This window comes from Periplaneta americana, chromosome 10 (assembly GCF_040183065.1).
Source record: "Periplaneta americana isolate PAMFEO1 chromosome 10, P.americana_PAMFEO1_priV1, whole genome shotgun sequence".
Lineage (NCBI taxonomy): Eukaryota > Metazoa > Arthropoda > Insecta > Blattodea > Blattidae > Periplaneta > Periplaneta americana.
Window position 1 is genome coordinate 16,327,854 of NC_091126.1, and position 113,959 is coordinate 16,441,812.

Sequence of the window (113,959 nt, forward strand, 5' to 3'; positions counted from 1 at the left end):
GGCAGATGGTATGAAAAGGAGAACTTTCTGCAAATCGTGGTTTACAAAGAAGTCCTGGCTAACTGTAAGTGGAGAAAAACAAAGTTTATTTTGTTTCTATTGTCTATTGTTTGGTGGCGAGAGACTGTGGACGTCGACAGGCTGCAAAGATCTAAAACATTTAAGGGAGCGGATCAAAAAACAAGAAGTGCAATACATTTAGAAAATGCTTGTACTTAAGTTTAAAGTATTTGGAACAGTAAGTATTACTGCACAAATTGATTCTGCAGTCAAATTTTCAATCCAGAAACACAACGAACAGGTCACAAAAAACGGACATACAGTTGGTCTCAAAAAGTATTCGTCTACCCGACCTATTGATAAAAAGGTTAATAAAGAAAGTACTAAATACCAACATTAAAACTCGTAAAAATTATCAATTAAACTTTAATAAATGCTTAACATAATGCAGCCAGAATAAGCTTTGTATCATTTCATAATTATTAAATAAAAATGATTTTAAAAAATACTCCAGGATATAGTGTCACAAAAGTATTCGTCCTCCTTGTTTACTATACAGTGTATTAGTTCATGATGTACTAGCACAGTCTAGTATATACAGTCACGAAGCTCAATATGTAGTAAATATACATCCATAGATAGTTGCTAACCACTAGGATTGTTACTGTCGCCTCATTACAAACAATGCGAAATAGTACCTACACAGTCTATTGTTCCCAGTACCCTCATAAACTCAAGTTTCGTGATAGTATATACGTACTAGACTGTGGTACTAGTCAGTGAGTCAGACAGTAATACATGCAGTGTCTGTAAGTAGAGACGAAATGTTGAAGAGAAAGGAAAGGATCTTTGTTGAACGCGAACGAATTATTCAACTATATGAAGAAGAGAACTGTCAAAGAGAAATTGCCAATAAAACAGTAATACCACAGTCTAATATATACAGTCACGAAGCTCAATACGTAGTAAATATGCATCCATAGATAGTTGCTAACCACTAGGATCGCTAATATCGCCTCATTAAAGAGAATGCAAAATAGTACCGGCACAGTCTATTGTTCCTAGCACCCTCACAACTCAAGCTTCGTGACTGTATATACTAGACTGTGGTGATACCGCAAACAACAATAACCAGTATCATTAAGAGATATAAGACATCATCATCTGTAATCAATACATCAAGAACAGAACGACGAACGAAGCTGACACGGCGTCATGAGAGCAGCATTGTGAGCAGCCACACCGGTGGCTCAGTCAATGGTAATCTGATGAAATTTATAATAGGAGTTACTATTTTCATAACGTGCTCGAACATTAATACCTTTGCTCGCTGGTAAATAATATAATTATAGGAAAGAAATTTTGAAAAATATTAATGCTCAGCACAAAGAGCAAGAAAGCCGTTATGATTACCAGTCACTGAAGTCTCTCCATCATTTGTTACAGCAACAAGTTTCTAATATGGTTATTCTTATTTTCAGTCCAGTGCTTCAGGGATCAGTGAGCTACATCTCACAAGGCCACCGGCCACAAGTACTGTATACTATAATCCATGTTGAATCTTTCGTACAATATGAAATATACAGACACACTAAAACACACCCTAATCAAATTCTCAACACACAAATCAATTTCAGAACACACACACTATTTGACACAACTCTTCATCACACGAACGCACCCACACAACAGGCAGCAAAGTTGAGATAGCGCCGAGATCTAGTAGGCTCTGAGGATGGTGTTAAGTAGCACCGAAACAGCTGTAAGCCGCACATGTTTACGTAATTAACACGAGTAAGTTGGCCATTTAATCAATTATTTGTATACTATAAATTGATGCTTATCTAAGCAAGAAATGAAGAGAGTAAAAAGCTCACGCAAGGATAGCTTTTGTGTATAATCCAGAGAACGAAAGTTCATCTTTGGTTATGGTGCATATTAAATAATTTCATTTAGCTTATTAATGTCTTTAAAAAAATTCTTCAATAAAATAAACTATGAACATTAATGTTTTTCGCAACATGCTACTGCTTTTTATAGTGCACAGGCAAATATTTATTCAGTCTGAATCGTAACATATTCTCTAATACAGTATATATCAGTTGAATATTCCATATTTGAGAGGTGGGAAATATGTATAAGTAACACATTTTCATAAATACATTTTATTACGTATTCAAAATGTATAAAACAAACAAACAAAATAAACTGCTTTACAAAATACCAACAAATTCACACTCACATTAATTTAATGTAAACCAAATTTGCTAATTAAATTATGTTTAACAGCAATTAAATGAAGCCATGGTTAACTCTTTGATATTTTGTTTTATCATTTTCTTTTACCATGATTTCATTCATTACATGAAACACTCTTTTCTTCTTTCTTTCTCATTTATCTTCCAATTTTTATTTAGATTACCCTCATTGTTTTTAAATTATTTATCATGTATCTTACAGCTGATATTATTAAAACCTACATGGCTGTGTTGCAACATAAATAAATAAATATACAAATAAATACACAGTGCAAATAAATTACTGCTAAAGCTACATGAGATTGAAGAACTGAGGGTTTGTATTACATGCATTAAAACTATTGCTTTACATAGCAGTTGAACAGAGAATTCTGTGATGAAAAGTTTGACAATTATCAGTACTGTTTGGTTCTAATTCGTTAAAAAAAATGCATTATTAAAAACGTGGACAAGGCAAAAATGCCAAAATAAATACATGTTTCAGTTTTACATTTATTTTATATAAATATTGTATCATACCAAACAGTACTGAGGGCAACTTTCATCACTAAAAATAAATTTTAATTGCCTTAGAATTATTTCTAAATTTCCGAAATGCAGGCCTCATAGAAGAATATGCTCTCAAACAAGCCCAACTACAATTTCCAAAATAAGGTATTTACGATGTGTTATAATACATTTATTCAATTCATAATTCAAGGCCTACTACTTACAACCAGAAACTATGAGAACTGCATCCGCTTTCTATGATCCATTAGGATAATATCTAATGTAATATGTATTATTTTTTAACAAATGTGACTTAAATTTGAATGAGTTAAGTAACCACAAAGTTAAGTGAACATTTAAACAAATTAGTCATAATTAAACACAAACAAATTACATCAAACAGTTTATCCTCTATGTATAGCAAGTAAATATTACATACATAGTTTGATAATTCATTTTTAAATATCTGTACGGTACCACATTAATATTAATAACTAGCAAAACCCTACTTGCCTTCAACAAAAAATGTGAATGATGTCCTTAAGATAAATGAAGTAAGAAGTTGAAATATAGGCATCTTCCTAAACATATATTGCTTGATATGATTGCTAATAGACACATATGAATAATTAAAAATTTCAATTCTCCTTAAAACTGATCGCAATATCTTAATTGAATTTCATGTTCATATCGAAAACAGTAAAGCGTAAACTTTGTATTATTAAAATGTATAAACTATGGTAGGTACCAGTATTCATACATGTGTAATAAAATTTTTTGCCATAATATTTAAAAAATCTTAATTTTGACGTAGACATTTTGAAAGTTCATGTACACGCATTATGAGAGACTGTTAAACATTAAAAGTAAAATAAAGTACAGATATTTAATTTTTTCCATTGTAAGAATAAATCTGTTAGTCTTCTCTGAATTTAAAATAGAAAGTTGTAGTTAATGTACTAAGTACCGGTACTTAATTTTGTAATTTAAGTAATAACAGAAAGATATTTCTTATGTGACATAAAATAAATAAAATGGCTTCAAAATCACAATACAGAACTGATTTATTCTGTTAAAAATTTACTGTTAGATGTTAAATAAAATCTGAATTACAGAGAAAAAATTTTCAGCTTAACAGAAAATAAAATAAATGTTGACTTCAAATTGAAATGCCTAAACCTTAATATAACCTCCATCTAGAATTCAGTTCTGTGTTGATTACCCGTTACCAGTATCAATTCAATTACACGCATTTTTAAGAAGTCAAGGAAAGACTAACATTATCAGTGTATACAATCTTCACCAAAATGTACACCTTTGTTAAATATGAATGGTCAGTTCTGTACTACATTATATTAAACTCTGTAATTTCATGTGAAAATGTACCTGTGATAATATAGTTAACAGAAGCTAATGTTTCAGAAATGACTGCTCATTTTAGATTAAATATATACATGTTTGTTCACTTTAAGTACAACTGACATTCCAAAGAAGCTTTTCCAATAAGTACACTACGTCATAATGGAAATTGGATCTAATATTTATATTTCTGAAAATTAGACTTAATTTCCCAATGAATTAATCGACTTCTCTAATATACCATAATTTTCGTGTTGTGTCAGATACTGTGAATGTTACAAGAAATCTGCAACACTATACATCTACATTTGAGTTTCGTAGTAACAGTAGTTTACTTTACTACTTTAGTAGTAGCACTTTACTACGCACAGAGAAGTCACTCTCATCAGTACAGTTACATTAACATACGACAAGGTGACTGGCAAATTTTATATAAATTGCAAGTGTTAGATATAATGATTAGGTATATTTCCACTTTCATGTACATATAATTTTTAATTTTAATTCGAATTTTTCTTTGCAACAAGTTTTATATAATAATTCTCATCACAGGAAAGTAAGAAATAGCTCTACAAATTTTAAAGAACTTAAAAATGCCAATAACGAAATTGTAATAAATTTCTTACGTTTAATCTTAAAAATTTGACGTCATGGGAAAAATTACTCAATTGTATAATGAGTATATCTTCAATTTTGGAACTTCGTTAATCCTTTTAAATACAATTTTATAATGTATTTACAGATTCTTACTGATCGCTTAAGAATGACTTAAAAGTTATACTTAAAGGGAAGTGAACATCATTTTGTGAAGGAGATCAATCTGGGACAAAATCCTGTGTGTTTTTTTTTTTAATAAGACCTTGTAATGGTTTCATTACACTTAGCGCTTCAAAAATTTCACAATATATTTTTAATATCCATTTTCTTAAAATTGTGGCAGAGTAGGACCATTCAGATACTCAGTGTTATACTACTCAGAAACCGATGTCCTAACACAAGTAGAAAACATTAAAATTGACAATTGACTAGAAAATACTACATATTTGCAAGTTTCAATGGATTTTAATTTTTGTTTTCATATTCAGACAATTAGATCTCACTTTTACTTTTTAAATCAATAAAGCTTTTCAAAATATCTTCACTCAATTAGTAATAAAAATGTGGTTTAAAATTCTCCACTAGATAAAAAAAAAATTCATATGACTTGATTTCGAAACTGAAAAATCTCAAACTAAAATTAAGAAAATGTAAAGTTTGATGTGATCACAAAACCGACAAAATGTTATTTAAGATTTTAATTTATGCTGAAGTTAAAACTTATCGATAATAACTTATACGAAAATACTATTTTCTTATCCGTTTCCATATGGACTCTTCTTTGACACAATCACAAGATGACATATATTCATTTGGGTCGAAAAATGTGAGGTATGCCACTGCGTTCAACTTATGTATTGTAAGAAGAATTATTAGAAGAGTATAATGTTTAACTTTTCTTACCATCAGCACTTCGAACATAAGTAAATATTTATGCTTGAAGAGCCAAATTATTCCTGTTACAAATTACTATCAGCGATTTTGTTACTCGGAATTGCATAAGTAACTTTTTAAAACTATTAAATTACAAAATATACTAGTTCGGTAAAACTAAAAGAATAAAAATAACCTTATGCATGCAAAATGAATTTTTTATAGAGTCTACTTACGTTGAATTAAGTTTTTCTAACGCATATCATTTTTCGGAGACTGAGCTATTCTTTGGTTTTGTATTAGGCCTACTAGTTTTTCCAGTGCAGTGAAATTGGAATCATGCACAGATAGAAAATATCATATCTTATCTATTGTGACGTTTTTATTACTTCGAATTTCTTAGATTTTTAGAATTTAGTATAATTACTATAAGAAAAATTCCATGTATCATTATACTTCATTTTCTCAACTAAATAAAAATTTAGGTGTATCCTTATTGTGTGCCAGTGCCTGAATGACTACCTGATTATTTTACTAGGATTGCTAAAGTTTCTTACTGTATTTTATACAGGTACAGTACCGGTAATATAAATATACACAATCTCTTTACACACATTTTCAGTATGGTTATTTGTACAATGTAAGATGTACCTTCCAAAATTTCACATCATGAATTATTATGGTTGCATATTTGCAGTGATATTGCAAATGGATACAGAAGGAAGCAATCTTTCCACTTAGCCTGTTCTCAAACAAAAACATGGTAACTGCATGGTCACACTAATAAAAGGAAAAGTTATCTTTCATAATGTGGGACTCCAATCTTAAATATTTTAATTTTAAGAAATTATTTTTAAAAACTCGTGATAATCTTTGTTTTCATTTTACTTGCATAAATGCAGCATTCCAGATTCTTGTACGAAGAAACTAGTAACACTAATCTCATTGAAATATGACACTTCAATTGCTGATAAATTATTAAAGAAAAAAAGAGTAAATGAAAGTACACGCTGAACTTAATTTTCATAAACAGTCAATAAATTAGTTGATAAGACGGTGTATACATCCTCTTTCAGATAATTGTTTGCTGAGTCAGTCATTGTGCTGGCACTACAAACTAACGATTGTAGCTATGTATTTACAGGTCAGTTCTTGATCACTCAACTGCTAGAATAGACATGGACAGAAGGACAGTACCTTTTTCTTTAAACGTTCACTCTCACACTAGGAATGGGAGAAAGAAGCATACTCGATGTCTTTAGCAGGTACAAGTAAAATACTGGTCTGGACATGTCAGCTTTATGAAAGCCTTTATTAGTACTTACATGCAGCCACATGATTCCACTACCATGTTTGGCAATGTTGCGTGAGTAATTGTTTGATTGTTGTCCACGTACAACAGCTGTAGTGACGACAATTTTGTAGGTGCACAACAAGGAACGAGATCGAGTTGTCTGGCCTGATTACTATGAAGGAGTAACAGTCTCTGCAATAATAATTTCGCACATTAATAATTACAGAGCATTTCCAAATTTGAAATAAACATATTCATCTTTCAACAGTTCACAGCTGTGTAGCAACAGTTAGCTTGTCTGTCCGTGAAATGAGAGGGCCAGGGTTCAAATCCTGGTTGAGACAAGTTTTTTCCAGGGTTTTCCCTTAACCCATTAAGAGCAAATGTGAAATGATTTCAGAAAACTAGATGAACTCTGACAATGAACTAAATATCAGCAAAACATTATGAAGAAATAGGTAACCTGAAACTATATTTTACGAAATATTACTCACTTGCATTAATGTGCTGTGGTGGGCCCCACTCTGAGTTATCGAAGCAGCACTGTTACAAGACCCACGGCAGAAATAGGCATGGTAACCTGTTGGCTGCAAGATCCACTCATCCCAGCCAATGTCGGCAAAAGAAATGTATAAATTTTCCCTACAGCACTCAGAAACACCTGGGTGACAATTAATACTTCGTTTTGCACGACGATTCTGTAAAAGATAAGGACATATACTGTAAGAAATATATTATAGTATATAAGAAAATATAACATAACAAAACTTTAATATACGTAAATTTACATTGTCGTACATTATAAGTTACGTCACATTACATCCTATCACAATAAATTTTCACTTATATTAATTTGAAGATGCTTTTGTTTGTGCATATATTAAAACAGTTAATATTAAAGTGTTTTAAGGAAAGCCACTGAACAAAATTGTTCTGGTTCTTGTTGTATTGCTATCTGAAAAATGATTCGAGTCATAGATATTTATTTGAATCATCGCGATAATTTCAAATAATTTCTTCTGTAATCATTTGCAAATTTGCAGTTATGTATAAATAGCAAACCTATTCTATAAATTTCGTTTAAAAATTTTTCAATAGGAGTCATATAGGTAAGGTAAAGGTATCCCGTAACATGCCATGAAGGCACTTGGGGGGCATGGAGGTAGAGCCCTATGCTTTCCATGACCTCGGCACTAGAATGAGGTGGTGTGGTCGGCACCACGCTCTGGCCGCCTTTTACCCCCGGGAAAGACCTGGTACTCAATTTTATAGGAGGCTGAGTGAACCTCGGGACCGTTCTGAAAGTTTGGCAACGAGAAAAAATCCTGTCGCCACCTGGGATCGAACTCCGGACCTTCCAGTCCGTAGCCAGCTGCTCTACCAACTGAGCTACCCGGCCGCCCAATAGGAGTCATATAATAATATAAATTAATTATTGCTCTAAAGTGTAAATCTTTGGGAATGTATGTCTCATACCTTATCAATAAGACTCATTCTTAAAGCAGAAGTGGCAAAAATTGAAAGTTGTTATAGTCAGTTTCGAACAAAGTGATCTATAGTTTGAAATATATTAGGCTACTATACAAGTCATATATAGAGGAAGAAAAAAAAAATAGAATTGAATTGTACTTTTTGAAAAATAAATTTGTTGTATTATTTTGAAAATAATGTATTCAAATATCTATACAAATTCTGCAAAATATTGCCTCGTCAAGTTCTCTGTCTCATTCAGCCAAATTCAGAGTATATCATACACCACCCAAATGTATTTATCTGAAATTCTGTTGCAAGTACGATTATCAGTATGTCTATAATTATGTTTTTCATAATCGAACTTAATAGGCCTACTAAATGTTAAGGTAATTGAAATTAACTGCACAGAAGGCAGTAAGGTTTTCTGATCAAAGTTTTTTTATTTTACATGATTTCCAAAAATTAGAAATAATAATAATAATAATAATAATAATAATAATAATAATAATAATAATAATCATCATCATCATCATCATCATCATCAAATACATCATGGTTTAGGCTTTTAGGCCTGTTCCATTTCCAGGGAATCAGAACTGTTTTCTCCATCTCTTTCTGGGCCTGCCAAGATCTCTTCTACCAACTAGTTGATATAGGAACTTCTGTACAGGTGTGTGGTTTATGTCCATTCTCTCAGTTGTTGGTACCACTGCTGTCTAGAAGAGTCTATGAAGTCAAGAAGACTTTGTATTTGTAACTCCACGAATTTCACCATTTCTCTTCTGATCTTTCAATCTGTAACCAGCAAGTGCTCTTAATAATCTCACCTCCGCTGCCTTTATTCTTCTACGTTGTTGTTTGGTCAGTTTTCGGCTCCATATGTTAACAATGGTATTGCCATTATCTTATAAAATTTCAGTATTATTACCTTCCGGATTCTTTGCATTAGATTTTGTTGCTTTGTTTCCAGGAGCTGTAAATTATTATTATTATTATTATTATTATTATTATTATTATTATTATTATTATTATTATTATTATTATTATTACCGGTATCATTATTATCATCATACATATTGGTATGAATTTTCCACTGGAAATAAGAAAATTATCGATTTTGAGGGCATACTGTTCAGCATAACGAGTCAAACTGTAATTTGTTGATGATTTTATCATGGTTTTATCGTTTGCTTTGTCATTAGTGTACGAATTTTTCAAGCTTAGCACCATAAATGAGTGACACATGAGGTTTTTTTTTTTTTCAATATATTTGGATAATAACTTTATTCTTAAACTATTTCAATAAACATAAACATACTAGATTTGAAACAGTACCAGTACCGTAACTTACTTTTTTCACAGTCTTCGTACTAATGATGATGAATGGTTTATGCTCTGACTCTAAAGCCACGGGTGACTTGTTAACATCCATGATACAGGTCTTGCATTCAACGTTAATTGCGTGGGTGAGCTCTTGGTATTCCAACCAAATTTTTACTGTCCAAAGCAGATCAATTTTCATCCATCCAGCTGTGAAAAGAAACACATTATTTATTAATTAATTTATTTATTTAAATACATTAAAGACAAAAAAGTAACAAGATGCTCAATTACAGAAAACGTTGACAACCTGTCTCCTGAAATGATGTGTAATAGCTATAGAAGATATGTTCCCGAAAACATTACTCACCTTTGAGACCTGTTTCATAACTGGCCAGCTGTTTTGTTTTATGAATGCTATGATTCGAGTTCCCATGTACAACCTCAGACACAACGAAAGACTGATTATAATAATTGTCTCCCAGATCTTCCTCTTTATACAGCCACAATTCCACAGATGTAACATCTTCTGCTTGTAATTCAGCTGGAAGTTTGAATCCGAAACAGGCAGAATGGTTCATAGCTGCAGGGGAGCACCTCATGCCATCTGGAACATCAAAACAGTTGCTTGAGTATTGCTTTAAGTTGTAAATTTATGCTCGAGTAAGTGATGTTCTGTGTTGAGTTTTTACTTTTGGGAAAGAGAAGTTACTTTTAACATGACTCTGAATGAGAAAAACTGTTAAAAAAAAATGTATGTACCAGTAGTCTTCATATTTCCGAAGTCATTCTATTTAAATAACTGATTAAATGGCGATCTTACTCGTGTTAATTGTGTAAGCATGTGCTGCTTACAGCTGTTTCGGTGCTTCTTCACACCATCCTCAGAGTCTACTAGATCTCGGCGTCATCTCGAACTTTGCTGCCTGTTGTGTGGGTGCATTCGATTGTTGAAAAGTGTTGAAATGTGGTGTCAAATAGTCAACACTTTTCAACAATCGAACGCACCCACACAACAGGCAGCGACGTTCGAGATGACGCCGAGATCTAGTAGTATATTATTATATATTATTATAATGTACCGAAGTACATATGATATTTCCATGCAGATATTCTGCGTTATCATACGATGAAAGAGTAATGGAACGGAGAAAAATTCTCTCCGGCGCTGGGATTTGAACCCGGGTTTTCAGCTCTACGTGCTGACGCTTTATCCACTAAGCCACACCGGATTCCACCCCGGCGTCGGAAGAATCGTCTCAGTTTTAAGTTCCAACTCTTGGGTTCCCTCTAGTGGCCGCCCTCTGCACTACGTCATAGATATCTATGAACCTAGGACCGAAGTCCACACATTATAATAATATATATAAGTGTAAATCACTTCGTGATTTAAGACGGCGCTTATTCCGTCGGATCCCGGCCAACTAGTCACTCATTACGAGTGCACCTCAGCACATGTGTGGACTTCGGTCCTAGGTTCATAGATATCTATGACGTAGTGCAGAGGGCGGCCACTAGAGGGAACCCAAGAGTTGGAACTTAAAACTGAGACGATTCTTCCGACGCCGGGGTGGAATCCGGTGTGGCTTAGTGGATAAAGCGTCAGCACGTAGAGCTGAAAACCCGGGTTCAAATCCCGGCGCCGGAGAGAATTTTTCTCCGTTCCATTACTCTTTCATCGTATTGAGATCTAGTAGGCTCTGAGGATGGTGTGAAAAAGCACCGAAACAGCTGTAAGCCGCACATGCTTACACACTTAACATGAGTAAGATCGCCATTTAATAAATTATTTATATTAAAGTGTTAAAAGTAGTGTACGAAAGATTCAACATGGATTATCAAGGTCATTCTATTTATCACATAAAATAAGTTCAACTGAACATACAGTATATAGTGGCGTCACACCACACCATCTCATTCTGATAACTGCAAGACTGTATCTGTCTTAAATCATTTAATTAAATATGGGCATATTATAATTTCCATGATCGGTTTTGTAGTCTTTCATATTTGAAGAAGTAAGAATTCTGACTAAAGAAAATGTAGTTTACTGCAGTTTCTTTCGTAATTGAGGGGTGCTCTGCAATAACAAGGTATGTGTAAGAAGTGGGTGTTTGGCAGTAAGTAAAAGTAACATTGTTTTCATTAGCAAAGAAAGGCCTTTGCAAATCTGCGTTTTTAAATTTCTTTTTAATTAGTATGATCGATAGCTACTAGGGAATGGATGATAGACAACACTAGGTTACATTCTAAACAGCTCACATAAGTGACATATTCCCTTTTTCCCTTCACCACATTCAGGCTCTATTATAAACTTCAGAAAACAATCTATATGAACAATTGTGAAAGAAGCACAGTGTCGTAAACTACGTTTCTTCAGTCAGAATTCCTAGTCCTTCAAATAAGTAAGACTGAAAATTCGATTATGGAAGTTATAAAATATCAACATTTGATTATATAAGTTTCCATAATTTTTCTGTTTACATTTTAATGAAACTTTCCAACTAGGAATATACCACTTTTCTTAATCTCATGATAAAAAAATATTATCTACTGCTTCAAATGCTTATTCCGATTGCTATAATGCTGTCATCATAACATCAGAGCACATCAAAGGTTCGCGGCGACGACCTGACCTGGACTCTAGCTGTTGCGCTTTGATCACTGGCAGTGTTATTTAACATCTCGGGAAAATGCCAAGAATTCGAATGATGTAAATATGAGATTCTTTGAAAGATGAAATATCCGAGATTATTTTTTATTCACCATTTCTGATACAATAATACATACATTGGTTTCATCATTGTCCTTCAAAATTTGAAAAAGTAAAATTAATTACATTTAATGTCATAGAGAACTAGACTAATTACAATTAGGTAATAATGGGGAAATGAGGTTAATTATAATTCACTTTAAAACTAAAGCTAATTAGTATTTAGTATTTACAGTATTTATTTAACCTGGTAGAGATAAGATCGTCAGGCCTTCTCTGCCCCTCTACCAGGGGATTACAACTATAACATGAACAATAAAATTACAATTAATATTAAATTTACAATTGCAATTACAATAAAAATTAAAGTACGACAAGAATACCTGATTAATGAAAGCTAGACATTTTATCATAGAAGTTAGGAACAAAGAATATTTTTGTATTTACTGAATTACAAATTAAACCTACAATAACAAAATTCTATAGTGATGAAATTACCGGATATTGAAATATTTTGTGATAGATTAAGAGAACTATGTGCAAGAAACCATGTCTGAACGAGTCTCAATTACTGACCAAGTGCCTAGTAAGTTTGCGTTTGAATTGAATTTTATTTCGACAGTCCCTGATGCTAGCAGGTAACGAATTCCAGAGTCTTGGCAGGGCTATTGTGAAAGAGGATGAGTATGAGGAGGTGCGATGGGATGGTATCCTAATTGTGTATACATCAAAACTATATTTAATTTAGTAATGTTATGATTAAAGTCCTGCACCCACTTAGCTGAATTTAATCACTTTTCGCAAAATATTTAAATGGAAAATAGTAGAAAGTGTAGCATCGAATTGAACTGAATCAAATCTAGTAGAATTCATGAGCTAGAATATTTATTCGGCTGCCGGAAGACAGAATACTGTGGCAGGAACAAAATTTCTTGTTTCGGACATGATTGTATGTTCTCGTGAAGCCTTTGTGAAAAAACAAATGAACCATTTCCATTTTTGGCTGCTTGGTTTGTTTATTACAATTATTGCTGAAATAGTACATATAGTTATAAAGTTACAATTTAATAATATGAACGAAAAATGACAAAATCTTATTCAGAATTATCTGTTACTGTAAGACAAAAAACAAAAATTACTAATGTAAGGGGCCTAATTTTGATAATGCTTGGAACCAAATAAATTACCCTACTTGCTCGAATATCCCGCGCATATTTTTTCGAACTAAATAAGAAATTACTCGAAATGAAGTTTCAATGTTGCCCGATTTACCTCCAGAGCAATTCCTAAGGTGGTAGCACATGCCATTACTCTCCTGCACGAGTAGTCCAATTCTTAACATTGTTAAATGTCACAATCAAGTACAAGTGTGACAAGTGTATACTTTGTGCGTGTTATATTTTCAATGGATTCGTGATGCATAGGCACACATATCGCTCCTTCTTGTTGAAAAGAGCTTAAAAAATTGTAGCACCTCCAAACAGTTGGACGGAACAGGCAGAGGACGATTGTGTATGGAGAAGTAAGAGTGAAGATGAATGCACGGGTGACGACGATGATGGCGTTGACGAAAACAGAGCAGAATGAAGTTAATAATGACGACAAGTATTTGTTGCAACAAAACACGTAGTAAAATAAAGGGTGTTAACTTACTGACGCGTGCTATTAATATTGCAAGATATCGTGTAAACGGCCGACAGCAAGGCAACTGACAGCATGCAGTGTGTATGTACAAGATATGTTTGAAATGCGTTCTGTTCCAGGAAAAAAAATATATTGTTAACTGAACTGTATTTGTGTTTAATTGTTTTTAATTTATCGTGAATACATTTGTTGAAAATTTTATTTGGTATTTTTTACCCTTTCAAAAGTGAGGTGCGCGGCTTATTCGAGGGCGCGGAGTATTCGAGAAAATACGGTAATACAAATATCATGTAAAATTATATTAGGCCTATAATATACATCACATTTTGGGTATTAATTTATTTCTTCTCTTTCTTCCTCTTCATATAACAAACTATGTTTCAGCTATTATAAAATAATGCGATCCATTTTAATCTGCAAAACACTTAGATTCAATTCGATTCCACTGCATATATTCGGCGGCATATGTTTCTTTACTTTTCGATTCACTAAGTGGGCGTAGACCTTAAGACAGTTTAATAATAAGAATGATAGGCCTACCAGTAGTAGTAGTAGTAGTAGTAGTAGTAGTAGTAGTAGTAGTAGTAGTAGTAGTAGTAGTAGTAGTAGTAGTAGTAGTAGTAATAATAATAATAATAATAATAATAATAATAATAATAATAATAATAATAGCAGAAGTAGTACTTAGGATACTTTGGAATCCTCCTCTTCAATTATTATTCAGTATTAATTTATTAGTTGTAAACAGACTTGTATATAAGTTTCTGACATTGTCAAAATCTTAAAGCTGCATAAAATCTTAAAATTATAAATTTAGTAACGTTAAATGAGTTAACTTCTTTATATAATTAAGTTAGGCAAGTAGAAACTAATACACACGTCGAAATGTGATACTTAAACACTTCTGTTATCCGTATAGCTAATTACAACAATAAAATTATCGTAAAGTAACAACAATTAAAAATTCAAATACATTTCTAGGCTATATCACACCATAATACTGGACATTTTGTAGTTACTATACTGTAAGGTTATCTTCTTAATAGAGTATAGGTCTAGGTTTTGTTCATCTGACCCTCTACAAGGGATCTTCAATCCTATCACTTTTAATTTAAAGATTAACCGTTTCGCACGTAAATGATCCCTGGCCTTGCGCCATGTTGATCAAAAGATCATGGAGTCCCGCTGTTTGTAAGTGTCTAGTGTTAGTTCACATGACTCACAAGAGTAATGTCAAACCAATCCCTGAATGTTGAACATAAACGTGAAATATTAACAGATGTCGCTATTCTCACATAACGTTCCCCAAGCTATCCCGATGGTCCGCAAAATTTGTGTCCTCAATCGCTGGGTTTTTATTCAAATCTTTGGGAAGTGCACCGTAAATATAGTATTTCTGAGATGTTTTATTCTCCGTTAGGATATTACAGATTTTACCATCGACCATGGCCATAAGTACATTTTGATGCATTTCTACTTATTTTGGTAGGTTCCAAAAATTGATTTGTTTTTTGAACTTTATCTGTCTCTTCTTTGATTAATTATGACATTTTTAATGGGTCTGCAAAATTTCGTAGAGGATGCCCAAGGATTTTGCCACATGATTCGTTTTTCGGGCTCATTGGTATGGATTTGAAGAGAAACTAATTAAATTATGAATAAATTTTCATCAACGCATTCCTGTCTTCCTTCCTGCTCGAATCTTTGCTTGTGTGTGATATGCACCGAACTGCCTTCGCAACAGTTAATTCAACATTACGTTCTACCACAACCTGACTCAAAACATCCACTGCACACCGACAATACCCTGAATAGTATCGCCCAGTAGATCCTCGTAAAGTTCACTCTGCAGCGAAAGAAATTTCCTCCTAGTAAAATTGGAAGTGCTCTTTTTTTTTTTCTTGACTTGCTGCTTTCACTGAACAGTTTTCTTGGACGACCCCTATTCGGCATCTCCAGGCACACAAGCAAAAAACTGCAAATTTCTTCCGTAAAATTAAAGTAGTTATTTAGCAAGTCTTTTCTAACTTATATGGCGCAATAACCAGCGGGACAGAATTTTCGATGAAAAATCTCCGGTAGCTGTCTTAGTTATATTTTAAATGTCACTGAGAATAACTTTTAGTCCTAATGGAGCTATAATATTATTTAAATATCGTCACCCCGTGATTCAACACTAATCCGACACAAAATAAAAAATAAAAAATTCCAAGAGGTGTAGGCTGCCACGCCACTGAAATTATTCAAGCCTGCTTCACAGAGAGCTATACCTAAAAGGCAGATTTACATAATATCGGTTGGGTTCGCAGATATACGCAACCAAACAAACAGTATTTCGTACAGGTAATGATGTCGGAATATAAATATATAATTGAGGAGTGTGATTCCAAAACTCGCTCAGTCCATTTGGCCATTTGTTGATTTATACAGGGACATCATTTTATTTTTACTTCAATTTTTATTGTACCTGAGTTTTTGAATGTACTTCACTTCCACATCTTCTACTAATGAAGTTCAACTGTCCTCCGCACAGATCCAAGACCGCATATATAGTCATAGTAGCCTTACGGTCATAGTAAACAGTACGTTCCAAAAATACGTTCGCGTTTTCAGTAACGAAAGAGCTTTCAATATTGAATCATTTTCACATAGGTACTGTCGTCCATTTGCCTAAGTCGTATCCCGGTTTCCCCCACCAGCTTTTATTCGCCAGCTAGTGGCTAGGCTGTCTTAGCTCTTTTCTGAGCACATTAATTTCTGTTAGGAATTGGACGTCTACGTAATATTATACAACTGTTTAAAATAACTTAAATAAAACGGCCTCGTTAAGTAATTATCTGTCACGTGATTTCCTCCCTTTCTACGACCATACGACATAACCACTTGGACGGAGTAATTTTATCTTTTCGGATCAGGCAGAAGTGAAGATTGAATTTACAATACGTAAGGTACTCTTTTATAGAGTAGGTACAGAATTATTTCAACATGAGTTACTAGTACGAAGGACGAAACTGGTAATTGGGATTAGGTACTATAGTCTATAGTGCGATAATATGCACATTAGAACTGAAGCCTGTATCGAAATGAACGGCCAACATTTTCAAAAATGTGTTTAAATATCCATTTTATGATTATTTTTCAATTTAACTTCATTCTCTATATTGTACGCTAATGTGCTGTAGACATAATATACACTGCATAATGAATACGTCCCCATGGACAGCTCAGTTCGTGAGTAAAAACACTCATTGTTAATACTGTACTGTATTTTGATTAAACAAAAACCTAATGAAAATTATCAAACTCAAAAGCGAGATATTTCCTAGTTTACGTAAATGGATGAACTACTTTTCTTCCCTCCTATACCTAGTAAAGTGATTTGTTTGTATATTATGCCAGTATCATCGAACTCCAGTCGTGGGAGGGGGTAGCAAACGGCGTTGATCCAAAGGTATAGCCAGGTTAATATTAAAAATGTTAGTAAAAATAAAATGATGACCCTGTACATATAGGCTATATACGAGTTTTCAGAATTCTATCATAATATTTTAAGCTTGTTTTCTTCCAAACCAACGCCAATCCTTGTCTAAAAGTTTGTGTTATTGTGCATGTCACTTGAAAACTCGCTCAGTCCGTAAAACGGTGGACAAAAAAACTAGCCCAGTACTGTCATAAAAATGGACTGAACGCGTTTTGGGATCACATTCTTCAATAATTTTTTTGACAGCAGACAGCACTTTGTATTTTATGCATCACTCAAGTTAAAATCAGAGTTTTTGGAAAACATACAGGGTGAACCGTAAGTAATGTCATTAATTTCAGGGGGTTATTTCATGAGCATTTCGAACTAAAAGTTAAATACAATTTTGCTCGTTTTCGCTTCCTTTTCGAGATAAAAATTGGTTTATACGAAACATTTCATAGCGTGTTTTGGGAAAGCCATTGATATAATTCTCAGCCTGTTTAAGAGAGCAGTGTATTATGATTAGACTTCGTTGAATTGCCACACACAGCATGCTATCAGGTTGCCGATGTACGGTAGTATAGAGGAGGTGAGCGACCGCCCGGTCTCGTAGTATAAGCAGTTCATGTTAAGAGTTGTGACCGGTCCAAATAGATAGAGCAACTACAGCTAATGTATACCTATGTAAGCACTTGTTTTTGCATTACTGTGCTTGGAATAGTCAAAGCTCAACATATGTTCAGTGCAGACAGGAATTCAATCAAACATACTACAATGAGAGTGTTGCTGTTCCAAATAATTGGCCCTGGAATACCCTTACCTCCGCAGCCAGTCTTGACCCGTTGGGGAACGTGGTTGGATGCTGTTAATTATTATGCAGAACATTACGGCAAAATAATGGAGGTAGTTGATGCATTGGATAGCATAGACAGTTCCGCTGTTGCAGCTGTAAAATCATTGCCTTCTGAACAGCTATTGGAAGATATTCTGTTCATTGATTCTAATTTTAAAATCGTGTCCAAAAGCATCATCCTGGTAGAATCGTCTAAACTACAAATCTCAGAAGCCCTTAATATAGTTAATATAGTGTATAAAGTATCACAAACCGTTATCCAAAATAATAATTCACTAATTTCAGAAAAAGTGAAATGTAAGTTGAGAAACATTATTGCCAAAAATTCTGCCTATTCACAACTTCGTATTATAAATGATGTACTATCAGGTCACGAAAAGACATCTGAAGTTGGTGTACTAAAAAGTAGTGACTCCCCGTTCTTCAAATATATACGTATTACATCGTGTGATGTTGAACGTACATGTTCCCAAAACAAAAACTGTTTAAGTGACCATTGGAGGAGGTTACTTTGCAGTCGCTCAAAATGTACGTAACTCTTCACTGCAATGCACATAGTCAAGGATGATATGAGTATCTTACATTAAATTTTAAGAGTTAATATATATCACTATAAAATAATTGTGTATTTACATGTTTACACATTTCCTACTTCAATGATCATTCATTATATTTCTTGAATGCAGGATACAGGTTTTATTGTAACCGCAGTATACTGCTCAGTGTTTACATTAGAGACATACTCTATCCTTTGCACGTCCCTTTCTCATACAGTCTATACCGCGTGCGCAGTAAACCTTGCGATTCTCGTGGCAATTCCACGAAGTCTAATTATGATAATAAGTGATTGAAAGAATTTTAGTTTTTTTCCTTTAATGTGCATAAATTTGATCCGAACAAATGTCACATTGTAAAATTCCTTTGCAGAACGAAAAGTTACATTTGTTCGGATCAAATTTCTGCACGTATAAAGGGGAAAACTAAAATACTTTCAATGATTTATTATCATACTACTCTCTTAAAGTTAAAAGTACTTCTTGCAGATATTCAATAAACACCTTATTTTCTTTGAAATTCTCCAACTCAGGCGGTAGCGCGTGTACCTGCTGATCCGAAGTTGCGCTCGGGCATGCGTTCGATTCCCGCTTGAGCTGATTACCTGGTTGAGTTTTTTTCTAAGGTTTTCCCCAACCGTAATGCGAATGTCAGGTAATTTATGGTGAATCCTCGGCTTCACTTCGCCAATATACCACTTTGCTATCACCATTTCCACCTATACTAATTAACCCAGGAGTTTAGCGTCGTTAAATAACCAAGTACAACAAATTCTCCCATAAAGTTTCAAAACTGCAGCTTCCCTCGCAATCAATAAATCAATCAAATATGGGTGGAACCATAAGGAGGGTTATTTATCTATGCCCCCACGTTAATTTTTAAATACCAGTGCACTCTTTTGTCAGGTTACCAACTCCGAAGCCGTTTGCGGCTTGCACTGATTTACAAGAGTTTAAGTAGTTTAATATACTTGAAGGTAAGCAGAGATACGGTACCTAACAACTTTTTTAGATGGCTTAAATTTAAAGACGCATGAACAGAACAGGCTGTATTTAAAGGATAATTAGACTATTTAACTAAATTAACGCATGGTTTATAATTTTGAAGATCATTTAGGTTAACTGCAAGGGACTTGGGGAAGGTTGGTCTTTCATCAGGCAAAATTAACTGCAGATGGATGACAGCGAAGGCAAGACTCGAAGGAGCAAGAGCCCATCGGAGAAAGCAAACGACGTACATTTAGAAAAACTTCTATTAACTATAGAGGAACAATTTTTTTTAGGTCTTATCCCGACATTTGTCTTACAAGCAAACATTCTGATGGGGGCAGATAAAAAAGTTATTATTTTTTTCTTCCACCGTGTTAATAATGTCAAAAGAAGTGTTTATACAAATTTTGGCTACTCGACCGCAATTACTAGGGCCGTAAAAAATAAGTTTGCCAGAAGCTGCTAACAGAAAAAAAAACACAGTTTCATTAAACAAATTTATTGCAACAGACAGCAATTGTTGAGCCATTTTTCAACATACTTTCCATTGGAATTGAGACATTTCTCATCTCATGCAGTGGCGTATACTGGTTAAAGGGTTTGGGCTACCGCTGACCCTATTATTACACAAAATATATCTAACAATTACTTTAATTTTAATTACTATGGTAAAACTAATAATACAAAATTATTACATTATGTATATTATAAACTTTTTCTTTTGTAATTTCCTTGGGCTACCGCCGGGGCTGGTAGCCCCGGTAGCCCGCAAAATACGCCCCTGATCTCATGGGATCGACAGAGAGAGATGCTGACGCAGTCATATGCTGGTTCCAATCTTGAGGCGGCTGACTTGTACGACACAAAAATTGAACCTATGGTATGACAAATGTCTCAATTCCAGTGGGGGATATTTTGACAAATAGCGCAACAATTGCTGTATCTGTTTCAATAAATATTTCTATGCAATTGTGCTTTTTTCTATAAACGGCCCCAGGGAAAATCACTTTCTGGAAGGCCTCGTAATTGCGGTCGAGTGGTCAAAATTTTTGTATAAGCACTTCTTTTGACATTATTAACATGGTGGAAGAAAAAAAAAATAACTTTTTTATCTGCCCCCATCAGAACGTTTGCTTGTTAGCGTCCAAAGGAACCACGGAAAATCAAGGGCAGGATGAGTTGTACTAATAACTTACAGTTGTGACTATAAAAGTGTGGTGGGAAAACATCTTATGAGGAAGTTACTTTATTGAACAAGATAATATTCACTTACAATTAAGCTTCATCTTAATTCATGAATTCCGAACGCTGGTCCTGAAAAAAAAAACAGTTTTCCTCGCGATCAATATGTTGCTAATGATTATATTGTCTGTTAGGTCTGGGACAACTCCATCTCTTTCCCAGTATAGTTTCCAGATTTCATCCAGAATTCACTTACAAGCAAAGATTCTCATGGGGGCAGATATAAAAGTTATTTTTTTTCTTCCATCATGTTAATAACGTCAAAATAAATGCTTATACAAATTTTTACCACTCGAGCGCAATTACGAGAGCCGTAAAAGTGATTTCCTGGGGCCGTTTGCTGAAATGAAACACAATTTCATGGAAATATTTATTGGAACAGATATAGCAATTGTTGAGCTATTTTTCAACACGTTCCCCACCGGAGTTGAGACATTTGTCATACCGTGGGATCAACACACCAGTGTGTGATAGCCGTCTGAAGCTATCTGTCGATCTCATGGTACATATGCAAAATCTCAATTCCAGTGGGAAATAGCTCAACAGTTGTATTTGTTCCAATAATTTTTCCCAATGAAATTGTGTTTTTTTGTGTAAACGGGCCCAGGAAACTTATTTTTACGGCCCTTATAATTGAGCTCGAGTAACCAAATTTTGTATAAGCACTTGTTTTGACATAATTAACATGGTAAAAGAAAAAAAATAACTTCTTTATCTCCACCCATGAGAATTTTTGCTTGTCAGCTCGTTTACTTTCGAACCCGGGTCTGATGTACTAATAATTACAAGTGCTAACACTCAGTAAGTGCGCAAGATGTCCATGAAATGAAAACTAGGAAAGTATAATTGAAATAATTCCTGGCGAGTGGTGACTCGGCAAAATTCGTTCTCAAGTTGGGATAAAAAATAATCATCAATTTGGAAATGTATATAGTACGATACCAGCGTGACACGGAATGAGAGGTTTCTGTGCTCCTCCGCCTTGGACCCATCCAGAATCCATCCCCGCATCCAGCTGGCTATTTCTTCGATCCATCACTGTCTGCTCCCACAGCACGTGGTCCCGCGCGGTCTGCACATGGTTAGTTACACTCCAGAAACACGTGATAGTGGCGTGCCAGGTCATCCCCCCCCCCCCACACTCACTGTTGCCAATTTGGGAACGCAACTCTTAAATGTAATTTAAAATTTAATAAACTGTCATTTGTCTGTGCACCGAGTTCATTGAAATTTTACAAGTCATTGTCACACAACGTCATTGTCTAGTCCCGATATGTTGTCTACGTCCAAGGCAAAAAAGAAATCTACTGACGGTACTCCTCTTTGGAATGCTGCGAAAGATCGACGTCGATAAAAAAAAATATGAACGTTGTCATGAAATTAATGTCTTCTATTACGTATGAATTGAAATAATAATTGTTATTTTAAGCAGATTGCTAATTAAGATTTATGAAGAGGGGAGGTTAGAATCCTAGGTAGAAAATACAGTAGAAAATGTATTATTATTATTATTATTATTATTATTATTATTATTATTATTATTATTATTATTATTATTATACACTACTACTGTGTGAAACTTATGAAGTGAACATGTTGATAATGAAAGTGAGAATGGTAATTACGTTGTCTGAGAGTAATCGAATAAATTTCCGAGAAGTGTTGTTCATTGTAAGTGCTGAAACCTTGTTCACATTCAAATGATGTGAGACTGGAATTATTTTAACGCTTTCAATGAGATCTTTTTTCCAATTGCCTATCATCTATGATGATAATACTGATAATATTTCTTAAAATTTAGTGTATAATTCTTAAATATTCGTTTTATGATGTTTAATAAAGCACAAAATTTTCGTGATGTCTCAACAAAACTATCTATTATGGGAAAAGCTTTTGATAATCCGCCATCTAATGACATAATAATTTGTTTAGAACTAATACCAGTAGTGTATTTAATATTCTATATACATCTTATGAAAATCAGAAATTTATTTTTGAAAACTGACCGTTAATATTATTTTTGCAGAATCTATCCATAATATCGTAGAATATGTCTCAAAGTTTCATTTTCAACTGTCAACATGACGTAGTTCTATCTATTGCCGCTAAAATGGCGACAGGCGCTGAGCGAGCGTTATATGTGCTGGAATTTCATTCCCGCTATGTCACTGAATTTTTATGTGGACATATTAGAACATTAGTTGATGCTACAGCTGGAGAGTGGTAGTGAAGATTTCATCTAACAACATAATGGCGCTACGCCTCACCTCTACAATGACATCCGGACATTCCTGAACGCCCGATTACCAAACCGATATATTAGTCTTGCGGGGTAGTATGACAATCAGCTATTGTCCTGGCCTCCACGTTCCCCTGATTTAACACCATGGGGATATGTAAAGTATTCTGTATTTGTATCCCCATTACCGGAAAATCTACCCGATCTCCTGACTCATATCATCAACGCTATTGCTGCAATCGATATGAATACATTGCGCCGTTTATGGAGTGAACCGGGCCACCGACTTGATGGCTGCAGGATGACAAGCGGAGTCCGTTTCAAGCACTTTATAGGGTATGTAAAAAACTGAGAGTATTAGGACACAGAAGTTGTACAAGGTGACAAGAAGAGAATGTATAAGGTATGTAAAAAAATTAAAGTTTGCCCACATGCTCGTGTAGGTATAATAAAATAAAATTGTTCTATGTTTAGTACATTGTTAGCAATAACATTTTAGAATCATGATAATCATTGAGGTACACGATGAAGAGCGTGAATTTCCAGGATAAAGCCCTTCTGTTAGTTTATTTTATTTTATTGGGTTATTTTACGACGCTGTATCAACATCTAGGTTATTTAGCGTCTGAATGAAATGAAGGTGATAATGCCGGTGAAATGAGTCCGGGGTCCAGCACCGAAAGTTACCCAGCATTTGGTCGTATTGGGTTGAGGGAAAACCCCGGAAAAAACCTCAACCAGGTAACTTGTCCCGACCGGGATTCGAACCCGGGCCACCTGGTTTCGCGGCCAGACGCGCTGACCGTTACTCCACAGGTGTGGACCCTTCTGTTAGACGCGTTTTGGTGACCACACATCACTGAATTTCCAATTATGGTTGTTATGCGAAGAACTGTACTGGCTGAAGAAGCACCCCCGATGTTAAAGTATTTTGCACTGTTATGTTACTACCTGGACTAAATGAAATTCATTTTGTGACAGGTGATTATTTTAGGTATTTTGAAAAACGCGTAGGTCATAAATATCGAAATACTATTTTATAAATATAACTCTGGGTTATGTTGGAAACCTACCCTTGTCTAGTCTCATACCGAGATGCAATTAATAACCAGGAGGCTGGTTGTCAGATGCTCTTTGCTCTCGTATCGACTCAACAGCCTCTGTACGTCCGAGCTCAGGTAAATTTATTCGGACATAAAGCTACACTGGGACTTGATATTAGAGAGTAGAAACGCAATATTATTTCAGAGAGAACTGTATGAATTTATGTAACACTAGCCGTACCCGTGCGCTCCGCTGCACCCGTTAGAAATAAATACAAAGTAATTACATAATGAAAATAGGACATTTGATCCAGGGAACATTCGTTTTTGATAGAAGGATAAATAGTTTAATATGTTACTTAACTTAAATTGTATTTAAATAATTCAAATGCGATCATTTTGGTCCAGAGAGCAATCATTTGGTGCAATGACAATTCCTTTAACATGTTTCTTAATTGTTATTACATGCAACCATAGTTTAATGAAGATTGACATATCATTTAGTTTTAATGTGTATGCTTTATATTACTTGCTATATGTTTCCAATGAATTATGGTAATGATTTAATTTTAACCCTTTGTTTTGTACGTCTTCAGTAAATGGCGCTTGGCCCATTATGGTTCTGAACCCTTCACAGCATATATAGGCCTAGTGATATGTAATATTATATTTCTTTCTTTCGAAAATGTAAGAATTCACCATCTCCTATGTACCATTGCTATGGAATGAAAAAATGCGTTTTTTCTTCCTACTCAAAAATTTTGTATTTTGCACATAGGAGTTACTGCAGGAACAACAACGCTAAAATCTGAGGTGGCGGTGAAAATGTATTGTGTTATTTTAAAAGTCTTGTATATCCTTAAATATGTCCTATTAAAATTTTCCATAGAATAAAACTTACCGGAAGTCATTTTTAAAGAAACTTTTGTTATGTAACATTTTTCACGAAAATTAATAATAAGGGAGATATTTCGATTTATCTAATTTAAGTCCCCTTATAACCCCCCTTTTAAATAAAATATTTCGAATGCCATATAGCCTAAAATCTAAGTTACAACGAACTTAATTTATATTCCAATTTTCATATAAATCGGTCAGCCATTTTCGCGTGAAAAGGTAACAAATATCCAGACACACAGACATGCAAACAAACATTTCAAAAAAGCGATTTTCGGTTTCAGGATGGTTAATTATACATGTTAACACCATTATTTAAAAAAAAAATAGAAAATTACCAGAAACATTTTGGCTACAGATATATTATTAGTATAGATTACAAATAGCACATATATCTGAAATTTATTACTAAATAAAGTGTACGATGAAAGAGTAATGGAACGGAGAAAAATTCTCTCCAGCGCCGAGATTTGAACCCGGGTTTTCAGCTCTACGTGCTGACGCTTTATCCATTAAGCCACACCGGATTCTACCCCGGCGTCGGAAGAATCGTCTCAGTTTTAAGTTCCAACTCTTGGGTTCCCTCTGGTGGCCGCCCTCTGCACTACGTCATAGATATCTATGAACCTAAGACCGAAGTCCACACATGTGCTGAGGTGCCAACTAGTCACTCATTACGAGTGCACCTCAGCACATGTGTGGACTTCGGTCTTAGGTTCATAGATATCTATGACGTAGTGCAGAGGGCGGCCACCAGAGGGAACCCAAGAGTTGAAACTTAAAACTGAGACGATTCTTCCGACGCCGGGGTAGAATCCGGTGTGGCTTAGTGGATAAAGCGTCAGCACGTAGAGCTGAAAACCCGGGTTCAAATACCGGCGCCGGAGAGAATTTTTCTCCGTTCCATTACTCTTTCATCGTATGATGACGCAGAATATCTGCATGGAAATATCATATGTACTTCGGTACATTATAATAATATATATAAATGAAGTGTATTTATAAGTATCTCACAATGCGGTAAAGGTAGGCCTATATTATGGACCTACGTGCGTAATTATTGTCTGTTAGCATTAGATTCAGATTCAAGCTGAAGTATGAAGACTCTTACCTTTCGGTAGAGCACATGCTAAGATTTCCAACAGTGATCGTAGTAACGATTGTGATTAACAAGATCGGCGGTCGAATGGTTTCCAACCTTACATATTACCATTTCTCATAATTTCATACAAATCAAAAGTGTCATGAAGGTGAAACTATCCCATACGCTTTACACGTTTCACAACTATGAAGTTCATTTATTAGGCCCATGTCGCGAGTAGAATTACTGGGTACAGATCATTTTGAATTTGATATTCCTACGAAATTAGTTCGATCAATTAAAATGTGTCTCAGTGAAACATAAAGTGGAGTACCTAAAGGCAAGTTTCTTTCTGACGCTTTTCCAATTCACTGCGGGCTAAAGCAAGGAGATGCACTATCACCTTTACCATTTAACTTTGCTCTAGAATATGACATTAGGAAAGTCCAGGATAACAGAGAGGGTTTGGAATTGCTTGTTTATGCGAATAACTTTAGGAGAAAATCCATAGGGAAAACATGGGAATTTTACTTGAATCAAGTAAAGAGATGCTGTAGGTTTGGAAGTGAACCCCGAAAAGACAAAGTATATGATTATGCCTCGTGACCAGAACACTGTACAAAATGAAAATATAAAAATTGGAAATTTATCCTCTGACTCTCTGTTCCTCTCTCAAAGTGAGAGTCAAGTTTCACAACCATACAGAACCGGAATAAGTCATAAATAAGTCATAACTGTTTTATAAATTCCAACTTACAGCTTTTTTGAGAGCAGACTGGATGACAAAAGCTTCTCAACCGAATAATTACAAGCATTTCCCATATTTATTGTGCGTTTGTCCTCTAGTTCGAGCGGGTATACGATTATGATGTGAGCATGACCTTGAGTTGGCACTGCGCGAGGCGCGGGTGAAGGCCCGCTGCGACTGGCAGCCATTTTGGCCGTGGGCGAAATTTTCCGGGCAGTATACCTCGCGACTCAGATGGGCTAGCGAGCTTATTTTTGTGCCAAACGAAAGATCTCGTCTAGATCTGTCGATTTAAGCTAGACGTATTCAAGTAAAACCCATGGCCGTGTCCCAGATACAGTCACATCCGGAGTATTTTTTTGTATTATGAATAATAAATCCACAAAGGGAGCGGGCGTGTTATTGTATCATTATCCTTTAATTTCCTCTCGAGTGTAATTTATATTTGTTACTGTTGCTCTAAAGTACTTGAAGTTATAGTGTCGGAGTTGATCAACCAGCGAACGTTACATCGCCGCATTCACGTCAAAATCACAAAGAAAGCCGGCTGACGATTGTGGAAGTTGAGCGCTATTGCATGTTTTCTTTTATTTGAACTGACCCACTAAATTCGTACTAAATTTATTATATTTCCTATGCATAAATTGACTTGTAGGCCTATATAATGAATATGAAAGAAATTCGACAACAGTTTGTGATCGATCACTATACACATGGATACAGAAATACAGACGGACGGCATGCCCAATAGCCATTTATTGGTATGAGTGATGCTGAAAAATTGTTTTGGATAAAACTTCGAAATCTATTTTTGCAGTATCTATTTTATAATTTTATAATGAGATTTGCTGACGATATGGCTTTGTTAGCAGAAGAGGAGATGATACTAAGGGATATGCTACTGCAGCTAAATGACAGCTAGCTGTGAGCAGCATGGAATTAAGACAAATGCCAACAAGACGAAGGAAGAAAAATAAAGAAAGTGAACTTGCGAATTCTAAATGAAGCAGTAGAGCAAGTGGACAGCTTCAAATATTCGGGGTGTACTATAAGCAGTAACATGAGCTGATGCCAAGAAGTCAAAAGGAGAATAGCAATGGCAAAGGAAGTTTTTAATAGATAAAGGAGCATCTTCTGCGGACCTCTGGAGAAAGAGCTAAGGAAGAGAATAGTGAAGTGCTTTATGTGGAATGTAGCACTGTATGGAGCAGAAACTTGGACATTACGACGAAGTGGAGAGAAGCGACAAGAAGCATTTGAAATGTGGATATGGAGGATTGATAGTGTGAAATGGACAGACAGAATAAGGAACGAAGCTGTGTTGGAAAGAGTGGGTGAAGAAAGAATGATGCTGAAACTGATCAGGAAGAGGAAAAGGAATGGTTGGATCACTGGTTGAGAAGAAGCTGCCTTCTGAAGTATGCACTGGAAGGAATGGTGAACGGGAGAAGAGTTCGGGGCAGAAGAAGATATCAGATGAGAGACGACATTAAGATATATAGATCATATGTGGAGACAAAGAGGATGGCAGAAAATAAAAAAGAGTGGCGAATGCTAGGTTTGCAGTGAAAGACCTGCTCTTGGACAGAACACTATGAATGAATGAGAAAATAAAAAAAATGTGTTCAAAGTATCAAAGAAACTTTAGCGATGCCAATGAAGAGGGTCATTCAGATTACCGGTATTAATTGAAGGGCTAAGTGGATGAAGGGAGTAGTGATATATTTTTTAAATGTGAATTTTCTCAACGGATGATGGTGGCATGTGTCAAACTAACTTCTGAAACTTACCCCAGCTCTCTGAAGTGTTTAATAATTATATATTTTTAACGATTTGATAAGTTTCAGAATTTAGCTTGACACACACCACCATCATACATTGAGAAAACCCTCATTTAAAACACACGTAACATACCCCGTTCATCCACTTAACCCTTCAATTCTCTGTGAAACGCTTGCAGTCCGCACTAGTAGGGCAAACTGAATGGCGACGCCAACATGTTCTTACGCGGTGCTAGGCACGACACATTCGCTAACATAAGAGGGTTTGATCGTCTGCCAATTGGAGAGCACCCAGCTTGATGATCTGCAATATCTGGCAACGAGTAAGGAACCGAGTCATCCATCTTTGTGGGCATTTCATCTTTCCTTCCTTCCTGGAAGTTATAAGCACTATTACTTAAATATGGTCTAAATTTTAAACGCAGAAATCTTTCTTTCCGCCTACAGTATATTGCACTCTCACCGCGTCTGTGGCTCAAGTCTCATCAGGGGACGATACAGGAGGCCCACCTGTCAGAATCGGACTCACGAATGCCACCCAGGTCACCTGTCGGGTTGGACATTCATCGTATATACTGGGTGTTCAGTTCAAAGTGTGTCATAGCTTGCTGTATGCAGTCATGTGGCTAGTCGATGAGCCTAGAGAATTCAATCTTCCTACACTTCCGCAGAGGTGTATTAGCTATGTGCCAGAGAAGTTGCCTAGAAAGTATGGCGTTTATTCTGAAGAGTACTTACCGATACGTACGGTGACGCCGGTAGTGGCAGGTATGTGAACTGTTTCGAAACAAGTACTGAGGTGAGTTTTTTTCTTACTGTCCGAATGATATGGGGAGAGGGTTAAGACGATTACTTACGTATTTGTTGACATTAACTTGGACGGTCAACATGGACACGGAACATTTGATTTGTGTTGTGGAATGTTGCCGTACACAACCGATGATAACAAATACCCTGCCTACGACTTCCCGGGCAAAACACAGTTCGAAAGAGGTTATGGTAGCACACAGACCGTACAGACCGCCATCTGTTGCTACGACGTTCAAGTTATACCGTACACGTTCTCAAGTTCAGATTGAACCCCTTGATTAATAGGCAACTTCTCTGACATAAAAGCTGAAACTCGCTTCAAATCGCTGACTCAGCAACAGTGACGTCATGACACACTTTGAAATGAACACCCAGTATATAGGGCGCAAAATGGGGCAAAACGTTCCTAGGTGCTAGGACCCGTCCCGGGCCCAGCTCTCTTAAAGCCAGCCAGCCAGCACTCTCCCTCGAGCGAACACTATGAAAACTAACCTCGGACTCCTCTCTCAAATCGTCCGGCGAAGGTTATCATTTCCTTTAGGATCACAGGATAGATTGCCAGCAATTTTATCTCTACGTTTTTGCTGACTTGCACTAATTTTAATTTCTCTTTATACGAACGTATTGTGACATACAAAATGTCAGTTTCTTGATTAAACGTTTTCAATAATCTCTCATTCATTTTGGCCTAAGTCTGTGAACACGAACAAATGAAACACCAGGGGCGAATTGGTAGCTCGCATTATCTAGAGTGCTGTCCTAATAAAAGAACAAGACTGCCTTAGAAGAGCAACGCTTACTGCGGAAAAGTGCATTGAACTGTTGAAGTGTATTGATGCTACTTAAGTAAGCAATACATGTAATCATTAAGTCATTTGTTTTTCTTGTTTGCCACTTGTAACCCTTGTTATGCGTAACACTGAAACAGCTGCACAAGTTTATATGAACTTTTTACTCAAAATAGTCCATAATACCACCCCTTAAAATATTTACTATATCTCCTAAAGCATCCTTTATGCTACAGGATTAATGCCCATAACATGATACAGTTTCACTTCAACGGTTTGTGTTCAGAGTACTATTGGTTGTTTGACAAGTAATATGGTCAGAGTATTATGAACAAGTAATAGATTTTAATATTTCTCTGAATTTTTAAATTTGTAGAATAATGTTATAAAACATTACATGTACGAAGAACGTACGAGTTATAAACTATGTGTCATGTTCAGCACACCGTTTATTTCATTGGTGCGGGATTATTCCGTGTGTCATCTTGCGCCATGCTAACCACATAAAGTAGTCTCCCAGCCTTAAATAAGTAATACTGCTACAAATTCCACAGACAAAGGTGAGTACAGAATGGTTCAAATATTACAATCAACGAAGGTGACGAAATATTTATTTGTTTTCTTTTTCCTTATGTGGGACACATTGCAAAGAATGTGAAGAGAACGTCGAACTTTGTTTTGCAATCAACATTCTGTGCGCGAGGGAGAATTCAGATCCAAAGGTAATGCATTTTCGATACGACAGCACAATAAATACTCATCCGAAGTTATACCTACGTTCCTCGACAGTTGAGATGAGGTTGGGATTCAGAGTGTCGTCGGAGAGGGCTCGTGGGTCAAACCTGGCGGGGGTCTTATATTCCATGCTGGCTCGCATATTTCAGCTAGAGACGCGATCGAAGGAAAACGAACAGGCCTGTACAAAATACACAAAAAAAACTTCGTAGAACGTATTTGAAAATAACTTGACCCAACATGTAAAAACACAAAATAAACAAGTAAATAGTTATCTCTTAGGGTGCTATGCATAGACATTTCGCTAGCCCGAGCTACGAGCGTGCTAAACTAGCCCCGGCTATCGACTGATTACTTGTACAGGATTCATATCATATCATATCATATCATATCATATCATATCATATCATATCATATATATTTTTATTTTAGTAGGTTATTTTACGACGCTTTATCAACAGCTTAGGTTATTTAGCGTCTGAATGAGATGAAGGTGATAATGCCGGTGAAATGAGTCCGGGGTCCAGCACCGAAAGTTACCCAGCATTTGCTCATATTGGGTTGAGGGAAAACCCCGGAAAAAACCTCAACCAGGTAACTTGTCCCGACCGGGAATCGAACCCGGGCCACCTGGTTTCGCGGCCAGACGCGCTAACCGTTACTCCACAGGTGTGGACCATATCATATCATATCATATCATATCATATCATATCATATCATATCATATCATATCATATCATATCATATCATATCGCTAACACTGATTTATGAATACGAAAAACGTTAGTTCGCCGGTCATCCACCGGAAGCCCTCGCTAAGAATGTCTATGAATAATGCCCTTAGAGTTCAAGGGCCGTATTCATAGACTCGGGCTTCCGGTAGATGATCAGCGAACTAACGTTTTTCATATTCATAAACCAGTGTTAGCGATATATGATATGATATGAATCCTGTACAAGTAACAGTCGATAGCCGGGGCTAGTTTAGCACGCTCATAGCGCGGGCTAGCGAAATGTCTATAAATAGCACCCTAACAGATTTGTGAACTGACTAGCAAAGGGACGGACATATTTATACCATCCTTTCAAATGATGAAACATTTAAAATTTGGTAGTAGGAATAGTAGTAGTAGCAGTAGCAGGACGTTTTGGGATCATGCTCTAACGATGACCATTTAAGGAATACCCGTCATCATAACATTCGCCCCAATATAGCCACAACACTAAGAGAAAGTGAGTTGCAGGTTTTCGAAGAAGTTTATAGCCTAGCAGAAAATGGAAGACACAGAAGAATTGATATAAACGTAAAAAAATAAAAAACAAAACCAAAGGTTACATTATTGACTCAACCATCAGGTTTGAAAGCCATCAATCCCAGCCTTCATAATTCCATCAAAAACAGCAAAGGATTTATATACATACATTACATATTATAAAGAAGAATATGAAATCGAAGATAGAGAGGTAGTGGGTCTACTCTTTGGTGCTAGAGAAACAATTCCAAGCTTCCTAGCGAAATTTTGGAATTCTCTTTCCATGCCAACATCTACATTTTAAAAGTAATTATTGCCGTCAGGGGTTCTATGATAATAACTGTTATTATCTACATTAACTTATCTGGATTTTCCAATGTTGTAAATTAGAAATTAATGAACTTAACATTCTATTTAATATATTATCTACCTCTGATTGAGGTTCTGACTGATGTGTACAGCTATTATCAGGTAGTAGGCCTACATCTCACTTGATGATGTGTGTCGGAGGAAAAACAAATGAAGGCTATACTTATTTCATATGGTCAAAGTTGCCTCAAGAATCATTCTGGAAGTTACGACGATGTTGGAAGGTGACACAAGATTGTGAACAAAAGAGAATGTGTGCTGATTCTTCTCGTTTAACTATAGAAGCGCTGTTTTCAGGTATTTCCACATGAAGTTGATGTTACACATTGCATTCTAATCGTCAGCACTAAATCATGCACGGAGTTTCTGAGCTAAGCAACAGAGGAATTACCCTTATGAGGCAATGACTCTGCATGTTTGCAAATACTGTTAGCATGAGTTATGACCTACAAACTGCATCCATCAACACATCTATCAGCTCCACCGTCCGTCTATTAATCCATAATTCATTTCATCCTTCCACCAGTCATTCCATCCAACAATTCATTCCATCATCCATACATTCATCTATCCATGCATATATTAATACTTCTATCCGTCCATCCATAATTCATGCACCCAGCTATCTATTCATTCACCTATCTCTTCAGCCAGCTATCCAATTTGCCATTCAAACATTCATTCGTTCCAATAATTTCAAGGGAAAAATTGTTCCGGGGCCGAGATCGAACCTGAAAGCCTGATTTGAATTTGTTCGTTCGTCCGTTGACCCACAGCAATCCACATATCCATCCATCCATCCATCCATCCATCCATCCATCCATCCATCCATCCATCCATCCATCAACCTCTCCGTAAGTACAGTGCGATCCATATAAACCTCCGCCATTTTAATGAGTCATAATTTCCCTTTTAAGAGTTATTATCAACTTGAAATTTAGTATTATTGTCTCTGTGGTTCTGGGAGAATTCATATTGGTACCCCTGGCACGACTGTCGTCCATTGTTAATAATGATATTGACTATTACTGCAGAACGTATGTAGTAATTAGTTGCAATAACTATATGTATATCATTTCAATTCATTTATTATTTCCTGAAAATGGATCGAGACTTTATGACCACTCTGTACGTATATGTGTATGTGTGTGTGTGTGTATGTAATAAAAATTTGTCCATTTCTGCCTTCTCTGAAATACCTAATGCCGAGTGCACACAGAATAAGACGCGGCGTGGTGCGACGCGACATTTTGTCTGATGGTACTTGTCTCCCATTGATTTCTTATTATGTGGTGCATACAGAATCAGACGCGGCGCGACGGTCGCGAGCAGACACAAGGAGACACAACATCGAATGACTGCTTGAAGTTCGTCGCGAGGAGACTGATAGCTGCAGTGTACTGCGCATGCGTTAGTAGTGGCTATGATTTGCACGCTTTCATTATCTACGAATACACAATAATTTGTGTAATGCACATTATTCATAATGGAGCTCGATGCGGATAAATTAGTTGTTTTAGTACAGGAAATATACATTCTGTAAAATCTTTGAAACAATATCACAACAATAATGTGGTTTCTAAAAATATGTGAGAAATTGCAAATGAGATGAAAGCACCAGGTGAATAATAATAATGATGATAATAATAATTTGTAGTAGGCCTACTTCTCTGCTCTATACTATGACTCATTATTGATCTAATATACTATTTTTCTTTATTGTGAGTCGTGAAGTAGTCATAAACATACGAAGTGACGTTTGTGCACTACATTATTAGTATATAATTTTAAGACCCTTTCAATACTATAGATTTTTAGGCGTATTAGACATCCTTAGGAAATAATAACCAAATGCAATAGAATTTCTCATATAGAGTCCTCTTTCATTGACGCCATTTTCTAGCTTAGACTAGTTTTCCAAACCCACACAGCCAGCAAATCAGTTGTCGCGAGCAGACCGTGTTAAGCTGTCGCGAGGCGTAAAGCAAAACGTCTCGTCTCGTCTCGTCTCGTCTCGTCTCGTCTCGCCTCGAACTGGGGGAAGACTTGGTGTTATCCACTTTTAACGTCTGTCATTTTGCTTACACACTTCTTTATAAGCGAATAATTACAAAGCAACTTTATTATATTACCTATTAAATACAGGGTAAAAGGTAAAGATATCCCCGTAACATGCCATGAAGGCACTTAGGGGGCATGGAGGTAGAGCCCCATGCTTTCCATGACCTCGGCATTAGAATGAGGTGGTGTGGTCGGCACCACGCTCTGACCGCCTTTTACCCCCGGGAAAGACCCGGTACTCAATTTTATAGGAGGCTGAGTGAACCTCGGGGCCGTTCTGAAAGTTTGGCAACGAGAAAAAGACTTGTCACCACCTGGGGACATCATTTTATTTTTACTTAAATTTTTATTGTACCTGAGTTTATGAATGTACTTCCCTCCACCCTTCTACTAGTAAACTTCTACCCATTCTTCACACAGAACCAAGACCGCATATGGAATCAAAGTCGTCTTACGATCAGAGTATACAGTACTGAGTGAGTATAGTACGTTCCAGAATATGGTCGGATTTTCCAGTGAATAAAGTGCATTCATTATTGAATCATATTTTCGCACAGGTATTGTGTCCGTTTGGGTACGTCGCTTCCCGGTTTCCCCCACACGTACAGTATCTACTGGCCCCTCCGCAAAGGCTAGGTGGCCGGGCTGTCAGCTCTTTTCTGAAAACATTTTCTGTCAGAAATTGGACGTCTACGTAAAATTATACAACTGTTTAAAATAATTTAAATAAAAGGGCCTCGTTAAGTAACTCCCACGTTAATTAAAAATTATATACAGGTCACTAACATAAAAAGACAAAATTAAGAGAAATGGAATATAAGAAGGGAATACCTGATAGGAAAAGTGTGAATTTACCCATTACAGAGAAATAAAGTGCAAGAAATCTTTTTGTGTTTTGACTAGTGTTGCGAGATTCCCGTATTTGAGGCCTGAAGAACTTGTTCCTTATGAAGTAGGCCTATATAGGCCTACGAGACACCAAACATCCATTAACCACTTCCCTGATTAACCCGAGTTAACTCGGGTTGCTAACTTGTGTCAAAATTTATTAACCCGAGTTAACTCGTTTGAGTCCCATTTTCGCTGCTAACGATTATATCCCGAATATATACGTTTCCATTCTTTCATTAACCTTTTGCTCACTAGACGGCTACAGAAGTTAGTGATATTTCTATATCTGGTGGTGTTTTTTGTACTTCTTCCTTGCGAGTGGAATTCTATGCTCATATAGGATTCACACACAGTAGTGGGTAGATGCTAGTTAGTTTTGGCGGTTTCTGTTTGTGTTTTGTGTTTTTGTGTAAAGATGGATCAAGTTAGTGATTCCGAAACTTTTGATCAGGAATATATTCCTGTAGAAGATTAGGAAATGAAACATCGGTATCAGAAGACGAAGTTATGGACCGACAAACAAATTCAGATCAGTTGATGTCGCGTCTTTTCGACAGTGGTTTGAATAGAAGACATCTGGCACCATTTCTTCTGCACCTCCGAGGTCCCCATTCCCTGAAATTTTAACATTGTATCTGATAACGATAATTCTCAATTTTTAAAATTATTCTTTAATAATGACCTTATCAGCATTATATTCGAGGAGACGATTCGGCATGCTAATAAGTGTTCACAGAATTCTGAAAATAATTCGTGGCGGCCTACTACAGACTCTGAAATAGTGTACTTTTGGGCATAGTGATACTGCAGAACATTATTCACAAACCTAAAGAACAGATGTACTGGTACAAATATTCAATGACTGCTACACCATTCTTCCCAAAACGCTCTCATATAGGAGAGCAGACACTACTGTCCGGAATGCAATGTGCCACTGTATGTAATACCCTGCTTTCGAGTCTATCACACGACAAGCAACATTTAACGCCTTGATAACAGCACTGGTATTGTACCTCATAAATTAATCCATAAAGAAAACATAAGTTGGTAAATAGTTCAGGAGAAAATCAAAGTGGGACAACTACCAGAGCTGGAATCAAGGTGCACGAGATAACCCGGGATAATAATTCAGGTTTGAATGTATGTCTATTTCATAGTGATTTTTTAAGTATGTAAGAAAATTAGTGATGTGCAGTGATTCTGCAATATTAAATGACCTCTTTACGAAAATAAAAGAATATGACACTTTTTTTTCACAAAACTGGTAAAATATATAGTAAGGGAAGAGGTTAACTTACATACTGTATGTTATAAACGGTCAACTGTTTTTATTCTTTTATTCTTTCCCCTTGATCTTTGTACGAATATCGTGTTATAGAATTATGATAAGAAACAGCCGCTTTCTATTGACATCTGTGTCTTCAGAAACGTGACGACGAAGCAAATAAATCTAAACCTTTGGCTTCCTCTGAGCTGGAAGTAATTTTATTTCCTAGCAATAGCTATGCATGATTATTGTTGTGTGAAGACGCGAAATATGTTTCAAACGTAAATGGGTGTTACTCGTTCATGTGGAAGAAGGAATACATATTGCATTTAGAGAAATACTAGTTTTTTTATAAACACAACTTTTGCATCATTAATGTCCATTCCAAATTTTATTACTATTAATAAACTAATGGTTACTAATATATCAGTTTCAATTGTGCAAGACTAAGAACGACATTTTCTCCTTATACTATGTTTTAACATGCTAATGTACACTCTGAGACAGGCATGTCAATTGATGTCCACAGGAGCAAGCGCGCGCTTTAGAGCCCAGGAGAGCCTGAGCGCTTTACAGCGGAAAGGAAAGAGACAGACGAAAGAGGTGGTATATGCCGCTTGGTCGAGCTATATTCAGAGATGGCCAGCACTGATTCAATAGATAAAGGGAAGAGAACTTATTAAAACTGTATCCATGTTAATTTTTACATTTGCCTGATAAGTATAAGTGCATTATAAGAATGTAAGTTTTAATTTTAATGCTCATTTTTCACAAGTTTGATTTTTTATTCAAAAGAAATATTTTCTCAACTTTTCGTATAGAAAAGTGAAATTTTCAGGTATAGGCCTATTTATTTAGTAGCCTTACAGAATGTTTTCGTAAATCTAATATACCGTATATACGTATTACTGAAGATAGTGTATTGAAAATTTTGAAAATATTCGCATGGAAATTGTTTGTAAGGAAATGAATTAACAAAGCAACTATTGTTACATCATAAGCAAAAGATACGTGCCCATGTGTTGTAAAAATGTCAGCTCTATAGCTTCAGAAGATTTCGAGAAAATAATTTAATATTCTGATGATAGGAAGTTGCTCACAAATATCACCTTAAAAGCATAATGCAATAAGAGTTTTGTTATGTAATATTAGTTACACTTAAAACAGATACAGTACCTAGGTAACTTTGCTTTGTACTGTAATATTGTTTTGATTAGTTTATTGATTACTTTTGTAAGGCTAAAGATACCATCAATATAAATTCCAACTTATCATGTCATACTCAATCTCTTTCTTTGGAAAATCACTTTCTTTATGAATGATATGTTTCATCCACTTAATACAGTATAATATTATACTACTATGGAATTTAAGTGAATATTCCTTCTTAACTCTCTATTATGTTATTAAGATTTAAAACACAAGTGCAATATTAAGAAATCATGTTAGTACTTTTGTTTTACAGACAATATAGATAATATTAAACAGAAAGAAGCCATATAAAAATAACGACATAAAATTTCACGTTCCGTTTGAAGTTTGTGCACCACTGTTTTCTTAATCCAACAGGTTGCTTATTCATATACACAACCCTTCCTCTTTCCATACTTAGCGCTTGCTGCCCGCGCACGACGTCAAGGTCAGAAAAATGCGCTTGCTTTGACATCACTGTTCTAAGATGACGCTCACAGATTGTCTCTGTCTCTTTTATGTTCATCGTATTTTCCTCCAGATAAATTGTGTAACAGTCCCTAATTTGCAGTCTGAAAACCTGGTAACCTTACCTGTGACTAAATATTTTAAGTAAAAATATTCCACGATTAGAGAAATTACGTCCCCTAGGTCTCCCCCATCGTATCCACCTCCTGTTGGAGCCCATAGATTTGATTTAAATTTAGGCAACTCACCAGAGAATCAAAATATTGGTGACGTCACGATAGCTCACACAACATCCAAAAATGAGGGACCATATAAGGGCCCATAAATTTCCGATATTCTTTAAATCTGTTCCCTTTCTTAATTTTTCTCCTTTACTCTAAATCCGATATGAATCTGTGTGATAGGAAGAGGTGTCCACATGTCAATCGGACAGAGGAGGACCCAGGGATTTTGCGATACGCCACTGCGGAGTATAATATTCTGCTGATTGATTTATTTCTGAGCCTTCAGGAACAAGATAGAGTTGAGTCTTAATTAGGTATAAAAGATATCTTGAGCCTGATTGGTGGAATATTTATTTTCAAGAACACTCAATAATTACTTTGGAATGTCCCGCCCGCCAATGATATACGCTATAAAATAGCACATATACACAGTTGTAAACAGTTGGCGTTCGAATATGAAAGGTACTAAGTCCAATAAATAATACTTTGTACTTTGTATGTTTCATTATATCAGAGTGATTTAGAATCAAATGAAATAACTCTTCAGTATATGAACTTTATTACATGATTTAATACCCTGAAGTGACCTAATCGTAATTTCAAGAATCACTTGTTTACAGACAGCATTTAGCAAGAACGTAATGATAATATTCGAATTAATATTAATAGCTTGTTATTACTGCGTAATAATTATTGTACATTAGAGTCAAATTTTAGTACCTTTCTTAAGTTTAATAAATTCATTTAGAAGCTTTTACTATTGAGCAGTGCATTATGAAATAGTTTAGAAAATAATAATAATAATAATAATAATAATAATAATAATAATAATAATAATAATAATAGTTTTTTACATTAAAATTATTGATGGAAAAACACCGGGAATTCAACTTAGAAACACATATTGCTTTCATTGATTTGGAAAAAGCATTTGATAGGGTGAACAGAAATAAATTATTAAATGTATTAGCCGCAGACCATGTTCCACAACAACTTATAGCAAACATATACAATATCTATAAAACAAATCTAATTGCAGTAAGATGTGACAATAAATTATCGCATTGGACAGAAATTCATACAGGAGTAAGACAAGGCTGCGGCCTTTCACCGTTGCTATTTATTATATATATGACTCAAATAATTAGAGAATGGAAACAATTGCCTCATGGATATGTAAAACTCAATAGACATTTACAACTAGATTCATTCTACTTTTTGCAGACGATTTAGCTCTGGTGGCATCCTCAGAAGATGAATTACAACGCTCAATTTTTAATTTGAACAAAATTGGAATTAAATATCATATGAAAATCAATAAAGAAAAAAACTAAAATTATGGTCTTCTGCGGAAAATACCCTGTGCGTAGCAAAATATGTTTAGATTCAAAAATATTAGAAAGGATAAATTATTTTACATATCTCGGATACACATTGTCTTTTTTCGATGAAGTAGACATTTCACAGAAAATTTCTAAATACACCAAAAAAATGGGAATAATTAACACCATTATGAAACCTTCCCTAGTACAAAGGCATACTCGAATTTGCCTTTACAAGAACCTGGCGAGACCTGTACTTTTTTTACGGCAGTGAGGCATGGACATTGAGGAAGAAAGACGAAAGCAGAATACCGGCTAATGAAATGAAATTTATGAGATATAGAGCGGGATATACGAAATGGGATCACAAACGCAATGAAGATGTAGAATTACAACTAGAACCTGTAATTAATCACGTAAAACATTATCAGAACAACTGGATAAATCATCTGCATCGCATGCATAGAGATAGAATCCCAAAAGTCATGCTCCACTATCATCCAAACGGGAAGAGATCTCTCTGTCGTCAAAGAAGCGCTGGATTGAAATTTCAACTGTGAGATCGTAACAGGCCATTTGGCCTAATACTTGAAGAGAAGAAGAAGATGATGATGATGATGATGATGATGATGATGATGATGATGATGATAATAATAATAATAATAATAATAATAATAATAATAATAATAATAATAATAACTCTTACAAATGCGGCTAATTAGTGTTTCAAGTCTTTTGTTGTAGTAAGAATGATAGTCCTGAGACAATGCTTTACGCATGAGCAATTTGTCCGCTACAATGTAGATGTATAAAGTTGATTCAGAACTCTGACTAGACTGACTAGAGTGACAACTGAATACGTCGAAACATTAAGAACAACACACATCTTACATTTATTACACACACACGCAATCACGTACACACACACGCATAGATATTGGAATACTAAAGGCTAGGAACGTTCAAATAAATAACACAGAGAGAAAAAATCATACATATACAGACCTAATACCAAACAGCATGTCGTTGAGAAATTAATGAAACTTTATTCACGCCAATATTCATATCGATAGACACTGAATAAAATTAACTACATACGTCTTGAGATTTGAAGTATGGCTGGGAAGATATTCATACAAAATAAGCAATAATCGATATTTGCCACTGTCATAAACCCAATATGAAGCCATGAAATGGGCACAGATATTACTTCCGCGTCATCTGGGATACTGAATAACTCAAAGTTGTTTAGTATTTTATTATAACCAAAGCAAGAAAAGAGGGACGTACTCTTGAAATATGCCAGGTGTTAAAATTTGAAAGTATATTTAATGATCAGGATAATTACTTTCAATTTCGTATGAAAATTAGCATAGGATTCTCTAATTTTGGAAGATCGACTATATAGTGTCCACAAATTCTACAATTATTGTACAATGAATTTCTGCATAAAATGTATTACAATAGTATCTGTTTTTCAAGTGTGAAATGACATTATTTATGGTTCATCATGTTTAAGTGCATATTCCGGCATTTTAAGTGCATATTTGAAGAGTCCATGCAAGAATGATGGATGTCATTTGGAATACACTTTCCAGGAGAAGCAATTGAAAGTTTGAAATGCTTAGCGCTCAAAGCTTAACTGTGATTTTCCGATCATTACTGGACAATGACTACCAGTGTTAATGCCATATAACTCTGTATGTACATTCTACAGGGACATCATTTTATTTTTACTTCAATTTTTATTGTACCTGAGTTTTTTAATGTACTTCACTCCCACCCCTTCTACTAATGAAGTTCAAACCGTCCTCCACACAGATCCAAGACTGCGTATACAGTCATAGTAGCCTTACCGTCACAGTACGTTCCAAAAATATGTTCGCATTTTCCAATGACGAAAGAGCTTTCAATATTGCATCATTTTCGCACAGGTACTGTCGTCCATTTGCCTACGTCGCATTCCGGTTTTCCCCACCAGCTTCTATTCGCCTCTATGTAAAGGCTAGTGGCTGGGGTGTCTTAGCTCTTTTCTGAGAACATTAATTTCTGTTAGGAATTGGACATCTACGTAATATTACACCCATACAACTGTTTAAAATAACTTAAATAAAAGGGCCTCGTTAAGTAATTAACTGTCACGTGATTTCCCTCCTTTCTACGATCCTGCGATATAACCACTTGGACGGACAGTAGATAGCATGTCTGAGTAATTTTATTTTTTTCGGATCGGGCAGAAGTGAAGATTGAATTTACAGTACGTAAGGTACACTTTTACAGAGTAGTTACAGAATTATTTCAATATGAGTTACTAGTAATAAGGACGAAACTGGTAATTGGAATTACATACATTAGAACTGAAGTCTGTATCGAAATGAACCGCCACCATTTTGGAAAATGTGTTTAAATATCCATATTATGATTATTTTTCAATTTAACTTCATTCTCTATAGTGTACGCTAATGTGCTATAGACAGTATAATATACACTGCATAATGAATACGTCCGTATGGACAGCTATGTTCGTAAGTAAAAACACTTATTGTTAATACTGTACTGTATTCTGATTAAACAAAAACCTAATGAAAATTATGAAACTCAAAAGCGTGATATTTCCTAGTTTACGTAAATGGATGAACTACTTTTCTTTCCTCCTATACCTAGTAATTTGATTTGTTTGTATATTACGCCATCGAACTCCAGTCGTGGAAGGGGGTAGCAACCGTTGATCCAGAGGTATAGCCAGGTTAATATCAGAAATGTTAGTAAAAATAAAATGATGTCCCTGTATATGTCTTAAGCTATGCATTGACAGTCTTGGTTCATTTTCGACAAGAAAGTGACATCCATCATTCTTGCAGTGGACTCTTCATTTTAGGGTTTTAGTGTCAACAATTGTTATTAGTAGATACAGGCTATGAATCAATGTAACTTTGGTGTTCACGCCCAACGAAGCTACGGACATGAGGGCGCTGCAGTTGCGTAAAAAATTAGCTGTGCGTCTCTGCCTCTCTCGGCAATATCTCGGCATCAATAGCAGCTAGAGATCTGTGCTACTACTCGTTTTCCTTGCAATCGCGAGCTCTGCAATATTAAAACTTTGATATAGATGTGCGAGTGTACCATAGTGAAAAATGTATTCTGAGCTGGGACTAATTTCGAAATGTCGCTTCATTTACTTACAAATGGCTTTTAAGGAACCCGAAGGTTCATTGCCGCCCTCACATAAGCCCGCCATCGGTCCCTATCCTGTGCAAGATTAAGCCAGTCTCTATCATCATACCCCACCTCCCTCAAATCCATTTTAATATTATCCTCCCATCTACGTCTCGGCCTCCCTAAAGGTCTTTTTCCCTCCGGTCTCCCAACTAACACTCTATATGCATTTCTGGATTCGCCCATACGTGCTACATGCCCTGCCCATCTCAAACGTCTGGATTTCAAGTTCCTAATTATGTCAGGTGAAGAATACAATGCGTGCAGTTCTGTGTTGTGTAACTTTCTCCATTCTCCTGTAACTTCATCCCGCTTAGCCCCAAATATTTTCCTAAGCACCTTATTCTCAAACACCCTTAACCTATGTTCCTCTCTCAGAGTGAGAGTCCAAGTTTCACAGCCATATAGAAGAACCGGTAATATAACTGTTTTATAAATTCTAACTTTCAGATTTTTGGACAGCAGACTGGATGATAAGAGCTTCTCAACCGAATAATAACACGCATTTCCCATATTTATTCTGCGTTTAATTTCTTCCCGAGTGTCATTTATATTTGTTACTGTTGCTCCAAGATATTTGAATTTTTCCACCTCTTCGAAGGATAAATCTCCAATATTTATATTTCCATTTCGTACAATATTCCCGTCACGAGACATAATCATATACTTTGTCTTTTCGGGATTTACTTCCAAACCGATCGCTTTACTTGCTTCAAGTAAAATTTCCGTGTTTTCCCTAACCGTTTGTGTATTTTCTCCTAACATATGAAAAGAAAATATATTGCATATCCTTCATTAGTTGCTTCTCTACCGGAACAAAAATAAAACATTCAAACCAACAGAACTGTTGTTTCATTCCCGAAACTGAGTGACGTATTCTACTTGTAGGTGTATTTCTGATACAGCGCAGGATGTTGTGTTGTTTTAAGCAATGGCTTTCGCTATGACAAATTAGTAACTATGGTTGTCTAATTTTGGTCTATAATTTTCATATAAATGAGGACCTAGCCCGTTAGAGAAAAATGATGTAGAATACGAATTAAAATATTTATTCCTTTACGGCATTCTAACTAAAATGAATACAATAATTCGAATATATTTGGTTATATAACATCTCTTTGAATATGTCCCAATGTTGCAAAACATTTCGTCATTACGAAATTTGAGCACTTATTTTGACCTTGTGAATTATTGCATGTAATTGCATATCTGATGTCCTTTCCACGCGCTCTCAGGCATTCTGCAATGCAAGCAATTATTGGAATTTTCACATTCTCTTCCTGGAATTACTTTCTTCTAATGTTACTGCTGCGTAAGACAACAATGATTCGTCATTATTTAATGTCCTCAGACAGAATTCCGAAGTTGAAAGAAACTGTTTTTACCATCATTAGTCTTAATATTAATTGCTGCATGTCTCAAGTGTGGTACAAATTGAACTAACAATGAGCCAGTGGTTCCGATTTATTATTTTAGAGGTACTGAGTTTGATTTCCAAGTGTTCCTGTCCTCGAAATATTTCGTTGCTTTACACAGATTCTCCCAGAAAATGTCATGATACACGAATGTGGACTAGAAAAACTGTCGCCAGGCTGGTAATATAATAATTTGCAGTTTGAAATGTTGGCAAACAAAAAAAAAAAAAAACAAATGATAGGGAGATGATAAAACATAAGAAAGTACATAAAGATTAGAAGAAATAAAGTACTATAATACAATAAAATAGGTATTAATTGACTTAATAAAATTCTATTTCACTAATGTTAGTTTCACCAAAACGTCTGAACGAAGCCGCCATTTTCAGTTCACTATCTATGCGGGAAACAAATGACGATCGCAAAGCATGTTTTAAAGTACCGTAAAGAATTTGCATTTTGAAATGTTGGCAAAAAAGGAACAAATGCTAGGGAAGTGATAAAACAAACAAATACTAGGGAAATGATAAAACTGTAGCGATAAACAGCCATGATTGGCTGAAACACGTTCATTCGTACCGTTTTATTGGTCAAAAATAGTATGACGTAGTAAAAGTGTAATAGTCATCATAATACACTGCTCTCTTAAGTTATTATTATTATTATTATTATTATTATTATTATCATCCAAATATTGAAACCATATTTTACCCTTTGGTATATTAGGGTTGTAGTTTGTTACATGTGAAATACATCATGTAGAGATAATACACAATTTTAAAGAAGTAGTAGTAGACATGAGTCATAGTTACAATATAAATACATTAATTAATAGACAGTAAACAATACTAAATACAGTATGCAATAATTACATTCAGTTAAAACAAAATTAAATAAAATTAGAAATTATAATCGAAGGTGTAGAGAAATTGCAAGAACATGACATAAATTTGCGATTTTATACATAATTTTAAGCAATAGTAAAGAGATAATGCACAAAATTGGCTTAGTTACAAATTAAACACCTAATATATAGGTGGTCTGCGATAGTAAAGAAATAGAAACAAAATTACTTACGGTTACAAACTATATACCTGTCATCAAATACTGAACAATAGTAAAATCCATAATACAAACATAGTTATTGTTGTTATTACTATTGTTATGTGCCAAAGAGAGACAACTTGTTTTAGATAGTGCATTAGGATTTTATTCATAATTAATTTACATACACTTAATAGCTACAGTCTTGCGTAGATGTGGTGTATAAACTCTGTGAATTGTTTACAACAACATTTTTTCCTAAGTAAATGGTAAAGGGGTGTGCAGTAATTTAAATTGCAGTCCGAGATATGATATCTTAAAAAGTGTCTTTTTCTTTCGAACACTGGACAGTGAAAAATCAAATGTTAAACAGTCTGATTGTCTTTGCATATGGACAGAGATTCTTCTGCACTTTTGATCCTAAATCTTTCAAAGTAGGAACGAATGAGCACATTGGGAATTAAATCAATGGCTTTCCCAAAACACGTTATGAAATGTTTAATATAAAACAGTTTTTATCTCGAGAAGGAAGGAAAAACGGGCTGAATTTTATTTAATTTTTGGTTTGAAATATCTCAAATAATAACTACCTGAAATTAATGACATTACTTAGGTTCACCCTGTATATTTTTTTATAAAACTGTCGTAGAAAAAAGGCTGTATAATTGAAGAGAATCTGAATTGTAGAAGTCCAATATTAGTTCATTTTCTTTTTAATTTATAATGTCCGACAGTCTCTGATATGTTGTGGTGGAGAGTTCCAGAGATGAGCTGCCGAGACGATGAGAGATTTACATATATAGGTAGAATAAGAGACAATGTTTTCAAGTGCATATTGTAGAAACACCCACAACCGCAGAATTAAAAAAAAAATTATAATGAGTTGAACTCCGTGATATGATGTAATAACACGAATTCCACGGATCGCGGAGAACGCACTTGTCAGCCAAATAAGCGCACGTGTTTTTTTAACCTGAGAAGAGGTCATTAGGGATCACAGCATTCAGATGGGGGAAATAATACTAAGGATTTCAAAGAAGTGGACCGTGAAGTTACGGATCTTACTTTAACTGACGTTAGAATCCAAAGGGCAACGATGAGTCTTAAGTTCTTTTACAGCACTGCAGCAGAGTCCTGCGTTCCTCAGACGGATATTCAATGTCGGCAGGCATTACGACATCTTTAAGACAACAGCGACTCTGAATTTACCTGTAAATACATCAGTTTTCTCGCTCCTTGCATCTGTTACTATCTACCCAAGCATGGCAGTTATTAGTAGGTGTGCAATGCGTGCATGCATGGATACCAGTTTCCTAAGGCGGTCATTAAAATAAAGTTCAAATATGATTTAACAGTATTTTAATATAGTGATCTGCGATGAAACAGAAACGTAGAATTGATAAAATATGTTGTGCAATATTCACAATATTACATTCATCTAAAACAAAACAAAAAAAAAATATTATAATTGGAACCGTTCCGTCTTCCGCTAATCTTTAAGCAACATTTAGGCTATACACAGATTATGATTTATGAGAGAGATATTCAAAATATGCGTGAGCAAGGGTATGATAATGGAGCATTCATTATCTCGTGAAACCAAATGAAGTGTACAGGGGAAAAACAATCAAAGTCACAATTCTCATAAAAGTGATACCATCATCTAATTCACTATATTAATGTAAACTTTAGTGTCTTTTTTATCAAAACTGGCAAAGGAGAATTATCACCACGTATACATTCATCCTTTCCTTCTTTTTCAGTAGGTACAGCAATAAATTTTGCAGTAATATACTGAATTAAATGAAGACCTCCCTCAAAGAAGTTTGTATAATCTGCAGTGCTTGCGAAAAGTGACGTATGTCAGTTTCCACAAACCTTTTTTTGTTAATTTATTAACAACTTACACTGGTTTATGTCGTTTTGATTTTTTCTGTATGAATTATTGTAATGGGAGAAATACTTATGTATTTTTTTCCAAGCAAGCAGATGTTCCGTAAGTTGTCAATAAATTATCAAAAAATGTTTGTGGAAACTGATTTTTTGTCACTTTTCCCAAGCACTGCAGATATCACATGAAAAATTATATGATATACAACCTTCTTTGAGGAAGGTCTTCAAATGATGATATCATCCTTAAGAGAATTGTGATTTTGTTTTCCCCTGTACTCTTCAAATGCATTCGTGCGTCGTAGCTCACAGTAAGAACCTTATGGTGGGGGTAAGCGAGCTACCCAGCTTTCAAGTTGAAGCGTAGGGAGGGAAGAAAGCTTCTCGGTCCACTTTTTTCTTCCCCTCACGCGCAGGAAGGTTTCACGCGATCCAAATGGCCTATAGGCATAGTGGCCTGCAGAAAAAAAATAGTAATATAAGTCTTACAGCCTTTTTGTACCTTGTGCATCGCATTCCTTGAATTTAGTTGTAAACTGTGGTGTAGAAGTAACATTTGAAACAGTATGGTACATAATTTTACTCAGAATTTTTGGTGAAATAAAATCTAGTGTCCATATAAAATTACGTTCTACATAAAGAAAAACTCTTGGACTTTCCTATGTTTAATTCTTCAAACATAAAAGTTTTGAGAGTTCTTATGCCATGGTATGGAAGTAACAATGAAAACATATTAAGCGCACCAAATTCCCCCACTCTAGTCCAGCACTGGCTGAGTGTAGCTCAACCGACAATATTGTGCTTTTTTTTTTTCAAGCCTTAACGCGCGAACAAGCAGATATGCTTTGCACATCACGCTGAACTACGTCCTTTTCCTCAATTTCTGGCAGATTTATCCACTGTACTTGATTAAACAGCGGGCAGTGACACGTGTTGAACCACGGCTTGATGGGGTCGTCCTTGTATGCCTCTGTGCACTTGCATACAGCGGAGATGTGATTTCTTTGATAAAGAGTCACAACCAGAAAAGCCCAATGAGTGACTATTTTAATAATTGAGATGTCATCGCATAAATAAGACTGAATGGACTGATAGTTTGGACCCTGGGCCAGGCTGATATCCCGGGATCACAGTACAGTTTCGTAATTAAAGAGTTTAATCACTGCCGCTAATGAACTATTTACTGAAAATCCTCATTATCCGCACCTGGAGCTACTTTAGATTCCAATGTTCTAATTAGTGACACTTACTAATTAATTAAATTAATTACAGGTTCAATAACAATTCCCTTACTGCAATTTGAAGAACTGTCTTCGATTAACACACACTGACATGTTAAATACTTTTGAATTAAAAAGAAATATGGCCGGTTTTTCCAAGTATTGTTAGAAAATTTAACGACTGTTAAACTCTAAACAGTTTGTTAATTAATAAAATTGTATGTTTCCAACACCAGTTTGGTTTAACAGTTTGTTAATTTTAAATGTAGGATTTCGAGTAGTTAACTCGTTTAACAGTTACTTAAATATGGCCGATGTCTCCACAGCTGTTCGAACAGAAATTGCGAAATTAATATTTTGTGTCTCTCTGTAGGGAATGTTTAGCATATGACTGGTAATATAACATTTAAAAAATACTTTAGACTGTTTAAATACATCAGTGTTATTTTATTTCTTTCGTATTTCGTATCCATAATAGCAATGAGGAAATATAACCTTACTTTGTAATTATTATTCAGCACGTCACCTACAACTTTCATTTGTCAACTGTTTGTTTATGGCCTACTATAACAGGTTGTCATTTTATGCAAGTTTCATGACTCACTCTATAATATAGAATTCAAAGATTAATTTTAGCCAATCAAAAATTGTCTTACATGTGTAGAATCATTACCAACTGCTGTTGAGTAGTTAAAATAGTGCTAACAGACGTTATAGTTAAGTGTTGGTTATCTTAAACAAAATTATGTTGAACAAATGGAAAATACATTAACAAAGCGTTAAAAATAAACAGACTGTTAATTTAACATTCGTTAAGTAAAATTAAACATTACTTGGACAAACTGGCCAATAGACTTTTTAATCGTCTGTTGCTTAAGTGGTAACGTTCCTACCTACAAATCCTTGAGACCCGGGTTCGAATACGGATAAGGAAGCAGAGCTGTATAGTGTATTCCATAGTGTCTGGGTAGGTGCTTCCTTTCTTGTGTTTCGATTGTGTTGCTTCAAGCATCAGCCTTGCGATATGCTGACTACATTAACCATGGAGTCCACTAACGTTTGAACCTGTATGCTCATAATCTATACAACATTATGGCCGGGACGGGTTAAAGGGCCAAATCCTTGAAGTGAGTAACGAAGCCAATGATAATGATGAAATATTTTTTAAGATGAACTAAGGAATTCATGATCTTTTGAAAAATGAATCGGTGTCACGATAGTGGTACATGTTTACTCAATAGGCCTGCTTTACACGTTTCGTAACAAATCCATTTAAATGTGACATTGTGAGTATTACTGTTTATAATTGAAGAACTATAAATGATTGGAATGACCTACCTGCAGCGGTCTTTGAGGGCTGTCCTTCCTTAAGGAGATTCAAGAATAACTTAAAAAGTTGTGTATAAAATGCAAATTAAAATTAGGGTGACATTTAACATTTAATTTTTTAAGGTGACATGTATTTATTTAGTCTGACGAGTTATTCCCTTGGTTTGAATTGTAAATTATTTAAAAATAGCGTGTAAGATGGCCTTAGACTAGAAATGTTTAGCTTAAATGTAGTTCTGTTTATAAGTATGCATAAGGGTGTAATTATTTGACTTATTTGAACTGTTATATCAGTGAAGCGAGGTGAGTCAGTGAAGTTATGGTTTTACAGTGCAGTGAATAGTTCCGATCAGTGATAATTTACAGCGTCAATGAAATGTGTTCTAAAGTGTCAGTGAAATGTGTTAGTCCACACCTGTGGACGGTTAGTATGCCTAGCCGCGAAACCAGGTGGCTCGGGTTCGATTCCCGGTCGGGGCAAGTTACCTGGTTGAGGTTTTTCCGGGGTTTTCCCTCAACCCAATACGAGCAAATGCTGGGTAAATTTCGGTGTTGGACCCCGGACTCATTTCACCGGCATTATCACCTTCATCTCGTTTAGACGCTAAATAACCTGAGCTGTTGATAAAGCGTCGTAAAATAACCTATTAAAAAAAAGAAATGTGTTATAGAGAGTCAGTGAAATGTGTCCTAAAGTGTCAGTGAAATGCGTCATAGTGCCACTACAGTGAGTGAGATGAGAGTAAAGTGAAAGACTATTGAAACTTATGTAGGGCCTGTACATATGTAGGTTGTATTGTAAAATTAGGTTATTTTATGTTTTATTATTAATTGTAATTATTGTGTTAAATTGTATTGTGTATTCTTATTGTATTGTGTATATAATTGTATTGTGTATTGTATAATTGTATTACGTATTGTATAATTGTATTGAGTATTGTAATTTTATTGTGTATTGTTTATATTGCGTATACCACTGCCACCGGGTGCTTGCCCACTTGCAGTGTAAATACATACATACATACATACATACATACATGCATACATACATTCTTTTCTTCCAAAACAACGCCAATCCTTGTCTAAAAGTTTGCGTTATTGTGCATGTCACTTGAAAAGTCGCTCAGTCCGTAGACCGGTGGATAACAAATTAACCCAGTCCTTTCATAAAAATGGACTGAACGCGTTTTGGGATCACACTCTTCAATTTATTTTCAGACAGCCATACATAAAAATATATTTTTTAACTCTAGGCAAGCGTGTTAAAAATTGACTATTATTAGGTAGCGTGCGAAAAGTACTTTTAAAACTAGTGCGAAAAGTATTTTAATATTCAAATTCAGCTGTTTGCGCTGATTGTAAATTGTTTCCCACCAGATGTCAGAGCCAATCAATAAAGCGATTCGAACAAAGCCAGAGTTACTTTTAAAAATGACTGTCTGTGGTTAAGAAATGTACGCAAATTAAATAAATTGCTTTAATAACTATTTTATTGATATAACTATACTTTTAAAAGACATGTTTAAGAACTTTTTTTTTTATTAATGATGCAGATGTTGCAGTTGCTTTTTATAAATTTCTTGTGTAGAAGCAATACTGGGAACACACTTGTCAGAAATTTGATTTGCAGCACAGGCGAGATATGTAGCAAATTGAATAAATTTAGTGAATATTAAACTCGCGAACAGAAAATCTAACAACGCCGTTCATATTTTGTCATCTAATTAGAAATGATTTGTACTCATTCACTGATATCGTGTGTTCAGCGTTGCTGGCCGTATTGACTATTGCGTTATGACCCTAGTCGCTGCTCAGGGGAATTTTTCATCCCTGAACTATTTACAAGAACACACACTTTCGAAACAATTTCTTTTCCAGATGAATCTTTATAATTATGAGAAAATGTCTTATTCAGTTGATTGCGCTGTACCACCTCTTGAATTTCATACGAAACATAGTTGAAATTCTGTATAAAAATTGAGTACGGAAAATAAGAAAAAAGATAATTGATCGTTTCTATTAAACGTCAGAATTTGCAGTTTGTACAGTTTACTCAGTAGCCCGCGATAGGTTTCTAAGCCCTATCTGATAAAAAGTGCCTTATAATATTAAATACATGCGTTTTCTTAAAGTAGCATAATAATTCCGTCACCTCGAAATACAATGTATTCAATACTAATGAAACCAAAACTTTAAGCAACAAATATATCGGGTAACTGGAACATTATGGGTTTCTTAGTGTTTGGACATATTAGTTTCAAAAAATATTACAGTAAACCCCCGTATCCTCAAGGGATACGTTCCGAAACTTACCGCTGATAAGCGAAACCGCGGATAGTAGCGAACCCTATAAATAAGTATTTTTTCGACAACATACAGTACATACTTAAGATAGTTTATTGATAAATTAATTATATTCAATAAGACATTATGAGAAGAAAATAATACTGTAATAATAATAATAATAATAATAATAATAATAAATTATTATTATTATTATTATTATTATTATTATTATTATTATTATTATTATTATTATTTAAATACGAAATAAATAACACATATGATTATTGTTTTTTAAATTTAAGGGCAGACTCTGCTAATCTTCTGCAAAATCATATCAATATGAGCAGGTTAATTTGTTGTTTCATTTCATCTCTAATCTGTTTATCATTAGGTAATTCAGAAAATAGAGTGTCACATACAGTTAGAAGGCACTCCTTAACAATCTGCTCATTTGTAAATGGCTTGATTTCTGCTACGTCATACGATGATTTTTTGTCAATTCGTTTACATGTACAGCAGAATACATTACTTTATGTTCAGATATTAAGGATATTTTTTTACATTTCCATTTTTTTTTATCTTTGAGTTTGTTTTGGCTGCCTGTTACTAAAATTTGAATGCACGCACGAAAGTCTATTACCTTAAAAACATTTACAACACATTATTATATCAAGACATAATAAGCATATAACACATGGCACTACCTTTTTTAAAAGACAACAAATAGGCGTACGTGTCATTTTTGAATACCTTCACTGACAGTAATGACGCAGCGAAACCAAAGTTTTCTCCAGCTGGACATTATTATATAAATTAAAAAAATAATTTTCAGAAAAATATATGGAACTATCCACCCTGCAATTCGGAAGTACCAACACCAAAACAAACTTTAAAATATTACATATGAATCGGCCTAATTAGAAAATTCAATCCATCTTTTGGTGCTTACCTCCTTTTACCTTCTGAAGCAAGTTCTACTACTACTTCTATTGCTATCACTACTGCTCCTTATTCATCTACTACTACTACTACTACTACTACTACAGTAGGCCTGGGTGACGTAGTCGGTAGAGTGTTCGCCTTCTGTGCCCGAAGTTGCGGGTTCGATCCCGGCCCAGATCGATGGCATGTAAGTGTGCTTAAATGCTACAGGCTCATGTCAGTAAATTTACTAGCATGTAAAAGAACTCCTGCGGGATAAAATTCAGGCACACGAGCGACGCTGACATAACTTCAGCAGTTGCGAACGTCGTTAAATAAAAAAAACATAATTTAATTTAAATACTACTACTATTATTGCTGCTACTAAACCCGTATATAGGCAGTGCTACGCCCACGGGTCCGAAAAACTTTTGCATCTTCACCAAATGACTAAGCCAATATTAGACACTTAGTAATGAAAATGTAAGAAGGTGGCATGTAACAAGAATTTAACATACCGGTATGCCATTATTTAAAGCAGACATCTGTGAAGTAGAAAAATATCGAACATTTATTTTGAGCTCGATTTTTTTCTTTTTCGAAATTTTGCCACTCCTACAAATTTGCCGCCCTGAGCCCGGCCGGGCCTGGGTAATAGTCCTCCATCTTACTACTATTATTAATACTACTTTTATTAATAATACACTTCTACTCCCACAAAAATGCAACAGGACCACCATTAATGGATGATACGTAAAGTGTGTACCGGCATGTTTTGATAACAGTAAATATTCATACTACTACTACTACTACTACTACTACTACTACCACCACCACTACGAGAACTAAAGGCATGTAACGCTTAAACTATTGACATTCAACACAACTATTCAAAATTGAAAGCAAACTTTCTATCTTTAACATGGCACAGCCAACTACAGCAGGCTTATAGGCTATGTGCAATGCGTGCAGTGTGACACATGAAAAAGTTTCTGAATAGTCAGCCAATTTGCTGATACTACACTACACCACGATAATTAACACTATCCTACTCGTTCATTTTTTTTATCCTATGACAGCTACTAATAAGGCATATGAGTAAATAATGTAGCGTTAGTTGTTATCTATATATGCACTTAAAGATAAGCGGTGAAGAAAAAAGAGAACGTAATCATTCCTTTACTTCCAAATGGAAGGCAAGCACTTTGAAAATAAGAAATGACCTTCAAGGAAAACAAGTTGAAGACAGAAGAGAGTCAATTGGTTTCAATGTATCCGAGATGAAAATTCGATAAGCCTATAATAATTATTATTGTCCTGGGCCACTTGCGTAGCTCAGGCGGTAGCTCCTTTGCCAGCTGATCTGAAGTTGTGTTCGGGCATGGGTTCGAATCCTGCTAGGGCTGATCACAGTTTCAGGTTTTTCCAAAGTTTTCCATAACTGTAAGGCGAAGTACCATCTCGCTATCACCAATTCCATCGACGCTAAATAATATTGTAGTTAATACAATCAATCTCCAGGCGAAATATTTCATGTAGGACCTTGGCCTTCGCTACAGAAGTCGCCCACTCACGTCTGTCCTGGACACATTTCCTATAACCTCGTATGCCTATAGAGCGTTTGGAATTTAGAGAGTACCATTCGGTAGGGCTGTTTACTGTACACCATATTGATACTGCTGCTGTTACTGCTAGGTCTACTGCAATTACTACTAATGATATCATAATAATATACCAATATTATATATATTATAGTTACTATAATTTACTAGTGAATCCCCAAAAAGACAAAGTATACGATTACGTCTCGTGTCCAGAACATAGTACGAAATGAAAATATAAAAATTGGAAATGTATACTTTGAAAAGGTGGAAAAATTCAAAAGAGGAAATTAAACGCAGAATAAATATGAGAAATGCGTGTTATTATTCGGTTGAGAAGCTTTTGCCATCCAGTCTGCTCTCAAAAAACTGAAATAATTTATAAAACATATTATCGGTTGTTATATATGGTTGTGAAATGTGGACTCTCACATTGAGAGAGGAACAGAGGTTAAGGGTGTTTGAGAATAAGATGCTTAGGAAAATATTTGGGGCTAAGAGGGATTAAGTTACAGGAGAATGGAGAAAGTTACACAAGGCAGAACTGCGCGCATTTTATTCTTCACCTGACATAATTAGGAACATTAAATCCAGACGGCTATGTATTATGACTAGACCTCGGATATTTAGGCAATTAAAAACTAACTTTTAGGCACATAAAATATGCTCTGAATTTATCTAAATAGGCATTAAAAACGTAGATTTAGCACCTAAAAATACAATTTCAAGTAGCTAAAAATTCTACAGCGTGTCCCGTTTGAAACGCTCTATTTTTTGTTTTGTGATAAAAAATTATTGTATAAGTATTTTGTGTTTTTCGAGGTGTCATACAGTAGATGAAACGTACGAGTTGTGTTGGAATTTTTTGGATTTTTTAAATCGCGCCTGTGTGGTGGTGGCAGCAGGGAGAGTGAAATGGCGACCGTCGCGTCGCAGAGAAAGCACAGGTGGTACCGTAAACTGGGGTAAAGAGGATCACATGTGGTAAAGTGGATCATATGTGCATTGTTAGATAAGTCAGCGCCACATGGATCACACATGCAAAGAAAACTATTTTTAGTGGCATTTATAGAAGAAAGTTTTTCTTTGCATGTGCGATCCATGTGGCGCTGACTTATCTAAGCAATACACATATGATCCACTTTACCACATGTGATCCTCTTTACCCCAGTTTACGGTACGCGGAACTTGGCTCGATTGTGGCAGTGCAACGCGACGATTCCGTCAGGAATACCAGAGAAATCCTCCCAATGCCAAAACGATTAGAGTATGGAAACATAATTTTTTGAAGACTGGTTCAGTGGCTAAAAAGCACGGTGGTGCAGACAAAGTGTACCAGATGACAATCTGCAGCGCATTGCCGAAACACTTCAAAGAATCCATGTTGAATCTTTCGTACACTACTTTTAACACTTGAATATAAATAATTGATTAAATGGCGATCTTACTCGTGTTAATTATGTAAGCATGTGTGGCTTACAGCTGTTTCGGTGCTACTCGACACCATCCTCAGGAGGAGTTATGGGTGTACGCTACACAGTAATGATAAGTCCATCAATCGCGTGAGCGCATTGAGAATGTAACAATCGACAATCATGGACAGAACTCGAACAGCGGCTGGATATCCTTCGTGTGACTGGTGGGACACATGTGGAAGTGTTATGATTTTTCTATAAAAACTTGATGAGCAAGACTTTATTTATGTTTATGCTCGACCATGCCGAAATGTAGTAATTATACACCTGGTAGCAGACCTTTAATGCATGTCATTAAAGTACACCTACTCATTAAAGGTCAGGTCTTTCAGCCAATGACGACTCAGGTTACAACTGTTCAGCCAAAGACAGGTCAGCCATCTACCGTTATAAAACCGCAAGTATCGATTATTCTTGGATATGCAATCGAAAGAGAATTAGCGAAAAGTCACGGAGGCTGGAAATCCAATACTGTCGCAGAAGGTTATGTTCTGTTACTATAATAATTAGCGTTAATTGTAAATAATATTCAAATAAATTCAATTTGTCATCTCGTTTTACAATGTCGAATTCAGTAATCAAGGTTATAATATTATAATATTATCAAGTTTAACGGGACTACGTCAAGGTCAATGCCATTATTGTTCCTCGGAAAAAATCAATACTTTCGCGTCTGCGCACATCTCACAATTCACGACCTAGAACAAGGTCACTTCCGATCTTGTCTGTTACAAATAAAATGTGTACATCTGAATACCGGTAATTTCAAGTTAGAAATATGGTCGAGCATAAAAAGTCGTATGAAACTCGCCTATAATGGTAATTAAGAAGCTCGTATGAAAATTATGAAACTTGCTTGCGCTCGTTTCATAAATATCCATACTCGATTCTTAATTACTATCATTATAGGCTCGTTGCATTATGTACTATTTTAGTTCATTTCGATATGTCCAATATTTCGGGAGAAATAGCGAAATGAAAATAGGGCGGTTCAAATGGGACACGCTGTATTTCATGCAGCTAAAATTTGAAGAGTTCACTGCAAGAATGATGGATGTCATTTGGAATACATTTTGCAGGAGAAGCAATTGAAAGTTTGAAATGCTTAGCGCTCAAACCTTAACTGTGATTTTCCGATCATTACTGGACAATGACTATCAGTGTTAATGCCATATAACTCTTTATGTACATTCTATAGGTCTTAAGCTATGCATTGACAGTCTTGGTTCATTTTCGACAAGACAGTGACATCCATCATTCTTGCAGTGGACTCTTCATATAGTTTCTATCCACACACACTACAGTAACTATAAAAATGCAATTAATTAGTAAGTATTAGGCATTACGGTATACAGTGATAAAAACAGCAAAAACATATTGCGATTAGAAATTTTATTTCTGTTAAGTCTTAAATTATGAATACTGGTACGTAATTTTTAAAGAATTCATCGGCCTCACAGCTCTAAGGCTGCTAATACATAAGTGCTCAAATTACAATTAAATTAATTTACCAGTGAATTTACAATTAGCACATTATGAATAAATAAGTTGACAACTATGGAAGAGTTCAACTTAATGTAAACAATGTTGGGAACAAATAATAAGAAATTGAGGGAAGTGATTATTTAGTTAAATGAGATTAGTAAGAATAAGATGGCCCGGGTTCGAATCCCGGTCGGAGCAAGTTACCCGGTTGAGGTTTTTTCCGGGGTTTTCCCTCAACCCAATATGAGCAAATGCTGGGTAACTTTCGGTGTTGAACCCCGAACTCATTTCACCGGCATTATCACCTTCATATCATTCAGACGCTAAATAACCTGAGATGTTGATACAGCGTCGTAAAATAACCCAATAAAATAAAAAAGTAAAAATAAAATAGATAGCTGGGAAAGGGAGGGGTAAGTACATAAAATAAACACTTGAGATAAAATAGATACTTCTTCATAACAATTAAAATATTATATTTTTAGTAAAAAAGTCAATAATTTCATAATTACTGAGTTTGGTTGACTATATACGTGTAGTATAAGCGAATATTTGAAGCGATATGCAAGCACACTTTCCGTCGTGGTTTGATGTATATTTTTGTTCCCAAAGAACAATACTTTCGATATCCATTGTCTATGTTTGAATATGGATTGTAAAATGACTTCGAAAATGTTGGTGAAATAAGAAATGTAATTTGACAAAATGGATATTAGCTAATTATAATCAATTAAACATTACTGTTTCCCAAAACATTTTATTGTAAAGAATTATTTTTGTATTAAAATACAGACATGAAGGAAATTCATTCCAATTTGAAGTACTGAAATACATCACTACATAAATCATAATCTACTCGTAAAATTTTATGTTATTTTGTAAAGCACTCCTTTCCCTTAGTCATTCCGCGTGGACTTTACCTTCGATAGGCGGAGTTCCCGGGTGTTTTTTCTTTCAGATCTTTGCCCCTCGCACATTAACCAGTGTCGTCATATCATCATAACATGCGTCATTAAACAGAGCAAAAAATACAAACGAAGCGAAGGAAAGCAATATCTGAACAGAAATTTCCGTGTACTTTATCTCGAGAAAGAACTGCAAATAAAATTTGCACGCAGATCATCCAGTACTCAATTATGATAATCAAGTCCAACTTTCACACCTCTATAATATCCTGAAACTTGAACGTTGTACACCTCTTAGGTGATTACATCAGGACTTGTGGCTCGAAGTGTTGATAAACGACCCTTATCGAGATGTCATATTGATAATTAACATATTTGTAAACTTTGGCGAAGTTATATGAGTACCTATTTCGCACTTGCTAGGAGAGAGATGTTAGGTCCATGTCCAACTTCTAAAATTCTTCTTTCTCTGGAGGTTCACTCACCTTGCTTGTGGTTCCCTAAGACGCTAAGACAAATGTCAAGTTAACGCCTAAAGGAAAAGGGCCATAGACCTACTCAGTCCTCCATTAAAGGTAGTCCTACATTTCGGTATTTTCCAAAATATTTAAAGTGATACGCTACCGCCTTTCTGTAATTTATACAATTTTCACTTATATTCTTGAAAAAATTACGTTAGTTTGATATTGTTAAAATATATACGCACTTTTATTTTCAAAAATTTATAATGAAAAATGTGTCCAGAAATTTAAAAATAGTACATTATGCAACGAGCCTATAATGGTAGTAATTAAGACGCGAGTATGTTTGTTTATGAAACGAGCGCAAGCGAGTTTCATAATTTTCATACGAGCGTCTTAATTACCATTATAGGCAAGTTTCATACGACTTTTTATGCTCGACCATATTTCTAACTTGAAATTATTCAGAAGTATTCATGTTATGGTTATGTAAGTGAGGAGCGGAACTCACCTGAATTGTGAAATGTGCGCAGACGCGAAAGTATTGATTTTTTTTCCGAAACACGAATATCATTGACCTTGATATAATCTAGAGAATAACATGAACATTAGGCTTGATATAACCTGGAAATTGATTTACAATTAAAAAAACGAGATGACAAATTGAATTTATTTGAATATTATTTACAATTAACGCTAATTATTATAGTAACAGAACATAACCTTCTGCGACAGTATTGGATTTACAGCCTCCGTGACTTTTCGCTAATTGTCTTTCGATAGCATATCCGAGAATAATCGATACTTGCGGTTTTATAATGGTACAATCAGTACAATAGTGATTTCTCATTGGCTGAACAACTGAATTATAATGAATAGGTGTACTTTAATGAGGTGCATTAAAGGGCTACTACCAGGTGTATAATTATTACATTTCGGCACGGTCGAGTATAAAATATATATACCTTTATTTTAAAATAATTTCTATTTTCCATCATCATCATAATCATCATCAAAATAACAATAACAGCTACCGGAGTAGCTCAGTCGTCTAAGGCGCTGTCGATTCGGAGTTGCGCTCGGGCATAGGTTCGATTCCCGTTTGGGCTGATTTCCTGGTTATGTTTTTCCGAGGTTTTTCCCTAGTGTAAGGCGAATGTCAGGTAATCTATGGTGAGTTCTCGACCTCATCTCACCAAATACCATCTCGCTATCACCAATCCCATCGACGTTAAAAACCGAGTTGATACAGCATTGTCAAATAACCAGCTAAAAAACAACAAATGAGCTACAGCCCCTTCCGAGTATTGGCCCCCCCTCATAATTCTTCTCCTTTTCTCTCTTTCTCTAGCTTGTCTCCATTCTCACACACCTGGTAAATTTCTCTAGTATCCCTGTGAATTTGTTTATATTATTGGGTTATTTAGCGTCTGAATGAAATGAAGGTGAGAATGCAGGTGAAATGAGTCCGGGGTCCAGCACCGAAAGTTACTCTGCATTTGCTCGTATTGGGTTGAGGGAAAACCCCGGAAAAAACCTCAACCAGGTAACTTGCCCCGACCGGGATTCGAACCCGGGCCACCGGGTTTCGCGGCCACACTCGCTGACCGTTACTCCACAGGTGTGGACTCCCTATGAATGTCATCATTTCATTGTGTTTCGGTCATCCCACAAGTCATATATTAGGCCCACAGAACTTTCGATTCAAGATCTTTTTGGTAATTATGTATACTTCCATCCTTATTATGTGTCCTGCCCATCTTCATTTTTAATTTTACTATCGTCCACTACATTTATAGCTTTACCTTTATACGATATAAAGTTCTTCATTTCATCTTAGACTCTAGCTTCCGTTATCTTCTGTTGGTCCATAAATCCTCCTCAAAACCGTTCTTTCAGAGGAGTTCAATGTATCTTCCATAGACAAGGTTAGTGTCCAGGTTTCACAACCGTAACCCAAAATAAGTTTTATTAAAGTTTCATACGATGTGATTTTATTATTTCTGGATATATCTGGTTCCGAATATAGTTTGTAGTGAATAATATACTTTAATTTCTGTTTCTAGTAAACATATATCTGGTCCTCGTATGAAGATATTTCATTTTCTAAAAATTTAAAATAAAGCTATAATGTTCCTGGGTAGTTCAGTTGGTAAGAGCGTTGGTGCGATCAGCCAAAGTTTCCGGGATCGATACCCGGTCTCGGAACAATTTTTCCCTTGAAATTATTCAAGTCTGCTTCATAGGGAGCTTTACCTGAAAGCTATATTTGCATCATTACTCAGTATTTTTTCATAAAAGGGTTAAGGAAAAACCCCGAAAAAAAAAACCACATAGCTTGTCACAACTAGGATTTGAATCCAGGCCCGCTCGTTTCACAATCAGGCATGGTGACCTTTACTCCACAGAGGTGGACACAGACCTGTTGTCAATACGTGTGCAAAGTTTCACCACTCTGGGTCTGGCAATTCAGGAGATAAGTTATCTTATTTCTAGTAAGTTAAAATGTAAAAACTCTGATTTACAGTAAAATCAATTTAAAGTTTATATTATGCATTCTGAATATAATAACCACGTTATGTGATAAATTGAATTTGTAACTCAGAATAAAAATGTCGCGATGAAATCTTCACTACAATATTCTTCAAGAAATTTTAGATTTTTCGCACCATATTTAAAAAATGAAGAAAATGACCAAAATTGGCCAAAAGTCAATAGCAAGTCTCTTTTAGCGGGGAGTTTCGTATGCCTTCGAATACTGTTCTATGCCGAGAACATGTAGGTCTTCATTCGTTTAGTCTCCGTGTTCGAATCCCTGGACTAGGGGGGGGGGGAGGAATGCAATGCACAACACACTTCCTTACGGCTAACATCTAAAGGCAATTCTTCACTCGATCCTGTTACTGCAAAACCTCGTTTCAGATGGTGCACTGGGACTACCCCATAACGTGTTTTTCTTCAAGCCGGCTATTTAATGTCGCTGTATCAACTGGGAGACTATCTCGTGCCTTGGAAGCGTGATAGTACTTTGTCACAATGAGATCGAGGATTCGCCATGGACCTGACCAGTGGCGCGACAACGGGGGGGGGGGGGGGTAAGGGAGTAAGATTTACCCCGTAAAAGAACAAAGGAGTAAATAGTATAGTTTTTACCCTCCTAAAGTATCAGAAAGGTATATAGCCTAGTATACTTTTCATCTTTCTTTTTGACCAACATTTCAAGTTTTTTTTTTCCTAAAAAATGTGTCCCCTTTTATTCATTATGCTCCATTGCAGTAATGCAATACTACACACATTTGTTGCTACACTGTTTTTACATTCAGCCACCGGCGTGGCTCAGTCGGTTAAGGCGCTTGCCTGCCGGTCTGAAGTTGCGTTCGGGCGTGGGTTCGATCCCCGCTTGGGCTGATTACATGGTTGGGTTTTTTCCGAGGTTTTCCCCAACCGTAATGTGAATGCAAGGTAATCTATGGCGAATCCTCGGCCTCATCTCGCCAAATATCATCTCGCTATCACCAATCTCATCGTCGCTAAATAACCTAGTAGTTGATACAGCGTCGTTAAATAACCAAATAAAATAAAAAATAAATTTTTACATTCTGTCGGAACTTAAAACAAAAACTAATAGTAAACTATTTACAATATTTACGAGGATGTAAAGTCTGCTGACTGAATAGAGTTTATGAATTATTTAAAATTATTAATACTAATATTTTAACTGAAGTAGTATTTTCACTATATACAATATAATACACTGCCGTGAAGTCTATTGACTTAATAAAGTGGTGAATCGCTTATAATTATTTTAACATAACTAACTACTACTACTACTACTACTACTACTGAATACTAATACTAATACTAATACTAATACTAATCTTAAGTAGAGTAGTTTTTTTAACTATTTACAATATTTACAGTGATGTGAAATCTATTGACTGAACAAAGTTTCTGAATTCCTTATAGTGTTTTAAGAATAGTTTCTCATGTGACACTGGCCATCTATCTTGATTTCTATATGTTCCCTTCTTCAGTATATCCCTTTGTTTATTCAATTTGACACACGAGTATATTAGGTGATTTACTGTTTGTGCATCTTGAAGGCATGAACACGTTGAGTCGTCTATGATCCCGAAACGGTGCAGGTATGCCTTGGTTTTTCCATGGTTTGAGATCATGGCGGTTACTTCTGCTGTCAGCGTGATATTTTGTTTCATCCTCTGACGTACAGACGGGAAGAACTTCTTACATATAGCTCCTTTAAGTGTGTTTTTCCAGTCGTTCTCCCATTCAAGTTTATAGTTTATTTTAATAAGAAAGAACTTCAAAGTCACTTTACTATAATAACAAAAGTAAAATTCTAACCACTGCGACAATCATATGAAACGAATGGTTATTTTGTCTGTCATTCTAAACACCAAAAAGTGAATTCAGAAGGAGTTTAAATATTGTCGAAGTGAGGCGCATGACTTGCTGTTTCGTGTTTTTAAGTTTTCATCAATTTATTTGTTTAATATTGACTTCATTAATTTGTTTTATACTGCAAGGTTTTGCATTTGTTATTTATCGATAGAAGTATTATTAATATTAAGCCACCGGCGTGGCTCAGGCGGTAGCGCTTTTTGCTGCTGATCCAGAGTTGCGCTCGTGTGTGGGTTCGATTCCCGCTTGGGCTGATTATCTGGTTGGGATTTTTTCGAGGCAAATGTCAGGTAATCCATGCCGAATCCTCGGCCTCATCTCGTCAAATATATCTATCGCCAATTCCATCGACGCTAAATAACCTCGTAGTTGATACAGCGTCGTTAGATAACCAAGTAAAAATAAATAATATTAAGTTATTGTTATGAAGAGATCCGTCACTAATTCCAAGATTACACATTTTTTCAAAAGAAAATTCAAATGGAAGATAACGGTAAGTACATAAATGAATCATGTAATGCAGAAACCTCACATGTCAATTTGAGTCAATTTTTCAGAAGGCGCAAAAACTGATTACCTTTAAAACCGTTTGTATTTTGAAATTACAATTTTTGTATTAATGCATAATAAGATCTAACGTTTGATATACTCGAACTCGATTTTTTCTTGTAGTATTTCCTGGAAAAAAAATCTGAATTGCCTGGATGTGGGATTTCTGTAATTCATGACTGGTAACAACGATTTTATTTCTATAAAACAATATTTAGATGAAGAAGGAAAGGGACAATTTACTTATCTTCCAAACATCTATAAATGTAGTTTTAAGGGAAAAATTGTTCCGGGGCCGAGTATAGATCCCGGGACCCTTCGCTTAGCGCACGAATGCTCTACCACCTGAGCTATCCCTGACGGTGTCGTGTATAGTTCCTGGAGTAGCTCAGTCGGTAGAGCATTCGTGCGCTAAGCTAAGGATCCCGGGATCGATACTCGGCCCCGGAACGATTTTTCCCTTGAAATTATTCAAGCCTGCTTCACAGGGAGCTTCTACCTGAAAGCCAGATTTGCATCTATAAATGTAGGTCTAAAATTAATCCAAGAAATTGAAAAAAAGTACAAAAATGCAAAATTATGTGAACAGTACATTTAATTCCTCCAATTCCTTGAAACCTATAAAAAAAAAACAAGGAAAGTAAACTGAAAAATGTTTTGGTTAAAAAAGAAATTTCTTTTTGTCTTGGACTTGTAGCGTTTCTCCAATTCACTGTAACTTATTGTCGCAGTGTAATGTGCAGATACGGAAATAAAATTTGGAGCTTCCTTATTGTGTAGGCCTAAGTTTCGCTCACAACACACTGCGCACGTGCAGTAAACAAAAGTCTCAATATACAGCGTGAACCGTAAGTAATGATGTATTTTAAACAAAAGACGTTAATACAATTTTGCTCGTTTTTGTTTCCTTTTCGAGAAAAAAAATCCTATTTCTAAAAGAATCATTTTTTTAAATCTAATCTTATCTTAAAGGTAACACTGCATGTTGTGCAATGGAGCATTAGCAATGCTCTACTCTAATTTGTTCATTTTTATATATATAATTTCTTCAATTTTCAAATATTAATAAAAAATAATACTGTTTTACATATAATTCTCTAGCAATAAAACTATGCTGAATACAGCCAATAAAATGCTACATTTCACAACAGAGATATCAATGAATAAGTATGCCAAGTTTAATCACTCTGGCTTTAATCACTGAGAAATAAAATGAATATTTGTGCTTGAAAATGTAGAAAATTTCTTTTTTAAGATAACTAAATTTGAAGTGTTGGTTACACATAACTCGTACATTAACACAACGTCTACCAATTATATTAAAATATACTTATAATTTAGATATTGAGATAAAATTTCTATGAAACCGTACATTTTTGCGCGAAAATAAAAAAAAATGATTAAATTTGTCAAAATTCGACTATGTTCAGTAGCGCTTCGCCTTAATTCCGGAAATCGGAACTATTATCAATAATCACAAAGAATACATGTAAATTGTTGGATATAGGCTAATATCGAGGGACTAAACTTTAACATGAATAATTTCAAGGGAAAAATTGTTCCGGGGCCGGGTATCGATCCCGGGACCTCTGGTTGAACGTACCAGCGCTCTGTCAACTGAGCTACCCGGGAACTCCACCCGACACTGTCTCAACTTTTCCCTTTATATCCACACAACTCGCGTGGGCTGACGAAACGCCAGAAACCCACATCGAGTGCACACAATCTCTGTGTGACTTAGAATTGTGGTTTTCTGTTAACGTACACAGTAACGTATATATTATGCAAATCTAGTCTTTCAGGTAAAGCTCCCGGCCCCGGAACAATTTTTCCCTTGAAATTATTCAAATCTGCTTTACAGGAAGCTTTAACTGAAAGACTAGATTTGCATAATATATACGTCACTGTGTACGTTAACAGAAAAACCACAATTCCAAGTCACACAGAGATTGTGCGCACTCGATGTGGGTTTCTGGCGTTTCATCAGCCCACGCGAGTTGTGTGGATATAAAGGGAAAAGTTGAGACGGTGTCGGGTGGAGTTCCCGGGTAGCTCTGTTGGCAGAGCGCTGGTACGTTCAACCAGAGATCCCGGGATCGATACCCGGCCCCGGAACAATTTTTCCCTTGAAATTATTCAAATCTGCTTTACAGGGAGCTTTACCTGAAAGACTAGATTTGCATAAACTTTAACACGACTCATTAAAAGGTGTAAGCCTATCGGTAAGTTTTCTTTCGTATAAAACATAGTGAATCGGCCGTCATTAATATCTTTCTCTAGATATGAGTCAAATAATATTAATCTATCATCCTGAAGGGTTTATTTTTGTACCGCTCGGGAATTACGTAATATTTGTCATGGAAGAAGTTCCGAATGATCTTGGGCTGCCGAAATATAATGTAATGTAAGCATTACTTATCAACAATAAACTATTACCTATCATACTTTCATGAATTCTCATGCCAAAAAAATGATTATCGGAAAATGTAGATTAGAAATAACAAGTTCGGAAAAAGGGATTCGTAAACAAGTATAATTCGGGGGGGAAAAAAAGGCATTAGGAATAATGATTTCGGAACAACGGATTCGGAAAAATGGTCGGGAACGTATGCTACATCGAATGAGCGAAATATGCACCATACAAACACATTAATAAGGGAAACTAGTGTGTTGCTTTGAGGTAACACTTGTCAATAAAGGATTAAAGACGATTTCAACGGCGGAGTTTAATCAACTTCGAAATTTAACGCGGGCGAGAAAGGTTCAACAAATTTTGCCAAAGCTCTATGAGGGACAGGGCTTGTACGTGACGTAAATATACGAAACACGGGACCATAGCTTTACTTCCCTCCCGGAGGAAATCATGCTAAATATTTTGTCTCCCTTTCCAAAATCCGTCTCCCTCGACCTTGTTTAAACCGCGAACTTCGGATCCAGACAGCATGGCAACCACTAGACTACAGAGAATGACGTAACTGTGCAGAGACAACCCTTTCACACCTCGGACGATACTTCACTGACGTGGACACTTACAATTAGTACCGAAATTACGAAAAAATCTTATCTCAACACAGCTTTTAGCAACTCAGAATCCCACTCTTTTCAAATATTATATTCCTTTTACCTAGAATAGAACCCCGGATAGACGTATTTGTAACCACACTACTGTATCTTATTATTATTATTATTATTATTATTATTATTATTATTATTATTATTATTATTATTATTATATGCTGCTTACCTTCTTGTGGAAAAAGAATGACCTTGTCAGTTGTGCCGTAGAAATCGTCCACATCCCTGTTGGTCTCCTGGTTAGTGGACTGATTCAAGATGACGCCACTGGTCAAAGGTTTCGGCAGTGCTGACAGCGGCATGGACACGGACGGCCTCTCTTTGAGTCTCAGCTTCTTCAAGATCTGCTCCTTGATCATCTCTATTCGCAGAGCCGTGAGCTGCTGTTCCGCGAGTTGCGATTCTTGATTGTACCTTCGGGCTCCGCACCCCGGACACCTCGCCTCGTGCGTGTCGGAAGACAGGTCCGACAGGCTCTTCCACGCCGTGAGCAGATGGCTGTGTCTGTGGCGGGTGTGGACGAGGCCGGCGGTGGCGCCGATGACCGCGAGGAGGGCGAGAACCAAGACGCGAGGTGGAGCCATGGCTGGAGGGAGCACTACTGCACACAGTTGTCCGTCCGCCGCGGCTTTCTACTCTCACTGTCGTATGTAGTGCGTACAAATTTCATTGTCCAAGTGCTCCTCCTCAAATGGAAGAAGAGCACTGCTATTGGTCGATTTGGAACGCACTCGTACAGCATGAGGTGGCTACGAAACCAGGTGACCTGTGTGATTGCATTCATATCAAAGTCAGATTCATTTTCACAGCCGCACTTACTGGGAAATAATAATAATAATAATAATAATAATAATAATAATAATAATAATAATAATAATAATAATAATAATGTTACGCCAAACTTAATGTCATATATTTAATGAGAAATTGAAGAAGAAAGAAGAAAAGAAACATGATAGGAGGTGAAAAAGTGAGCAGAAGAGAAGAGAAGAGAAGAGAAGAGAAGAGAAGAGAAGAGAAGAGAAGAGAAGAGAAGAGAAGAGAAGAGAAGAGAAGAGAAGAGAAGAGGGAGATGGACAGGAGAGAAGAGGGAAATAGGCAGAAGAGAAGAGAAGAGAAGAGAAGAGAAGAGAAGAGAAGAGAAGAGAAGAGAAGAGAAGAGAAGAGAAGAGAAGAGAAGAGAAGAGAAGAGAAGAGAAGAGGGAGATGGACAGAAGAGAAGAGAAGAGGGAAATAGGCAGAAGAGAAGAGAAGAGAAGAGAAGAGAAGAGAAGAGAAGAGAAGAGAAGAGAAGAGAAGAGAAGAGAAGAGAAGAGAAGAGGGAAATGGACAGAAGAGAAGAGAAGAGAAGAGGGAAATGGACAGAAGAGAAGAGAAGAGGGAAATGGACAGAAGAGAAGAGAAGAGAAGAGAAGAGAAGAGAAGAGAAGAGAAGAGAAGAGAAGAGAAGAGAAGAGAAGAGAAGAGAAGAGAAGAGAAGAGAAGATAAGAGAAGAGAAGAGGGAAATGGACAGAAGAGAAGAGAAGAGAAGAGAAGAGAAGAGAAGAGAAGAGAAGAGAAGAGAAGAGAAGAGAAGAGAAGAGAAGAGAAGAGAAGAGAAGAGGGAAATGGACAGAAGAGAAGAGAAGAGGGAAATGGACAGAAGAGAAGAGAAGAGAAGAGAAGAGAAGAGAAGAGAAGAGAAGAGAAGAGAAGAGGGAGATGGACAGAAGAGAAGAGAAGAGAAGAGAAGAGAAGAGAAGAGAAGAGAAGAGAAGAGAAGAGAAGAGAAGAGAAGAGAAGAGAAGAGAAGAGAAGAGAGCGTGGGAGGGGAGAGGAAAACATGAATGAACATAATTAAAAACATTTAAATACCGGTATGCATATTATTATTATCAACACAACTTATGAGCACATTTTAATAACTCAACCAAATAGACATAATCAACTGAACAAGTTTTTCAGATGTCCCGACTTCAGCATTGAAGAAAACGTTTTGAATTGTGTTATTCTGTACGGTATCTTTTGAAGTGCAAAAATTCAGATTTCTTAATACGTATGACCAGTGTACAGATATACTTGGACGTGAGAGAGTGAAACAAAGGAAATGCTTAGACGGTGCGGGTGCGATACCCCGTAATTCACCGAAAGATCGGAACTCATTGTCTGGCTTTCATAACCCGCAAACTATCATAAATCACTTTTATTTCCCCCTTCATAACGTATCCCACACGCTCAATACGCAGTCGAAGCTGCAACGCTGAAAAACTCGTATCTCGCGGTGTGGCGTACAACTAGGCGCGGGAAGTTGATACGACAATGACGACGACGACGACTCGTCATACTTCGAAGGGTCATCCATCTGTTTCCAACTATTACTGTGCTGCTACGGGTCTCTTGAAAAGTTTTGGCTACATTAGTGAAGACTGATTAGGCTTGAAGGCAATGCAAATTATTTAACAATACTTTTAGGAGGGAAAAATAACTATTAATGATGTAATATGCTCTGATTGAGGTTCTGGCTGATATGCACATCTACTATCGGGCAGTACATCTCACTTGACGATATGTGTTGGAGGAAAAACAATTGTTTGTATGCATCTGAAGTCTGATTAGTGTAATATGTAGCTAGTGGGCGATGTATGCAATGGAGGGGGAAAGGAACTGGCCACCCTACCCCATTATCTCCTGGCCTATTTGCCTCATAAGTGGTGCCTTCTTAGTATCACTTGTGAGGTTCAGACCTGTCTTCGGACAGTTCACTAAACAAACAAATTATATAATAATAGTAATTTCATCAATTCCAATAATAACCAGAGAATGAATTACGGAATCACTTTGTCAGCACAGACAGCACTATCTATAAATCAGCGGTAAACAACCTGCGTAAAGTGTAGACTTTTAACACACAATCCCAATACAATATTAGTGAAAATATGAAAATATACTATTAATATTAACCCCATCTGGGCCTGCTTATAGTGGCAGCATTATCTTATAAATGGTGAACCATAAGAAATGTCATTAATTTCAGGTTGTTATTCTTTGAGATAATTCAGACAAAAAAGTTAAATACAAGTTTGCTCGTTTTTGCTTCCTTTTCGAGACGAAAATTATTTTATAAGAAACATTTCATACTGTCATACAGTAGCGTGCAAATTAATCCGAACAACGTAATTACTTATGCAAAAACACTCAAACGGGATAAAAAAAAAGGTCATTCATTGAAAGAATTTTAGTTATGTCCTTTAAATGTGCAGAAATTTGTCCTTTAAATGTGCAGAAACTTGATTCGAACAAATGTTCGTAAAATTTCTTTGCTGGATGAAAAGTTACAATTGTTCGGAACAAATGTCTGCACATGGAAAGGACAAAACTAAAACTCTTTCAATAATTTATTATCATGGTAGGCTACACTGCTCTCTTTAACAGACTGAGCATACCGGAAAATAATTCAATGGCTTTCCCAAAACATGCAATGAAATATTTCATATAAAACAATTTTTGTCTTGAAAAGGAAGCAAAAACGAGCAATTTGTACGAAACTTTTTGTTTGAAATATCTCAATGAATAACTCCTGAGATTAATGGCATTATTTACGGTTATGGTTCACCCTGTATATTTTGAAGTTTTCTTCCACTCAACTAGTTCTGAGGATGACTGAAACCCCAGATCACATACATAACAGATTGCTCAGCTTTTATAGGCTTTGACGACAACAGCTTTTTATCAATTTCACTATGCTGCCATATAGCTACTGCATAAAAAGTCATGTTATAACTCTCATTTAAATTGCATGGAACAACTGTACTTCCATCTAGCTGTTGTTCTCAATCGACGGTGGCGATCCTGGTGGTTGTTCTCTTCTACATGTTACTGATTTTAACATGGGGATGGCAAGTCTGTTATATATTATGTGATCGAAACTAAGTCAACTACATAATATCTATACCTTGTTTCTCATATTAACACTAAAAAATCATTACTATAATTAACTTTATTCTTAAGTGAAACAATATGTTAAAAGTGTGTAACCAAGATGTATAAATAATTAGTACTCATTTGTTTTTTGTTTGTTTATCAACTGTCCGAAGACAGGTCTGAACCTCACAAGCAACACCAACAAGACATCACTCACGAGGTAACTAGACAAGGAGCTGTGAAATAAAATTGTATTTGTGTGCATATTGTTACTGATAGAAGTTATATAGGGAAAATAATTGAGAGATTACAGATTGATATTAACGCAGTTTACACAGATCATGCAAGTTTGTCGAATGCGCGTGTTCATGGTCAGGAGCCGATCTGCATGCTCTGTACCTAATTTTTTTAGTAGGTATTTTACGACGCTTTATCAACAGCTTAGGTTATTTAGCATCTGACTGAGATGAAGGTGATAATGCCGGTGAAATGAGTCCGGGGTCCAACACCGAAAATTACCTAGCATTTGCTCATATTGGGTTGAGGGAAAACCCCGGAAAAACCCTCAACCAGGTAACTTTCCCCGACCGGGAATCGAACCCGAGCCACCTGGTTTCGTGGCTAGACGCGCTGTTACTCCACAGGTATGGACTCTGTACCTACTTAACTATATTCATTTACATTCTTTCTGAACCCTAATTTCGTAATAAGAAATCACAATAATTTGGCATGGAATTGGAATGTGTGCGGAAATTAAATATGTACAAACAATAAGAAGCAATGCGATTATTAACGTTTTTATTTTAAATTGACAGCCCTAGTCAAAGAAATCTGACCCTAACAGAGGGCTACGGGAAAAATTTGTCGGCCATTACTCTTCCACATTGAATTTGGATGCCGAATAATCTGTGGAGTTGAATGTGTAGTTAAATAAAAATTCTGCTACTACCAACAATTGTGCTCCCTGCCAATAGTGAATGTTGAGGTTCGGTAAAGGCCAGTCCGCTAAAGCTGAACATTCTTAAAAATCACGTTTTTATCGTTGCAGTGGCATGGATGTCAGTTTTGCCATTTTTAAATATGATATAACTAGTATACGGCTTGTTTATACTCTTGAAACAACTAAATCTGAAGTGATGTTGCAGGGACGCCATTTCAGTTTTTGCTTGGAAGGAGCAAGACATTTTAGAAGCTATATCGCGTGGTGTACTCCCTCCCTATTTACCATGAAATGAATTATTTGCCACACCATAAACTGGGGTGAACTTGATCATGACAAAATACTGTTCAATCCATCCAGGGAAAAGTGGATATTATTTTCTGTAAATTATGCCTAACCATGGGTGGATTTGCCAAATATGGACTTCACGGTTATACTTAATAAAATAATGTGAACATGCTATAAAACATTTTAAATAATTATACAATATAATATTAGAAACCAATGTATCAATGTAATATATTGAAACCTGAAGTAAGCTTACACCTTATGTGTTGAAATCCTTTACTATCTAAATCAATACATTGCAAGTTATCAGCATAAAATAGATTATAGGGCTACATTACCTACAAAGTTACACTTTCTTAAGAAATTTGTACTTTCTGATTGATTTTACTACTTTCAAAATATGGTACTTTTGTTATTTAATTTCATTTACTTTTTTTTTTTTTTTTTTTTTTTTTTTTTTTTTTTTTTACGAACTTGAAAATCACGACATGATAATTTTGTGTCAAATTACATTTCACGTAACATTCAATTTTGACAAGACCAATGCCAAAAAAACTCTGAACAACTTTAAGAAGTAGTTGTTGTTTAGTCAACTGTCCGAAGACAGGTCTGAACCTCATAAATGGTACCAATAAGAAATCACTCATGAGGCAACTAGCCAGGGGAGAATAGGGTAGGTTGGCCAGTTATGAGTGGGGATTTACCTAGATTCAAACTCAACATCTGTTTACGGTATCTGTACATCCAAAAATGGTCAAGAATAGTATTTTAATGTACCTACTTCATATGACAAGAAATTTCATTCTCCATAATTTTGAAATATGGTTTTCTCAATTTTGACCAATACTTTGTTATATACAGCCCATTTTGTCTCATGCTACAAATTTGGTTAAGTCTCTTTAAGCTATCAAAATATTTCTCTCTGAAAGAAAAAAAAAACAAACAAATTTGAATTCATCTTCAAATGTACGCCATGAGAATGAATAAGTACATAGTTCGGAAAATGAACCACAGATGTCAGCATCATACTGGAATAGTTTCAGAGCAATATGCTGCTAGTGGGTTTTGTATTACTGTTAAATTTCAGGCATTATTTTTCGTAAGTTTAAATATTGCATGATGTCTAAGCGTACATTAATGATATCATAATAATCTAATAATCTTGGTATCATTTTAAAGCTTAGAATATTGTGTAGTGGCTCCTGTAGAGATTTTTTAAAATATGTACCGGTACAGTACCGGTATATCTGTTTTTTAATTTTTGCTTATAACTGCTCGGAAAATTATTTAATAATACTTCTATAAACTTGAATGTTTAAAAAATGTGTTAAGAAAATGTGAAACAATTCAACAGGCGGCACTATAACACTATATGGTATTGGTTACAAAACAGACAAGATACGGCATTTGTAATAGTTTAGGTACCTACCGGTACTATCATGTCAGAAAATTTTGGGCTTATTTCTTAAAATATATATATAAACAACTTCAAAGATTTATTTCAATCAAAATCTCTTAGGTGAGACTTAATAAAATAGAAATAGTACTTGAGGAGTAATATAAAAAATAATAATTATACATCTTGATTACACAACTTTTAACACTATATCACTTCGGAATATGTATTATATGTCTTTATTGTGTTAACCAGGTACGGTAAAATTTAACACGAGAAAGAGATATAATACATATTCCGAAATAAAAATTCATAAAATGTTGTGTAAAACACCTTAAATGGGACATTTTCATAGTCAAACCATTTCTCCAAATAAGCCTAATCAACAACTCTTTTATACACCTTGAGGTTAATTTTTTTAATCAACCTCGCCTTCCACAAAATTTTTCAGATCTCTATTGACTTTGGCACAAAAAAGTTATATATCTAGTCTCATCTTCAAACTTTTTTGGTGATCAGTCATAAGAGAATATACATCACATGTAGAAGTTCGTTTTTTTTTTCAAGATAAAAAGTCTTCTGCAACTGAAAAAGTACATGATGGGGGGAGGGGAGGGGAGGGGAGGGGAGGGGAAGAATGTAAGTAGCACCAAGCAACAGTAGGATCTGCTTCATAGTTTAAGAAAATTTCCTCATCACCAATGAACCCCCAGAGCACCTTGCTGGTAATCTCCTCTCCCTCTTTCAAAGAGAACTTCATGATACTCTCGTTTTACCAATTCAAACCATTCTTAAAGTTCAGTAACATTCAGGTCAGTAAGTTAAAATTTGTTGAACACTTTCAAAACAAAAGTGACAACATCAAACGACATGAACTTCAGAAATCATTTTGCTGCATTGTGAACTACGTGACAATGAGAATTAAATTTAAACGTCCTTGGCTGAAATTTAAGTAGTTTCTAGACAATAGAAGTTCCTTGCATATTCTGTTACAATAGGTTTCAGTTCCAATTCTGAGAAGTTCAGTTATGCAAAGAGTTACAGTAAATTCCGAGCATCCATTCACGTCTTCATATACATTACGTAAATAATCATTCACACGAATTCTTTGGATCAAAAAATAAATAAATAAATAAAATAAACATTACTACTAAAGGAAAAAAAAATTGTATTTCCTTCGTATGATGCATTGATGCTAACTGAAGATTGATATGAAGGATCTGTGGTAACTTATTGATATACGACACTTTCAACCAAGGGTGAACCGAGAACATTTTAAAATACTGCTTCCATTTTTGTTCTTCCAAGATGAATCTTAAGTGCCACTAAAGAATTTGCAAAGTTTGAAATCAGAATTAGATGAGTTATACCGGTAGTCAGGGCTGGCTAAAGGAGTGGGCAAAGAGAGCCATGGCCTGGGGCACCAAATTGAGGGGGGTGCCAAAATAATAAAAATCAAATTCGTATTAATTATGTATTTAATGAAATGTTGCCATTTTTATAGCAATAGTTATTTACAGTAGTTGAGATCCTTTATTAACTTATTTGACACTAGTAAATTAAATACCGTAATTAATTTGTTGTACCGGTATCATATATTTGCCTTTGCATCTTCTGCATTCACCTGATGCTTCTTATACGAATTCTGATGCTTGAATTGATTATGTTTCATAAGGTATGAAAATTAAGGAGCAGAAGGGTAACCTGTGTGCAGAGAAGAGATTAGCTTGAGCAAATATACAACTATTCAGTAAACATACACTTCAGAGTATACCTACTCTTTTTTATTTTTTACTGTGTTATTTAATGACATCAATGGAGTTGGTGAAAGCGAGATGGTATTAGGCGAGATAAGGCTGAGAATTCGCAAGACATTCGCCTTACAGTTGTGGAAAACCTCGGAAAAAAAACCAACTAGACAATCAGCCCATACGGAAATCAAACCCATGCTCGATTACAACTTCGGGACAGCAGGCAAACACCCTACCACCCAAGCAATGCAAGTGGCCAACTACTGTTAATCTCTTGGTGAGTGCAAAGCGAAAGTTGCGTTATAAAGTGGGCTATGACAAAATGGCAGACCAATACGAGTATTTATAGTGAAAGCAGAGAAATTATTGCTTCCATTATTGAACAATGTGATGATGAGAAAAAGATGAAACACTTGTTAATTCCGCTAAATAAAGCAACTAAAATAAATGCATCATTCCTCCACACACAAGCACACACACACGTAAGTTGAATTAGTAACTACAAATAATGTTTCAATAATTTATTTTCAATATTGCTTACTGCAACATTTTCAAAATTTACATTCTATCTTAGAATCAAATTTAATCAGTTCACTTAAAATGATAGACCTACATTACCCCACAACTATTAACTATAAATTGAACTTAATTAATATGGCAAAGAGTAAAATCAATAATTAATTTAAATTTAAATAGGTTATGTCAGGAAATGAAATGATGCCTGATGCTTTTTGCACGAGTCCTTATGCATGGATTGGGTACCGGTACATTTACTTATATTTTTTCATAAGTTATGAAAAAGTTGTAAACTTTTTCTACTCCACAATTTGTCAGGGGAAGATTTAAGAATACAATAATTAATATACTTTATCACACATTAATTCTTAGTAGGTTACTATAACCCCTTCAATTCGATGTGAACATCATGGACACTAAGTATTCTTTTGCGATAATACTTTCAAGTAATTTATGCTATTGGAACAATACGTGTGAAATGTATACTCTTGTTTTACATTTACATCAAACTCTATTCAAAACAGCATTCCAATACAGCACTCAAAAGTTCACAAATTAGTAGGCTACAGTACACCCGAATCTTTCATACAACATTGGCTTAGGTAACATGAGAAAAAATTCAGAAAAAAATAAGTTAATAATTACGGTATCCTCAGAAATTATATTTAAAACATGGAAATAGTGAACAATAATGTTCGACTTGTTAGTGTGATCTTGCTTTTTTGTTGACTTTGTCATAAACTTCAGGGAATGCTTTCTTGCAATCCAAACGATTTCGCATTCTGTCATACAGTTTGTGATCAAACATCTGGCGGAACTCCTCCTTTGTTCTGTATGAGTCTGCATACAGCATCTGAAATCTGATTCACATTTCAGGTGAGAAAGACATGCTAATTTAGGATAAAGACTGGAAAACATTTGAAGGTCTATTTCATTTAACTTCTTATTTTGCGACATTAGAATACAACTTACAATACAGTAATTAACTGTAACATGGATACAATTTTTTTTCACAATTCAAACATATTCTTTGTACATGATATTTTTTTAAACAGATAATTTTATGGTGTTGTTAGGCAGCATTGTAGTGAGAACTATCATGGCCGAAGATATTTAGTTGTGCAAAGTCTAGTGTTTTATATCCATCTTATATTTGATGAAAATTAAAGTTCCTTATTTTATAAAAACTTTAATTTTTAATTTCACATGAATTGATATAATGAAGCACATATTGATGACTACATTATATTTCTAAATCAATTCAGAGAACATTTAAGCATCTCTTTCATTTTGGCATGAGCCTGAAAATTCCTTCTCGGTAAAACTGTGACTCCTGTTGAAGTCACTCTCAGACAGTATACTCTATTGTTTCATCGTCCAGAAATCTTTGCCTTTCCAGGTGTTTTTTCAATGACCCAAAAAAGACTAAAATCGAAAGGGATTGGCCTGAACTGTACGAGGAAATTTCCAGAATGTTCCACTGAAAAGACTGCAGAAGTTTCTGTGTTTGAAGTACAGTGTTTTTTAATTGATTATTTAGCGACATTACCAGTAAACCAAATGAGCTACGCATTATCTAGCATCAGTGGAATTGGCCATCAGATTCTATTTTTCCAAGATGAGACAGAAGACTGGCGTGGATTACCTGACACTGACCTTATGGTTTGAAAAAATCTCCGAAGAAAACAAACCAGGTAATCATATCAATCGGGAATCGAACCCACTCATACGTGCAATTTCACAATGGGAGACTAGCTACCTATTCCTGAGCTCCGCTGGTGGGCAAGTGTAGTGTTTGGTCTCGTATTGTCGTGAAGGAAATTAAAAATTCTGAGAAGAAATTCCGATACTTTTCTTTGAATTGCCTTTTTTCGTCGTAATGTTGTGCACTAAGTGTTTGCTGCTGCTGTTGATCAATGCTTCATGAACACAAAAAGAATTACGACATGCACACTCCACAACACAGTGACCAGAACTTTGCAAGTCGAGGAATCTACTACGTGACCAAGGCGGGACCCGTCGTGGCAGAATGAGAACTCCGAGCTCGCTGCATATGTTTACTGCTGGAGTGTCGTCACATCCAATGCCTAGCGTTTCAATCTGGTCGCAATGCCGCGTGTAGGAAGACGTGTGTTTCATAGCCAAGCACGGAGCATTATTTGTAATGCCATAAAGTTTTGTGATGAAGAAAATACAACAGGTTTATTCCTATCTCTATCGAAGACAACAGAGTGTGCTGCAGCTATTGTGAAGTTAAATAAGGAAACAATTAGTAGAATTAGAAAGGAAGGTAAAGAGTGTGAGGACAAGGGTGTAGAAATATCGACACCAAACAAAGTTAGACGACCTCCTGGAAATAAGTTTGCATTAGACGACATGGACAAATGTATCATAAGAAGAGGAGTTCATAAATATTATAGTCTCTACAAAGAGCTTCCAACATTAGGAAAGTTGCATAAATTTTGTAAGAGAGGGATAGGTTTTAAAGGGTGCAAGGAAACTTTACGAAAACTCATACTATCCATGGAGTTTGCATTAAAAAAATGTAAAGATGAAAGGAAATATCTAATAGAACGCTCTGATATAGTAGCACGTTATTTACCTGGACGAAACATGGTTCCATACCCATTATACTGTCCACAAATGTTGACAAGACGTAAACCTGTTAGGAGTTTATACAAATAGCAGTGCAGGTCAACGACTTATAGTAGCCCATGCTGGTGGTAGTGATGGTTTTATGCCGGGTGCTTTCCTCATATATGATGTCCGGAGCCCGGCCATTTTAAAATGCTAAGGTAAGAAATGTATATCAAATGCAATATTGTATAAAAAACAGTACCGGTACCTACTTTAGTTTACGTTACTTTCGATTCATGTTCCCTCCTTTACGAACACCGATGTTGTGGTGTGTTTTCTGAGTAGATTCCTATGTGTGTAAACTTATGATAAAATAAAACTAAACCATAAAGTTAATTATATATACGAACATATAACATATAAAGCGTGTTAATAATAATGAAACAAGAGCGCAGTTCAGCATGTGCTTCATTTTGCATCTGATGCGGACTTTACAGCACGGCCTGTGTTGTGAAGCGAATCGCAGCGCCACCAAACAAAACGGTTCCCGCCTTGGTCGCGTAGTACTTTGAACTTTTTATCTACTGAAGCATTGAATGTTTCCATTCAGTGATGACCATTTCATTTAAAGCATGTAATAGTTCATCTAGGTCTCATTATTGGTAACAATGGTTTCCTGAAACTGTCTTTTATTAAACGGTTAAATATTGATTAACTGTTTGTAATTTGTTCATGCATTATTATGTTCATATTTTTTTGTATTATATATTTTGGTTTTTATTTTGTATTCCTTTTGTTGTCTTTGTATTTTATATACTATCGAATTTCATACAAATTATAATACGATTAAATGAAGAAAAATACATTAAATAATGCAAATAAGTAGCGCAGTTCTGTTCCTAGTAGGGAAAGACAGATTTATCTTATTTTCATAGGAGATGGGTGTGTTTCCATTTTGTGTTTGTTCTACGTAGTATTAAGTGATGTTGACACACAATCCTCACAAAAGTGTGAACAGAATTTCAAAATATTTTTATTTCTATATATAGATTTTTAAGTACTGGTAGAAACAGTATTAAAAAAGGTTGTATATTCTTTGCTCCAATATTTCCCACAATTTCTTATTACAACTCTTCAATATTACATTACTGGTATGGGTATATTTTTATTTAAAAAAATGCATTTGAACTTTTTCTTTGATGACGAGTTATTTCATTTACAGATACATTATTTCACTCAACATGAAGAAAATCAAATAACTATGATAGTTCTATTCAATTTTATCTACTAGTTCAAGTAATGAAAAATTAATTCTGCAGATTTAAATTGAGTTACTTACCCATCAACCTTAGCAACAAAATCCTCAATGGCCCTTGTGGTATTTACTGCATGGTACTGTTTACCGGTATCTTTTGGTACCCCATATACTCCAACATCAACATACAGCTCTTCTCTATCATCAGCTGGATGTACCATTCCCGGATCATTTGGCAAAATGAAAGGACATAACCATACAGGATATACCTGCACAATCGAGAAACTTCTCACTAGAAACAATATCTGCAATATAAGCTACCAGTATTTTAAAACAATAAATACATACCGTAATTATAAAAATAGAAACCTTGAGTTATAATCCTTGAATCCTTCGAGTGCAATGATGGTATTACTTTCACTGTGTTTATTTTCAGATACCGATACATATTACTGACAGTAACCATATTTACAATAATATAGAAAAGAGATGTGGAAATATTACATATTGCACCCACAATCAACAGTTGAACATATATGAAAAAATATGATACATACAAACATACAATATGAAACATACAAACATACAAAAATACACAAAAAAAAAACATATATTCAACTCAAATAAATTTTAAATCATACACAATAAAATTTTATTATACCGGTACCTAATTAGGAAGAGGAGTTACATGAAAATACAGGTTTTTATTAATACATCATATTTAAGAAGTACTCATATATGTTTGCCTTTCGAAAGAAGAATAATCGAATAAGACTAATTTTATTTTGCATATTATCAAACGGTACATCTCACTTGACGATATGTGTCAGAAGAACAACAAATGTTTGTATACCATCTGAAGTCCGATTAGTGTACGGTAATATGTGGCTAGTCAGCGATCTATACAATGGAGGGGGAAAGGAACTAGCCACTCTACCACATTATCTCGTGGCTTTGTTGCCTCACGAGTGATGCCTTATTGGTGTGTCACATATAAGGTTCAAACCTGCTTACGGACAGTTGACTAAACAACAAAACCATATAACTGCCTATTTTGCCATTTTCACATTTTCTTCACATTTTTACGATGAAACTTTAAAAAGTTCCTTGAAGTGAAAGAGATGATTGTCTCGCCACGTTCCAGGCATTTATAACTCCTGGAAATGGCCAAACATTCCGATATGTTTGATTGTTTATGCTTATGGTTTGAACCATCCCCCAAGAAGAAGGAAAAGGAAACTGTTTATTCACAGTTCAGAAATGGACGACTATGGGTAGTTGGCTCTTAACTCCCAGTGATTACCCATATAGGGAAGGGCGCTAATTTGCCTGACTGCAAGGAAGCCTGGAATTCCTAGTACATACTGCTCGTTCCTGTCACTGAAGAACTGGAGATCAGGGTCTACCTTTTGTTGACTCTATAGCGGTACCGTAGTTGAAGATGAAAAAGAGAGGCTGAAAGGAGCACCTATGGAGAAATTCTGTAAAAAATTCATCTCAGTGTGCCAGAAAAATTGTTGTCTAAGTAGGCAGACCATACATACCATTTTAAATGGGACAATACGAGTGGCGTAGCTTCAATGTAAGCTAAAAAGCCTAGCTTCCCCAGTTAATAATAATTTCATAATAAACCTGCAGTTTATGGAGAAAATTATTTATTAATTTTAATAGAATTTATATTTACGCGTTAAATATTGTGATGCGGCAGCTCAGGATGATTTGTGATGCAGCAGCAAACAAGAAGCCTGCACACACTAACTTCCAAGCAGACTGGTTTCTTCTGTGTAATCCACCCCGCAGATTTTCCATCCCTTTCTAACTAAACTACCCTAGTAGCAAGGTTCGCAAGAAGCTAGCTTTAACATTTAAAATAAGTAGTTTCCAAGTTATCCCTTTTCGTCAGTTATGTTCAGTTGAAGTGTTAGTGTGCATTGTGGCTGATATAATAAATAATGAGCGAAATAACAGTTCCTGACTCTAATTTACTTGAATTTTTTTTAGGACAATTGTATTATCAAGACTGACTTACGAACAAAAGTGTGATTTAAAAAACAAATGACCGACTCCCTTGCTGTCAATGAAGGACACAACCAAAAGACAGACGCATACTTATGTAATGATACTAATATTGTGATTTCTCTAAATAGGACAGGGAGTGAGCTAATGTTATACGTATACATATCTATTTGTTAAGAGATATGTGTAAACCATGAAATCATATTTTACTACATATCATTTGAGGTCATGCCTTATTGGCGTTACGCTGTTCCAACCAATCTTCGACTGCTGACTTGAAATTGACTACTATTTATTTTAAGACTGTATTTTTGTAATACGTTTTCTCATATTGCATGAAAGACAACTTGAGTTAGCTTCCCCTGCTCAAAATTTCATGCTACGCCACTGGACAATACCGTTATTTTCCTATATCCCAGCGACCCCATCGCTTTAGTAAAAATATCACTTTTGTATCTTTTTTATGAAAACTTTTAAAATATGCTTAAATATTGGTCAATCATAACAGTCAAACAGTTGAGAGGGAGAGGGAGAGTCGAAGTGTGTGTATGTATAGGTGGAATTGAAGTGCACCACTTTAAAAGGAACATACCGGTACACCAACAATATTACTTTTAGTACGACAAAATATTAATTGATTATATGTGTGAGAAACATACTTCTTTAATGAATAAGCATTCGACTTCATCTTTATAGAAGCCAAACAATGCGAGGCAAATACACAGCTTACCTGGACAGCATTGTGGAAGTTCATGATGGATTCTTTCAAGGACTTCACTGGTACTAACAAATCTTGAATGATGTGATTGTTTTCGTAGAGATTTGTTATTGCTTTCGTTTCAGTCACCTTCAGTAGAGATACCTTTGGTGGCATCATCCAACCCAAGAGATAACGGAATAAAATATTGTTCCCAAAAGGTATTATATTCTGCAAAACACACAACAATGCATTACCAGTACTAATTTAAATGAAACAAAACAAATTCAATTTCCGAACTCAAAAAATGATAATACAAATTATTTTTCTATGAAAGAATTTGACTGAAAATGTTATATTTAAATCATACAAAGAAAAGTAAGTGTCATGTTAGACGACATATTTAATCACTATATGCTTTCCATGTACCTACCTATTGTAACAATTCAGTTCTCTTTTCATACTGCGAACAATATCATTGTTTATATTTTATTTACTTGAAATATAATTTAAAAGACATGTGGGACATAAATGAAATTATAAACTGTGCACAGTGATAGGCCTAATAACATAAATGTTCATTTTTCGGATTGCAGGAAAAAAGGGAATTCATTATAACCACAAGAAGAAATATATTTCTTCTTTTTTCATAAACTGCACTGTTTAAGCAGATTATGTGAACAATACTGTCATTCAGACAAACATTCTGAAACACGTAATTGTTTTTGTAGAAATTTAACTAAGCACAACTGGAAGGATTTGCAAGTGATTGCCAATCTTTAAGAATTAGGGACACTGTAACTAAAATGTCATTTGGCTGATGAGGATAATACTCGAACTAAAACCCCAAGAAAAGTTAGAAACAATTTTATATATAGCAATTTTTTTTTATTAGTTATTTAACGATGCTGTATCAACTACTAGGTTATTTAGCGTTTGTGAGATTGTGATAGTGAGATGGTATTTGACGAGATGAGGCCGAGGATTCGCCATTGATTACTTGGCATTCACCTTACGGTTGGGGAAAACCTCGGAAAAAATCCAACCAGATAATCAGCCCAAGCGGGGATCGAACCCGTGCCCGAGCGCAATTTCAGCCCGGCAGGCAAGTGCCTTAACTGACTGAGCCACGCCGGTGGCCCTATATAAATATATATATATTTAGCCCTATATAAATATATATATATTTATATAGTAATTAGTTTATCTCTGGAATTAATCTTCCTTTTCATAATCATAGTTCGAGACAAATCATGTCGTCCTCGTACCACTCCACCGCATGAAGACAACGCTACTTTCTGAGTGACTTTTACAATACAAGGTAGTTTTATGAGAAAGGTTGCCTTTTGTTCATTCATATTTACAGTGGGTGGTATGGGGTGAGTGCCTCTATTACTTTCTGGAACTAAGGATGTTATGTTTCGTCCCGAAATATATCTTTTCTTGGGTAGGTAAAAAGGCTTTTTAAATCTGTGTATTTCAAATTGTAAACTTCCCCAGCAGAAGTTTTTTTTTTCCCCTTTTTCTTTTAGAGAAGTAAAAATGAATGAACCCCCTAAATATGTAGATTTATGTAATACCAAGCCATAATATGTAATGTGGGGTAAATATGTAAAAATATGTAGTACGGTATCAAATTTTAATATATTGATGGCAATTACAAGATTCACAAAGATTTGTTATTTATATATGGTTAGGCTGAAAGGAATATAATATGTAATTACATAAAATCCGGTCCCTAGTTATCAACGTCAAATAAAAATAGTTTATTTATTACTGAAAATTATAATATTTCATATAAGTTACATCATTTCCAGGTAAATTAATAGCAAATACTGAACATGAACAAAATCCTCGCAGTAGTTGAGAATCAAACAAATTGACAGACAGCATTTCTCCTTTTACTTCATATACCTCTAACGAGAAAGTACCGATAAACCTTACATTCAAATATCCAAAACAGATCACAGTCCTCACCTCAACTTCCCAGAAGAGTGGCCTGGTATGTCTGTGGTAATAATCTCTCAGCGGTATATAATCAAAGCCAGAGCCTTTCTTCAAGAACTTCCTCACGTGAGTGAAAAACCATGGCTTGTGCCACTTTCCGATTTCATTAAGCTGCAACAGGACAAACTCAAAGTGTGAATTATCCATTCTAACAATAATACAATCTATGACAGAAATAGAAATAAGAACAATGAGACAGAGTGATAATAAAAAAACTTACATTAATGATATGACTAATAAATTTGGACTACCGACAATGGTGAGATTTACCATGCTACGACCCCTTAAAATATTTATTATTCCTCCTAAATCATCATGTATATTTTAAACTCTATAAGAAATTGTATGTTGAAAATATATCCCAAATTAATTCTTGCAATGCTCCCAGAGAGTGGGCAGAAAAGGGACAAAACCAGGCAAATTACAATTATGTCTACAGTAAATGGTTACTGGTATATTCAATTTGTAGTCTTCCTTCTTCTTCAACTTCAGTAATTATTTTTCCTTAAAGAGTAAGTAGAACTATTCCCTCACTTCATACAGTTTCCAGTCATTGATTTAGTTTTTTAATTAACTGCAGTACGGTACTCAAAAGTACCAGTAACTTACACTGAAAGGCAACTATTAATTTTTGCTAACAATCATACGTGTACTTGAAAAAATGTTTAGACGTTTCATTTATGCACTCCTTGTCGTACCATTTTTTGGATAAAATAATCTAACTTGGATACAGTACTGGTACCCAATGCAAGAATTTTAACAATTTTTTACTGGTTGAAGTGAAAAGGCAGAAGTTGAAAGTTCTGTTTTTAAATAAGATTCTTGACAAAAAAAGGATGTTGTAGGAGAGAACAATTTTGACTAGCTAATTGGGAAAAAAAGAAAGAATATATTCAATAAATTAACAGACATATAAAATTGATTTGCTTAATTAAAGTGAAAAAAAAAAAAAATTCAAATGAAATGCATGGACACGCCACTTATTAAAAGTTGAGCAGAGTAGAAAGAGAAAGACTGTTTGGAGCCAAACTTACTTCTTTGTTCCACCTATTACAGTAACAGAAGTAAATGTAAATACTGTAACTAAGCATCACTTCAAATATAAACGATTTATATGACTTATAAATGGAGTTATATATTAGTTTGTTGTATTTAAAATAACCGAATACATTAAACAGATTTACTTACGTTACTTTATGTACGTTAGAAAATAGAAGCATAATTTATTTCAGTTATAATACAAAAAGGGGTTATGTCCACTAAGAAGACGCTTCACCCAATGGCATTTTCTTAACTCTGAATCCTCTGTAGACCTTCTTCACATAAGATGATAATGCGAATTTGATCATTTATTGATATGTGATTAGACATACTCAACTTGCTGTTTGAATCCCTTGAATATCCCTTGTTTTAAGAGAAATATTGTTTATTATCGTATATTGTTAGAAATAAATTTTGCAACGTTATAAATCATCATGCAACTATAGTTCGTTTATTGAAATTGGTGATTATGATATAATCTTTTGGGGTAATTCACCCAATGCAATCCAAATATTTAAACTACAAAAGAGAGCTATTAGAGCCATAGTTCAAGTGTCTCAAACTACCAGCTGCAGACCATTCTTCAAAAAATTACATATCTTACCATTACCCTGTATTTATATTTATGAAACCTTACATTTTATCAAATATAATTTGCATAGCTTTCCTACACATTCAGGCACACACCAGTACAATACAAGAAATAAAGATAATATTTTTATTGAAAGTTTTAACACAACTCTATATAAAAACAGTTTCATTCATGCTGGTCTTCTTATGTACAATAGCCTACCAAATTATCTTAAAGAAATATCTGCACATCAGAAATTTAAGATAGCTCTTTATAAAATTTTAATCAAAAACTGCTTTTACAGTACGAACGAATTTATTGAAAATTGTCATAACTGAATAGAAAGAACGCCTTGAAAAAACCTTACTTCCTCTTTTCCAGATCCTGACTACGAGAAGTATGTCTTCTCATGAAAGACGCGATGGTTGAAATTGACTCCTGACTTCAAGAAATACTGCAAACAGGACTTATAGCCGAAATCGACGGACCTGTGGTTTTCTTCAATCAAGTTCCAAGCTTTTTATATTTGTATTTGTGTTGCATTTAATTATAGTTATTACTTTTATGTATATTATGTAATTAATTATTAGTTTGTAAATATGGCATGTCCCATATCATGTATATGATCAGTGGATGTAATAAATGATTATGATTATGACTATGGCAACATGATTAACTTCAATAGAGTGGTAAGATATGTGTGTTAATGGGACGACATATATTTTTCGAAGGAAGAAACATTCAAGTTCTCTTGGGTCCAAACTTATTTTGATGTGTACATTAATATTAGAACAAGATATACCAGTACACAAAAATTGCTATGTCACAGTCGTACCGGTAGTGAGGTACAGTATTTGGTACACATTTCTTCTTCTGCAGTGCGCGCGCACGTACGTATAGGCCTATAGATACACACATGCATAGCCTTCCTTCTGTTGGGAAGATCCTTTTTATGACACTGTGTCTTTCAACGTAGGATCTACATTAAAAATGAGAAGGGTTAAGAAATGAAAATCTCGGAGTCAGACTTTTAAAAAATTGAAGAATGTAACTTACGACGACTCGTCAATTGTTAAGTTATTTGGAGTGCAAGACTTACACGATCGCAGGTAAATTATGTACGTACCAGTACTGGTAACAAATATGGTCATCTTTGTCGTGTTCATTATCATCTCATATGTTCTTTAGAACGAAATTATATACATGCACTCTCTGGTATTTCTACAATTATCTTTAATATAAACTCACCTTTCCAGGCTCATATGTAGACGTCATGTTTCCAGTCATAATTACAGCTTCCTTTTCATTGAATAATAGGCCTTCTACAAAATCGTTTTCATCTTTCTTCAAACTTTCTTCTTCAAAAACTTTAACTGCTTCATCCAAAGTATGAACAGGGTGATAATTTAATTTAACATACCTGTTCAGAAACATCCATATTAATATTTATATCAAATGGTTAAGTATATATGTATGTGTCTCAGTGAAACATACAGCAGAGTCTGTATAGGTCAGTTTCTATCAGATGCTTTTCCAATTCTCTGCGGGCTAAAGCAGGGAGATGCACTATCACCTTTACTTTTTAACTTCGCTCTAGAATATGCCATTAGGAAAGTTCAGGATAACAGGCAGGGTTTGGAATTGAACGGGTTACATCAGCTTCTTGTCTATGCGGATGACGTGAATATGTTAGGAGAAAATACACAAACGATTAGGGAAAAAACGGAAATTTTACTTGAAGCAAGTAGAGCGATCAGTTTGGAAGTAAATGCCGAAAAGACAAAGTATATGATTATGTCTCGTGACCAGAATATTGTACGAAATGGAAATATAGAAATTGGAGATTTATCCTTCGAAGAGGTGGAAAATTCAAATATCTTGGAGCAACAGTAACAAATATAAATGACACTCGGGAGGAAATTAAACGCAGAATAAATATGGGAAATGCGTGTTATTATTCGGTTGAGAAGCTCTTATCATCCAGTCTGCTGTCCAAAAATCTGAAAGTTAGAATTTATAAAACAGTTATATTACCGGTTGTTCTGTATGGTTGTGAAACTTGGACTCTCACTGTGAGAGAGGAACATAGGTTCAGGGTGTTTGAGAATAAGGTGCTTAGGAAAATATTTGGGGCTAAGCGGGATGAAGTTACAGGAGAATGGAGAAAGTTACACAACACAGAACTGCACGCATTGTATTCTTCACCTGACATAATTAGGAACATTAAATCCAGACGTTTGAGATGGGCAGGGCATGTAGCACGTATGGGCGAATCCAGAAATGCATATAGAGTGTTAGTTGGGAGACTGGAGGGAAAAAGACCTTTAGGGAGGCCGAGACGTAGATGGGAGGATAATATTAAAATGGATTTGAGGGAGGTGGGGTATGATGATAGAGACTGGATTAATCTTGCACAGGATAGGGACCGCTGGCAGGCTTATGTGAGGGCGGCAATGAACCTTCGGGTTCCTTAAAAGCCATTTGTAAGTAAGTAAGTATATATGTATAGATTGGTCTGTGGGAGAGAGTAAAAACGTAAGGAGAAACAAGACAGCTGGGAAATTGAAGGCAAAGCATGGAACGTGATGGAAGGCTTGAAGCTAAAAATGATGACGAAAGAATAATGGAACTACAGACTGTGTCCGAGGTCAGTAGCACACACAAGCATATCAACAACCAGGAAGGACTCTTGACAATGCAAAATGAAGTTCTATAGTTATTTTAAAATTACTAATCCACTCTGAGTACTATTGGATGAACTTAAGCTGAGTCAGATTTCTCACTGGAAAATTTTAACTGTAGCCTACATATATTTTTAATAGCACTATATCTACGAACGTACATTAATTCCACGTAGGACTAATGATACAGTCATATCGCAAGTTCAATAATATAAAAATACACTGAAACTCGATTTTTTTTGTTTTTTTTTGTTTTTTTTTTGTTTTTTTTTTTCAAATTTTACTTGTCCACATTCGTAAATTATGTAAGTATTAAGCTTAGAAATCCATTACATTCTCTTAAACAAGATTTATTAAAAAGAAAAGTCCATTACAGGAGGCAATTGGTTGGATGTACAAAAACTAATAAAACTAATTCCTAATTATCTCAAAACATTAGATTTGCAATTACTTTGGTACAGAATCCATTATATATTCCTGAAAGTCAAGGAATGCAAGTCAAATATTGGGTGGACGACTGAGGTAGCAAAATTCTTTTCCGTATTTAAATTCAGTCTTTTAATTCTTGAAGTTGTGCACACAAATTCCCCATACAGACATAATTTAGTCCATGACACTGACTTTTGCAATTAAACATTAACCTTTGCAAATGTCACAGTAAAATTTAAATCTTAATCCCATACTTACTTTTTCGCAGGGATGATTTTTATAACTGCAGCTGTAAGGAAACCAAGTGTACCATAAGACCATGGCACTGCATAGAAGAGGTCTGGGTTTGAATCCTAAAAAAAATAAAATATTTCTATTAAAATTTTAGAATGTCAAAAATTAAGAAATAGATTATTACCATCTTGATCTAAATGAGGGGTTGGAAAGCAATGGTGGATTGTTAATGTTTAGGTGAGGGGTTTGGACTTTTTTCATTGCTGGTTGTCACAATCAAAAAATTAAGACACTTCGTTTCGAAGGGTGGTTCTCCCTTCGTCTTCTGTCATACAGAATAGCTGTACGTAACGATCCCAACAATAGGTTTTTTTCTCTTCCCTACTTCCTTCCACCTGAAGACGAAGGGAGAACCACCCTTCGAAACGAAGTGTCTTAATTTTTTGATTGTGACAACCAGCAATGAAAAAAGTCCAAACCCCTCACCTAAATATTACCATCTTAATAATTTAAATTATTTATATCAATACCGTGTGGCTCAGTCTAATGTGGTCTGTCCTCAAGGTGGTTTCCGCATGCACAACAATGGTACACCTATTGGCCACACAGCACACTGAGTTGTTGCTGGTAACATGTTATGCACTCATCCAATTTAACAAAGAACATGTTGAAATGCCTGCCATGTTTTCTTCACATTTTTGTTTAACCCAGATATGCCTACTGTCCTATTAAAAGGACAGTTGTCGATGTTTCAAATTACCCTCTCTACAGTCAATGCATTTACTTTTTCACAGGTGTCACTATTACTGGTCTTAATTAGAGGCTTGCTAGTTGTGTTAAGACTGGTAATTAGAGTTCTGGTCACCGTTGAGTTTGAGATGTGGACGTGAGAATTGTTCGTTTATTTCAGCCATGGCATCCGAGACGCAAATCAGATAAGAATGTTAAATGTTTTTACAGTAGAAAAGTTTTCCGGGCTATGAGGCCGTGGTCTGTTGGTTGTGAGACCAAACGTTTCGTTCACTGCTGCGGTGAACATCTTCAGTGGTGTCTATTGCTGGTGCGGCTGGTTCTACTGCATGTGCTGATTACAGTCTGCGCTGGCTGCATCGTTGTATATATAGTGCGGGAGGGGGGGGGGGGCTTGCTGTTGTCGCCTCGGTCCGCGCTCGAATGTGCTTCGCGGGCGGGTTTGCTGTTTTCCACGCGCTCCGCGTCCGAGCTTGTGTTGTTTAATTGTGCTACGCGGGCGGGTTTGATGTTGGTTTTCCTTAATGCCAGATACCAGGCCTTGTTAACCTTGAGGCCTTCTTCTTTTCGATTGAAATTGTTCTTATGTTTATATATTTCAATCGCCTCTCGGTGTAGCCTCGCGTAAAAATGTGGTGTGTCGCTGAGTGTATCGGTGTCTTCGAACCTAATTTTATGTTCGCCTTCCAGATAAGCATGTTCAGCTACAGCCGACTTATCTACGTAGCCAAGGCGGCAGTTTCTTCTATGTTCGGAGATCCGAGTCTTGAAGCTCCGCTGCGTTGTCCCTATGTAGACTGCTCCACATGAACACGGGATCCTGTAGACCCCCGTAGAAGATAATCTGTCGCGTTTGTCCTTGGCTGAGCGTAGGCTGTTGCGTATCTGCTTGGTGGGCAGGAAGATAGTGTCCACCTTGTGCCGGTTGAGGATCTTGCTTATCCGGTCCGTAACTTGCTTGTGATAGGGCAAGAACACCATGCCTCTCTTCGTATGGTCTTGGCCTGACTCCGGTGTCGTCTTCTTCCTTGGTTTCAAGGCCCTTTTTAACTCTGTCTTGGCGTAGCCATTAGCGGTTAGGGCTGAATGTAGGTGGTCGATTTCTTGGTCTAAATGTTGGGGGTCAGAAACCCGTATGGCTCGGTCGAAGAGGGTTTTAATCATTGCACGCTTCTGCCGGGGATGATGATTGGAATCTTTGTGTAGATATCTATACGTGTGTGTGGGTTTCCTGTACACCTTGTGGCCGAGGGCGCCAGAACCAGCCGCACCAGCAATAGACACCACTGAAGATGTTCACCGCAGCAGTGAACGAAACGTTTGGTCTCACAACCAACAGACCACGGCCTCATAGCCCGGAAAACTTTTCTACTATTGACGCCGGCCGTGAAAGCCTACACTCCAATATAATGTTTTTACAGTTCGGAATTATTTTACAAATTGTTGTAGATCAAATGAATCCTAATAAACATAAATATAACGTGAAACCACAATGCCTTCGAAATATCTATTCATTGTGAAATGACAATGACGAAAACTTGTGTGTCCTTTTGAAAGGACAGTAGGCATATCCCCATATATTTTTTAATTCTTTCGCTTTTTCAATTTTAGAGAATTTTCCCTGCATGAAATGCTATCTACGTTTGAAAATTATGTTACGGGCGAAATTTCATCTCAAATACAGATATATCACTATAATGCAGCCTACAAATGCCACACAGAGTTCGTGTGCACTCAAAATTGGGTTTCTGGCGTCTTGTCAGCCCACTGAGGTGTGTGGATATGAAGGGAAAAGTTGAGACAGTGTCGGGTGTAGTTGCTGGGTAGCTAGTCGGCAGAGCGTTGGTGCGCTAAGCTAAAGGTCCCGGGATCGATATCCGGCTCCGGAACAATTTTTCCTTTGAAATTATTCGAGTTCGCTTCACAGGGAGATATACCTGAAAGCCAGATTTGCACAGCAAGATCTGTTTACAAGTGGAGGACTGGTGACGTTCTGGAGGGAGGTATTGAACGGACATAAGTTTCTATTGTTTTTCATTTAGTATTTTTGGAAGAGGTCTTATTTTCTATCTAAATTGTCATTGTCATAAGAATGTAGATTTTAGAAAATTAACTGAAACCTGTCTTTCGACATTGCCACAGCAATTGCTTCATTATACTCGTATGTATCGTCACTTCTCTCCCAAAATAATCTTCTCCTCGAAACTTCAACACTCTTTTCGCCTATTACTTATTTTTACATATCAATAGCAATACGGTACTATTCAATGACGAAAGCATTCCAGAGTTAAAACACAATGCATCGTTCTTCAGAAAAATATTAGTAGTAATAATAAAGAAACTATAATAAAATAACAACGTAATAATTTGTTAATAATAATAATAATAATAATAATAATAATAATAATAATAATAACAATAATAATAATTGTAAATTACAACAATTACATTGTTTCCTTTCATGTAAGCATAGTATACAATTATCCTCAAAATGTATGCTCACATGCCTACTGTCCTTTTAAAAGGGCACCTGTGTCTAGCTCAACCAGTTGCAACTAGAATGTTTCGACACCATACAAATACTTCAGTTATATACTGCATTAAATGAGATTTGAAAAATACACTAAAATTGCAAAAAAATATTTCAGGCATATCTGGGTTAACATGTTCTCTATCACTCACACAAGTTCCCATCGAGAAATAGAGGCAATCTCCTGACGGATATTATGCTTGAAATTTTCTAAGTGAGAGAAGTGGCCAATAGGCTTGGAGCTCACCTAACATAGGCATTCTTTTATGCCCCAATTTCCTTTGCGTTTTGGCGTAACTTTTGAATGTTTCTCCTTCCATTTCATAGTTGACATTAACACTGACAGATCTTTTATGTTGCGTGAGTTTGTCCTTTACTCTTATCTTTTAATGAATTCCAAAAATAAAAATTACAGGGAGTCAAATAGGGGAATCAAGGGGCCACAGATTAACAATAACGACTCTGTCCTGGAACACTTCGTTAATTTCTTGTAGGAATACGTCGGCTGTATGAGAAATGATGGAATCCTGTTCAAACAATACGCAATTTCGTTCCATCCGAGTCAACTCTTAAAATATATATAAATCAGATTGACATAACTGTCAGCATTGTTGTTTTTTTAATGGTCCTATAATTCTTTCCCTACTCATGTCACAATATACCGACTTTTTTGCCATCTAGGGGAACATCGTGAATGTCTGGTTTCTCAGTGGACCAGTAGTGATAATTTTGTGAATTTACATAGCTGTAGAAATGGAATCGGTTAAACGAGCATTGAGTGACTTCCGCTGATTTTGGAACAGACACCGACGCACTTAGGTTAGGTTAGGTTAGGTTAGTTTAGGCTTTTATTATCCCGTCAGGATGAAGGTGAGAGCGATTGAGTGTGATTTTTTTGTTTTCTATGTTGGCAGTTAAAGTGCGTTGGTGTCTATTCCAAAATCGGCAGAAGTCACTTAACGCTCATTTCACCATGGAACCAAACCTCGTTAGAGAGGAAAATAAAATATGCGTATATTTCTTCGTCATGTAGTTATTCACAACATTATCCACAAAATGTACACCTTTTTGAAGGACCACCCAGTTTCAGTACATGACATATACTAATTTTATATGGTTTGATTTTTAACACCTTCGTTGGTCTTTGTGCGGACGAACTAGAAATTTCCCCTTGTTTGGACAATCTGTCTAATGCAAACTTATGGGAATTTTCCAACTGGTAGTCAATTTTTGTAGCATTCATTAATTGTCTTTAGGCACTATACATGCAACTGACAAAGTCAATATTAAAAAAAAGCAGTACATAGGCCTAGTACATTGTTAAAAATAAATTACATATTGATATTACATGAATTAAAATTTAAAAATTCATCAGTTGAATAAAAAGGATGCTTTACTGACCATGTACATACTCCAGTTTTAGTGGTACACTAAAATTTTACAAATGTAATCTTCATCATTACGATGTTTGGTGACGTATACACGTCCGTTGATGTGACATATTAATGAATTTAAATACTATTATAGTCACAATCATGCCATGGTATGAAAGAAAAATTTCACAATCTCGAGCGGGAATCGAACCTGCGACTTTCTGTTCTCCGGTCAGGCGCGTGAGACGAACTCGATAGCTCAGTGGTAGAGCGCCTGACCGGAGAACAGGAAGTCGCAGGTTCGATTCTCGCTCGAGATTGTGAAATTTTTCTTTCATACCATAGCATGATTGTGACTATAATAGTATTTAAATTCAGTAAAATTTTGTTCACTATTCCACTAGATTTCCTTCTTTTTACATATATATCAGATTGATCATTTCCATGTTACGAAATGGCAACATAAAATGAGAACAACCACCATAGCCTCCACCGTCGAAAAGGCATTTTTTGGTAATGACTGCTAGATTGAAGTACAGTTTCTCTATATAATTCCATAAGAGTTATAACGTAACTTTTTTTGCAGTCGCTAGAGGGCAGCACAGTGAAATTGATAAAGTGGTTATCTTGAAAGTCCATTAGGCTGATCAATCTGTTATATGTGATCTGGGTTTTCACTCTCCCAGGACTTAGTCTTTATATAGTCTGCTGAAAGAACTGGCATATGATATAAATGATTAATACACACACAAAAAACGTTTTTAGTTCCCAATTTAAAATTTTTCGCTTAGTATAATCACTTTACACAGCAAAGGAAATGCAGTACCGAAACATACATTTCTTAGCTGCAACATTCGAATGGGACTGTGTATAGGCCTATGTAACATGTTTAAACGTCACTTTTGTACGGTAATAGAAATTCGAAAATGTCTCTTTCATACTAAACAACTAGAACTGCTCCCAAGTGACTAGCATTTGACAAGTGAAAATGGCATTACACAGGGAGATTTTACACTGAGCTCCCCAAAACCTCACCTTTGAACACGTGACCACGCTGCCATCTGCCAAAACCAACTCATAAGAGATGCATATGTGTTGAAAAAGTCCATACTTGTGAGAAGAAGATTCCACTCCTGTGCCCATTACCAATCCACCTATAAATGTAACATCTTACATTGTAGCAGAATGTAATAAATTAACTAACAAAAATTCTTTCAGTATTTTATGATACAAGATGAACCACTGAATTGCGAATGAGCGTACCATGTTCATGCAATCATCGAGTGCGGTGCTCATTGCTGTGTGGGGGTATCCTAGGTTGGTGGTGACGTAACCATACAAGTTTGCGTTAGTAAGCCTAGTGAGACAGTTATTTCATTAGGAGTTGAGTGTTTCTCTGTTGTGTATGTAACTCAGAGTGTATTAAGATTCAACATGTTTTATATGTGTTAATTTCAAAGTCAATTAGAAGAAATATACCCAGGTGTAAAAGTTCAGAGTCGTACAAAAATCCTTGCTATTTACGAGGGCTTTTTTTTTTCAACCTCAGATCGTGCCAGTCAGTGGCGGTTCCTCGGGGGAGGGAAGGGAGGAACGTCCTCCTCACATTTTCTTCTTTTGAAAATAAATAACCAAATGAAATATGTGCCTTGAAATTCAAGGAAGATTCGATAATTTTTAAGTTCACAGCTATAAGAAAACCTCGGTTGATCGAGTTTTAGACGATGCGCGCTCATGTGCTGCTAGAAAACTGTGAGAAAGATGCGAGATTGTTTGTGTGGAGGAAAGCCAATCCATTCCTCCTTTACTGCAGTTAGCACACATAGACAACAGCGCACTAGCGGCCAGAGAAAGAAGCAGAGTTTTAAAGCGAGTAAATGAACAGAGAGGGAGGAGATCCTCCTCTGAATCAGCGCATGGGCGGGAAATAGAAACCGACTGGTCGTGCAGCAAGCTCGCTACTGCTGCCATCTAACGATCTTGCATTCAACCAGACTATAACACAACTAGGAGGAGGCACAATAAAACAGTTTTAACGCAATGCTATGAAAGACACCATGTATAAGCTTTTTTTTTATAAATTATAAATAAATTTTATTCATTGCACTTTATATAGGCAACTATTCATGGTTTGAAACTTTCAAGGATATTTGAAAGTTAAAGTCGTGTTTATATAAAACAAAGAGGAAGTAGTTCTACGTTAGTATCACAGATCTTTTTGGCCCCTGAAATTCACTTCCGTTCATTGTGTACTAGACAGGGCAACAACCAAGTTGTCAGTTTTGTACAAATATATTTGAAATTGAAAGTAAGTAGGTACTCCAAACTACATTATTTTTAATATAAAAAATTGAGCACCGGCAACTTTGAACAATAATGGTAGTATGACTTTACAAGAACTGATATTCTTCAAAAGCATATGATACTGAACTTGTAAAATGTACATGTGGCAACACAGACCACGTGGGTGGGTGCAGTGTTCTCGCTTTCCTCAGATTATTTCCCATTCCCATTTCCGTGGTTCCGATTACGTGTTAGTTGCTATAGTCTCTTCCAACACGTGTGATGCTGTAGCGTGCTCGAAAAATGCTGCGAGGTGAATTTCCTTGTAATTGTTAATTTGTGCAATTATTCAACAATAAATGGAAGTGAAAACATTATATTTTATGGACAATTTAGGAAACTCAGATTACAAGAACAGATTATTGCTATACAGAAGGGAAGGCCAACCCCAACACTACCTGGTCTTACATGTATGCATGTTGGCTAATTTGTAGCACGTTTCACTCAAGAAGGTGTCATTTCGTCCTGTTACCTTCTTTCCTCCTCTTAAGAAATACGCAGGAGCCGCCACTGGCGCCAGTAAACAGCCAATCAAATGGTAGGAGGCGGGGATGCTCGGAAGGTGACTGCGAATCTCCTCCACTATAACCTCTGCACTTCCAACGTCATTACGCCATTTTTAGCTGAGTTTCAGGCACATAAACATGGCTGCTATGATTGATTCTCCTGCCAAGTGTGAGTTGTGTAGCGTAATTCGGTTTCTCCAAGCAGAAGAGAGTAATGCAGCGGAAATTCATCGAAGACTGAGATGAGTATATGGTGAAAACTTTATGAATGATGGTGTTGTGCGTGAATGATGTAAGAAATTTAAAGAAGGCCGAACCGATGTTCACGATGAAGGGGGACGAGGATGCAAGCCTGTCACAACAGAAGGCATTGTTCAACAAGTTGACCAAGTGGTTCGAGAAAAATGGAGGTTTACCCCAAGTGAGTTGTGTATGGAATTTCCTGCAGTTTCAAGGTCATCTGTTTACACGATCGTAACAGAATACCTACTCTACAAAAAACTGAGCATTCGATGGGTTCCAAAGATGTTGTCTGATGACCACAAAGGTCGCCGAATGGCATCAGCGCTGATGTTCCTCACCCATTAGGGTCTATTAGGTGAAGGTGAAGATTTTTTAAATCAATTGTGACTGGAGATGAGATCTGGATTCAATATGTCATCCCCGAGACAAAGCAGTCACAACAATGGATGCACTCAAACTCGCCAAACAAACCGAAAAAATTCAAACAAACCTTCAACAACAGGAAGGTTATGGCTACCGTGTTTTGGGACCAAAAAGATGTGTTGCTTGTTGAGTTTATGGAACCGGAGACTACGATCAATGCAGCTGTTTACTGTCAGACTTTATGACGACTGTGGAGAGCCATTCAAAACAAAAGAAGAGGCATGTTGACTTCTGGAGTTCTTCCGATTCATGACGCCTGACTTCATAGCGCTGCTGTAACCCAATAGCTTCTTCAGCAATTTCGATGGAAGTGTTTGAACACCCAGCATATAGCCCCGACTTAGCGCCGAGTGACTTCCACCTCTTCCCTGAACTGAAAAAGTAGCTAGGATGGCAGTTGTTTAAAAAAGTCCCTTGTGCAGATGCTTGTATTGCCCTATTCTGACTATGCCGACATTTTACTGATTGAGCTTTCCAACGCCAACAAATCGAAACTTGAACGTGCTTATAATTTGTGTCTATGTTTTGTAAGCAATGTTCACAAATATGATCATATTACGCCATCCCTGGAAGCAATAGGTTGGCTTAAACTCGATAAGAAAAGAAATTTACATTCACTTCTCCTTCTCTTCGAAATATTTAACTCTTCTATGCCTTCATACCAGTCGTCTCGCTTCATTTACCTTTCTTCCCACCATAATCTGAACACACGCTCTCGCCATGAAACAATACTAACAGTACCATCCCATCGCACTTCCTCATACTCATCCTCTTTCACAATAGCCCTGCTAGCATCAGAGATTGTTGAAATAAAATTGAATTCAAACGCAAACTTACTAGGCATTTGGTCTGTAATTGAGACTCGTTCAGACATGGCTTCTTGTAAATAGTTCTCTTATTCTAGCACAAAATATTTCAATATCCGGTAATTTCATCACTATGTAATTTTATTATTCTAGGTTTAATTTTTACTTGAGTAAAAAAAAAAAATCTTTCTTTGTTCTTAATTTCTACAATAAATTGCCTAGCCTTTATTAATCAGTTAATCTTTTAGTACTTGAATGTTCATTCTATTTTTAAATTTAATATTAATTGTAATCATAATTGTAACCGTATTCGTAATATTGCAGTTGTAATCACCTGGTAGAGGGGAAGAGATGGCCTGATGGTCTTATCTCTATCAGGTTAAATATACATATATAACTACTAATGAGGAGTTTCAAAACATGGTTAAGGCCCATGCCAACTCATTGACGGCAACATTCTATGAAGAGAGGTTTGGAAAGCTCGTCCACAGATATGACAAATGCCTCAATCTTCACGGTGATTATGTCGAAAAGTAACCATGTTTGTACATAATGTTTGGTAATAAATTCATTTTGTTATTACACTTGCCTTTTTTTATGGACCATCTGTGGTTGAAAAAAAAACAGCTCTCGTATAATAAATTTCAGGCGATTGAAAGGCGTCAGGCTAAGAAATCAAAAAGGAACTTTATACTTTCTCTGTATTTTTCATAATTATAATAAATGAAGTTATAAAGTAGGCTGGGGGTTCATCGTGCTAACCACATGATACCGCCATTCCGGTTGGATGATCGTTCACCTCTGCTTCGGCATGTGGCCATGAGGCCAGCAGCCGGCTGGTCGGTCTTGGCCCTTTGTGGGCTGTAACGCCACGGATTATTATTATTATTATTATTATTATTATTATTATTATTATTATTATTATTATTATTATTATGAAGTTATAAAGTAACGACCATACCAACTGTGAGATCGTCGAGCTCTGGAACAATAGGTATGGTCCAGCCCATTGGATCAAGTGTTGCTGTCAACTGGCCCATAGTTACTAAAGGTTCAACACGAACAGTCTAAAATAGAAGATACAGAGTTAGTTAGAACTACTGGCAATATATTCCGCAAAATTTTATTACGATGGAAGTATGAAATTCTGTGTATTATTATCCTCTCATGGAAAATAAGAGAAGGTGGAGAAGGTAAGTTTTAGGCATGGGTTTGAATCCCGCTTGGGCTGATTACTTGATTGCAATTTTTCTGAGATTTTCCTAGCCCTAAGACTAATATCAGGTAATCCCACTGAAGGACTTGCAACTCATCTCGTAAATACCATTTCGCTAATATCAATTCTATAGACACTACGTAGTTGATACAGTACAAGGCCGTTAAATAGCCGAGAGGTTAACTAAGAATAACCAAATAAAATAAAAGATATATATCATCAAAATGACGAAATCGTACCTGTTCTTTAATATTAACCTCCAGAATATCTATTAAATTAACACTGACATTGAAGAGTTTATTCTTATATCTTGGTTTACTCAAGGACATTGTCTTCCACCCTGGTCTGGCTGTACACATTGGGGTGTTCATTCCAGATGCTCTCCATTCTTGTACCTGGAAGAGTAAAAAATAAATATGTTACGATTTCATTCCGAATGTGTCAGTGTATAGTATAAATGAACTGCAAATTTATTACCAGGTTATAAAATTAGCATACCAGAACAATATATTTTTAAGAAGTTCAAAATCTGTCACTTTCGAGCTGTACCTAAGTGTGTCGGTGATTTATTCTCGAGATAATGGACTCTACAAAATTGGCTCGTCTCTCAGTAAATAATAAATTATGCCCAGTCTTGTCACACTAATACAAATTTTGTTGCATACTCTACATGTCTGAACCAGTTTTGAGGGCAATAAAACACCCTTGTGCTGAATCTCATTTGGCTTCATTATGATTGTATGCGTGAAAGAAAATGCACATACATCGAGATTTCAACATGGAATTGGGGGACTACTAAAATCGTGTTGCTGTGATAACCTTGCATAGGGTTCGGAACTTTGCTAGTTAAATTTTCCAAACCCTAAAAACGCTGAAAATAAATCATGTATTTGTTTCCCGGACCATCCAGTGGTTCACTGAGACCAGGTTTTTCAAGGATCGCTCGAGGATTGGTCACCCTCGAACTGTAAGGATAGCAACAGTGCTGTAGTCTGTGATGACTTATATTTGCCAAAATCATATCCAGAAACTACCGTGATGACTTGTATTTGCCAAAATCATATTTAAAAACTACCATGATGACTTTTATTTGCAAAAATCATATCCAGGAATTACTGTGATGATTTATATTTGCCAAAATACTATCCAGAAAATACCTGTTATGGCTCGAGAGCTCAATATTTAAAGAAGATCTTTGTTCAGGCTACTTGGTGAAGACCTTGGACTCTTAGATTACCAACGGAGTACCAGATATTTTCTGACCCAAAAGGCAAAGAAGAAGAGGGAGCTGATGTGGGGACACTTCCTGCAGTGGCACGTGAACAATGAACATCGAAAAATTTCCTTCACTGATGAAAAAACAACAGGATGTGCGAATCAAATTCTCGGAAAGCCCATGAAATAGTTCTAAAACTTCAGAAGGGCAATCATCCCTGTTCAAGGTCCTGTGAGGAGTTTGTTTTTCTGGTGCCATTCAGCTTAATTTCTGCGCAAAGGGGCTTAAGACTGTGAAAAAGTGTATGAAAGTACAGTACTGAAGCCTCTAATGGAAGGCCTGAACAACTTTGTTTCAGAAACAAAACTGGAGTTTCCAGCAGAATTGAGACACTCAGAATAATAATGGCAGATTTCAGCCTACCTCGAATTTTGAGATAGGTATACGAATGTATACTCAGGCTATTTACCTTTCATATGGTGGAATATCAGATTAATTGGGATATGCCAAAGCTCTCATATTCTATATTGAAAATTAGTCCTTACCGGAAAAGAAAACTTTCTCAGTGAATAAATGGCATATTCCAACTGTGTGGCCTTTTGTTTGCGTCTACATCAAATTCATGACGTTGTAGTCAACATGATGGCTCCATTAATACTTTTTACTGGACAAAAAAGGGTTTTGATATTGCTCTTTGGATTTACTTAGTAAATATGAAAGTTTTCAATTCAATCATACATAGATGTTTTGTACTAGAATGCTCATACATGACATTGATAAGGATTTTGCAGCTATTGAGAAGGGGAAAACAAAGATGCGCTGTGTGTACAGTCCTGAACAATGGTGTGATGTCATTAAAGCAGCAAGGGTAAAAAAACCCTTTCATTCTTTATAACATCAACAGAGAAGATTTTGTCCATATTCAAAAAAAGTATTAGTTCCAAATTTGTATTCTAATGCCGTGTATATACCGTCAACATCTTTTTTCTGAATATAAATTTGGAACTAATTTGTAAAAGTCTAATGCCGTGAGCAAAGAAAGAAAAAAAAAAAAGTTAATTTCAATGATCTGATGAAACCACCTACCTTTACCATGTTTTTTATAAAAATCTTATTCATGATAGTGTTAATGTTGCAGACGAATGTGAAAATATGGAAATGAAGTTGGATTAGTTAATTTGATATATATATATATATATATATATATATATATATATATATATATATATATATACACATATACATAAAGAATACTCATCATTATCTTTTTTTTTTTTTTTTTTAATTTCCATATAGCCTACTCTGTTTAAATAAAAGGCACAGAAAACAGAGGCTCAAGAATTTGCAGGTAAACTTTAAACATCATATTTAACACAACCTGAAGAAACGAAGTCTTAATGTAAAAATTCGCAGAGCTTTGAAAACAAATATAAAATGTAATTTTTCTCAAAGTGAACTTCGGTTGCGATCTGCCATTATTATTCTGAGCACCTCAATTCTGCTTCAGTCCACAAGACGAAACCTATGCAAGGTTGGCTCGAGTTGGATTCATTACATTAAATGTGAACTTATTTTTCATATTGATGGTTTCTGCAGACTTATTACATTTATTATCCACAACAGACACAGAACTATTTTTCATATACACGTTGTGTATAATAAATCTAACAAGTTTGCAGAAGCCATCAATATGAAAAATAAGAAGTATATACATTTAAACTAATGAACCCAAAAATAAAAAAAAATATAAAAAGAACTTTAATTTCCCAAGTAAGTCCACAAACCTGAGATGATTCATCAAAAGCCTTAGATTTAAATGGAAGAATACATTCTCATAGAAACATTCTTATTTAAAACAAAACATATGCTTCCAGAAAGAAAATTATTACTTCAGTTGTGTTCAGAGGTATAGGTATTAAAAACAACAATGGCGCTGCAAAAGGTAAAAACATGTTGATTTTGGATGAATTGGAGGATGAATAATTTTTTATATTGTAGATATTAGAGATGAACAACGATCGAAAAAGCAAGATTAACAGCGCCCGCAAAGCCGAAAACTCGCGTCGTTGACGTAAAGACTGCTTGCGAGTGTTTCGAGACATCGACATTGATCACTCCCGAAATCCCGAACGTCAAGCAGCCTTGAATCGCCACAGTTGTTTATACCAGACTGAACTTATATCTACTTTGACAATTGTTATATATATATATGTATAAATAATCAAGTAGTCTATTTTAAAAATCATCTCTACCTTTCCTTATATAATAAACCGTTCCCCAGTCTTTATTTAATTACGGTACTAGGCCCTTATTGAAAGGCTAGGAATTTTCTTTTCATATGTTTGAGATCAAGTGTGCAATCTCAAGTAAAAAGATATTAATGTTACGTATGTTTTATGTTTCTTAGAAATGCAAATTTATTTGAGAATGTTTTTTTTTTCTATTTACATAACCATAGGTAATATCACATAATAAAACCAGAACATTTTGATAACTAAGATACTGTTCTGTTTTGTCTTTTTGTCTCATTTTAACATTTATAATTTTATTTATTTCAATGATGTACCGTATGTTATTCAAAGTTACGAAATCTTTCCATGCTGACCAAATGCTATTTCGAGAATGATGAGCGAGACTCGAAGCGCAAGAGAATGGCGAGACGAGACTCGAAAGACAAATGCAATGAATACAGGAAGCTAGACCGGGAGTTAGTTTTGTTCATCTCTAGTAGACAGTGGCGGCTCGTGGGTATTGAATTAAGGGGGGCTGCATACAAAAATAAACCAAGCAACTTACTTTATTTAAAGATTAGTTCCATGCGCCTTATCTTATAACTTGTGTTTAAATGAGACAGGCTCATTTTAGTAGATTTACTGGCATTTAAAAGAATCCTGCGGACAAAATTCCGGCACACCGGCGACGCTGATATAACCCCTGCAGTTGCGAGTGTCGTTAAATAAACCATAATTTAATTTTTTTATATGCAGATTTGAACCTTAGAAATATCTAACTGGCGATGTTGTAGTTGGTTGTATAATATATATACATGATACATCAATAAATGAAAAAAATAACTGAGCCAGAAATTGAATTCAGGATATTCAAGAGTACGCACCAGGGCGCTTGCCTCATTTATTGTGATGTCAGATGTTTCAGATTCCATTATGGTTTGAAAACATTCTAGCAATGGCTCCTTCTTCTCATGAAGAACATTTACTGTTCTTATTTTAAATCCATCTTGTTGCCCCAGCTGATGGAATTGTCTTTGAAACACATTAATCTAATACAGACTGTGTGGAGATCGAGAGAAGAAAGCAGAGATACTGGATAAATTATCCAAAAATATGCACGCCTTTGTATTTTGTTTAGCGGCTCTTTCCATTATGAGATTTAACTGATGGGCACTTAATTTCACATTTCTCCTGAATTGTTAAGGTACTGAACTGAATAGACTGTAAATACTGTACAGAATTAAACATTGTTGCACATGTTATACTCACAACATTAAAGAAAATGTATTTAAAACTGCGCGCTACTGACAAACTGCTGCAAATTTTGCAGCGTCTGGAAACTCTGCAAGGGGCAGTAGGGAGGACGAGTAAAACTAACGCGCAAATCATCCGAGACGAGACTGGCAGCTCCAGGGGAGGAAGTGACTTCACCCTATAGTCCTTGTCTCTGGTTTCGCTCTGGCAACACCAGGGGAGGAAGTGACTTCACTAACGATTGCGTGCATGTCATTGAGAGCGATTTTTTTTTTTTTAATTCGAGCCGCTAAATAAAGACTGTATAATAAATGTATTTCACACCATAAAACGAGACAAGAGCCACAAATGTCTGGGGGTGCTGCAGCTCCACAGCCCCTCTTCGAAAGCCGCCCCTGCTAGTAGATATTATTTTACAAAATCCAAAATGTAAATTGAAAGGGCGTAGTCCCAACATGTCAAACTTACATGAAGTTGCAACACATTGAAAGTGATTAATCATTTTCAGAAGGGCTCTAGGTTTACTATGCAATCGACTCAGATATAAAAGAGAAATCTTAATGCTTAAAGGCTGGTTCACAATAAACCGAGAATGGAAACGACAACGAAAACGAGAACGGAAATATTGTTAAAATAAATGTATTTAAATGTGGGCATTCACAACTAACTGTTGCGAATGCTCGTATTTAAATGCATTTATTTTAACATTATTTCCGTTTCCGTTCTCGTTATCGTTTCCATTCTCCGTTTATTGTGAACCAGCCTTAATGCGGCGGCTGGCTTATATTTCGAGGGACGTATCAGTGACGTGGCGCACGTTTCAGGCCCCGTAGGCGACTATAAAATGTGATCCCTAAGAGGAAAGTCATTCAACAAATCAGGTCCATATATAAAACATGAGTAAATTACGAAATTATTCAGAATAACACAAGACACTACTTTATTTTTATTGTTGTTGTTATTATTATTATTATTATTATTATTATTATTATTATTACATAACGGGCAGTTTATTGATTTTTATACCACTATTGAGTTTTGTTACAATACCGAATGTTGGTGAGGAATGACTTATCCCTTATTAGTGCATATCTAAATTGAAATTATTAAGACATAGCCCTTTAGAAACATATTACAGTACTTTGTGAATTCGATAGAAGCCTTTCCGCGCAGTTTAATTCGTAATTCCAGCGGGCCCGGGTTCGAATCCTGATTGCGACCTGGTTGAGATTTTTACGAGGTTTTCCCTCAACACATCAAGAGCAAATGCTGAGTAACTTTCGGTGCTGGACCCTGGACTCATTTCACTGACATTACCTTCATTTCATTCAGACGCTATATAACCACAGCAGTTGAAAAAGCGTCGTAAAATAACTATAAAAAATCGTAATTTGAACATCCGACAAGCAAACATTCTCATGGGGGCAAATGAAAAAGTTAATTATTTTTTCCCACCATGTTAATAATGTTAAAACAAATGCTTGTAGAAATTTTGGCCACTCGAGCGCAATTACGAGAGCAAAATTTATTGGAACAGATACAACAACTGTTGAGCTATTTTTTCAAGTGTTCCCCAAACTAGCAATTCTCTTTCGGGATGCACTGTATTTTAATGTGTATATTTTTATTTTTTGAAATTCGGAGATAACGTGTAGTGAGAATACTGATCTACCAACAGTTGCAGCTGGTGCGCTAGACCGGATTACGCTACTCATTTTAGCTCCCCATTTTCATTTTCCGATCACGATCTTGTATGGGCACGGCCCCCTGCACTAGCTTAACTTAATGTGAAAATTTCTCCCCACGTGGAGACTCGAACCAGCGCGCATTTCGTATCGTCAATCCGAAACATGACAACTTAGACCACGAAACTGCGGCTGGAACAATAGACTACTATAAGCAAATTCCAAATGTGGATAAAGGAACTTAACATTGCTGTCGTGACCTTCACAGTATCCGAGCGCTCTGATTGGCTAGTTGGCAAGGAAGATGATGTTCGCGTAAGCTCACTTCACCTGTGCTCGTGACAGCTATAGACACAGTTTTGCTAGTGGACGCACGTTCTACTAGTTTTATATCGTATTTACCATGTTCTTCATAGCGATAAAGCGACAGACGAAACATTTTTATAACTGGCATTATCGTGTAGTCCTAATAACGTGAACAATTTTTTCTCTTCCATTTGAGCACACACTGTTCACATCTGAATAGATCTACATAAGTTAAATTTCTATCAAATGGCCAATAGGTACATTCAAGAACACAGTATATAGTAGCTTATTTGTAAATAAATCCTTTTTTGTACTGTAATAAGTCATACATTATACAAAATTTGTCGTATGTCATACATACCTGACACTTCTTTTTTGGGGTCATTGAAAAGAAAATTATTATAAGTTAGAGTCAAAGTTAATTAAATATGGGCTAATATTTCACTACAAATAGTGTTCTTTAAATGTACTACCTGCTTCTGTACTCTTCTGACCTTCCTGTCGTGTAACTTTGGCGCACTGTTCAATTTAACCACGATCCAGTTCCTTCCATAATTATAAATCTCATAAAGTAGAGAAGCTGGAAGTAAGAAGAAGCACACGAATACCCAGCGGTAATTTATTACAATATATTCAATAACTTTGTCGACTGCGCTTAACTGCCCCATTGCGCGTCCAGTCTGCTACGAAACACAAGACAGACTGAATAAACTAGCCATGCAGCGCCGTTCAGATCCCCTTGACCTTGTATCTTCGTTGGAACCAATTCCACGCCTCTGTTTATCAGCTATTATGTAAGCAACGGACTGTGCGCAGCAAACCCTCTCTACCGAAGTTTTCCCTCAAACGTCAATTTAGAAGGAGCGAAGAATCCGCCACCACCTTGAAGAATTGTACAATACATACTGTACATTATTAATGATGTGTTTATACAGTATAATAATAATAATAATAATAATAATAATAATAATAATAATAATAATAATAATAATAATAATAATAATAATAATGATTTATTTTAATTGGCAGAGTTAAGGCAGTAAGGCCTTCTCTTCCACTCAACCAGCAAAAAGTATATATAGGCCTCCATATGAATGAACTTACAAGCTACAAAGGATACAACAATTTGATTTCGATAAAAGTTTATATACAGTATCTTGTTGAAAAATTAAGTCTATTACTAATCGAGTATAGCTTGGACGAATAGTGACATAAGTGTAGGGCGTGGGTGTTTGACACGTTCAAGTAATGACGTAAGGTTTCGTGTTTTCTCCTTAGCTGAACCGGGGTCGATGCCTGGAAGTTCCTATAACATTTGTGGTAAAATTCCGCGTTGAAGAATTTTTTTTTTTTAATTTCAGTTCCACGACTGGCGTCGCCCCTGACTTTAGTAGAATTTTACTTTGTTTCCGTCTAGTGTAATGTCGAAAAATCTCATGGGATTAGGGAAGAGATTACTATATTTCTGTTCACCGAATTGACACCACTTTTCGTCAGTAGCGGCCGGTGATCCAAATCCTCGGTGAGGCCAGATGCAACTGGTTAAAGTGCTTCCGATAGAAAATGTTTATTTATGATATGAATTATTATTGTTGTTATATTATTAATATCATTATTACTGTATTATTATTATTATTATTATTATTATTATTATTATTATTATTAGTCTATTATTATTACTAGTAATGAAAAATAATAATTTCACTCACCAAATAAGCTGTTATGCTGCGAGTTTCAGTGATTGTTTCAGTGTGATGAAGCAACCCATATTATGTGTTGAAATTTCCCTTTCTTTCTTTCCTTTTTATTTTTTTCCTTTGACAGCAACAAACAAGGCCAACAAAGAAGTTTATTTTGCACCACATTACCACTTAACCATTTATGTTGCCCATACCAGGATGCAATAGAAACTCGCGTTTTAAGATTATCTGTCAGAAAAATTGTCAGCGATGTCATAGGTATCTCGGTCGGCTCTCTCTTTATTTAAAACTTCCTTTCTTTCAATATTATTTCTTCTCGAAAAAGAACACTCTAACAATGAATTAACTACACCAGCATTATTTCTGGCATTTGTTTCTGTTTATATTTTCCCGAAATACATAACAACATTGGCCCAGATTCACTACACGAAGTACAATAGTACAACACCCTTGCTTAAGTCATAAATTAAGACATAAGAGGAGAGAATAGTGTGGGTCTCTGCCTGCCAAAGAGCTGGAATGTTTGTTATTTATGGCCTATTTAGGAAGACAAGTCACCCTATTCCCACCCCACTCTACCCTTGAGGCCGGCCCATGGTTGAGAGGAGTGAAACCTGACCAGGCCAGACGAATTGTGCCTCAGTTACAACGTTTAAAGCCCCACCTCAAAAGCCCGCGAAGACAAACGAAAATCCAGAAGCAGACCCGGCACGAGCGATCCTGGCCTCGTGAACAAATTTTACTGCAAAACAGGTCTATATACATGACAAGCCAGACCCGGCACGAGCGATCCTGGCCTCAGGAACAAATTTTACTGCAAAACAGGTCTATCTACATCACAAATTTTTCAAATGCTTCTACAGCGATATATGCTTCATTCAAATAACTAATACATTACATAAAAACAAAATTTGATTTCAGTTAAGCCAAGTGACTGAGACCCGGCCTCACTTGCCTCAGTCAATCAGCCGCCACTGCTTTTCGTATTCCAAAAGAAAACGGGCACTCCAGGCCAAAAATCTATTCACTGGTTCGCATTATTTGTAATAAAGTAAATAGGCCTACAATAATATTCTTAGAATATTTACATTAAAAGCACTGGAAACAGGGCCATATTTACGCATGGGGCGGCAAAATTTTTGGGTCTAACATTTTTTTACTGTACTCGAGCTCTGGAAAATTGAGAGTTATATCAGTGGAAATATTCTGAATTTATATGTTATAGTAGTAGTAGTAGTAGTAGTAGTAGTAGTAGGTTTATTTTGCCTGGCAGAGTTAAGGCCATGAGGCCTTCTCTTCCATGTTATAATGTCATGCACGCCCACAGTATGTACAGTTCATGGAGGAGAAACGTTATCACAAACTGGAAAACACAGCTGCATTCTCTTATCACGTACATTCATATGTTGACAGGCCTGCGTTACTTCTTTGATCGGCAAGAGCTGCGAAAATACGAAATCTCATAATAATTGCAAGGAATTGAACCCCGATCCGTTTAATGAGACACCATCAAGTGCAAGTTAGCTTAGCCTACTGCCGATCCGCCTTGATACCTAGTTGGCAACCGTGAACCTGAATTCAAATCTCGGAGTTGCATTTGTGGTGGACAAAATCAAGGTTGTGTGTTTTTGAGGGGGTTCTCCTGTTCAGCCTTCGTGATTCCACCAACTGTCACCACAATTCCCCTTTCATTATAATCTTCTTACCAAAAAATAGGCAATCTCCTGTATTTGCGTGAGGTCGAATCGGCCGTCCGCTACGATGGAATGGTAGGTAGACTGCAGTGGCAGTGGATTCTAGACGATTCATAGATATGTATAAAATGCACCGAAGACCCTATGGATCAAACCTCTGACGTGGGTATGACGACTCATATAGATCTGCGAGGTACAGCAGACCACCACTCCAGCTAAAGATTGAAGTAAATGTAAATAAATGCACGTGGCTTAATGGTTCCTGATTGGCTATTGGACGCACAACGCCTCCAAACTCATGCTTGTCATCTTCTTCCTCATATTAAAATAGTTCCTTCTAAAATAATAAAATGTATAATATACATGGAATACGAGTGAATTGAACATTCTTATAAGAACACTTTCTTTCGATTTAAACAACATGTTTATATTAGTAGTTTCAGACATTGCGTGTTAAACCATTGTAACGTGTATTATGGCAACGCGCATGCGTAATAGGCATTACATCCCTCCCAAGGTGACTTGCAGCTTCACAGAGCACATCAGCACAGCTAGTATAACACAGTGCGAGATTCAGTGTTGTCAACCTCAAATAAATTTCTGTAGAATTAAAGAAATTCTCCACTCTTCAAAGAATAACATTTAATCACGAATCTACAGAAAATTAAAATCCACTATTCCCAGTAGAGAAATAATAAATATTAACCCCCTGTGAGCGTTTTACGGGTTAGTTCAATGAATGTGTTGAAATGTCTGCAATATATCAGACGGTGGCTGCCCTGCGTGCTCACTTGCTGAAAATAATGCGCCCTGGTGGCTGCTTCGGTAACTAGCTTGCGATTGCGGAGTAATACATTTCGGTTTTGTTTACGTCTACTTCAATCTTTAGTTGGAAATAGTTTTTTTTTTTTTTTAGAGGTATGGTATATGGATTTGAAAGCTGGAGAGCAATGCTTAGCATGGCGGATAGTGGAGCCGGCTTAGCAGAGCAGCACAGTCGGCACGCAACTCATTCCATCACGAGTGCAAACAACTATTTCGGTTGAAGTGCTTATGGATGCTCCATGTCCCGTTCGATAAGCATCTCTACATCTCTATACTGAGATTACTATTGGGTTCGAATTGTATATTGATGTACAGTGCCAGAAAAAAGGAAATGGGGCACCTAAATTTGCTAAGTTCTAGACCCAACGCATTGCGTACGTGCAGTCAACTGTCCGAAGGCAGGCCTGAACCTCATAAGTGATACCAATGTGGTAACCACTTATGAGGCAACTAGGCCAGAAGATAATGGGGTAGGGTGGCCAGTTTTTACCCTCTTCATTGCATACACCGCCGATTAGTACATATTACACTAATCAGACTTCAGATGCGTACAAACAATTGTTTTCCCCCTGACACGGAGGCTATCGTCAAGTGAGATGTAGTAGGCCTACTATTTTGCTTCCTTTTCGAGATACAATTTTTTATATGAAATATTTCATAGCGTGTTTTGGGAAAGTCATTAATTTAATTTCCAATACAGTATGCTCAGTCAAATTAAGAGAGCAGTGTGTTATGATTATAAATGATTGTAGGAATTTAGTTTTGCCTTTAAATATGCAGAAATTTGATCTGAACAAACATAACTTTTCCTTCCGCAAAGGAATTTTACAACGTGTCATTTGTTCAGATCAAATTTCTGTACATTTAAAAGACAAAACTAAAATTATTTCAATCATCTATCATAATACAGTAGAACCCCGATTATCCGTCACCCTATTAACCGATTGCTGGATTATCCGACTATCTTTCGCTTGCTTTTTTTTTTTTTGCTACAGATACATATATAGTCTGTCTTCTTCATATGTATGAAGTACTACTATACGTTATATTAGTACCAGTAAGTATTTTTTCTAGAGTATGTTATTACAAATCTTGACACTTAACAGTATGATCTGCTGTTTGAGTTGCCGTACTGTAGAATTTGTATATAAAATATATTCCATGAGTGTCAAAAGAAAACGTGTTGTGCTAAGTACCGAAAAAAAAAAAACGCAAATAATTGAGTGGTTCGGGGAAAGAGAAACTGTGGCACATCTCGCATCAGAGTACGAGATTGGTGTTACAACTGTACGCGATTTAATAAAAATCAATAATAAATTGTATAAAGTACATAAATCTACAACACGAGACCTGTATTATTCCTATATTCCCGCTGACAACCATTACAAGGAATTTCCTTGCCGCTTAAAAACCCGTCTTTGACAACTACACTTAAATGAGTGAACTTTTGATTCACTACCTAGCGTGTTAAACACAAGAACATGGAGGAAATTAAGAAATGCAAGTATTATTCACTTAATTTACGAAAATATTTTATGGTACGGATCATCTGATTTTTTCGCTTAACCGTTCAGTCCACCCCCTTCATTACCAAGGATAATAGAGGTTCTACTGTACACTGTTTTCTTAAATTGACTGTGTACATTGGGAATTCAATCAACGGTCTTCCCAAAGCACGCTATGAAATGTTTCATATGAAACAATTTTTATCTAGAAAAGGAAGCAAAAACGAGAAAAATTGTATTAAGCTTTTCTGTTTGAAATATCTCAAATAATAACCCCCTGAAATTAATGAAATTGCTTACGGTTCACAGTGTATATACTATTTGTGGACAGTCTTGCGCAACTTGTTGCCTACATGCAGGAGAACTACAATCAAGACTAGGCCCATTACTTTCTTCTGGTACCGGTACTGTTGTTTGGGTTAATTTACGACGTTTTATCATCTGCTTCGGTTATCTAGCGTCTGAATGATATGAAGGTGATAATGTCGGCGAAATGAGTCCAGGATCCAGCACCGAAAGTTACCCAGCATGTGCTCTTAATGGGTTGAGGGAAAACCCCGGAAAAAACCTTAACCAGGTAATTTGTTCCCGCCAGGATTTGAACCCGCTCGTTTCACGGTCAGGCAGGCTAACCGTTACCCCACACCGGTACTATACTTTTATTCAAAATATTTTCTAAAAATACACTGTTTCTTCCAAACCCAGTGTACGTGTACGGTATTCATACATTCTAGTAAAACATGCAGTTATCGGTTTAATTTCTCTACTTAAACAAATAAAAATATGACGGCATTTATACTTTAATTGATGTGATACATTATTCACGAAAACCACTCAGAACTACAAGATATCATTGGCTCTTGACCTGTGAATGTCGATTAAGCTGGATGCAAGGGATCAAGATAGTTCAAGGATCTGCTTGCATGAGTGCCGTGTTACTGAGTTAGGGTTCTTCGACCTCTCAATGAAGAAGATAACGTAGAAAAATAGCCATTATCTGCACTTATGCACAGGTGTGCTGTGGAACAGGTGTTCAGGCGGATCATTCTTTCTTGTAGTGTCTTATTTGTATAAGAACAGATAAGTGTGATCTATCTTAAAGTGTTTCAAACATGACTTCGCATCTTATACGTGAAATGTGAACTCTGGATTCTAGGACGGACACCAGTTTAATCAAGATTTTAACTGCCAAGATAAGGTTATAAGACGAGAACATTTGTCTTCAAAATCCTACAAGGGATTCAGAAGGACCTTAATCTGCCACAAGCGAAACCCTACTAAAACATCCGTACTGGTAACTTTGTTCTGATGACACTAGTACAGAACTGAATTTCGGGAAGGAGGCACTGCGATCTAGAATATCTATTACGCTACCGGTAACCGTCAAGCTAGGCGTATTCCCAAACCCACACCGTCTGACTACACCAATGTCCGCTGCATATCCAGGTTACGAGCTTGCGTTCGGGGAA

General features: G+C 35.8%; 2 protein-coding genes across 2 annotated transcripts; both read right to left on the reverse strand.

Annotated features, from left to right (window-relative positions):
- Positions 1–410: 410 nt before the first annotated feature.
- On the reverse strand, positions 411–68,544 carry daw (dawdle). Its single transcript, XM_069836949.1, has 5 exons — positions 67,754–68,544; positions 10,034–10,270; positions 9,695–9,873; positions 7,365–7,568; positions 411–7,062 (listed from the first exon to the last, which is right to left on the reverse strand). Exons 1-5 carry the CDS (start codon positions 68,166–68,168, stop codon positions 6,898–6,900), a joined length of 1,200 nt encoding a protein of 399 aa, XP_069693050.1. The 5' UTR covers positions 68,169–68,544; the 3' UTR covers positions 411–6,897.
- Positions 68,545–76,366: 7,822 nt separating this feature from the next.
- LOC138707466 (delta(24)-sterol reductase-like) lies at positions 76,367–107,487 on the reverse strand. Its single transcript, XM_069836948.1, has 10 exons — positions 107,240–107,487; positions 100,314–100,469; positions 99,820–99,925; positions 95,573–95,691; positions 89,909–90,003; positions 87,789–87,960; positions 84,899–85,039; positions 82,955–83,152; positions 80,293–80,477; positions 76,367–77,236 (listed from the first exon to the last, which is right to left on the reverse strand). Exons 1-10 carry the CDS (start codon positions 107,432–107,434, stop codon positions 77,080–77,082), a joined length of 1,524 nt encoding a protein of 507 aa, XP_069693049.1. The 5' UTR covers positions 107,435–107,487; the 3' UTR covers positions 76,367–77,079.
- Positions 107,488–113,959: the final 6,472 nt, after the last annotated feature.

Excerpts from the sequence above, each read along its gene's own strand:
- LOC138707466 (XM_069836948.1), bottom strand. The coding sequence starts at position 107,434 with ATGGGGCAGTTAAGCGCAGTCGACAAAGTTATTGAATATATTGTAATA. Across the intron at positions 95,692-99,819 it reads GCTCGACGATCTCACAGTTG|GTGGATTGGTAATGGGCACA; the intron begins GTATGGTCGTTA and ends TTACATTTATAG. Across the intron at positions 87,961-89,908 it reads AAAATCATCCCTGCGAAAAA|GTATGTTAAATTAAATTATC; the intron begins GTAAGTATGGGA and ends GTTTCTGAACAG.
- daw (XM_069836949.1), bottom strand. The coding sequence starts at position 68,168 with ATGGCTCCACCTCGCGTCTTGGTTCTCGCCCTCCTCGCGGTCATCGGC. Across the intron at positions 10,271-67,753 it reads CATTCTTTTTCCACAAGAAG|ATGGCATGAGGTGCTCCCCT; the intron begins GTAAGCAGCATA and ends TTGATGTTCCAG. Across the intron at positions 7,569-9,694 it reads GTACGAAGACTGTGAAAAAA|AATCGTCGTGCAAAACGAAG; the intron begins GTAAGTTACGGT and ends TATCTTTTACAG.